The sequence below is a fragment of the Zeus faber genome (genome assembly GCF_960531495.2).
Source record: "Zeus faber genome assembly, chromosome: 7".
NCBI classification, from domain to species: domain Eukaryota; kingdom Metazoa; phylum Chordata; class Actinopteri; order Zeiformes; family Zeidae; genus Zeus; species Zeus faber.
Window position 1 is genome coordinate 32,671,478 of NC_137203.1, and position 118,692 is coordinate 32,790,169.

The 118,692-nt window shown below is 42.2% G+C and overlaps 1 protein-coding gene across 1 annotated transcript; it reads right to left on the reverse strand.

Moving 5' to 3' along the window:
• Nucleotides 1–10,558: 10,558 nt before the first annotated feature.
• Nucleotides 10,559–109,416, reverse strand: pdzd2 (PDZ domain containing 2; the record flags this gene model as incomplete). Its single annotated transcript, XM_080004032.1, has 25 exons — nucleotides 10,559–10,975; nucleotides 11,780–11,914; nucleotides 12,761–13,034; nucleotides 13,660–13,761; nucleotides 14,592–14,709; nucleotides 15,200–17,996; nucleotides 21,113–21,257; nucleotides 21,754–22,679; nucleotides 26,420–26,585; nucleotides 26,727–26,833; nucleotides 26,960–27,047; nucleotides 29,713–29,845; nucleotides 31,766–31,883; nucleotides 33,365–33,587; nucleotides 35,088–35,161; nucleotides 35,307–35,421; nucleotides 36,594–36,713; nucleotides 40,089–40,237; nucleotides 42,226–42,325; nucleotides 53,716–53,901; nucleotides 55,319–55,451; nucleotides 67,165–67,310; nucleotides 84,456–84,987; nucleotides 108,415–108,902; nucleotides 109,309–109,416. 25 exons carry the CDS (start codon nucleotides 109,414–109,416, stop codon nucleotides 10,809–10,811), a joined length of 7,650 nt encoding a protein of 2,549 aa, XP_079860158.1. The 3' UTR covers nucleotides 10,559–10,808.
• Nucleotides 109,417–118,692: the final 9,276 nt, after the last annotated feature.

Genomic DNA, 118,692 nt, shown 5'->3' on the forward strand with positions numbered 1-118,692 from the left:
AAAAGAACTTGGTATTCTGCAGCTGTTCGTAAAGGAGGGACATACATGGTTCGAAGCTGCAAAAGAAAAAAAAGAACAAAGTAGACAAGAAATATAGAAAAATGAAAAGGAAGCAAAAAAAATGATGGAGAAGATTATCGCACCCTTCTCACATACAGCATCTGTAAAGAAGCCCCCGCCTTATGAGAAGGAGGTGAAGTTCACTGATGTTTATCCCCAGCTCCCAGTGATGACAACAGAGGGCAACTATCTCTTCAAAGATGAGGATGAGCAAATAATAGAGATGGGCAAGGCTACAACAACCATAAAGATGTATCCAAGCTCCAACAATACCAAGAGAAGGAACCATTTGGGAAGCAGACAACAAGTCAGAAGCCTAGAAATAGGAGAAGAGAGTGTGAGTGATTCGGACGAAGCTATTGGAGGATACGACCTAGCAGTCAGACGGATGTTGTCAAAAGCGGAGAAAAAAGGAGATCTACCAGTGAGGAAAATGGCTCCGGGAACAGACGACACAGATGAGAGTGAACAGGTTGAAAGTGATGAAGAATCGGAGAAAGAAGGTCCTTCCTGTTTTCAACCGTTAGCAACCAGCACAGGGGTAGGAGATGACAGACGTATGGTTTTAAGAGAGATTGAAAGGAGTATAGACAGATGCCTCGAGGACATAAGTGACACCACCTGTCCAGAAGTTCAACAAATATTGGAAAAACAATTACACGAATTGCAAATAATGGAGAAGAAATTACAGAAGAAAAAGCCTCAAAAGCCAGACACTTTGAGGTATGGACTATGGCTAAGAAAAGCAAAGAGACCCAACAAAATGTGTCCAGTGATAATTCGAGGACAAAATTTAGAATACAAGCCTTGGCAGAATACAGACATGTCTAACATACTTGAAAAGTTACCCACTCTTCAAGATGGAGCACATCCATAGATCTCAAAGCTGTAAGAGGTTTTGGTGGGAACACAGCCTGCCATGGGAGATATTAAGAGACTTCTGACTAGCCTTATTGGTGTCCCAGCAATGGAGGAGATCCTGCAGGCGGCAGGCCTTAACAGATATGTGGCAACTGCAGTGTATGACCCAGAATTGTTTGCTGCAAGCAGAGGTTGAATGTGGAGAGCATTGAGAGATGCATTTCCAACAAACGTACACCCAGACAACATCTTTGTTGATTCATTGGGCCCACAAGAAAACCCAAGAGCTTATGTGTCAAGGGTTCATCAAGTGTGGAGAAATATCACAGGAAATGATCCAGATTTGAATCAAATGGAGAAATCAATTCTCCGAGCCAAAATACAGAAGGGGCTGCCTCTTCAAGTGAGGACCAAATTGGCAGAAGTGGTTGGCCTTGGAAGCATGACCAAAGGTGCTTATACGGGTCACATAGCACATCAAGTGGAGCTATATCGGAACAAGGAGCATAACCCGAAGGAACAAGACCAGGAGATTCTCAGAAAACTCAACCAAATACAGTTGCTGGATAACAAGAAGAAGGAAAAGAAACAAGCTGTGGTTATGCAGAGCCAGTCACAACCAAATCAGTTACCACCACAACCACAGCAAGGACAGATTCAGGTTCTACCACCTGTGGTCCCCACTGTCTCCTTTCTACAGCCAGTTTTCGACCAACCACAAACATGGAGAGGAAGAGGTCAAGGAAATTTAGGAAGAGGAAGAGGAGGAAATTTCCAACAGTCTTAAGAACCGTGTCATAATTGTGGACAACTAGGTCATTTTGTACGTGACTGCTACAGGTTCAGAGGAGGCTTCAGAGGGGGCTTCAGAGGAGGCTTCAGAGGAGGCTTCAGAGGACAACCACAGCCACCCAGGGGACCGGCGAACCCTTACAGGGGTCCAGAGCCTGGTTCCCAGGTGTGCCCGGAAGACTCGAAAGGGAGGTGTCAGCTGGTAGTATCAGGGCCGGAGCAAGATCCAAAAATAGAGGTTAAAATAAATGATAAGCCATTGGAAGTAATGGCAGATTGCTGAGCAGCTTTCACCTGTATTCGGCCTGAAGATGCTATACATCTCCCCATGTCTGACCAATTGGTACGGACAATCGGGTTTGAGGGTGTGAAACAGCTGATTCCTCTCACAAAACCAATTGAGCTCTTCTGTAGAAATCGGAAAATCACACTACCTATTTTGGTGTCAGAACATACGCCCATTGCACTCTTGGGAAGAGATGCTATGTGCAAACTAAATTGTACAATACGGTGTACACCGGACGGCTGTCTGGTGGATATGCCACCTGATGTCTACCACCAATTATTTATGGCACCAGAGACCGAGACTTCTTCAGTATATTGGATTGGAAATCTTAGTCCAGAGCTATTAGAGCCAGCCAAGATGTGGGAGAAGTTCATTGTGTAAATATGCCTGATGCTAAACCCCTAAATGTTGGGTATCCACATTACTGCACGCTGAAATATTTCAAGAAAGCTGGCGAATTGGATCCGGAAGAATGGTTGAGTAGTCAACCCAAGCATGTTTAGCTGACCTCATGCTGCATCATTGTGGGACCACAAGGAGCAGCTATGAAGATAAACACTAATGAGTATCTCGAGAAAGAGTATGACATTGAGAAAAGTGTGCCACATGTGACTTTAATGGTGGCCGAAGGATTTGAGCAGAAGCAATTAGGAGAAATGATGGCAGAAGCTGAGGAAGCAATTTTTTCACCAATAAAGGAGAATCTTGCTATTTGGATAAGTGAAGAACAGAAGTTCATGAAAATCATGATTTCAGCTCAAGGACAAGGACAACCACAAGTGATACAGATGACACATGAGTCAATGTTCAGCGCTAAATTGGACTCAGACAACATGAGAGAGGAGATGCTGCACCAAATTCCAGAATGTTTGTGGTCGCGACATAGTACTGACATCGGATTTTTGAAGTCAGCCCAACCGGTGAGAGTTGAACTGAGACCAGGAACCAAACCTCCTTGGAAGAACCAATACCCACTAAAGGAGGACCCCTGTAAGGGTTCGCCGGTCCCCTGGGTGGCTGTGGTTGTCCTCTGAAGCCTCCTCTGAAGCCTCCTCTGAACCTGTAGCAGTCACGTACAAAATGACCTAGTTGTCGATAATTATGACACGGTTCTTAAGACTGTTGGAAATTTCCTCCTCTTCCTCTTCCTAAATTTCCTTGACCTCTTCCTCTCCATGTTTGTGGTTGGTCAAAAACTGGCTGTGGAAAGGAGACAGTGGGGACCACAGGTGGTAGAACCTGAATCTGTCCTTGCTGTGGTTGTGGTGGTAATTGATTTGGTTGTGACTGGCTCTGCATAACCACAGCTTGTTTCTTTTCCTTCTTCATGTTATCCACCAACTGTATTTGGCTCTTCACCCACTGATCACCAGATTGTTGTTTCATCTCAGTGGTGGTACACGTTTTAGGCCAACTGAATCGGCGTGCAATCCTTGTGTCATGCCGTTTAGCATATGATAGCCTGTGTCTCCATGTCCCGGGATCAACTCGCTCCTACTGGTCATCCTGCCTGCCAACCGCCGCCTCACTTCCACACTCACCGCCAGCTACAGATCTCAGTTTCCCATCTTTCCTCCTGGTACCACCAGATCCCTTTCCCTTTCTTCCCAACCATCCCAGAATTCGCTCGCAAATTGAATTTGAAAAAAAAAAAAATAAATGATATCAATACACTGATGGCCTTAAGCGAGAAAGACAATGTGAAGCCAAGTACCTTGCTGAAATATGAAACCATCCTCACCATCCAAAATTTTGGAAAAAAAAAAAATCCTTTTTCTTATCTCTAAGTCTGTGTCCTGTGTTAGGGGTCCCACCTGAGTTTCTAACATATCCCTTCTACCTTGCATCCATTGTGGTGACATATAGACTAGATACCAGTGCTGTACTTTGCTTCTGTACTGCCTGCTGTGCACTACCTCCCGGTGAGTGAAGAGCAGACCACTGATGTGTATGTGTCTTTTAAAAGAGATACAGTATATGTCACATCGGTTTCCTAAGCTTCTTTTATGGTCTGGCTCAAAGCACACAGACCAGGCTGTCACAACTCACAGAATACTGTTAATTTCTCACTAAATGGCCAGGTACTAAAAGTAATGAAAAGGGGTTAAGCTGGTGGAGATGGAGTCTAATAATCTGATCAGTTCGCTCCTCATTGTCTTTAAGTCTTAATTTGGGCATATGGCGTCCGGGGTGACCTGGGGTTTAACTACTGCTGGCGTGGATACCCAGCAGTAGTTCTTATGTATATTCTTATGTAGCGTGAAACATTTGGGAGAGAGCATACTGACAAGACAACTCCAAAATAGCCACTTGGTTCTACATTCGCCTGGGGGATTACAGTTAAATTGTGTCAAGCGTCTTTCTGCCACAGAATATTTCCAACGAGGCTGGTCTAGATCCGGTGACCTAAGTCAACCATGCCATAGGGATCCAAGCACAGCATTTCCAACACAAATCTCAAACCACAACACGTGTTGCACTTGCCTGCTCGCCGTGGAGGCTTGGTGTATCAACCAAATCCTGGAACTTTCTGCTGTCGCCCTGGCTCCTGGTCTGGTCCACAAGTGTCTGCTCACTGCTCCACACGGAATCCTTACTGACACAAGCATGTCCCACCAGTGGCCTTGACCCCTTATCAAAAGTTACCTCCGAAAAAGATCTCCCTACCCCCTCATCACCAACCCCATTTATTTCCAGTCTGTCCAATCAATCAGTACACTGTGAACTCCCACAAGTGTTTAAATGTAGTTGTTTTTGCAGAGGGAGGGGTCACATAGGTGGGTCGAGGAGGATGTCAAATACAACATAAAAAAAGCTCCAGAGTAAAAATAAAGGACATATCACACACATATATATATATATATATATACATATATATCATATACACTTCAGATTTATACATAATCTCGGCAGTATTTTTGACAGCCTCAGAACAGGAACGACTAGGTCCTCTACCATTATCAGAAGATGTCATCTCACTTTGCTTTTCAAATGTACATACATTATGTTTGTTTACACACATCATGCATCTCTGTGCTGTCTGTACGTGCATGTGCACAAACACACAAAGTCGGAAGAAAACATTGCTTCCTCCAAAAAAAAAGTCACATCCTTTACAGTGTTGTTCCGGGCTTGAAACATTTTTTCTCAATGGGACAAGGGGAAGTGTCAAAGAGAGAGAAGACATCTCTTAACTTTCATTTTTAGGATGAGCAGAAAATATGAGCAATACTAGGAGGAAGTTTTTTTTTTCCTCCACTCAGACATTGAAGAGAAAAACATTTATTTGGATGCAAGGAGCCCTAAAAAGGGTCTCAAAATCTACTTGAAGAGTTATTGTAAAAAAAAAAAAAAAGTTGTTTTCTGAATGTCAAGATTTTCAGAATAAAGTAAGATGCATACGATGACATTGGAAAAATGACACCATGTCTTCCTTTGAGTGTCTTTTGTTTTTATAGTTTTAGTCTAGCTAATGAGGTTTTGCAGAGTTGAAAACAATCATGTTTGTAGAAGTATCATGTGGAGAAAAAAAAAAGATTAAATGCACCAGACCCCCGTTGAGCAAGGTTACAGCCTTTCCAAACAGGAATATCAAAGTGACTTATGCAACATTAATTCAAAATCGATTTTTTTGGAGTTTGATTGTTCTCCGCTGTAAATAGATCAGTGGTAGGGCCATTTATAGAACTGGGAGAGCACATCTATCCTCCCCTCATACACACATATACACACAAATGCACCCAATTGAGAAATGATTTTCCATCTCCCTATAAAAGTCGAGAAGTAACAAAAAAATGCAGAGTTAGAATGAAGAATGAATCGATTGTGAAACACTTGCATGAGCGAAAGCAGGCGTAATAACCTAACCCGTTTGTGGTGTGGTTTGAGCAGCCACACCTGACCTGGATCTAGATACAGTAATTGGGGACCCAGGATCAGAGTGGCTGAATACCCGTTGCTCGTTTGTTGGTCTAACGAGTAACAGGTAAAACGCCCATCCCCACACAGTCTCAGGAGAGGAGCCCTTGTCATGACAAATTTCTATCTTTCTGGGCTTATTCCAACTAGCCCACTCTCTACAATAAACTGGTGTGTCTACAACCCAGTGCTCTGTGTCTCTGTGCCAGGGGTCCCAGTCTCATTGTGCTCAGTCCCCAAAGACTCTGTATTTTTGACCCTTCATCCAAGCCAAGTCACTGTCTCCTCTGCCCATAACCAGGCCATGTGTTAAGAGTTTAACTGGCAATACTGAATCTTAAAGATCTGCGCAGATTGCTCAATATGGGAAGCGTGGCCCCATTTTCCTATCATGGCCGACTTACCACATACACGCTTCCATTGATATCATCTGTCCTTCTTTTCCAGAGGTTTGGGCTTCTCAGATGTTTCACCATTAAAGAAAGTTCACGTGTGGAAACGTTTCATTGACAACCCGATGCGCCCACTAGGATCTCTGAGACAGCTAATACTCAGATGCCGTTTTCTATACTCATTGATCCGTCTCAAAGAAACCCCTCATGAAACTGGGTCGACAGGGGAACTATTTCAGACAAACTCATATCTTCTAGAGACCCTTACTTCCGCTTTCAGTTCATCCCCAAATGTATTCCCACTCTGCAGAAACAGGAACAAAGTGGAAAATGCCAGTGGCCTATCTTATGTTTATACAAAGTGATGCCAATAAGAGAGAGGCATGTCCAAGACTCCAGTGGTTGTAATAAATAAAATACTGAGACCAGTATTAAAACCGACAGTTGCAGCACCATGACCGTGACATAGGGAATTCTTTGTATACATTATGGCCAATATCTCTGGGCGCTGCAAAAGAAAAGTACGAATAAATAACTCCCAGTTGTCTTTTTTCATTGTTGTCCTCCTATGTGGGACCTGATACTCGAGCTGTAGGACAAAGAACGAACTTCAGTGGGAGCGAGAGGTGATTCTGATACCTTGTGGGGCCAAGAGGAGTACCATTTATTTTTCAGGGTATGTGTGGGAATTGTATGACTTCAAAAGAAGACATAACACCAAACTGTACAAAGCAATTACATGCTTTAATGTGTTGTACATTACAAATATGTACAATTCTGACCCATCTTTGTATATGCAAAGTTGTTTTTTTTGTACAGAATGATGGTCCAATGATGGTCTTGGATCATTATTTTGTAAATATCCAGGATCTGGTACCAGTGATACAAAAAAGGTTGGTCAAAGTAACACTGTATTAACTGTGGAACAGTATGTGCTGCTTCACAGAGATGTGGTGTTATATTGTGTTCTTGACTCTGGAAGTAAAAAATATAATTTATTTTTCCCCCCATAGACAATGCTTCCGTTAAGAATTAATCCAAACTGTGGGTAAAAACAAACAAAAACAAAACTGTGTTCAGCAAGTGAACCAATTATAACTACTGATCTGGAGTAAATGGATGTACAAACATTTTATAGAGCTCCTAAAGTTGTCTGAAATAGGGGAGGAACAGCTGGGGAACAGGTCTTTCTCTGAGTGCAGCAACAAATTAGTGAAAGTTTTATCCAAAAATGTCTTTTGACCTGTAGTAGTTTTCTTGGAAGCTTTAGATTTTGGTCTGAGGATCACCAATGAGGACGTGAAATTTATTTCATCTTTGTTTGGGATTGTAGGTTCAGAAAATTCCATTGATCTGTTGTAGTTTTTCCACTGTAACTGTTTTCTCGGACGTTCTGGATTTCATGGAGTTTTACTTCTCATCAATCTGCAATATGTAAGCAATTTTGCCACCCCTCCATTACAGCAGCTCGCCCACCATACATGATCATTGTTAGTGTAGTATTTTCTACTTTAACATATGAAAGATTTGTATGGCAAAGGATCACTGACCATGATAACATGGCAGGGTGTTAATGTTGTTCAATCAATGCTGGTCAATCCATCGCAAGCTCGTTACCTGTCAGTCTCTGATCAATTTATCAGTTGCACTCACAAAGAAATCAATCAATTCAAACACGGCAACTCGATATTTAGTTAAGTTATGTATTTCAACTTTAGTTCACCCCACTGTACAAACCATCCTTTCAGCACAGAAAAATCGGTCCATTGTACCATCTCCGTTTAAGCTCCAGCATGATGAGCACACGTATTGCCAACATAACACAAAAATCAGTAATTATTTAACAGAACAAAAGGCTATTCAAATATAAAAACAAAGATATTCAGTCACCTTATTTTAAATCAAAACCTAAAAAAAAATTACAACACGGAAACTAACAACACAAAAAAATGTGTACAACACAAAAGAATATTAAAAAAAATAGAATGCAAGTTGTGCTTCACGTTAAAACCATTTTTTTTTTGTTTTGTTTTTTATCCTGGACCAAAAGCTTAAATTCTTTAAGACAGAATAAAGTTTCCTGTGATGATTTTTTCAGCAGTTTGCAACTAACTGCCTGGATTGTACTTTGCATCACAGCTCTATTGAAAACCATACACTGTCGCTATTCATACAGCAAATTTAGTGAAAATACACAAGCAAGTTAACACATTAAGATCAGCTGGCCTTGGGACTGCTACAGTACCATGAATATCATCGCACCTTGACCGAAGGTAAACACCAAACCTTTTGACAGCATATAATGTGACCGAGACGTTAAAAGGACAAAAACAATGTAATTCTCTCCAAACAATTATCTTTCGTTTCAGTTTTTACATCTCTTTTTGGCAGGCAAGAAAGTAGCCAGTAAAGTATACTGAATACATTAAAACATGCGCGCAAGTACAATTTCAACGAAAGCATGGCCTAAATGTAGTATTATTTGAAATGAATTTCTGACAAAGATGAAAAGGCAGGTCACGGTCATTGCCGTTATTTAAAAATTAATTGATTGAAGTTTAAACAAATGTATAATAGCTACCGGCACAACCATGTACAGGCGGAGAATAAAAGGTGTTGTAATGTTGGGGTGGTGTGAGAAACACATTTAATTTGAGAGAGGTTGTAGCTGTAAAATTTTCTTGACTTTCTTGGAAAAATACCGGCATTTACTGAGGCCAACGGGAATTACAATAATGTCAGCGAAGCCAGATTTCTCCATTGTGATTAAAAACTAAAAAAAAACAGATCAGTGATCTTTTCTTTTCATTTTCATGTTGAGTTATAATCAGAGGTGAAGGTTCAGAAAAGAAATGTCCTCTTTTGCGTTAGGGCCTTAGTCCATTTTTCTTGTTTTTCATGTTAATCACTGGTCTAGAAAAATAGTTAAGTCCAGGGATGTCTTTAAAGTAATAATAAAGTGAACAGCCAAACTACTTATTTTCCACATTTTTCCTTTTTTTATATAATGTTCTATGGAGTGTTTTAACAGATTTATTTGTCTTTCTTTCTTTCTTTTTATCGTATTGAGCCAAATTTTCAGTCTAATAGGCATTCATGTGTGAATAGGGCTCTGCGAGTTTGACAAAGTCAAATGTCACAATATTATTCTGATGAAGACCTTGATATTTATCAATTGACAATATTTTGGGGATAACTTAGTGCTTTCATAAGATATTTGTAGCCCAGCAAAATATTTGAGAAAGGTACAGTAGAGCCATTGATTACAACAACTAGAATGGTCTAAAGGTTCGGAAAATGTTATTATTTTATACTGGTCTTTACTAAGCCTTTACGACCATGAAAGGAAAACATTTAACAGTATCACAATAGTACAATATCCGAACTCCCAGACAATATGTAGTCAATATCGCTATTCTCCAGACACATTTGTCAACCACAGAATAAGGTGTGAAAGAATAGATTCCATATCTTGTTTCTCTCTGATGGTGTACAAAAGTCAGGTTGGATGAAAAAACAATGACACGAAAGATTAAAAAAAGGAATTTAACCAGAAAGTTATGCAGAGATGTTTCTTTGGGTTAATGACGTGGTTTATCGGTATCTCTAAAACTCATGGTTTGCGGTTAACCTTAGCTTTGAGTTATCATGTGTGTGTCAACTATAAATAGTTACTTAAAAATAGCTTTGCGGTTTTGAAGGAGCAAAAAAGAAATGTACAAATCCAACCTTAAAGGAATCATAAGTTAGTGCACACACATAGAAGCTAATAGCTGTAGTAAGACATAGATATCCCTCCTAACAAGTTCAAATCCAAACCATCTTCCCAGCAGTCTTTGCAATATTATGCATATTCACTCATTCACAATTTACAAAAGGAGTAACTGCTGATGTCAAGATCGTCAGTTTGAAAACAAAACAATTTACACACACACACACACACACACACACACACACACACACACACACACACACACACACACACACACACACACACACACACACACACACACACACACATATATATATATATAATAATATATATACATACACACACATACATGAACACACACACACATATATATATATATATACACATTATATATATATATATACACATTATATATATATATATACACACCCACACACATATATACACATATACATATATATGCACACATATATATGTATATACACATATATACACACACACGCGCACACACACACGCACACACACAAATATATATATATATATATATATATATATATATATATACTGTATATAGCCTAGGCTACAGTTTGGGTTACGTATACCCGTAAGTCCCTTCTGAGTTGGAAAAAAAAATATATATATATATATATATATCCAAATTTAAGGTTGACTCCATGGGATTTAGAGATTTAAAAATGGACCAGTCTTCACCAGTGAAAGCGTTCTTTGACCCGTCTTTGACGTTAGACTTTGGAATTGAGTAGGCTTTTTCCTAGATGGTGTGCTGTCAGACGGACGTCCTCGGTTTACGAATGAGGAGGTGGACGGGCCCGTCGCTGGTGGCCTTGATGATGTTCCAGGCGTCATAGTGCATGAGGCCCACCAGGGAGTGGCCGTTGATGGCCAAGACCTCGTCACCAACTTCCATGACCCTCGACAGCTCCGCAGCTCCCCCTGTGGTGGAAAGAAAATTGTTATTGCTACAAAATATGAATACATAATATGTATTCATATTTTGTAGAAATTACAATTTTTTCATCCCCGAGATGGATGACCATACATGATATTTAATATAATAATAATAAAAAATATATATTATATTAAATATCATGTATGGTCATCCATCTCGAAGGAATGGTCTTGATCTGTTCATGGTCCTGGTCATTGTGGCCTTCACCACAGGTTGGACAAAAACAATTTTGAACCAAGAAACCCACATATTTTAAAATGTAAAAATATGACCATTTGCAGAGAAAGAATAAGCGATGCAAAAGAATAAGTGATGCATCTTTCAGAATAAAACTGAAAACAAAATATTGGGTTTATAACAGTGAAATATTTCAAAGAAACCAGAGGTGGTAAGTAACAAAGTACAAGTGCTATTTTATTTTCAAGTAAATTTAGTTTCAGTTTTGCAATTTCTATATTTATTTTTTATTTTAAATCTAATAATAGATGTTCTATTAACATTTAAATTGTTTTTAATGGCATTTTCACAATAAATAAGCCACTATAGTTTCCGATTCCTTTGCACCGAGCCAGTTGGTGCAGAGAAAGACCCTAAGCGCATTTATATGAAATGCAAAATTAAAACATGGGACACAATGAAATAGTCAATGCTCTCTCTCTCCACAGGAAATGAAGGATTTGGGCAGTGGTGAGTAGTGATTCCAAGTATAAGGTTTGCCTCTCAAGTTATCACAAGGATTATATTTGAATAACCCTGCTGGGAATAGGAAAACACAAAAACAAAATCACCTTTAAAGATACGTTTGACGTTCAAGGGCCTGTCCCCATGGGAAGAGGCTCGGCCCCCCTCTAGACTGAAGCCAAGGCCGGCAGAAGTCTTGTGAAGTTCCACCTTTAGGGCCCCATCGGGACCTACCTCCACCACTGAGAGCCAAACACAAAATAATTAAGGTAATCTTGACTATTGTTGGACGAGTGTGTAAGAGGTTTGCCATGGCTTTGCCTGACTAATTTGAGAAAGGTTACTCCTAAATGAAATACAAATAACAATTCTGCAGGTACTTCACTCCCCCAGAGGAAAGGAACATGTCCAGCAACAATGGTAGAATATAGAGTGGTTCAATAAAACCCAATATATTTTGGCTGTAATAGCCTTCATCAGGGTTGCAAAAAAAATAATAATGAGGGGCATTTCATTTAAAACAGGGGTCTTCAACCTTTTTCAGCCCAAGGTCCCCTTGGTGGATCGAGAAACAGAATAGGGATCCCCTAGATCTTAAATAAAAATTTGTGTTGCATTTTAAGCCTGACCTATAATAACATTTATAATGCCTTATTAACTTATTTATATACATGGCTGATCACTGAAATAAAAAACAGCACTTTTCTAGTGTTAATGGTTGGAGTTTACTCAAATGTTTTTTAAAGTATTTTTAAAATTTTCACACAAAAAAAGAAAAAAATAATAATAATAAATTGGTTGACCCGCTGCAGTACCTCCACAGACCCCTGGTTGAAGACCATCGACATATCCTCTCACTAAGCATTGTCCTTCCTAACCGATGTAAGATGAGATTTTTCTTTTTTTTTGGATTGTTTATCTCTATTTAAAAAGTAAATATTTCCTTCCAGAATATAAACTCAAGATTAATAACGAGAGAATAACAAGAAACAATATAAAATCATTCAGATGCTTTTTAGTAAATCAAAGCCTCACTGTAGGTGAACTAAAATATTTCTGCATAATGGCACATTTGGCGTGGCTCTTACCTGTGCCAGCTTCTACGGACTTCTCCTTGGTGGACAGAGATGGTCGCCCTGGCTGGCCTAAAACATCATGTCGAGGCGAAGCATTGTGGTTGCTCTCTTGGCCCCTATGGATAACTACCAAGGCCTGGGTGGACAGCCTGGCCTGGTGGAGAGAGGACAATGCTTCTCCATGGGTGGTACCTTCCAGACCGGTGCCATTTATGGACAGGATATTGTCCCCCCTGTGAATTGTGCCTTCGAGGCTAGCCACGCCTTTGGTGAACACACGATGAACCTGCCAAACAGTGGAAGATCATCAGTTGAATATAACATTTTCATGTGTTACAAGCATGAAAATGTTATGCTTTATGTTATACTATAATGGCCTAAATTGTTATACCAGAACCTTATATTCGATAATTTTCTGCTCCCTTTGTTTATGCAGGCTAGAGAGAATATTGGCATACATTGCGAAGACTAAGTCAACATATTTAAGCTAAGAAAGAAAGCACCTTTTAGGGCCCATGCGGAAAAGAGAAACCAATAAATGTGAAATTCCAACAAGGAATGATTTCTTGTAATGATAGTCAATGTGGGGAAATCGTGCCACTTGTATTCTAGTATTTCCCTCCCATCCTCTGTTCTTGCGAAAATAAGTGCCCGCAGGTGACTAGTGAAAATAAACGGCATAATCTTACCTAGTGTACAAGCCCATTAAATGCCAATATTGTAACAGTATACAATAACCAAAATGATTAATCCACAGTGATACATTGCTCAGACAAATTTAGGCAAAAACAAAACTGCTTGCTTGACTGTAATCAAGTCAACACAAACTATCCCTATGGTTGAGCGTTTGATGGAATTAATTCTCCGAGACTTGGAGTCTCTAGCACTTCTACCTATAATGCCTTACTCACCGTTATAGACTTTTGCTCGAGGTCGACTCCACCAGCGATACTGAAACCTAGCCCTGAGCCCTCTTCTTTGACAAGGACAACAAAGTGAGTATCATCCTTAACCTGCAGAGAGTTCACATGTGGGTCAAACTTAATACCTTTGAAAAGTAAAAAAATAAAAAAATGCAAATACTGTAAAAATTTGTTTTTCAACTTTTTGCTGAGCAAGATTTTTGTATAAAAATAATTTAAGGTCTGTCCAAAATATAAACCTCTCCAAAATATAGGCTGGGTTACTGTATATAGTATAATTGAAGCAAATACAAGCATGGGCTAATATTCGAAGTAAGCAGAAATGCTCATATTTTGAAAAAGGGGAACATTAGCATTGGAAACTGTAGCGGGTAATTGCACAACAGTAACAGTTGTCAGCAGAAGCAGTAAAACCACCTATGGTTCATGGAGAAATGTTTACTGAAACTTTTGAAATGTAAAGACTAGAATTAAGCACCCACTGAAGACTCAAAACTCAATGCTATTTTATAATGAATGAATAATTTAAAATGTTTACATTTGTTGAGGTTCCAATTGAACAGTAATTTTGAGGAACATACTAGCGCAATTGATACATTTTGATAACCAATCATTTTGGTTCTGCTAGCATTCAATTCTTCTGAAATTACATTACTTCATTAACATGTGCTTTTGTCCAAAGCGACTTACAATAAGTGCATGTTGTGGTAGCCAAACCCACTGTATATCACACAGTGACAGCCAGCTATATAAATAATTTGATTAGTTTAGTTAGATATACTGTATTTATATTTTAAAGAGGCTAGTTAAAGGGAGATAGAGATCCAAGGGGCAATATGTGTTACAAGGTGAAAGTGCATATTCTTCATGGTGACAGTTGGTGACACCATGAGATGCAGGTGATAACAGAATGGGATTACCTCAGATAAAGCCTTTGCCTCTTGGAGCAGGGACAACACGTCAGATTTACTCTTTACGGAGGACAGCACTGCTTGTAGCCTGCTCTGTTCCACAGGAGAACTAGCCAGCTCCTTCAAACTGCGGAGGGCAACAAAACAATAAAACAAAAAAAAGCTTGAGAATTTCTACTTCACATGGTTTGTCATTTGATCCTGAAATAAATACCTAAGATGTGTAAAAAAATGTATTTTTTACTTAAAATCATAATATTATTGCTTCTTAAATAAATGCCTACAGGAAGATGTGTTAAAAAAGGCTTTTTATTTAAAATCATTATGTGACTGCTTCTGAAATAAATACCTACGATGTGTTAAAGGGAATTTTATTTAAAATCACAATATTATTGATTGTGAAATAAATACCTATGATTTGTTTAAAGGCTTTTTTACTTAAAATCATAATATTATTGCTTCTGAAACCTAGGATGTGTTAAAATCATATCATGAAATCATATCAATCAAATCATAAAATGATTGATGGTGAAATAAGTTATTCTGAGAATTGCATTACTCAATAAATGGTCAACACCAAATTCAACATCTCAGTTGAAACTTTAATTTTCTCTCACCTGATGGACCAGCCACTGGCAGCTGGTTGGGGCCCAAAGGACGCTGGACTTTCCTGAGTAGAGAATTCACTTGTCATTGAATCAGTCTGGTCTGCCACAACAGTTCGGTGAGATCCCTCAGTTGAGAACACTTCAGTGGCCTTGATAGGTGGTATCCCTGGGTCCGTTTCAAGTGGGACTGTGCCCTGATCACTGATAAAGTCATCTGTGCATAGCTTGTCTAGTTCAGGCATGCTGAGTGCCCTGAGCTCCCGTATCCTGGTGCGGGAAAGGTTGGAATGCCCCCTTGCATGCTTGCTTCTTAAGATGGGTGGGGTTGCTGGGCTCACACCATGTGAAGCTTTTGGAACTATGCACACAGTTTTGTCTGGGGAAACAGTGCTGCAGTCTACAGGAGGCTGGTCAAAGTTTATCAGTGTAAGGCTTGAAGGAGACTTGCCAAGAGATGGGGAAGGAGATGAGGCAGAGTTGAGATGCTCGATAGAAGAGGTTTTCAGCGCACGGTCATCTATAGAGCTGACTAATCCCATATAATCGGACAACCTCTGGTTAAGTGCGTGTCTGCAAGTCACAGCGTAGGATTGAATGTCGATGCATTTGACCACAGGCTTTTCAAGACTGGCCAAGTTCTCAAAAGACTTTATCTTTTGTCGGACAGAAAAGGGGTTGGGGTCCCCGGGAATGATAGTACCTGTGGAGAAACTGCGCCTTTCCATTGCCTTTAAATACAGTTTAGATCGGCTGGACTTAAGACTTTCGCCAGGCTCTGTTGTGTTTGAGAATTTGGGGCTATTGCTTGGGATTAAATGCATCTCGTTTGCAGAACTCTGACTAACCACGCCATTTTCTTTTTCAACTTTAAGGATGGAATAGGAGGGTAAGACCATAGAAGCTGTACTTGTGTCAGTGGTTGCATTAATTTTATCCTGCAGAACTGTCCTTTGAGTTGGGTTACAATCCTTTATAGCCATAGGTTCTTTACGAACCATTACAGGTGTGGATAATGACGAGGATGACAGTCGAACCTCTATAAATGTCCTCTGCGTTGCAGGAATCTCAAGTTGACTACATGGTTTGGCAAGTACTGGAGACTCCTGCAGCCTTTGACTCTCCTTTGACTTGTTGGCCGATGGTGCCACCTCTAATGTGGAACCTCCATGAGAAAACCGCGTTCCATCCGCAACACTGGATTTTGTTTTATCTTGCCACCGGTCACTTAATTTGGGTGAAGCTGGAGTGCCATTTGTCTCAGGTTGTTTAGTGTTTTTTAATCTACTTGTCATGTCATCTTTCTTGGGTTGTAGACTGGGTGATTGGACAGGGGAATTGTTGGCCTTTCGCAGAATAAGACTTTCTGCTGGTGGGTTTCTGCTGATGGGTTTCAAATGAAGCTGCTCCTTTGGCTTCATTTTACTTTTAATGCTCAGGCCTTTTAATTTGGGTGCACTAGTGTTTGGTCTATTTTGAGTTTTGTCCTGGAGTTTGAACTTGTTGTTCAAAACAGGAGAGCCTGGGATATTGAGCAATTTTGGGCCCTGTGCTCTAAGTGAGGAACTAGTTGGAGGTTTTGACATTGTTTTGAAATTGTGCAAAATCTGGCCCTTTTCTCTGTCCTTGTCCTTTATTGTAATAGATGCTGACACTTTCGTGCTTAACATTGCATTGCTTGAGCTGAGGGTCCTTGAATCTACTGGCACCGAGTGGTGTGGTCTTTGTGTATCAGACTGCCTCAATGAAGTTGAGGCATTTTCTGGCAACTTAGCTATTATTCCCTGATTTGACACAGTGACTTGCTGGGTATCCAGTGTAAGGGAGGGACACATGCGAGCTGTTTGATTGTCTGTGACATTCACAGATTCCTCAACTTTGCAACATGACCAAATGGCCTCATTTATGTGGCACTCTGTAGAAGGCACACAAACTGAATCCTTGAAATACTTGCACTGCTCTTGGCAGAGGGAGCGTTTGAATTCCATAGTTGAAGGGGCCGATGAGGACTGAGAGATCTTCAGATGATCTGTTGAAATGTCAGGTTTGTCTTTGCTTGCCAGAGAGACAACGGCAGGGCCCTGTGTTAAACCGAGAGCATGATCAACCGCCATGTTTTGGTCATAGGTCAAAACAGGATGCTGACAAGACAGCCATCCATCTGTTAATTCACTGATCTGGGCACCAGGTGGCTGAGCTTTTCCATAACAAATTTCCACATCTTCCTCTTCAGAGTCCAGCTCTCTGTGATCACAACCATGACCACTGGCCGTCAAATTCAGAGACTGACTATTGTCAGTGGTAGAGTCACTTTCCGATTCACTATCCTCCACCATATTGTACATGTGCTGAGTGCCAGGATCAGCACCCACTCTATTTGAATCCTTAGAAAGAACAGAACTGTCATCTGTGAGATGACCAATGTTTCTGGAGTAGCTGTTTAAGAAAGTTTTACCCAAATGCTTGAGGCAACCTTGATTGCTTCCTGCTTCTAAGGTGGAAAAATGACTGGACTGGTGGACCTCATCCTCAGCTTGGGTTACACTAACTGGCGTGGGGCAGTAAGGTACAGTGTCATCAGCGCTGCCTAGCTCAGCAATAAAAACATCTATATTGGTAACTGGTATTTCAGAGTCATGCTCTGTGTGTGCACTGCAGCTAGAGTTGGTCTCCAGCGGGGCACTCCCCACTATTGCAATTGAGGTTTTTGCTTCATCAGATGCCCGCTGAGGAACTCGAGGTGTGTCATCTTTGATGGTTCCATCACAGCTTCCCGACGACATGATCAAACTGGAAAGTCGATTCACAGCTGGACAGAGAAATTTTAAAAGACATTTCAGGATATGTTCTTTGCTCATGTTCTGAGAGTGATCATTTTTATTATTCAGATTAGACCTAACTTGCCCTTTGTGTATGTCGTTCTAAAAGCTAAGCTATTTTACATACCAGTAAACTAACAGTAACTAACAGTCATGTCACAGGTATATTCATAACAATACTCAACATGAGAAACATTTTCTCAATACAATGACTATTACAAACATAAATCCCGACAATAATGTTAAAGTAACGATTTATAGAATGAAAGTTCTTGCATGAATTACATTACATTCGCAAATGCATGTGAAGAAATACATGGTTGATTTGGCAAGATGGTGGCATGCGATCCGCAGCTCAGATCAGAGCGATCTTTTTTCCAAACAAAGTGTGTTTTTATTGTATATTTATTTATTTTACCCTATTTTTTAATTGAACGAAACAAAAAAAGCTCCCTGTCTAACCGTACCATAACAGGGACACTTTCTCTGTCTCTGTCACTAACATCCCTAATTTGTGTTCTGGCTTAATTATGTGTTGTCACATTTGCAAAATCATTATAAATAAATATAAAGATGGGTGTTTTGTGCAAGTTACATTTAATGAAATGCCTAACTTGGAAAACCCATGGATAATTGCAGAGAATCACAGTTATACAAAGTCAGGAAAAAAGAAGAAATCGTCTATCAAAACAGACTATCATTAACCTTTCAACTAGTCAAATTATTGGTATCAGCCCTAACCAATGTTAAAACCATAATTAAAACCTGAATCCTTGTAACTAGTAACTGAGTAACAAATCTGATGCTTGGGCATCTGATAAGGAGGTCCCCTGGGTACCTCCCTTTGGAGGGCTAACAGGCATAGCAAATTGGGGAGAGACCCCAGGGCAGACACAGGATTTGATGGAGGGATTATATTTCCTCACTGGCCTAGGAATGCCTGAGGATTCTCCAAACTGAAGAAAAAGACCTGGAAGACCTGAAGATGTGGCTGCGGAAAGCAGAGCTGCCCCAGAGCTCCCATTCCACAGGGGGTCTGGGGCAGCTCTGCTTTCCCCGTTGTCACCCTGACCCTAACCTGGATAAGTGGTTTCAAAGATGGATGGATGGCTGGGTGGATGGATGGAAGGATCAACTCGCTAATATGTCTCCAAATTAAATTGAATAAAACTGAAAAGAATTTTTTTAACAATTTTTACTAAAGTTTTTTAGTAAGACCATGAAAGGTATGTTATGTCTGAATGCAGTCCATAAGTATTCAAACAAGAAAAAAAAAAAACCAACAGACCACATAACAAACCCCCCCCCCCACACACACACACACACACACACACACACACACACATTTGCAAAGTTTATATTCTCCAAAAGGTAAGCTACTTGTAATTGCTGGGAGTGCTCTCAGCTGTCACCTGAGGAGTTATTTTTTACGTTTTGAATTGAGAGGTACTGTAGGTGGTGACGTTTGGTGTTGGTTATGCAGTTTCTATCTTATGAAGGATTTGACCTCATAAAATGACATCCCTGGGTGTTGATCCCTTCTGGAACAGCAGTACCTTCTCCTCAATCGTGGTAACCTACAAAGAACACTCTACAGCAATGTCCATCTACGCTGGCAATATGCTCCAAAGGTTTTAGGCTATTCTACAAAGCTGCCCAAAATGTCAAACTAAACAAAAGAAAGAGGATGTGAAAGGAGGAATCGAACTCGGTAATCTACTATTGACTACTAAAGGTAAAAAGGAGTAACATAGTCACCATAGATACAAAGCCAGCTGCTTGCAGTTCCCTTTTGGAAGGTGAAGGGTACTGCCAGCAAGGGAAGTGCGATCCTACTTCTTAGGGTAGCGGTGGAGGGAAAGACATACTGGTCTATTTAACAAATGCCTAGCAAAGGCAGATATTGTCTTATCACATGTGCAGGAACAGCTGACACCTTAATTTCGCTATCTCTGTACTGGACACACAAGGATGAAATGTGTATGAAAGGATGGAATTGGTATGACCCTATCATCTGAATCTGGGTAAGATAGACAAAAGCCAATTCCTCTCCCAAAAAACTGCGGAACTGGTGTTCTGGAGTGTGTCTTTAACCTGTACTTGTGGCAAATGTGATTCTAATTTATGAGTTTATTTTTTAGATTTGCCATAGACAGTCTATGGAAAAATAATCTTATCTTATTGGCTTCAATGAGAAAAAGCACTTCTTTCATCACAATAGCAGATGATACACTTTTCCATCTTTCTTAAACTTCTTGATATTTTAGTAAATTTGTACAGATTATTTAAAAAAGGGCCTGAATATACGGTATATATTAACCTCTATATAAGTTACACTTTTTGGTTAAAAAATAATTTCTGGAACAACCAAACATATTTGTACATCTGTACAAAATATGTTTTAAGTATGTAAAGATATAGAAATGCCTTACAGAAAGGTGGAAAAGTGGATTTTCAAACCAAATCTCACTTAAAAGGGGCTTTTGGCAACCTTATAGCAGTAAATGATAAAGTAAACATTTTAAAGTTTGACTATGCAACAGTGAAATATGACATGATTCCAGGGATAATTCAAATTGATTTATGCTGATACTTTCACATCTGCTATGGTTCCAAGAATTGATTATCTTTGGACCTGTTTTGAAGTTCCCCAACCAATAAATTTCAGATGATAGCCAATTAGGTACAGGTGTGGAAATAAATTGCCTTGCCTTAAAGGTCTGTTGATTTTATATCATGCCTCATTAATTTGTGCTAGCTGTCAACCTGTCAAATATAATACAATATATTTTACTACATCTAGGCACTGGACCTTGTCTTCTATAGGGTCAAATTAAGGCAGGGCAAAGCAAATCCTGGTAAAATATTTTATATCTAAAAATGAATGCAGCTAAAGAAAGCACTATTACCTGTAACGATCACACTCATTTAGACACTCAAGCACTATTGAGTTAAAAAACTTTTTCTAATCGTATTTAATCCAATGAATAGATTTCAAATACAAGTCTTTAAAAAAAAAAAAAAGATAACCTTTAGTTGAGTTTCTTTGACAGTGAAAACGGTTAGAAAAACACTTTATAAAAATAATTATTAAAGAATATCCTACCTGAAACTGGTCTCTTTATCTCCAGTGAGAGTGTTACAGGGAGGTTGTGCATAAGGTCACATATCTCCTGATAGCTCGAGGTGCAGACTTGTGTATTCCCAATGGAAACAATCTCATCTTCAACACCTATTTTGCCCATGGACTCCTGGAACAACGAAGGGTGTTAACAAAATGGGATTAGCAGAAATCATTGTCAGCAATCAATCACTGTGACATTAGCACCAGTAATAGTGCAAATGCAGCTTCCTTAAATCAGCTGCGCACCACAAATTCAAATGCACTACCGCAAATTACAAGTAAGGCCCCCACTTTATTGTCAGTTGCAGTAGTTACAGTCATGGCATTATGTGAGATTTAGGCGTATTGTGGATTGTATACAGAATTATTATAAAATTTCAAACTCTATTGCTCTAAAAGCTACTGTATATATATAGATATACAGTATATAGTATATGAACCAGACAAACTTTGATAACAGCGGGAGAATTGATAGAGGATAGATTTGTGTGAAAATAATTAACATCATGGGGAAGTAAACATCTAATATCTGGTGTATAACTTTAGGCTAGACATACATTGTGTCAATTGTGTCTGTTGGCGAGCATCCAAAATAAATCAGAGGAGTCAAAGACTGAACATACCCTTTCCGCAGCACCTCCTGGCTTTAACCCAGTGATGATCACCTTCAGGGGGGATGACTTGATCTCCAGGTCGAGGCCAAACGACTCCTCCTCGCTCCTCCTGAGGACCACCGTGTTGATGGTGCACACCCCTGCCAGCTCACTCACCTCTCCCTTCCGGCAATGTTGGGGCAGCAACAAACCTGGTGGCCTGGGTGGGGCTGCCCCAGGATCCAGGACACTGGACTGGGTTTGAACCGAGGTTGAGGCCACAGGAGGCTCCTCACCTTTGGGTATTGGCTGCTGGGTGTTACTGGGTGCCTCAATACTCATCATGCTTTTGACCCGTGTCACGGCTTTGTGCTCCAGCTTTGGCGAACGTTTGGACTCAAGCTGTCCGCCATCTCGGCTGATGTGGGCGTCTTTGACAGCCAGGTTAACAGAGCCAGCGCAGACACCGGCTGCTACGCCTGTCTCAGGGTCAAAAGGGCAGAATATAGGCATGGATCGAGACTCGGCACCGGAGTTTACCGCAAGGCTTTCCTCCGACTCCAAGGAGCTGTAGAAGGGACCCTCATTGCTCCGGTCTTTACTCACATTTCCCCCATCATGGTTGTCCTTGTCTACCTTGAGTGGCGACATGGCAATAACGATCCCAGAATCACTTTCGGGTAAGCGTGATGATGTCTGGACATTGCTGGAGGCAACAGTCTGGGAGTGTGTTGCTCTGCAAAATGGCATTGCGCTTCCTGTGTCATTAGGGTCCTCATCATCATCATCGCTGGGTTCATCTTCATAGCACATGACCTGTCGCTGGCGAAGGAGTGGACTCCTCACCGAGGTGGGGCTACTGCACACGCTCTGCTGGTGCGCCATGCCAACATGGTGGTTTGCTACAGCGGGGACCTTGCTTTCCAGGGCCTGATACACAAGGCCACTCTCCGCCCCTGTTCAAGAGGTATCATGGACATGCACCAAGACGGCAAAAAGGAGAGAGGACTTTGGTTAAAATTTATTTTAACAGTTCATTCAATTAATACCAAATCTCCTTCATTCAATTATTAATAGCCCAGACGAGGTAAGAATTCAATTTCACCAAAAGATGTAAAAACTGTGATATTTAAAAAGAATAATTATATGACTAATTTTATTCAGTCATTAATGAGAATTAAGGAGAGTGTCACAGCTTTGTTTAACAGTTTCATGTTTAGACTTATAACAAATTTGGGAGATGTAAATAGAAGCCCATCATTGTCTTAATTGACTTATTAGGCGGTTTTGATGTTCCGTAACCTAGTATAATTTCCGGATAAATGCCGGTACAGCTGTGAATGGAAGAATGTGTGAATGGAAGCAGTAACATTGCCGGGACAAGCAGTAAATTAGGGGTTGAGTCGAATCCGAATAAAGCACAAATATTGGGTTTTTAGGTTTTTTCAAGTTATGTGTTTTTGGGAGGAAAACATTTATTTGGAAAAAAAGCGAGTCCAATCTGTGGCACTCGGCTGCAAAGAGGAGAAACTGAAACACGTCCAGTCTCTACGGAAACAGGTCTTCATTTTTAAATGTCATAATTTTTTCTTATTCTAACAACTAACTTTGTAGTTGATGTGAGGCTCCTGTGCTGCTTCCTTCCCTCTCAAAACCAATTAGAGGTGGGGAGTAGCTCAGCAAAGCAAGCTGAAAGTAGTTAATCTAATTATCGTCAAACATATATGGACTGGGAATGAAAACTGGGACCGCCAGACCCCGGGCATGCCACAGTTACGCAATTAAGAAACAAAAATACCACAGAGCACCCTACTTTTGAACATTTTGTAAGAAATTAATGATAAATGTATTGTCATTAATAAAGTTAATTAAATAACACTTTGATACCCAGGGGGAAATGAAATTCTATACAGCATAAATTGACAGAAAAGACCCACTCCAAAAGAGAAAAAAAAAAAAACTTGACTGAAATAAAATATGTGACACACCACAGCAAAAGCCGCCATCTTGCACATTTCTAAAATGGCCAGGAGCAGACAAATAAGTTGAAAAAACCTTTCTTGAAGGAGTTTTTGACCGGATTTGTGTTCCTTTGTGGTTTTTTTTTATCTCTGTGTATTTTCAAAACCAAGTTTGATTTATAAATAGAAGAAAAATGTTAAACCGTGGAGTTAAATATTCCCGTTAGATTACATGGGGAAACGCAGTTCACTTACCGAGACGCTGAAAAGTGCTGAACAACACCGATCGATCGTTTCCTTTAAAGCGACCATCTAGGTGAAGATCATTCATGCATATTCCATGTGATGTAAAGTCACAATGTGAAACCGTTTTGATAGAATTCAACCTTTAAATCGTACTACTCTTACACACACGGAGCCACTGTTGTGAAATGGCGAAGAAGAAAAACCCTTCGCATCACGCACCTACGTCACTTCTGTAAACAGACGGTTAAAGCGCAGCACGGGGGTGTTTCGATCTCACTTGTCTGTGAAAACTTTCTTCTCCGTATCGTTATGGATTATGTGAAGCGGGTGGCGGAAGCTCTGAATCATATTTCGGACCTTAATCTGACCAGTGTGATAGATCCAAGTCAGTATTAGCAGCGCGTACTGGACCTAATTTTCCGCGATGATGGTCAGTTCTCCAACAGCAAACCGGAGAACGACAGCGCTGCTGAATCTGATATTACTCTGGACTTGGAGAGCATTTCAAACAGCAGATTTCAACCTTAATGTGACGATGAAACCAAATTTTTTCAAGTACCACTGGAATAGACCAACGATACGCCCGCTGTTGTTACAACGGAAGAAGTTGATGATGTGATAAAGTCCGTTGAGGATGGTGACAGATTTTCAGATTTCAGATTTTCTTACTGTTAAATAAAAGCTTATTTAAAAAAAAAAATAGTTGTGTGTTGTTGAGCTGTTCAAAGCTGTTCGTGATTGGCCCATTCAGCAGTATGTTATTTAGCCATGAGGCTTTGTTGTCCGCCAACCCCATTTGCATTCTGGGAGCTGGCTGGATCAACCTGGTGTGGGTAAAACTTTGGAGTCATTATCTCAGAAACACGGTTTGCCACACCCTTGTCATTAACAAGTCATGGTTTTAAAAATATTTGCTTGATTTGCACAAGTGACACCATGTTTGGAAGCTCTGATTCTCCACTTTCAAATGATGCGGTGGGTCACATATATGTACACATCTATAACCAGAAGTTAACAGGGAGCAGCACTTGTGTTTACTATCTGACTATCTTAACTTGTTAGCTAAATATGGGCAAGTGGCAGTATATTAAATAAGTATAGTGCATAGTTATTATACTTGATGATATACAATATATCATAATTTCGAAATGATGCTTAAAGCTCTCTGTGCAGCCTATGCTCTGCCATCCCTGTTGTCTTTTCCTCTGAGCACGATTCTGCCAGCATTTCAATGCTGCGGGTCCTCCTTTGGCCATCAGGTGTTGCAAAGGAGCAGGCTCACTAATGCAACTTTGCATGGGATCGAGGAACTTTTCACTGTAAGTTTGTGGAATTCCAAGTTCAATCGAGGCACTGGCCCGTTGAATTACACGGTTTATCGTATATACAGTACAGTGCCAATATCCAATCTAATGTGTCCTAGTTTGCCAGTAATGTTGATAAACAACTAGGTCTGGGTATTGCCTACAACCTCACAATACAATACGCATCACGGTACAGAGGGTATGATACAATACGTATCGCAATACACATTGATTTTGAATAATGACCATGTCCTCACGGAATTTACTGTTGTTCTAACAGCTGTTCTGTATTATTCTGTATAACAGCGATGGCAAAGCCTTAAGGATCCCACAATTTAAAACACTTAAACCGCTAAATTACCTGTTTAAACGTTAACCGACAATAAGAAATTTGATGGATTAATACTATCAGCTAAATAGTTTTTTCAAGTAATAAAAAAAAAAAGAAAAAAAAACTTTGTTGCATGGTGAAAGAAAAATAGGCTATACAATCTATTTCTCAAATACAACAATACAACTCATGGGGGCAACACGTGCAGCCTCCTTTTATTTCAGGCACGTAAGAGGACAGCTTACTGGGGGCCGATTGAGGTACTTTCCCCAAACATGGAAGTGCCGGCCAGCGTAAGCTAAGCTTTTTACAAATGAAACAGAGCAATGAAATGAAAATGCTATATTTATAATAAACTGTTTGAAATAAATTAATGGTGTGTGACTGGATTATATATTATTTAAAGTAATGGGATCGTTTTTACCCAACCTAATTGTGTGCATCCTCTTGTAAAAATATAAAACTGCAATTACTCTATACATTGAATGAATATGCCCATCCCTATTGTTGTCAACAAGTCGGAATACTGCCTCATCACAATATGTATTTTTTACATTCGTCCACTTTAAATAGTACATTTTAATTGTCTGATGACGGTTAATGATCGGTTAACGAGGGTCGGCTATTGGTCAGAAAAAAAAAATCTAAATTAGCATGCCTATTGTGCACGGCACCATAGGTGATATTTCTTTTTCAAAACCGCAGTCACAGCATTTGCTGCCGTATCAGCAGTACAGTAGCATCTGCATCAATGCACGCATCAGCAAGTCAAATCAAATTACGATATATATTGCCATATCAATATTTTGAGCACAGCCCTAGAAACAAAGTGAAACGGCTTCAATGGACTGTACCGTGCAGCTGGGCGGAGAAATCTTTTGTTGGCGCACTACAACTCTTGTTGTGTGGCGCATCATAATCACAGGAGCCCAGCGTAGCGGATTCAGAGAGGGATGAGTGACTGCTGACATCTTGGGAGAAGTACTGAGACAGTTCAGCCTCTGAGCTGAGGGAGCCCTGCTGCAAGGCGGAGGGGGGGACGGCAAAGGAAGGACAGTAGGACAAGATTCAGCCCAAGTTGCACAAAAACTTCAGTTTCAGTCCAGCAGGGGTTACGTGTATATTTGTATGTATTTATGATGTGTTATTGGCTTTGCTTACCCTGCTTGCTGGCTCCAGAAACCTCTTCATTGTCCAGCTGAGCCCGGGGGGGCCCTCTGCCCCCTGCTTGGGCTTCACCATTGGGGAGGAACTCTTTGAGTGAAGACCTGCAGATTACAAATGGCCATTATAACTTAAGAGTAAAGCCGCTATTTTGCCACTTTGTGTGTTGTGCAAGGATGTCCCAACCAAAAGATTCAAGGAAGAAAAATTAAAAAGGCAAAATAATAGACCTAGCAAGTGACAGAAGTGTCCATCCTTGCTCAAGCTTTCCCTGTGTGTGGAACGAGCGATGACTTGGTCCATCTCCTGCTCTGACACCTAGTTAAGAACACACACACACACACACATTACTTTGCTTTAATATAATAAATGCACCCTATTCTGTTTTCAAGAAATGGGTATTTAATTGATCAGAATTAGCATTATTGGCCAAGTACATGTACATATACAAGGAATTTGACAGGGTATTTTCCTTGCTCTTAATGTACTTACACAGAATATACATACAGCTAAGACAAGGACAACAAAGCAGAACAAAGGTAAACATAAACATTTAACTACAATGTGCAGATATAATATATATAAAAAGTATACTGCATATAAAAAACAGCAATGAATATATATTAAAAAAAATATTTAAAACAGCAATGAAATTTGTGACAGGAAGACAATAGTGCAATGGTGTAGAGTGCAAAGATGCTGGACATGACAGTATATGCATGTGTACAATATACAGTATATACAGTGTGCTTGGATTTATACTGTCGATGATATATACATGTTATAAACTGTGTTTAAACTACAAAATATATAATTTTGAATTTGTAGGTACAGCGGGTGTTTAGTGTTACTGGTATATTGCACGGGGGATTTTCTGACACTGTGTGACTGATTTATGTGTTAATCAGAGCGATAGCCTGCGGAAAGAAACTGTTCTTGTGTCTGGTTGTTTTGGTGTACAGTGCTCTGTAGCGCCTACAAGATGGGAGAAGTTCGAAAAGGTTGTGCCCAGGATGTGATGGGTCTGCAGTGATGTTGCTTGTCCATTTCCTGACTATGGACATGTACACCGATCAGCCACAACATTAAAACCACTGACAGGTGAAGTGAATAACATACTTATCTCGTTCCAATGGCACCTGTCAAGGGGTGGGATATATTAGGCAGCAAGTGAACAGTCAGTTCTTGAAGTTGATGTGTTGGAACCAGGAAAACTGGGCAAGCGTAAGGATCTGAGTGACTTTGACAAGGGCCAAATTGTGATGGCTAGATGACTGGGTCAGAGCATCCCCAAAATGGCAGTGTTGTGGGGTGTTCCCAGTATGCAGGGGTTAGTACCTACCAAAAGTGGTCCAAGGAAGGACAACCGGTGAACTGGCGACAGGGTCATGGGTACCCAAGGCTCATTAATGCACGTGGGGAGCTAAGGCTAGCCCGTCTGGTCCGATCCCACAGAAGAGCTACTGTAGCACAAATTGCTGAAAAAGTTAATGCTGTTTATGATAGAAAGTTGTCAGAACACACAGTTCATCGCAGATTGCTCTGTATGGGGCTACGCAGTCGCACACCGGTCAAAGTGCCCCTACAATGGACACGTGAGCGTCAGAACTGGACCACGGAGCAATAGAAGAAGGTGGCCTGGTCAGATGAATTACGTTTTCTTCTTCATGTGGATGGCCGTTGTTAGGGTCCGATCTGATCGAGCATCTGTGGGATGTGCTGGAACAACAAGCCTGATCCATGGGGGCCCCACCTCACAACTTACAGGACTTACAGGGTCAGCTGCTTATGTCTTTGTGCTAGATACCACAGGACAACTTCAGAGGTTTTATGGAGTCCATGCCTCGACGGGTCGTGTTTGGCGGCCTGAGAGGGAGCTCAGCTCCTCTGCTCGGCCTTTTTGATGATTGTATCTGTGTTGGACGCCCACTTTAGGTCCTGGGAGACTGTGAATCGCAGAAACCTGAAGGTTTCCACAGCAGACAAAGTGCTGTTGAGTATGGTGAAGGGAGGCAGTGTTGGGTGGCTCCTCCTGAAGTCCACCGTCATCTCCACAGTTTTAAACTTGTTAAAGTTGTTTTGACCACACTAGAGGGCCAGCTGTGCAACCTCCCATCTGTATGAAGACTCATCACTGTCCCAGATAAGGTAGATGACTGTTTTGTCATCTGCAAAACTCAGGAGTCTAACAGTCTAACAGACTCAGGAGTCTAACAGGAGTACTCCTGAGGTGCAGTTTGCATTTGTGTGGAGGTAGAAAAGCAGAGAGAGAGCACACATCCCTGGGGTGGAACTGATTTTCCTCAGCCTCACCTGCCGCATCCTGTCTGTCAAGAAGTTTATAATCCATTGACAAGTGGGGGCTGGTACAGTGAGCTTGGGTTTTGAATTTATCTCCTGTTTATTAAGTTGCTGTTCTCGCATTTACTTGAACTTAATTGAATCATCAGTCATTCAACACTCAAATACAGGCACCGATTATAATTACATGGATAGTTCGATCCTCAAATACAACATTTAAAATCAAGCACACGAAAAACTTGCCGCAACAAAAGGAAACCTGTTTATGGAGTATAAGCAAGTGTCTTGTACTGTTGAATAAATACTTGAGAGCTGCCATTTTTAATACATAACACTTATTTATGTAAGAAAAAAATCCTTCATTGAGATTGTCATTGAGATTTCATGTATTATACTGATATTAACTGTAAAGAACATACTGTTTGCATACTGTATGCTTAACCAAGAAGTGAAAATCTCTGATTAAAAAGCACTCTTTGGTGTCACAGATGTAAGAAAATGAATTGAGTTTTTCCATGTATCTTTACTCAATTTATTTTTTTTTATACATTTTCTAAAAATATCTCAAAACCCGTTTTCACTTGCCATCATAAATTAAATCCATTTTATAATTAAGCTGTAAACATAACAAAAAGTGGGAAAAGTGAAGTGATCTGAATACATTAAATGCTGTAAATCTCACCTTAGGGTTGGGGTGTCTGCTTATGATCAGGCTTACCAGCCCGGGACCACATTCACTGAGAATTGCGTAAGCCTCACTCAGGGCAGCGTGGCGCAGACTGACCAAGTCAACCTCCAACACCTGGTCACCGCGACTGCAGGGTAAGACGCACAGTGGCAAGCTCAAAGAAACACCCCTTCATAAATACAGTGCTGCACTGCACACTGAATCTCCTGATATTTGAAAGGGGGAGTATTTTTACACCCTCAAACCTGGATAGAACACATTCTTGGTCACTTGGTTGTACAATACACATAGTTATTCTTCTATTATGACACTCCATGGTGAGCCTCGCTGGTTGGTAGCCTACTGAAATTCATGACTGTGATTATACTGTATTTTAAGTGAACTATGCAAGATGGAAATAGATATCAAATGAGTTTGCTATATTGATGGAATGGTTTAGGTTCCCATATTTAATTATTCTCAATTTCAATTATTGTGAAAGGATGGGTACACTATTTAACCTGGGTCTTGATGAAATGTTGGTTCCCGACCTCACTAAACACTTTACTATTGAGAAACTTTCTGCTCTGCTGTAGCTTCTCATTGCGCTTTAATGACATCCAATGGGGAAAATGTTTACGCCTTAAAAACAATTACATCTTCTTTTCACAAACTGGAAACTATCAATAGTCAAGCAGTCATCAAAGTGAAAACAACATGGAAAGCCAAGGTCAACACTGGCTTAGTACATTGTATATTCTGTATGCACCATTGTTGTATGTTTTTGAATTTGAGTAAAAAGAATGATTGCTTCTTGGACATACTACAAAGCTGCGCCACTTCCTTTACACTCACTGTATAGCATCTTTGGGTTGTTGGATGTCATGCTCTCACAATGCATTGTGGGATACACTGGCCAGCATAGTGAGCAGTGTTTGCATACTACCAGATTTCACAAGGTATCATCCCTGTATTTTGCACAAACTATTTACACATGGTTTTGAACATCTTAAACCCCGATTTGGCATACTAAATATTATGCTATTATGCCAGTCCAGAGGCAGGGTGCCTTTTGTATGTATGTAGAGCCCCTTTCTCACATGGAATCCTTAACATTTCTGGATAGAAAATATCCCGGCAAAGGCAGTAGGTAGTCATTCCCACATACCCTCCTTTACGGAAAAGTTAAGTATTGAGTCTGCTCCCACTGAGATGACTGTTCCGGATACATTATGTAATGCTTGCAAGAGAGGTGTCTAATATCACGCGAGAATAGGCAACAGAATCGGTTTTTAGATCAGTGATTCGTTCCCCGTCTCCCTGCCCCGTGGACTCTTCCCTCTGCTGACTGAGAGGGGACAGAGCCCCTGTCCCGGACACAATAACCCTTAACCCAAAGTTATTAAATCAGTGTGATCCTTTTCAAACTGTCATTCATGCTCTGCCTCCGGAGAACTTTGGAGAACTTTCTCCACCCCTTCTTCCTCTCCTGTCTGCTCACTCACTCCCCAGTGCCCCACTGCGGTGCAACTGGCGGGCAAGCGAAGTGCTTGTGCCCGATGTCCCTGCACAGTCGCACTGTACCCCTACCTCCAAAAGACACACTATTGTCTGAGTGGCATTTTTAAGAAGAAAAAGAAGAAAATGTAAGAAAAAAGACATGTCTCCGCAGAGAGTGGACGTTTCTTGTCTTTGCGACCGAGCGCCACGATTCTGACTCCCATTTTTTCCAAATGTTTTCTTTTTCTTCACGAAAACAAATCAAACATTAGTACGAAATAAATATTCGTAAAAACTTGGCTCCACCCCTTCTTTGCAAAAATGTTCCTGCTTCCATTTCCACATACTTCCATTCACCAGAAATTATACTACTTCGAGAGTGGGGAAATTTACGGAACGACTTTAACATAATATCGACACCAGCTCCCATTCCCATATGACGCCAATACGGAACATTGCCAGTAGATTAACAGCTTTCAGTGCAAGTGGGAAAGGGGCTTAAGTATCTGAGGGAGAGAGGCCTTTCAGGAGCTCCAAAGGGATAGATTTCCATTGAGCGACATTATACCTGAGTCTGCTGTCCATCTTGGCCACAGATCCTGGAGCCAGGCTGTGGATGTAGATACCAGGGGAAGAATGCTCTAGTGTCAGACAGCATGCGCCAATGCCTAGGCCCACACCAGGCTCTGAAAAATAATATGAAGCATTGAATACCTTTAAGTGCGATGTATTTTACATTTTATTTGAAAGATGAAAAAATGAAAACAAAAGAGACATCTGCAGATAAGCTGAATAGATAGCAGCTCTATGTAGGCATTTAGAACTAGAGACCGATCCACTGTTTTTCAGTTACAATCCGATTCAGATACCAGAGCTCTTTTTTCTTATTATTATAATTGCTGTTGTTGGTATTATGTGTAAGGTTACATGAGGCTAAAGTAAACCACATAGCAATTCTTTAAAAGATCAAAAAATATACAAAAATCCATTCAATTTCAATGTATTCCAAAGCAATTTATTTGAGCTATATATTAAGTAGACTTCACATACTTCACATTTTACCTTCACATACAAACAGGTGTAGGTTTACAAAGTGAATATTTTAAAAAATAAAATAAAAAGAACTGGATCTGGACGTGGACCATATTGGAATGGTCATGGAGTAGGGGGAAAACTTTTTTCAAAATGCATTTTCTACTCCACGTAAATCATAAACCCTTAAATATAAAAACGACTCATTGAAATCAGTTGAGAAATGTAAACATTTAGGGCTTTTTATCCAGAAAAACTGTATTTGTTTACAAGCCAGTCCTGCCCGTTCCATATGGTGGCGACGGTGATGTAGGACTATTTTGGTTTTAAACCGGATGCAACCGGCAAGCCGAAGGACGTATCCATGTAGTTTTTAATCCTCATCCGGAGATGCATTTCAGTGTGGCGCTGCATGAATAAAACTACAGCACCAAGTAGCTATATGACGGCACATACTATATATACGTCGGAATCATGACGTCTTATTTTGACACCACACTCCAACCGCCAGTTCGTATTTGTCCATTGCGCTTTAGAGGTTAATTATTTCCTGAGTTGAATTCTCGAGGGCAGATCATTAAATTAGCAAAATAAAACGTTGGGTTCATGGTCCAGTGCAAGCTATGGAATGGAATTTGGATTGGCATGTGGATCAGCTGCGTCAGTCCGATATCCAATGAGTGAATGACGTCAGTATCGGCACCGGATAATAGATGGAATTTGTTTATTTATTTGCTTTTACACAAGATGAATACAGTATGTGATCTTATCCATATCATATCTGCATATGGATTCAAATCTGTGTTCAAAGACCATAGTTGATAAACTGTAAAAGATTGAGCTAATGATTTGTTTTAATTCCGCCTCTATGTGATGATGCCCCTTTGCTTGTCTGTTTTCATTTCATTTTTCTTGTGTTTCCCTGGGAAACGGAATCAACGGCAAACACCAGCATAAGCCAAGAACATTGTGGGCCGCTGGTCAAGCTGGTGGATTTGACGCCATATCTTACACTATCACTTTTCCCATTAGAAACAAATAGAGTGATATGATGTGATGTGACTGATAGAGTGCTCCGTCTCATCTCGAATAAAAGCTCCCCACCATATCCCTGTCTGTTGAACGATGGCCTAACCTTTAATGAGGGTGACCTCCATGATGATGCGGTCTTTAGGACCCGGCCCCTGGGCCTTGCGGCCATCAGTCTCCTCAGACCCTGGGAGTACCGGAGTCCCCCCACTAGTGTTGGAGTTGGGTGAGCTGGAGCGGCTGAGGAGTGTGGGGGTGGGACAGGGAGTCAGGCTCGGACTGCGAAGGCGGGTCCGCACGGTCAGTGTCACCACGCCCTTTTTCAGCTGCTGTGGGGAAAAATGTAAATGGTAGAGGAAATTCATGTGCGATAAACGTGTATACTGTAGCTTAGACCTTGTTAGCAGACAGGCACAACTTATGGGTAGCGACTTCATATTGTAATTTCTCAAAACGCACGCATAATGGAGTTTTGCCATTTCTTGACTTACAGACAGACAGACAGACAGACAGATACTTTATTCATCCCAGAGGGGAAATTGCAATGTCCCAGCAGCTCACATCAACACAAGACAAAAAATAATAAGGCAATGAAATAAAAATACAAAATAAAGAAAAAGGCAATACATGGAAATTGTGGAAAATATGCAATAAACAGTTACATTTTGAATATTTAATATTATAATATAATATAAACCTGACAGTTACCTTACAATCTAATGGTAAGCAACAGATATAACCTAAAATAACAGAATAACAATGAAAAAATAAAAGATAAAAAAGACCGGAAAAATAAGGTCACTTGCAAAAAGAGATATATGGTCGTGTAAAGTAGAGTATCTTATTAAATAAACAGTAAAGCAGAAATATAAATGTACAATAACCCTTAACAAATGATGGCAATAAGCCTGTATGCCATAAACTAAAATTGGCATGAAACATACTGTACATACACCACTGTATTAAATTCACATTATGGTGGTTGTGCAAATGTTGTTTACGTTGGACAGCGAACAATAGTGCGATGAATGTGGCTATGAATTTTTATTAACAACAATAATTACTATTGAAAACGATATAAATGTAAATGACACTGAGTTGTCCGCCAGTAAACGCTTTGGTTTGATTTGGAACAGGATTTTTTTTGACCAACAGCTAGCTGCACAACTTTCACAACAGATGCACAATGTCTATTCACAATAGACATTTTATTTATTAATATGTTGCTCAGTCTTATTTACCTGCAGTTGGAGATAAATAATGGCATGTGTAATTCTAACTGTCACAAGTCACGATACTGTAACCAACTCTCCCTGGTATTGTTAGAATGGACAGCATGTTTTCTTTGTTAAAGCAGTAATTTGCCTGCGTTTATAATTTGTAGATTCAAGGATTGGAATTGGGGTTGAGGTTAGGGTGAGGTTGTTTGGGGATAAGACTAACCATTGCTGGGTGGAAAATGCACTCGCCGGTGCTCAACTGGAGGTTCCCCTCTTCATACATGTTCCCTTAGCATAACTTCAATAAAATTAGGTGAACCCAAACTATTTGCCTCCGACATGAAGTTCAGCACCAATCCTACTCCATACATCATGCTTTTTGATCCATTCTCTGAAATCTTGCTTATTACACCGCACAGGGTGCGGTTCAAATAAAATGACTCGCCTCTCATAGTTCATGTAGCAAAGAACAGCTGCTTAGCGAGATTAATGTGACTTCACTAAAATATCTGAGGTTATCCTTCAAATTTAACATGTCATCTTTGACAGCCCTGGTATAGACATCCCCTGCATCTTCTAATAATAGTTCACAAACAGCCTTGAAGTTACCTTGAATGTCTGGATGGCCTGCTGGTGTGTAAGCCCTTGGAGGGAGTCTCCATTTACTTCCAGAATCTCATCTCCTGCAAAGTAAAAAGAAGGAAAAAAAAGGTGAAAATGAGAAAAAAACATGAAAGGAGAAGACGGGGGGAAGTTTGAGCAGTGCAAAGTGCAGCTGGTGGGCACGGTTACTCTCTTGCTGTTATTAGTGATATTAGCAACCATTACCTTCTTTCAGACGTCCATCAGCCGCAGCAGCGCCATTAGGAAAAATGGTTTTGACAAAAATCCCCATCCGACCCCGCGCAGAGTCTTGGCCACCAACGATACTAAAGCCCAGGCCCTAAAAATAAGAAGTTTAATTCAAACACAGCAACAGTGCCCACAAAAAGAGAGGTTGCATCTTGTGCACCAGATATAATAACCTTTTGAGGAGGATAGTGTTATTAGTCCAGTAGCACCAAACTAATTGTGTGTTGACTATTGTTTTGAGTGTGGCAAAGTTGACATGACAGCTTAATCCCATATTAAGAAACAAGTCTATGTAATTCCTTTGTTTTTGTTATTTGCAATGCAATGGATTTTTACAGGCCACAAGACCAAGCAACAGTAAGTTGTTTTTGCTAGATGGATTATAATAATATTATTTACCTGGATGAACACCTTGCTTATATTGAGAACAAAGTTTCAAAATGCAATTGCAAATACAAAATGCAATTCCTTGTAAGTCAAACTGCACAAGGGATGTTTCAAGAATGTGTGTGTGTGTGTGTGTGTGTGTGTGTGTGTGTGTGTGTGTGTACCGTATGTATGTATATACATCTCCGAATACACAAAAAAAACATGTACAGAAATAAAAAATACAAAATAAAAACTTAATTGTAAAAATGAGAAACAGATTTTGTGATAGAAGTTATGGTCATTAAGAAATAGCTCGGACAACATTCTACTCCTAAAATGCAGAAAAAGATGTCTGGGAATGTCTTATTCCAGATGTGGAGAGTGGAGAGCATCAAAAGTCTGCTGTTCTCCTTCAAAAAGTTTGAATCCCATCCACATAATTCCAGACGACCAGTCAATTTATCTCACCAGAAAATAGGGCAATAAGATATATTAATCCACTGATCTTTTGCTTGTTTTTAAAGATTCTATGGAGTATTAATATGAACCTGAAATGAAATCAAACAAGAAAACACAGAATACTTGTATGCCCTGTTACATTTTTCAATGAATATTCAATGTATATTATATGTATTCAATAAATGAATAAATATGAAATGAAAGTTTTTGAAATTCGTAAAAAATATGATGTAAATATCCCAAAAATATTTCAGGGGATCTTTTTGAAAAAATTAAATAAAATAAAAATAATAAGAAAAAAATAAGCTCTTATTATTCAAAGTACTATTGGGCTCAAGGAAAATGGCACGTGCCTCGCCATTGAAGCACAAACAAAGCTTCGTCGTCACAGAGTGGTTGACGGTGGCGGGAACCCGGCGGCAGGGGGCCACTCACCTTGCCCTGTCCTTTCATCAGAACTATATTGGAGATAATGGATGGCTGGGCCAGTCGCCATGGTGACTCCACTTGAACGGTGCTCAGCGAGCGGGCGGATTTCTTCACAATTTGATATTCCTGGAAGAGAAGGCGATGAAAAAGGGGAAACGGAGAGGTGACTGGGGCAAAGAAAACACATGTGGTGCTTGCACAGCTAAATTTGTATTTAGTTATTTAAGATAATTAAGTAAATAAATAAAAAGCTAAGGAAGAAAAATACATTTAGGAAAAAAAGAATAGTTGAATCAAGCGAAATCATTAGTCGTGTGAGAAAATTTGATATTAATTATAAGTTATTATTTATACATTTGAACAAAATAAATAAAAACCTTTTCATAGAACCTTCCTTACTTTCCTGTAATACAGTCCTAAAAATATTATATTCTTAAATGAAAAAGACATACCTAAACAGTCTACTCGTTTCCAATTAGATATTTACTCAAGGAAAGCTGAATTTTACATTACACAATTGTACACAATTGTACACCAATCAATATATATATATATATATATATATATATATATACACACACATACATACAGTGGTACCTTGAGTTACGTGTGCACTAACATACGAGTTTTCCGAGTTACGAGCCGTCGTTCCGTCAATTTTTTGTATTGATTTGAGAGCAAAAATTTGAGTTACGAGGAGCAAGCTTCAGGTGCACCGCCGCTGGTGGGCGTGGCGAGCGAATCCGGCCAGCATCCTGCGTCTCACTCCTTCACTTCACGTGGTTACCTGAGCGTGGAAGCATCTCTTTTGTGTTTTGTGCTCGCGATTTGTGCTTTTTGTGCAGTTATTTAGCCAATTTTTTTTTTCGAACCATGGGTCCAAAAAAGTAAGTGCTGAGAAGAATAAGCAGATGATGTCCATTGAATAAGCACAAAATAATAGGAAAACATGAGCAAGGTGTGCGTGTGATGGAATTGGCGGGGCAGTACGAGCGTAGTACTTCTATGATATGTACCATACTGAAGCAGAAGGAGATGATAAAGGGTATTATGCGAGCCAAGGGCGTTAAAATAATGTCTAAGCTGCGGACCGCTGTCCACGAAAAGATGGAAAATCTGCTGTTGGTGTGGTTGACGGAGAAGCAGCTCGCAGGAGATAGCGTATCATCTGCGAGAAGGCAAAAATGATCTACACATTCTCTTTTATTATGTTTTATTATGTTTTTACACAATATTTGTTATTTATAAATACATTTTTCTTATTTGAAAACCTGTAACAAAAAAAAATTGGGGTGTTTTTTTGGGGGCTGGAACGGATTAATGGCATTTCAATGGGGAAAATTGATTTGCTCTCCAAGCAGATTTAGTTACGAGCTCTGTCACGGAACAAATTAAACTCGTAAGTCAAAGTACCACTGTATGTATGTATGTATGTATGTATGTATGTATATGTGTGTGTATATATATATATATATATATATATATATACACACACACACATATATATATATATATACACACACACTACTCACAAAAAGTTAGGGATATTTGGCTTTCAGATGAAATTTATGGAAAATGTAAAAAGTTCACGCTACAGTGGTATTATATTATGAAAGTAGGGCATTTAAGTAGAAGCATGTAATGGTGATTTCCTCATCTCAAACAATTGATTGAAACAAAAGCCAACAACAGTGGTGGGTTTACCACAACAAAAAATGTCAATGTCTCAATAACTTGTCATGTGCCCTTGAGCGTCAATTACAGCTTGACAACCACGTCTCATGCTGTTCACAAGTCGACTTATTGTCTGCCGAGGCATGGCAGCCCACTCTTCTTGAAGGGTGGCCCTCAGGTCAATGAGTTTCTGGGGTACAGAGTTACGAGCCTCTACACTCATTCCACTCAGCTGATCCCATAGGTTTTCTATGGGATTCAGGTCTGGAGAAAATGCAGGCCACTCCATTTGAGGTACCCCAGTCTCCAGCAGCCGTTCCCTAATGATGTGACTTCGAGGAGCTGGAGCATTGTCGTCCATGAAGAGGAAATGAGGCCTGTGTTGTTCATGCAGGGGCACAATGACTGGATTAATGATGTTATTCAGGTAGTATGGGCTTGGCACTGTACCATTCAAAGTGTAGGGCAGTTCTGTATTGACTAGACACACCTGCCCACACTGTAACATCACCACCACCAAAGGCTCGTCTGATGACAACAGTGGCTGATGCATAGCGCTCTCCTTGACGTCTCCAACATCGTTGGCGGCCATCATTTCTGCTCAACGTGAATCGACTTTCATCAGAGAACAGCACTGAGGCCCACTGGTCCCTCGTCTAGCGTGAATGCTCCCTGGCCCATGCAAAACGATGATGCCTCTGTCTGGTGGTGTGGTCAGGTACCATTGCAGGTCATCCAGCACGCAGACCACGCTGATGTAAACGGTTTCGAATGGTCTGACGTGACACTTGGGTGCCTCTCACCTCCCTTAAATGTGCCTGGAGTGGAGTGGCATTCATCATCCGGTTCCGCAGGGCACTGTTCACAATGAAGCGGTCATCAGTGTGGGATGTGGCCAAAGGACGTCCACTTCTATGCCTTTCTGTGACTCTTCCAGTCTCTCTGTATCCCTGTTGGAACCTGCTGATGACACTCTGTGACACTCTGAGCTCAGTGGCCACTTCCCTCTGAGAACATCCTGTTTGAAGGCTCACAATGGTGAGGTACTGTTGATCAGTTGTTAGGTGTCGTCTTGGTCTCATGATGTCAAAATGTGAAAAGCATGATGAAGAGGACTGTTTAAATACCAATTCTAATTGAACCAGGAAATGTATTGGTCAATTCATGGATCAAACACCTGTTGTGAATTTTGCCGTTCAGCTCCTTGTTAGAGAACAGCAAGTTGTGCAAAAAGTACTGAAACACTGAACAATTGGACATGTGCATTCAAAAGTTAAGGGAAGGTCAAATTAAGTTCACCTGTAAAGGTTATAGTGCATTTTAGGTTCACCCTGAAATTTCACCCAAAGCCCAATATCCCTAACTTTTTGTGAGTAGTTTACATATATATAGTACATTTTCAGGATTTTAAGCTTGCTAAGATGTCATGATTTTCGTGGTCATTATCATTGAAGTCCAGCTCGGTCACAGTTGAGGGGTTTTTTTTAATCGTAGTGTAGTAATCACAGACACACAGTCAGTGAGAGACGGCGCTTCCCTTAGAGCTTCATTTAGTTTCTTCCCTTTAAAGCTTCATTTAGTTTCCATCTCCAAATTAGCCTCTGATTAGCACAGGAAATTAGCCCTGCACTCTGTGCTGTCAACGCACAGGTCTTGAGTGGTTAGGCCACGGCTTTGATGTGTCTCTCTGTGAGTAAATAACCACCAAATTAGTGTAAGGGCAAGCTAGCCGTAGTTCCAGAGCAGTGAATGAGAACAACACACTGTAAAAATGTGGAGCCTGTCCTTCAACACAAAATTAAACTTAGACTCAACTCCTGTACTGACCTGTCGTACACCAGAGGTGTCCAGCTGCTGTGGCAGAGAGTGCTTCCGTCTGCCATGGGGAGGTTTCTCCACGGAGCCACAGTCCGCATCGCCATTCTCCACGATCAGTTCGTCATCTTCGCCCACTGACTCCAGTCGACTTCCCCCCCCTTTCGAATTGAAACATCATCAAGATGAAGGGTATGGCAATCTAGTTAGCAAACATGAGTTACTTTTAGCTGTTAGCTAACAACCGTTACTTTTTGTTGATTTACACTTCCCGATGGTCCCTTTCTAAAAAGGTATGCACACATTGGGCCTCATTCACCAATATGCGTGTAGAGGTGATCTTACTCTGTGTGCAAAAGAGCTGGATATGCAAAGTCACCACTGGATTCATCAGGCTTGCGTATTTGCCACATTTGTTCTTAAACACGTGCATATGTTGATAAATCGGAACCGTTCTACATTGTGAGCATAAATGCGAATTAGCATAAACCTCGTCCTGATTTCTCCATGTAAAGAACTTTCTGCTGAGCCACAGGTAAACAAATAGAAGGAGCTGACTCTACTGCTCTTGTTTGGTGCAGCTGGCTTGCGCTGCCAGTGACAGAACCAGTAGATGCCGTTTTCTCCGGAGAATCACACATTAGCGAAATAAAAAAATATATATATTGATATAAAAGTTGTTTTTTCTATTAATTAGGTTGTTTGTTGTTTGTAGCGAGGAAGCTGATGGATGACTTGGACATCTGGGTCTCGCGTGGTGTGGTTGGTCTGGTGACTGACTTGACCGATGTATTACATATGTATTAAAGCCTGTGTATTACAAACCTTACATATATATAATAGAATAAAAATGCCAATAATTTATAATAAAACAAGGGCTTCTCTTGCCAGTGGAAATTGGGTTATCAGGTATTGATCACTCTCAGTAAACAGATCCTGGTGATCTCTAGAGATGCGCATCCAGCAATACACATAAATATATCCCTAAAATGAAATATGCCATTGTCACAACTGCTTGGAGATGAATATGGATACCTTATGTCCTGCGTGTGTAAAGTTACACAACTGCAATTAACTCTGTATGGTGTGGTGGATGATCCTAGAATTATAAAAACATGAAAAAAAACAAGATACCAGATACAAGAAAATAAATAGGTGTCAGAGTATGATTAGCAGTAAATATATTCTTTTTATATTTGATATTGTATAATATTGAATATTTACTTTTTTTTAATTTATTTTTTTACTAATTGTCATTCTAAACGGTCTATACTGGTCCGAACAAATTCAGGTAAGAACATATTCTGATTCTCCAGGTTCTTACAGATCTGTGTGGCGCACTGCTCGTGAATGAGACCCATTGTACATTCAGATATTGTCATGTTCTGTATTTAGCAGAAATCCTATTCCTTCTTCAACTAGTGGAGTTGGCTAGCAGACGGTTGTTGATGACTACTTATTCAACTGAAAAGAGAGGAAGTCGTCTTTGGGTGCCTCGTCCCCAAAAAAACAAACTCCCATTGATCTGGTGTCCCAGTACGAAAAGGCATGGCCAGTATGAATGACCTTGTGGTCATCCATAATAGCCGTTAAGCCCTGCAACAACCTTCACAGATTACAAGAAGTATAGTAGTTAGTTTGGGATTGGGTAATATACATTTTTCCAAGAGGACATTTCCAAAACACACAACAGTATTAAAAGAAGAAAAAAGCACAACCTCCTGCTTGTTACAATAACCATTTGTCATTGAGAATTGAGAAGCCCCTAATATTGTTTCCTGTCAGTAGACAGCAACCTTTACTCACATATTCACTTGCTGTTGTGATTCTAACCTTAATTTAGACCTTACTTGTATTCTTTAGCCTTTATCTAATACAACAGTGCTTACTGCACTTCTATGAATCTATATTCACACATTGCTGTACAATTATTGTATCCATATCTCCGTATTGTATCCGTATTTCTGTGTACGGATTATTCCGTACACAGAAATAAATGAAACCTCATATTTACCTTTATAATTTGTTGCATAAAGTTTGTACATTTTAAGGTTAAACAGTTTGCAAAAGTTAATAAATAATGAAATAAATAATTAAGCATGTAGCGTGATCAGAGAACAGACTTAAGAAAGAGAGAGTGAAGGCCGACCTTGGCTCCGTCCACAAAATTTCATGGGCAAGGGGCTGCGACTGCATCCTTTGGGGGTCTCTGCCCCTGCTCGTTCGTCCAACCTCTCCAGGTCAATCTGCTGCCAGGAGAAAATAAAAAAAAGTTATAATGGTTAACTATTCGAGTTTAAACAATCGTAAGTATTGTTTAAAAACAGCCTTGATTAAAAACTTTTAAATAGGGGGGGATGGAAGAAGATCTAACTTCAGTATGAGGAACTTAAGAGCTTGCCGTCCTGGTGATCTGGTGTCCAGATTGTTCGTCTTGACATTCATTAAAGATGTTCGACAACTCGGTAGCTTTGTATATGAAAACGAGAGATGTGTAGATTATTTCTAGCTGTTAATGATGACTGTCCAACACTTTCAGAGTGCTCACAGTGGTCAGTGAGATAGTTGTCCATTCTTATATGAGCCATATAAGAGTATTAGGTTAGGGGAGGGATAATAATCGATAGTACCATTCTTATTGACTTTATTCTGTCATGGGAGACCCATTCTCATCTACTGTAAGATTAAACTCGATCATGACTAAAACTTCTTCGGAATTTCCAAGCCAGAGCATTGAATGGTACAATAGTCTAATGGCAGCCATAGAAACTACACCAACATTGCCAAATGTGACTGCTCCACCTTCACAGGACTCATTGGCCTTCATAGCAGAGGGTTCTGGCAAGGCCGGTTGTTTGGTACATGCTTGCTCGAGATAAAAATTAAACCAAAAAGAGATTAAAATTAAACCATATCTAAACTATGAAGCTGCCACAAATGTATACCGTATTTTTGCCATCATCATTGTTACCCAACATCAGGGCCAAATCTCAATACAAATTATTTCGGCTAAATGGAAGAAAATGTCTGCAGCCATGTTCCAACATGTTGGACCATGGCTGTAGACATTTTCTTCCATTTAGCCGAAATATCATGAGGCCGTTGTAGCGGCAAAGGGGTACGCCATTTCAGTGCCCTTGATTTTGGGATGAGATCTTTGGCGATGTGGCGTGCACATGACTTCGACCATGTAGTGCATTACTTTTTTAGGTGAAATGGGTAAGAGGGGTACGTTTGTATTGGTATAAATTATACACCAATCAGCCAAAAAAAACACCTGCCTAATGTTGTGTAGATCCCCCTTGTGCCGCCAAAATAGCTCTGACCCATCAAGGCATAGACTCCACAAGAACTCTGTGGTATCTGGCACCAAGACATTAGCAGCAGATCCTTTAAGTAAAGTAAATCCTGTGGGGCCCCCATAGATCGGGCTTGCTGTTCCAGCACATCCCACAGATGCGCGATCGGATTGAGATCTGGGGAATTTGGAGGCCAAGTCAACACCACCTCTTTGTCATGTTCTTCAAACCATTCCTGAACATTTTTTGTATTCATTTTGTATTCATTTTGAAGGCTGGTAGCCAGCCTTCAAAAAAAGGGCCGGGGACGGTAGCTCAGGAGGTAGAGCTGGTCGTCTCGTAATCTAAAGGTTGCTAGTTCAATCCCAGGCTCCTCCTGCTAGCATGCTGTAGTGTCCTTGAGCAAGACACTTAACCCCTAACTCCTCCTGATGGCTGCGTCCGTCAGTGTTTGAATAATTGTAAGTCGCTTTGGATAAAAGCGTCTGCTAAATGACGAAATGTAAAAGAGGCCACTGCCTGGTCTGCAACAATGTTTAGATGGGTGGTGTCAAAGAAACCTCCATATGAATGCCAGGACCCAAGGCATTCCTTTTTTTCCCTGGTGTGTCACGTCCGACATCATGAACACACTGGAAAAAAAACAGAGACAGCAACTTAAACAAACAACGACAAAAAACTCTTAACCTTGGCAAAAACGTCACCCATTGAGACTCGGTTCGTGACAGTACCGTGACATGAGTAGAATCAAATGAGGTCACATGCAACTTGTTGTCGATCAGGGGTGCCCAATACGTCGATCGCGATCGACCAGTAGATCGCAAAGGTAGTGCGGGTAGATCGCGCGCCATTCAAAAAAACATTATTTTTAACCGATCTGACTAACATGTTGAATGGGCTTACTTTAGAGCTGCAAGAATAAGACAAAACCATGGTCAACATGATCAGTTCAGTTAATGCTTTCAAATGAAAAATGCAACTTCTGTCCTCAAAGCTGCAGCGCCATGATTTTGGGAACTTTCAAAACCTGGCATCAGAGCTGGAGACCCAAGGGAAGGCAGGAAGGGGAGGGGTGCGAGGAGCGCCCCGACGGGCGCGGGCAACTTGACAGTGGGCGCTACACAGAGCAGATTGAAAACTGTCTGTCAGACTTTCACAAACGGTTTCAAGACTTTGCTTTACTCGAGCCAATCGCGACATTTATGTGCTACCCATTTAGAAGAGAAATTGAAGTTGATTCACTCGCATCAAAAATTGCAACACTGTTTCACCTGAACTCGTCTGCAGTGGAAGATGAGATGTTGACACTACAGGCTGACATTCAGCTGAAGTCCAGGGCTCTTGGACAGTTTTGGAACTTACTCACAGAGGAAATGTACCCAAACATGAGGAAATGTGCAACCTCCTTGACTGCATAATTCAGATCAACTTATTTATGCAAGTCAGCCTTTTCCCACATGAAGATTAAGTCCAAATACCGTTCCACCATGACTGATGATGATTTGGAAGCCTGCTTGAGGCTGTCTACCAGCAGCTACTGTCCGGACAATACAACCCTGGCCAACTTCATTCAGTGCAAGTCATCAGAGTAAGGTAGTAACCATAAATGTATTTTAATTGTATTGTGCCGTAAGAGCTCATGCAGTGATGCAAGGTACACCAACATATATTGTATATATAAAGTATACTCAGTATATATATATATATATATATATATTTAGCATTTTTTAATGCAGGTAGATCATTTTGACCTCGTCATTTTAAAGTAGTTTGCAAGCCGAAAAAGTGTCGGCGCGCAATCTACCGACATATTGGGCCCCCCTGACCTAAACTATCCGTCAACAACAAAATAGTTGTTGTCTGATTATTATTAGCAGTAATGATTTTGTATAATATTGAATATTTACTCATTTTCATGAACTGTGGTTCTAATATGAAAATTTGTTTTTGGCTATATTTATTTATATTGTTATATCACAGTTATTCTAACATAATATTTTGTTGAATCTGAATATTCAGTTCAACTTCCTTTTCTGGCTCATTCCTCCCCTAATGAATTATTGAATCGTCAATAACTGCTACAATAACTCTGTCCTGTGGATGAACTGTAGAATGACAAGAGCACAGTTTTTTGTTACACAGAACCACCACCAATCCCCCTCTTTGGTGAACTATTTTACCATGTTTGGGTCTATAAACAACTTATCACTACTAAGAGGGGGAGAATCACCACGGGTGGGACAAATAAACAGAACTAAACAACATGTACATGGAAAAATATAAACATAGAAACAAACAACAACATGTACACAGAAAAACATAAACTTCAGACGTGTATCGTGTCAACATGTATCGAAAAAACAGAGTTAATTAAGTCCAGGAAAACTGAAAGAGCAATTGGGTACGTAGCCTCTTCCTGTCATAGTTATGGCAGTAGATGAGGAAGAAAAGGGGAGGGATGTAACCAGGAGGGTGTTGGGATGTAACCAGGAGGGTGTTGGGGTGTGTTCAAAGCAGGTGTTGGTAGTGTGTGTGTACCTGTGATGAGACTGCCTGTATTTGTGTGCGTGTGTGTGTGTGTACAGGACTTATCCCAATTGGTTCTGGTGTATAAGGTCGTATAATGTTGTGGTGCCTCCAGGCAGTGGAAAAGGCTCAGAAGCCACCCCTGAGTCCCACAGCCGCAGGAAAGCCCTGAGCACCCCGCCCTGCAGCCACAGAAGACCCCCCTTGCCTTGAGAGAAGCTGGAAGCCCGTGGAGCAACCCCCACGCCGGGTCCCAGGAAGCATAACCCATTACATTACATTTCATTTAATCTGGATCTGGAAGAGCAGGAGCCCCACACCCCTGAGGCGCACACATACAACCCACCCCCATGTGCAGGCACAGAACCCGGGCCATGGGCGCCAGGCACGGACCACAAGCCCAGAGCCAGGTCCACTCCCATGCCCACCCACTCAACGCGCAACAGCGAGGCCCGCCCCACCACAGCCGACCAGACGCTCCCCCCGGCCGTGAACCCTGAACGGCCAATGCTTTCACATTGTTTATCAGAGGGCTGCGTAATATCATGCGTCAACTCAGAATCTTCACATTTGAGGCTGCAAAAAACGCCAATGGATGTGATAACAGGATGCACAAGCAAACAAACACTAATAAGTAAGGGACGAATAAGTAAAACGATCTTACACATCATTTACACATTAACACACATTTCACAGACACATCAAGATAGCATCGAAGCAGCACGGAATTAACATTTCAGCTGTTGAATCATTTTGGTTTTCATACAGAAACAGATACTGGTATGTGCGGGCATACTGTATGCGGACCTACATTCCAGAGTGAAAGAAATTAGACGATAAAGTTTCCAAACAACTCATTGCATACAGACATCTTGTGAGACATCAGTCCACTGCATTGTGTTTGTTTCCCCAAGGGCGTACATACATCGGCAATCAATGGAGTGGAGCTCCCTGTCTCATTTAAATGTCCTCTGACTAAGTTCTCTGACAGGAAATAATGTAAATAAAATAAATAAAAGACAGCAATGTGATTCTTCATCTGTGGAGGGGTAAGTGATGATGTCTCAGCTAATGCAAAAATAAACTCGCGAGGTAAAAATAGAACCGTTTGTACACATGGCTTTGTTTGAGTCAGCCCCGTTCCGTAGGTTTCCATGGGCGCACGAGCGATACCTGATAACAAGGACGTAAGTCCCTTGCTCCCTCTGTTGTGTTAATTTTGGACTTGGACTCGGGAAAGTAAGTCGAGTTTTGCCCTTGAGGTACATAAGAGGCCGATGTCAAAAAGACAAAGAAATTACTGTCTTTTCTTTTTTTTTTTCATGATTATTATTATTATTTTTCAGCATGCTGGGCAAAGAGTATTTGTATGCAATTGCATCTGGACAGTGTTGGTCTGCAAGTGGAGTTCAAGTTCTCAACCTGCAATGCAAATCTTATTAATTCTCAAATCATTAAGAACTGCTGCAATAACTCTGTCCTGTGGATGACCTGTAGGATGACAAGATCACCGTTTTTGGTTATAGAGAACCACCACCAACCTCCCTCTTTGCAGAACTATTTATCATGTTTGGGTCTATAAACAACTGATCACTACTCCAAGAGGGGGAGAATCACCACGGGTGAGACAAATAAACATAGAACTAAACAACAACATGTACAAGAAAAAATATAAACATAGAAACAAACAACATGTACACAGAAAAACAAACTTCAGACGACAACATGTATCGAAAAAACAGAGTTAATTAAGTCCAGGACAACTGAAATAACAATTGGGCACATGGCCTCTTCCTGTCATAGTTATGGCAGTAAATGAGGAAGAATTCCAAATTATGATGCAGGGCATTTTTCTCTGATTTTCCTAAATAGTTGATGCAAATGACAGTCAGTATAATTTTCAAGTCATCAACCGTTTGGGTATTATTCAAATGTTATTGAACAAACCTCCCAATGATACGTTTTAAGATAAGATTTTCTACTTGAATTTCTTTGCAGGATGTCAGAATAGCCTCCCAGAGCTGCCGTTTTGATCCGAACTGCCTCCCACACTCATAGATCTTTTGCTTGAGGATGCTCCAAAGGTTCTCAATAGGGTTGAGGTCAGGGGAGGATGGGGGCCACACCATGAGTTTCTCGCCTTTTATGCCCATAGCAGCCAATGACACAGAGGTATTCTTTGCAGCATGAGATGGTGCATTGTCATGCATGAAGATGATTTTGCTACGCAAGGGCGAGGACCGCCCCACCACACATCCGACCAGACACCCCACCCGGCGTGAGAAGACGCCCCAACCGCCGTGAGTAGAAAATTTGAGAAATTACTGTCTTTTCACTGACATCACATCCAACGCAAAACAATAAAATCTACCTCCAAAAAAATACATTTTGCTTTTAAGATTTCTTAACAACAGTCCATTGTATTGGTAAAATACGCATAGTTGTATTCAAGTTTCTTCTGTCAGAATGGAGAGCAGCAAAAGTCTGCTTTAATACATGTCATGTAGAAATGTTTCCTACAGACACTTCCAGGATTCAGCACCATTTATAGAGTTCAGTGGAGTGAAGTAGTTTACAATATTATAGTGAATGCATCTTGTTTCTTTTTCCCAGTGGCCCATCCTACACAGGGCTCAACATTAATGCTTGTCCGCTTGCCCGGGTAAAGTAAACTCTGTGTTCTGACAAGTGGAATGCCTCATGCGGTTGTCTAATCGGGCAAGTGAAAAATAAATGTGATCTCTAATGTAACATCATCTGAAAATAAACTGCATACTATATCGTTGAAGCAGAGCTTTTTCAGCTGAGGTCTGTGCACGAGCCTGTCTCTCACAGACTCACGGAGCTGAAGGGGCATAGTCGAGAAGCAGAGCTGGAGCTAGAGCTAGAGCTGGAGCTGGAGCTGGAGCCAGAGCCAGATCTTGTGCTCTCTAGTAATTTAAACAAAAAGTGTGCTCCAACTCAAAATACGATATATTTTACAATATGTCCACTCTATTTGTCCACTTGAGAGTGCAGAACACGGTAGGGGCAGCTGAGAAGTGAGAAGTGCCGGTACACCGGTCTGCCCACTGAGCGCCGTTAAATCAACACGAGTGACGTGTTAATTTTAAACACCACAACACAATTTGACACCCCACATCTCTGTTCTCTATATGCCTGCACAACAAAACATTGCTCTGCGATCCATAAGAGTAGTTAAAGTCCCTGTAAAGTGAATTCAGTGATTTGTTTCTAAATACATTATACATGTTAGCAAGTAATTGCTGATTTAAAAAAAAAAAAGACTTTACTATGTAGCACTGAATTATGGAGTTAAACCGCTAAATGGTTTCTCACCATTTTTGTGGTACGGATCTTTTGGGCGGGGCTAAATCATGACCTGATGATGTAGTGTGGTCATACTTTGCATGACCCCGCCCCCAACACTACAACAGCTACAGCGCTTTAGCTCCCGCTTAATCGCGACGAGTTTGCTATTTAGCTATAGGGCCTTCCCAGGATGCCAGAATTTACCTCACAGCTCAGGTCACATCATATACATTTCTGAAGAATGATGAGATGAAGAAGAGGTGGATTGATTTTGTTCAGTGCCACAGTCATGGAGAGCTGACAATCACCACCAACACCCGCCTCTGCAGTAAGCATTTTACACCGGGTACTTTTACAAACTTTCATCGGAGAGTGGGATTCATGGATCATCCGTCGATACTGGTGAATGGGGCCGTTTCGCCTATCTCCCTACCCGGTCTTCTTCTGGTGCTCTGTCCGTCAACCTTTCGTCCGTCCTCTGTCCGTCAACCATTTGTTTATTATTTGGGGTTTTTTTTGGTAAAAATGCGGGAGACTTTCGGTGGAAAGCGGGAATGCAAGAGAGAAGGATTAAATGATTCAACTTGCCCAGAGCGGCTTCAAAATTTGAGTTGCCATGCAGGGCTCCAGACTGCGACCATTTAGTTGTATTTTGCAACCATTTTTGGAGACAGTGCTACTAAACTTCATAACTAGGAGCACCAGAGCGACTTGCAAATATGCCAACCTTTTTTTTTTTTTTTTTAATTATCATCGTATATCATGTGAAACACTAGGAGGGAGCAGGAATGGTGTGTGTGTATGAGCGATAAAGAAAGATGTAGAGCTGAGGCTCTCGCAGTGTCCACATCATCAACATTGATTTCCTTTTCTGCGCACACTCACACACACACACACACACACACACACACACACACACACACACACACACACACACACACACACACACACACACACACACACACACACACACACACACGTGTGTGAATAGCCCCTCCTCTCTGTAAACACTCTGAATCAAAACATGATTATGCGCGGAATTGTTTGGGTTGGGCACCGAAACCCGGTACCAATATGGCACCGGCACCTATACGATCGACATCTACCGGACCGAATCACAACGCAGATTCCGTTGCCTCATTTTGGTTCCATGCCAGAGTTTCTGATTTAATTATCCGCCCTCCAGTGCTCCGAAAACGCCACACACGCCTTCACTAACATTATTGTTTGGAGTGTGCTGCTTGAAATCCTCTGTATGACACGCCGCCGCTTTCCTATGCCGTGCAACTCGAGCCAAATAGCAGCGGTGCTCATTAATTTCACATTATGGTCGCTTAGCCAATCAGATAAAAGAGGCAGGTCGTAAAAGTTTTCAAGACAGATAACATACGGTTCATAGAAAACGACAGTTATTTGTTAACATGTGAAAAGTATATGAAAAGTAATTAAGGACAAATGGGTTTTGTTCATAAAAAATCTTTTAATCTTAAATCTTTTAATCTTTTTAATTTAATTTTTTTTTTTTAATTGCTTCATGATTTTTTTTCCTGTTATAGCACTACTTCAATTTGTAAATTGTAAATGGACTGCATTTTATATAGCCCTTTTTCGGTCTTGCGACCACTCAAAGCACTACAATATACGCCTCACATTCACACACACATTCATACATCGATGGCAGCGACAACCATGCAAGGTGCACACCAGCTCATGGAGAGCACTTTAGGGTTCGGCCTCTTGCTCAAGGACACTTTGACGTGCTGCCAGGAGGAACAGGGGATCGAACCCTCTGATTACTGGACGACCCGCTCTACCTCCTGCGCCACCGTCGCCCGGAAATTTGTGACTTCCTTTAAAATAAAACAGAACATTGGTATTTCTGTAAAGCATTTATTACCAAGGCATTTATCAGTAATACAGTTAAGATGGAAAAAATATGAATGTGTTGCTTTGCATTTGACTTTCAGTTGTGCTCCTAAATGTTGTGCTGGTGATCCTAAAATTTGCAGTAGGGACCACCAGTGCTACAAGTGGAAAAAGTTAGTCTGGAACTCTGCTATGTAATTATATTATGCCCCACAATGGAAAAGGGAGGTGGGATAAGAGAAATTGGAAAGCTGTCCGCGCTTTGGTGACCAGTTTTACTAGGGCATTATTGGTCAAGAGGTACAAACATTAAATGCATCATCAGTATGTTTGACTCATTAGACAAGTCAACTGTTATATGTTTTCAAAAAGCAGTCCCTACCAACCACAAGAGAGTCAGCCTGCCAGTGTGACAACAGGCAGAAGGTCACCAGAGAAGTTGGACGTCAGACGGACCACTTTGTGGGGAAAAGCACTGTGGCCATACAACTGTCTAATATATCTGGAAGACTGGAAACACCACCATAAAATCTGACAAAGTTAAGTCAAGTCATTCAAGTGAATTAAGTGGACTTCTCGGATAATTACTGTGTGGTGGTGGCCAACTTTGTATGGTGATCAGGTTGTCTATAGAAGAAATCCCTTGAAGAAGCTATTTTTCTAAGATGGCTGAAGACTAAATGTTTGCAATACTAGGTGAATAGTCATATGCACACAATTCTAGACCAATCAATTTATCTCAAAAGAACAAAAAGTATTTTAATTCCCCACACTGAAAATCTCACCTGCATACTGTATGTAGGCTTGTAAAGCCTGAATATATTGCACTATTTGTGTCTAAGAAAGGCTTTACAACATGGTTCAATGGCATATATTTTCCTATATTACATTTTCCGAAGTAGGAATTTAGAGCTTCCAGTCATCAACATTCGTTATACAGTAGATGCGCTTTTAACTTTCTGTTACGTAGACAGGAACTGTTTTTTGGGGGAGACTCAAACACAGAAGGTAGAGGTGTGTGTGTGTGTGTGTGTGTGTGTGTGTGTGTGTGTGTGTGTGTGTGTGTGTGTGTGTGTGTGTGTGTGTGTGTGTGTGTGTGTGTGTTGGGAGCTGCAAAGTGTGCTGTGTTGGGAGTGACCCACTTTGCTTCAGAGTCTACAATCCTCTTCATACACATACACCATAAATACGTAATGCCTACAATATGAAAGCCAAAGTCCCAGTCACATCATGTCTCTATCCTTCCTTCACACAACCATTTACTGACCAGAGAGCTAGAGAATAGAGCACTGAATACTCGCCAAAACACATACTACCACAATATGAAAAGTGAAGATTTCAGTGGCAATGTTGCCGATTTTGAAGACCTGTGGGTATATTGGTAATGGTCATTGATCCCTGCACTGCTCTGAACAAAATCAGAAACTGTAAACAGGTTTCCAACAACAGAAACTGCTCTTTGAGAGGGAACAATTTTAAATTAGACCGGTTCCATTTTAAGGGACGGAAGGTTTCTGACGTAGTAGCAAACTCGCAACACTGGCACTGGTGTGTGAATTTGTGCATTCCTACCTGTCAATCATATGAGCAAATGCAGCACTATAAATACGCAACGTTAATTAATAGTTAACAGAATTTCACTGATCGTGCCTGGTGTCGGCAGATTAATAATTTCTCAACCGGGTATGTTGGGAAACAAGGCTTTTGAGCGATCAGAAGATACAGAGCTGAGTGAACTGAAGAAACACATTTTCCCAAATCTAAATCCATATGTACCCTAATTTCAGTACATTCTTGGAGTTTGTGTTTATTCATAGTATACATCTGTAAGAGGGAGAGTATGTGTGTGTGTGTGTGTGTGTGTGTGATTGTGATTGTGTGTGTGTGTTTGTGTGTGTGTGTGTGTGTGTGTGTGTGTGTGTGTGTGTGTGTGTGTGTGTGTGTGTGTGTGTGTGTGTGTGTGTGTGTGTATGCGTGTGTGTTTAGTGAATGAAAAGAGTTTGATGCTCCATGGTTTTCTACATTTGGTAAGTGTTGCAAATGTGTCATTGCTTTTGTGCTTTTTTATTATATTACATATGTTGTACCTTTAATGTAATGTATGTTTGTGGTCTTGTGCTTTGAGAGAGAGACACATTTGCTGTTATTTCATGTCACACAGTTTTAACTGCTTTGGCAATATGGTATGTAAAACAGTGATGCCAATGAAGCCTGGTGAATTAAAATAAATGTGACAGAGAGATACAGAGAGAGAGAGAGAGAGAGAGAGAGAGAGAGAGAGAGAGAGAGAGAGAGAGAGAGAGAGAGAGAGAAACCAAGATCAAAAAGGAAGCTGTGGTCCAAGGAAAGGAAAGACACCATATTAGCCTAATTTACATAGTCACACTCTTCAAACCTCATAGGCAGACAGACAGCCCACCGAAATCCATCCAACTTGCAGCAATAGGTAGCAAAGTGTTTTATCCTGCCAAGCCCCTTTACATGTTTTGGCCCCACAAAATATGAGCAGTGGCCCTTCGCGAATCAACGAATCCAACCCTGTGTAATTGAGCCGTCAGCTGTGCTATGTCTAAAGCGATGTCAAAAGATTAGGAACCAACCTCAGGGTTAATTTGCGGAAAATCGGTCAAGCTCACCAAGGGCTGGGCGGTTACGGAGAGGCCAGTGCTAGCCTTGGAGCACTCTGTATTCTCCTCTTGGTCTCTGGAGGAGGTCGAGGCAATGGCCGGCGTCAGGGGAGAGACATGGGAGGAGCTGCAGTTGCTCACCAAGTCCGGCAGGCTGGTGGACGGGTAGCGCTGGAAGTCCACCTCGGACTCCTCCTGTGAAGAAAAGTCCAAAGACTGTATTTAGGTGCCTTGCGCAAAGGTATTTAGGTGCCGTGCACGTCTATGGGAAATATCGCAAATCTCACCTTTCACAAATTTAGTTAATCTCGAGGAACAGAGAAGCGCCATGAAGAGTCGACCAAATGCGTATGGGCGTGAGAGATGGGACTTGGGGGGGGGGGGGGGGGGAGTCGGTAGACACAGCATATGGGTATTTTTAACTTTATGCCTGGGAAAGCCACCCGCCCCCCTCTCCACACACACATACACCAACCACCATCCTCACAAGCCCATTAAGGCTCTGCTCTTAAATTTTTCAGATGCCATGACAGGTCAGTCAAATGGGAGAGCCCCCTGCCTAGAACATGGGTCTGTGGCCTCCTAGGGGAGCGTGAAGGAATTGCAGGACGTCCAGGGCAAATGTTTTGTTTGTTTTTTAGTAAATTATTATTATATTTTGTCAAAAAAAAATAAAATAAAAATAACATAATATATATTTACTCAACAGATGGTGAGTTTTGCAGGAGTAATTTGCCACTTTTTTCAGTTTAAGTTAAATGTTGAACCACACAGCAGTTTATTATTTAGATAAGGTAATGCCACCCACATTGTAAAGCACGGTGGTGGTAGCATGGGGAGGCAGCATTTTAGCAGCAGGGACTAGAATCTGGTCAGGAAGGATGGTGAGATGAATCGTGCACTATACATAGATATCCTGGATGACAATTTGCTTCCCTCAACGAGAGGACTTCAACTGGTGACTAGAAAATAGAGAGTAACGCTATAGTTGACCTTGAGTAGCCCAGACAGGGTCCAGACCTTAACCCCATCGGACACTATCACTTGCCACTGTGGCATGACCTCAAAACTGCTTTCCAGATCTGTTGCCAAACTAACCTGGCAAAACTTGAGCAATTTTGCAAGGAGGAATAGACAAATCATAACCATACCATAACCTTGTGATAAGACTTATCAAAACAACTACTGACTGTAGTAGTTGTGAGAAGTAGTTCAAGTAAATACTAAACAAGGGGGATGTATACTCAGTTTTTTATTTTTTAACTTTTATAATTGTAATAATAATAATAATATAATTTATTTTAAAAGCATATAATTTGTTTTTAAGCCATTCATTGTAAAGTCTTGATAATGTATTTAGTTTCAGACAAGTATAGTGTACAGCAATTAGGTGTACTCCAACTGACTGTATCCTGCATCAGTCATTGTCAGCAAAACCTTGTATAGACAGGGGTTCTCGAAAACAGCAGTATTAAATACACATAGAGATTAAGGGAAAAAAAAAAAAAAAGAAGAAAGAAGTGTTGCAACTAACAAGCGAGTCGTACATTTGAATAGAGGGTTTTCTATTGTTATTTATTGTTCTTATGTTGAAGTGTGTGCATCCACATACCCTGCTGGCTACCACAAGTTGCACGAGGCCGGCAGTGGACCGGAGGATGGCCACAGCCTCTTGATGGGAAAGGCCCACCAGGGACTGACCATTAATCATCAGCAGCTCATCGCCTGCACGCAGACGGCCATCCCTGGAATAAAAAAAAACACAGATAAAGATAAAGGTACTTTATCAATCCCCAAAGGGAAATTCCAATGTTGCTGCAGCAATGACATACATGACAAAACAAACATAATTAACAAAAACACACGTTGGTTTGAACAACGTGTGTTTTTATACATATAAAAGTGGAAGTTAAATGTAAAGTAAAAATGTCCATTGCCATTCAGAGGAGTAGTTTCCTCTCCTGGCACAGAGGGGAGTCATTGCAGGTGGCTATGTGGTGGGCTGGAATGACCTCCTGTAACGGTCCTAATTGCAGCAGAGCTGAAGGAGCCTCTGGCTGAAGACACTCTGTTGTCTGACCAGTAGGTTGTGTAGGGGGTGTGCAGTGTTGTCCATTATGCTGAGCAGCTTATGTAACATCCTTCTCTCCACAACCAGCTCTAGGGGCTGGGGTCTAGGGTCCCCAGCACAGAGCCAGCCTTCTTTATCAGTTTGTTCAGTTTCTTGGAGTCGCTGGCTCTAATGCTGCTGCCCCAACAGATGACTGCAAAGAAAATTGCACTAACCACAACAGACTGGTAGAAGATATGCAACATCTTGCTGCACACATTGAAGGACCTGAGCTTCCTCAATAAGTAGACTCTGCTCTGGCCCTTCCTGTAGACAGCCTCAGTGTTGCATTTCCAGTCCAGACTGTTGCCACATGAACACACAGGTACCTATAACCCTCTACTACCTCCACCTCTTCTCCCAGGATGGTAATAGTGTTCGGCTTAGTCCTGCTCCTCCTGAAATCCACAACCATCTCCTTCGTCTTGGTCACATTTAAGAGGAGGTGGTTATTTTCACACCATGCCACAAAGCAGCCCACCAGTTCCCTGTACACAGTCTCCTGTCCACCAGTGACACACCACACAACTGCAGAGTCATCTCTGTGATCTTTTTCCATTCCTGACCACACATCCAGCACGTTTTTTTGCTGGAGCTTGCTCTCCAGCTTCTGCCTGTATGCTTCTGCCTTCTGCCTTGCTCTCCCTCAGTCTCACTTTTTGGAGCTGTATGCATCCCTCAAATTTGCACTCCAGCGTTCTATTTTCTCTGGTGGGGCAGTTGACAAATTGCTGAAAAGTTGGAAGTGTCGTAGAGAGAGGAGTGTGGTTAAAGTCTCCAGAGTCTCCTTGCTATGAATGCATTTGGGTGTTTTGTTTGTAGTCTGGCAGTGACTGAGTTGATGACATCACATGCCGTGTCGGTTACAGCCGATGATGGGATGTAAACAGCAATAATGATGGCGTCTGTGAACTCCCTCGGCAGATAATATGGACTAAAACTCATGGCTAACAGTTCCATGTCCGGGCTACAGAAACCCTCCTTCACAGTAACATGTCCGGAATTACACCATCCGTTGTTCACGAACACAGCGATCCCCCCCTCCTTTCTTCTTACCGCTCCGTCTGTAATCTCTCTCAGCCGTTCCTTCTGAAAGCCGGGGATGGTGGCATTAGCATCCGGAATATCTTCCTGCAGCCACGTTTTGGTGAAACACATAATACTGCATTCCCGATATTCCCGCTGTGTTATTCGCCAGGGACCTCACATTCCCCATGAAAATCAAGGGAAGAAATGGTTTGTATCTCCACCTACTTGCTCTCCGTTTGACAACGGCCTTACATGCCCGATGTCTTCTCTTCAACTCGTCGGGGATTTGGGGTCTCGCTCCAGGCAGCAGTGTAGGCTTGGAGGGCGCAATCAGCTCGTCCCGGAGGTAATCAATACCCCAACACCCGTTGGCATAGCAACCCGGCACAACAAAAGTTAAAAGTGCCAGGAGTATCAACAGAAATCCATTGAGCCAGTCTCCATATTAGCGTGAAAAAAAGGTACTATATGGAGTGTTTTGCCAGAAAAGAAAGCGCAATATAAACACAAGAAAATACAAAACAACATAACATGTTGACGGGAGCGACTGCAACCGGCTGCCACTGGCGCCTCTCTACATCACAATGATGACAGCCATACATGTGGAAGAAAGAAAACACGGGATTCCTAAATGTGTGGCCAAATAATAACTTTTAATTTCTATCAGTACTGGAATTGGACTTGCCGAGCCCGAATGAAACCATTTCAGCCTACCCAAGCTAACTATGAGTGTAAAGCAGACCTGCCAACCTTGGGAAAGTATTTTGAGTACCACAACAGTGTAACAGGGAGTCTCTGTGGCATTTGAGTTACTGCAGCTAAATGACTCCATCAGTTATTCATACCGTAGCCGTCGCGTAACAAGGCTGATCACATTGTGTGCGAGCTACTACGGCTAACTATTTATATAGTGCGGGACGGTAGCTCAGGAGGTAGCGCTGGTGGTCTAGGAATCTAAAGGTTGCTGGTTCGATCCCAGGCTCCTCCTTCTAGCATGCTGTAGTGTCCTTGAGCAAGACACTTAACCCCTAATTGCTCCTGATGGCTGCATCCGTCGGTGTTTGAATAATTGTAAGTCGCTTTGGATGAAAGCGTCTGCTAAATGTAATGTATATAAATTAATCTTATTATGATATACCCCTTGAAATGCATCATCTTGTAAAGTTGCGGAACATGTTTACCAACTAGAAATGCAATGCAATTGGCCAAGAATATTGCAATTCTTGGCCAATTCAGATTCCTAATCTGTTTTTTTAGTCTGACCTGCAGATTCCGATTTCCGGGTTCGTTTAAGTCGATGACAAATACATCCTGTGATCTAATCATGTTCACATGATAGGACAGCTGCACATATGGACTACACTGCAATTTTCAGTTACCACAAAAGTGATATTGTTGACACTGTGTTTATTGGGGCCAAGAAAGGAGCGTACACGTCGCGGCCCTGGGAGTATCGACGAGATCGACAAGATCGACTAGATCTACAAGATACTGCTAATCCTTTCACCACTACAAGCAACAGTTACAAGCTACAAGCGACGCTGAAAGCTGCAAGCTACAAGCCACAAAGCTACAGAACACAAGAGAAAACATCATGCCTGGAGATAGACACAAAGGTCGATGTCCCAAACGAGGAACCTCCTCAAGACCAGCATTGACAGTCATATCTGTGAACATTGAAGGGTTCTCCTCTGCAAAACAAACCATCTTAGCTGACCTTTGCAGCAAGCAACACTGTGATGTTCTCTGCTTGCAAGAGACTCACAGAGGGAGTGAAAATAACCGCCCCTGAATATCAGGAATGGTCTTGACCACTGAGCGACCCCACCAGCAGTACGACAGTGCTATATTTGTAAAAACAGGGTTAGCTATAGAAGATACAGATATGTCAGACGACCATGACATCGAAGTCCTATCTGTTGAGCTCAGCAGTGCTGTAGTAACATCTGTCTATAAACCACCACCTGTAGACTTTATATTTTCCCAGCCAATCCCCAAAGTACACAGCAAACCACAGATCATCATTGGGGACTTCAACAGCCACAGCACCCAGTGGGGCTACCCTGAAATGAACAAAGATGGAGAAGCAGTAGAGGACTGGATGGATATTAACCAACTAAGTCTTATCCATGACCCCAAGCTACCACACTCGTTTATCAGTGCTCGCTGGAAACGTGGCTACAATCCAGACCTCATCATGGTCACAAGTAACATCGCTGGACTGTGTAAAAAGATTGTGCTGGACCCTATTCCATCAAGCCAACACCGCTCCATTGGGATCCAAATTAATGCAGCTGTAGTCCCAACCATTGTGCCCTTTAAAAGGCGTTTCAACTACAAGAAAGCAGACTGGAAAGGCTTCACCAACGAGCTAGAAGAGAAAATCAAAGATATAATACCAGTTAGCAAGATCTACGACCAATTTGCAAACCTGGTGTTGAAAACTGCTCGGAAACACATCCCACGAGGCTGTAGAGTTGAATATATACCTGGGCTTTCAAAGGACTGTGCAGGACTCTATGACAACTATGTCAGCATGTTTGAAGCAGATCCCTTCTCAGATGAAACATCTGCCCAAGCTGAGAAGGTGATGGAAAACATTGCCCAAGAGCGAAGCAAGACCTGGAATGCTCTTATTGAGTCCACAGACATGTCAAAAAACAGCAAGAAAGCATGGACACGTATTCACAAGCTAGGGGGTGATCCTAAAGCAGCTCCTCAGCACCCAAAAGTCACTGCCAACCAAGTTGCCCACCAATTGCTCTTGAATGGAAAGAGTGGAAAGAGAGGGAAAAAGACCAAGCTGAACCGCAAGAGATACATCGAGGTCCCTGCTTTTACAAGACAGCTTACTATGGAAGAGCTGGAAGGGGGAATCTCTACCCTCAAACCAGGAAAGGCAATCCGATTGGATAACATCGCAACCGAACAGATCAGGCACTTCGGTCACAAGGCAAAGACATGGCTTCTACAGCTTTACAATGAGTGCTTAACAACACACAAACTCCCTAACATCTGGAAGAAAGCCCACATTATAGCACTGCTGAAACCTGGGAAAGATCCATCCGCTCCCAAGAACATCAGACCAATCGCACTTTTGAGTCATACCTACAAGCTTTTCGAACGTCTGATCCTCAACAGAATTGGCACCTTTGTTGACAAACACCTCATCCCTGAACAAGCAGGTTTCCGCCCTGGCAATTCGACAACTAGCCAAGTACTTAACCTCACTCAGTACATCGAAGACGGCTATGAGGAAGGGATGGTAACTGGTGTGGTGTTTGTCGACCTCTCAGCTGCTTATGACACAGTCAACCACAGACGTCTCCTCAGCAAGATCCTGGAGACCACAAGGGACATCCGTCTGACAGAACTGATCGAAAGCATGCTTGAAAACAGGAACTTTTTTGTTGAGCTTGGAGGAAAGAAAAGCAGGTGGAGAAGACTCAAGAATGGCCTTTCACAGGGAAGTGTGCTTGCACCACTTCTCTTTAACATCTACACCAACGACCAACCAAAAAGTGCAGACACTCGCCGCTTCATCTATGCAGACGACCTTGGCATAGGTGCACAAGCCACTGACTTCAAAGTTGGGGAAGACAGACTCTCCAATGCTCTGGCAGAGCTAACACCTTACTATGAAGAGAACCAACTACGTGCAAATCCATCTAAGACACAGGTGTGTGCCTTCCACCTGAGAAATCGTGAAGCCAAGCGCCAACTGAAGGTCAACTGGTCAGGAACCTCCCTCGAACACTGTGAGCACCCGGTCTACCTAGGGGTAACCCTGGACAGATGCCTCTCTTCTAAGACCCACATTGAGAAGACCAAGTGTAAAGTGAGTGCGAGGAACAACATCATCCGCAAGCTCACTGGAACAACCTGGGGTGCTAACTCACAGACTCTGAAAGCAACCGCACTGGCTCTCTGCTACTCAGCTGCCGAGTATGCCTGCCCAGTATGGGAGCGAGCTGCCCATGCCAAGAAGTTGGACCCCGCCCTCAATGCTAGCTGCCGCCTTATCACTGGCTGCCTGAAACCAACACCTACAGACCGGCTATACATCCTAGCAGACATAGCCCCACCAGAGATACGACGAAATGCAGCAAGCAAGAAAGAGCAGCAACAACAGTCCAATGATCAAAGACATATCAAGCCAAAAGCCGCCTTAAATCCAGGAAAGGTTTCCTGAAGAGCGTCCCACCTCTCAGAACACCGAGCGCAAGCAGTGAAAGAGTCACTCGGTGGGAAGAAAGACTTGACAACCTCCCACCAGAAACAACAATGGAGCTAAAGGCGAGCGAGGCACTGCCCCCTGGAGCAGACACCAACTACGCAGTGTGGAAATGCCTTAACAGACTAAGATCTGGTGTTGGACGTGCAAAAGCCACTCTTGCCAAATGGGGATACCTGAATGACGGGGACGCTGTGTGTGACTGTGGAACTGGACCACAGACCATGGAGCACCTCCTGATATGTCCGCTGCTGGAACAGACCTGCACACCATCGGACTTAGCAGAGTTTAATGAGAAGGGACAGCAATGTGTTCAGCTGTGGCTGAACCACATCTAGCCAAGCCTTGTAACTGACTGTTTTGTGGACACGACAAGAAGAACTGTGTTTATAATTGTTCATTATTCACTGTGGAACAATAATAGAACATCAAATGGTTCCAATAAAATTTTACATGGGACTGTCACCAAGTTTTAGTATAATTCCACCTGTAACTCTCACTGAGTTTTAGTAGTACACAACACCTTACATGGAATGTCCAGTTCAAACTTTAAATGAAAGTCTCTTACACTTTAAGTGCAAATATACATTTATATTATATTTATATGGTACTTTGCAAATAAATTGCAATCATTACAAAAAAATAAACAAATAAAATAAATGGCCGACTCTTCTCTATTCCATTCACTGGAAGTCCTCTTTTACCTTGCATTAAACCAAGTGAATCAAATCGAATGACTCGTCAAGAACCAAGTCCCAAAAAAAGAGTCAAACTTTTCATCACGAGTGGAGCTCCGCTGTTATGACAGTGATAGATAGTCTGAACAATTATGGAATATTGTCTAGTGATAAATAAATAATTTATCTAATCTTCTTTATTTACCTTGAAGTACCAACAAACAGCCGACATTTACTTTCTTTCGCTCTCTTTGTTGAGCGTCAACTACGTCCTATACATTGGTATCGGGTTTTAGTATTGGAGCATTTATACGAGTACAGTACATGAGCACTGTATCGGGCTGTAAAACCGACCGGCACAAAATCTGAAAATATATCTGACACTGATTGGCCGGTGAAAATCGACTAGATTCATTCATGGCTGAATTCTTCTTTTTTTCTCTTTCCTCTTTCTTACTCTTTAGTATTTTTTTCCTTTTTTTATCACAATGTTCGCCAGAAAAACATCAACAATTAACTCATACGGCCGCGATGCACTCATGGATATAAAAATTTCCCTAAACGAACAACTTTGGGACTTTTTATCCGTGGGAGCAGAGTGGCCGGCGGAAATCCTACGCGGGAACACTCGCAACAACTACAACAACAAAAATGGAGTCGCTGTTCCACGAGCCGGCCCACGGAGGAAGCACCGAGGTAAATGAGGCGGCATTCGGGTCAGAATAAGGACGCAACCTTACCGTCCACCTCTGCCAAGCATCCTTCTTGTTAATGTCCAGTCCCTGGAGAACAAGATGGATAAACTTCGAGCGAGGATTCAATTCCAGCGAGACACGAGGAACTGTTGCGTCCTCTGCCTGACGGAAACATGGCTGAACCCACTGGTGCCGGATGAAGCCATCCGTCCAGCCGAGGCCTTCTCCGTGTTCCGCGGCGACAGAACGGGAGAGTCGGGGAAATGCAAAGGTGGAGGCGTCTGCCTAATGGTAAACAACCGCTGGTGTAACGCCAACAACACCAAATTCCTCTCCCACTCCTGCTCGCCGAACCTGGAACAGCTGACCATACTATGCCGTCCATTTTATCTCCCCCGGGAATTCAGCACGGTCATCATTACAGCCGTTTATATCCCACCGCAAGCGGACACCGACGCAGCTCTGTCGGTTCTGCACGATGTGTTGTGCGGATTTCAGAACAGACATCCCGACGCGGCTGTGGTGGTGACTGGGGACTTTAACAGGGCCAACCTTAAAAAAGTTCTGCTGAATTTCCACCAACACATCACGTGTGCCACCAGGGGAGACAGAACTCTGGACCATTGTTACACTCCTTACAAGAACGGATACAAGCCCGTCTCGCTCCCTGCTTTCGGGAAATCAGATCACGCCGCATCTCGCTGCTTCCTGTTTACAGGCCTCTGATCGCGCGGGATCTGGTGATGACGAGGGAAGTGAAGCGGTGGACGGACCAATCAGAGGCTGCGCTTCAGGACGCTCTGACTGACGTAGACTGGGACATGTTCCAAACAAGTTCAAGTGACGTCAGCGAGTTTACGGAGGCTGTAGTAAGTTTCGTGGCTACGCTCGCGGATGAAATCGTCCCCACGGTGAAAGTTCGGATATTTCCAAACCAGAAACCATGGGTTTATAAATTCATCCGCTGCGCTCTGAATGCGCGCACGGCCGCTTACAACGACGGACTTGTATCTGGTAACATGGACAATTACAAAGCGGCGTCGTACAATCTGCGGAGGGCGGTGAGGGACGCTAAACGGACGTACAGAGACACCGTGGAGCTGCAGATGGAGCGGGGGGACACCAGACGCTTGTGGGAGGGGCTGCGAACAATAACAAACTACAAGAGCAGCTCCTCCCCAGCCACGAGTGTGGACGCCTCCCTGGCCAACCAACTGAACTCCTTTTATGCGCGGTTCGAGTCTGGCAGCAGCACCGCTAGCTCGCCGGCTAATTGGAGTTACACCGCTGGGGATGAGCGCGCACTCTCAGTGTCCGTGCACGAGGTCAGGAGGGCTTTGATGCGGGTGAACACCAGGAAAGCTGCAGGCCCAGATGGCATATCTGGGCGAGTACTGAAGACCTGTGCTAACCAGCTAGCTCCGGTGTTCACCACAATATTCAACATCTCCCTGGCTGAATCAGTGGTCCCATCCTGCTTCAAGAGGTCCACCGTCGTTCCTGTCCCGAAGATCGCCTCTCCAACCTGCCTGAATGACTACCGTCCGGTGGCCCTCACCTCGGTGGTCATGAAGTGTTTCGAGAGGCTGATTAAGGATTACATCTGCGCCTCCCTCCCCCGCACCTTGGACCCGTTGCAGTTCGCGTACCGGCAGAACAGATCCACGGACAACGCGGTCTCCCAGGTACTGCACACCACGCTCACGCACCTGGATGGCCAGAAGGGGGCCTATGTGAGAATGCTGTTCATTGATTATAGTTCAGCTTTCAACACCATAGTTCCCACCAGACTGGCTGTCAAGTTGATGGAGCTAGGATTGAATGGTCCGCTGTGCACCTGGATCCTGGACTTCCTCACAGGCCGCCCCCAGGTGGTCAAGGTGGGGAAGTACATGTCAAGCTCCCTCACCCTGAATACAGGATCCCCCCAGGGTTGCGTCCTCAGCCCCCTACTGTACTCCCTGTACACACATGACTGTGTGGCCAGGTCCAGCTCCAACACCATCATCAAGTTTGCTGACGACACCGTGGTCGTGGGCCTGATCACCGACTGCGATGAGAAGGCCTACCACGAGGAGGTGGCTGACCTGTCACTCTGGTGCCAGGACAACAGCCTACACCTGAATGTCAGCAAAACCAAGGAGCTGATTGTGGACTTTAGGCGTGGATCACAATCGAGGACGCACGCGCCCTTGTGGATTAATGGGACTTCTGTCGATAGGGTGAGCAGCTTCAGATATCTGGGAGTCCACATCACAGAGGACTTAACATGGACTGTTCACACAGACACTCTGGTGAGAAAGGCGAGGCAGCGTCTCTACCACCTCAGGCAGCTGAGGAAATTCCGGGTCTCGGTGAGGATCCTCAAGTCCTTCTACTCTGGAGCAGTGGAGAGCATCCTGACAGGCAACATCACTGCCTGGTTTGGGAACTGTACTGCCCAGGACAGGCGGGCCCTGCAGAGGGTGGTGCGTTCAGCTGAACGTACCACTGGAACTACCCTCCCCCCCTTGCAGGAGTTATACACCAGGAGGTGTAGTAGCAGAGCCCGTAGGATCATGAAGGATCCTCATCACCCCAACAACGGACTGTTTCAGCTGCTGCGGTCAGGCAAGCGCCTCCGCAGTCACGCAGCGAGAACAGAGAGACTGAGACGGAGTTTCTTCCCTCAAGCCCTTAGAACTGTCAATGCTGACCTCACCAGGGGTCCTAACTGAGCCATGCACTAGGCTCCACTACCTACTGTACTATATGTAGCATACTGTACCGCATACTGTGTCACTGTTCAGGGTTGTTCGTGATGCCGTATTGCTGCGCCGTACTGTTGTATACTGTGCTGTATTATCCCAAACACTACCTCACACTATTCACATTCACATGCCACTTTAATTCACATGCCACTTTAATGCACATATCTGTATATACATAGGCATATTCCTTCTACCTATTCCATTTTATTTCAATTTATTTTTATTGTATTTTATTCTATATATTTTTTATCTTATTCTATAAGTATTCCACTTACTGTATTACGTTTTAGGAGTCAGTTAGTCGGTCTATTAGAAAGGAATTTTCTACTTTTTATTTTATTTTATTTTAGTACTTTTTCCTAGGACTTATGGTGTGCTATCACCGGGTGCGTTGCATTACATTTCACTGCATATATGTATGGAAGTATGTATATGTATGTGACAAATAAAAATCTTGAATCTTGAATCTTGAAAAAATCTTGAATGATCAGTGAATCTCAAGTTTTATATGTTAACATTACTGTCATTTTTGTGATTTATTATAAATGGCCCACTTCCCATCTTACCACACAATGGAGAGTTAAACATCCGTGGATAATAAAGTACCGCTGCGTTCAGTGCACTGTGTATCAGTAGAAGTTTTGTTTAAATACCCAATAAATGTACGGTATTTAATTGTATTGATTGATTGATTTCTGTCATGAAATTACTCTCTCTATATATATATATATATATATATATATATATATATATATATATATATATATATATATATATATATATATATATATAATTATTACTATTTTTATTTTATTTTCCCCCGCGTAGTTTCAGCTGGCATTTCATACCTGCATATTTTCACTATTGCGTAGTTGGTACACAAAATGCGTGCAGGTTGGGGGTCTGTAATTTCCCTGAACACCGCCGTCAGTATGCTCAATACAAAGAGGATTTAGTGGACGATACAGTCAGCAGACAAAGTGCATTGCACTGCTGCCTCACAGCAAGAAGGTCCTGGGTTTGATTCCCACCTGGGGCGCTGCTGGCACCGTGCTCCGGCGGGTTATCTCCCAAATAGGAGCCTTTCTGTGTGGAGTTTGCATGTTCTCCCCGTGCTCACATGGGGTTTCCTCCACCTCACGTCAGTAAGGACCCCCACCAAAAACATGCACCCATCATCGTCTGACCAGCGTTGGACACTTATCACCTGGTCCCCGGGCGCGTCCATGTATGCTGCCCACTGCTCCTGGCTGTGCCCCCAGAGGAAGGACAAGCCAGGATGGGTCAAATGCAGAGGATCCATTTCACCGGCCACCATCAAAGCGTGTGTGTGTGTGCGAGCATGTGTTGTAGTGTGGTGTGTTGCGTCACAAATAAAGACTGTTTCTTCTCAAAGAGTTAACCGTCCATTTGTCACTTTCTTTCATTGTTGTTCTCAATGCATCTTTTTGCGCCATAAAAAAACAGTATTACACCCATGGGTATACTGGTGCCTTAAGGCAGCAAGAACCCTGAATTGGTCTTGCTGCCTAACCTTACAAGTCTAACTTTAGTTAGGCCAACTCTAATTAAATTAAGCTCAATTCATTATTCAGTGAATTAAGTTAACCTCAGGTTGTCCACAGGACAGAGTTATTGCAGCAGTTCTTGATGATTTAAGAATTAATAAAGAGTTGCATTGCAGGTTGAGAAGTTGAACTCCACTTGCAGACTAACTCCATCCTAGATGCAATGGCATACAAATACTCTGTGTTGGATACCCAGCATGCTAACACAACAGGTTTTTTTTAATTTAAAAAAAAAATAAAAAATAAAAAAAAATAATAATAATAATAATAAAATATCAATAAATTTAACTCACTTAGGCAAATTATAGTTGAGAAGAGACCTACGCAAACATGGGGAGAACACGCAAACTGCCTTGCATTAGCTTTATTTATTTATTCATTCATTCATTTATTACCTCTGTGCAGTGCCACCCTCTTCCACATGAGCAATGATGATTCCATGGGGAGAGCGCCTTGAGCCGCGCCCCCCTGTGATCTGGATCCCTAATCCTTCCTGGCCCTTCACCATGTGCATCTTCCATATGTGGCTTCCTTCTCTGGGCTGGAGAAGAGACAAACAACCATGCCAAAAAAAAAAAAAAAATTAATAAAGCATGTTATATTAGTCTCAATCATGGATTGGGAGATGATGCCTTGTTTAAACGTACAAACCAACCAGTATATAGTCATCTGGAAGAAAGATTTAGGGAGAGGAGGTGGAAGGATGGCACTGTTTTGTTGTTTAGCTAGTTGTTGGATTAGACTGGACTTTGAGGATTTTGATGGAGCATACATACATGTTCACACACAGGGCGCAGTGCAGCAACATTGTATTTTCTTGCACAGGCAGAGACATTCAAGGGTGAACAGTTTGTTTTCGTGTCCATTTATCTCATGTCAAGGCAGTGAGAGCAGAAAGAAGATGAAGTCCCTCTTGTCCCTCAGCATTCCCCTCTCGGCTATTTTCTGGCAGCGAAAATGGGAGCTATATGTAGCTACAGCCAAGAGTTTGGCATTTTGTTATAGAGACGGTTTAGTTTTCAACTATCAGATTTAAAGGACACAATTTCAATTAATGAAGTAACTGGTTGAGTCACTTAACCAGGTGACAGCACACTGTCAGGGTAGTTTGGGCATTTTTCCCACAGGCTAGCTAGAATTAAACAACAGTCAGAAATAAGCGAGCAGCTTTTATATAACATCGAGCGAACGTGTCACTGGCTGTTAGGTTCTGTATTTCTCACATCGCTCGTCACTTCAAAACAAGCCTCTCTGTCGCAATGTAGCTTGAATGTTATTGTCCCTTGTAAGTCGCTTTGGATAAAAGCGTCTGCTAAATGACTAAATGTAAATGTAATGTAAATGTAAGCCTCATTCACAAAAATGTTCTTCCATTCTTCTGTGTTTTGTTCTTGACAAAAGTGTGTGCGAAAAAAAACATTGGGATCCATGAAACATGCAGCAATCCTTGATTTAGTGCATGCCTGTTTGTGTGTATCGGATGATGATAGGACAACACTTTATCAATCCCCGGTGGGACACGATGAGTTTTCTAAAACCAAACATGACTTTAACGGATTAACAGGCACTTGAGTTTTGCCACATGGAAGGAGGTTGCCAGGTTGGCAGGATGCCTTGCTTCACAATATCATGTCAACAAAGCTCAGTTGTCTGAACTGGCAACCTTACAGCACCAACATTTTGAGTTATTTTCTGCAAATACCAGTGGTAATAGTCGCACCCGGGTGTTACCTTTCCCACTAATGACAAATGCCAGATGTTAGCAGGTGTTACCGGGTTTGTGGCACCAGGGGAAAGGTGTATAACAATCAATACTACTTGGGTGGAAACTGCAACAGTGTCACCAAATGCTATATACAGGTTGGGGGATTTGTGATGGTGGACAGTCACCTCATTTCACAAAAACAGGTGCACCCCCTCCATGGTTTTGCTCTCTCTCTCTCTCTCTCTCTCTGAGTGGTTGGAGGCGTGAGCGAGCGGAGCGTGTGAGAGTTAGGTGGAGTGAGTGATTTCTCTCAAACTTATCAATCAAATTGTATTTTTATAATTATTTGTTGGTGACGGTGTTAGTTTTGTTTCTATTGGTTGTAGTGTGCGCACACAGCGGGTGGGGGGTGGTGGTGGTGGTGGTGGTGCGAGTCCGCAGCCATGTCGGACCACACCAGGCTAACGAGGAAGCACGGCATTAAGTTGCCCGTGTCTTCCTCCGTCTCGGTGGAGGACTGCAGCCTGGCAGTGGGACAGGCTGTCGGCTACAGCAGCCACATGTCTGCAGCGCGGATGAACAGCGCTGTGGTCATTTTCCTGGATAGCATGGAAAGAGTGAACGCGGTGGTGGCGAGCGGTGTCACGGTGAACGGAATGTTTGTTCCCATCCTGCCTCTCTCCACACAGGCGAAGAGGGTCAGGGGAAGGTGGTGTCGCCGGTTAAGAAAGTCCCGTCGGGATGTAAGTCACCGCTGCTGAAGCATGTGGTGTTGCACAGGAGACACGTCCTGATGATCCTGAACAACAGGGTTGCGGAGAATTCGATTATGTGGTGTTTGTCAACTCTTACAACACCAAGTGCTTTGGGTGTGGTGGGGCGGGACACCAGGTCAGGGCACGCCCAGGGAAGAACTCAGACAACAGGACAGGTGAGAGGCAAAAGGATGGACAGGTGAAGGTGGGGGCACAGGAGGAGACAGGTGAGGGTCAGAAACGGGGAAAACGGGTGAACGGGGGAGCACAGGGGGAGACAGGTGGAGGTCAGAAAGAAAAAGGGAAGAAACAGGTGAAGGTAGGGGCAGAGGAGGAGACAGGTGAGGGGCGGAAAAAGGAAAAACAGGTGAACAAGGGAGCACAGGAGGGGGCAGGTGAGGGGCAGGGGAAAAAAAGGGGGAAAAACAGGTGAATGTGGAGACACAGGAGGGAAAGGGTGAAGGTCAACAGCACAGTCAGGTGAGCATGGAGACACGGGGGGAGGCAGGTGGGGGTCTGGAAGGCAGGCAGGTAAAGGTGGGAGGACAGGAGGAGAAGGATGAGGGTCCAGAAGATAGGCAGGTGAGTGTGGGGGGACAGGAGGGGACAGGTGAAGGAAAGAAAGCTGCAGAACAAAATGAAAAGAGTGCAGGCAACGTAGCTGGGGAGGAAGAAGCATTGGAAGGAAGTGATTTTGAAATGGGGGATGAGGACGATCGTTTGATAGTTCCTCATCTGAAAAGAAAGTCAAATAAAATCGGAGGAGACTCTCAGGCGAAGAGAGGGACAGCAAGCCAGGGAAAGCAAGACAGGCAGTGGAGCAGGGAGGCTCAGAGTCTGAGTCCTGGATGGAGGAAGACTCTGCTGCAGATAGTGACAGGCAGGTTTAAGAGCACAAGAGCACCACCAGCGGGGGGTGGCTCTTCTCTTTTCTAAGAGCTTTGCCCCAGCATCCTTTGAGCTGGAGGAGGTGGTTGAGGGCAGACTGATGGTGGTGAGGGCAACATTTGAACACAATAAATGTGTTTTTATAAACGTGTACGCTCCCACCACAGGACCACACAGAGTTACTTTTATACAGGTTTTAGGTAGTGTTTTAGGCAAAGTTCACACTGAGGAGTTTTTGTTTTTAGGAGATTTTAACTGCACCGAGAATGATCTTTTAGACAGGAACCACTGTGAGCCTCACAGAGCATCACAGAATGCAATGAGGCAGCTCTCAAACCAGAATGAGTTAACAGACGTGTGGAGGAGTACCAACGGGGATAGAAGGCAGTATACCTGGGCGCACTGCAGAGGCGCTTTATTATCTTTGGCTAGACTGGACCGGTTTTACTGTTTTAAGCATCATTTTAACATTTTTAAGGAATGTAAAATGGTGCCTGTTGGTTTTACTGATCACTCTCTGGTTGTTTGTTGTGTTTTTATCGCCAATGTAAAGCCTAAAAGTGCATATTGGCATTTTAACACCACCCTATTATGTGACTCCAATTTTAAGGATGCTTTTAGGTTTTTTTGGGAAGGTTTTAAAAACAGGAAGCAGGATTTTAACTCCTTAAGACTGTGGTGGGACTATGGGAAGAACGACATAAGGCAGCTCTGTCAACAGTACACTTTCAATGTCAAACGGGACATCACCAGATCTATGAAGGATCTGGAGACTGACATTGTGGAGTTACAGAGTGTAGTGGAATCCACTGGAAATCAAGATCATATTTAGGCTCTCAAGTCTAAAAGAGCTGCTCTCACAGACCTACTAGGTACCACCAAGGCTGCTCTCGCTTCCAGTGTGCAGCACTGATGGACGCACCATCTAAGTTATTTTTGCGCCTGGAGAAGAGGAATGGGCAGAGCAGGTTCATTCACGCCCTGAGATCTGACGCAGGACAAGAGCTCAAGAGGCCGGAAGAGATCCGGAGACGAGTCGTGAACTTTTAGACAGAACTGTACGAAGGTGAGTACGAGGAACAAAAATAACTGTTTTACTCCTTTTGTGGGAATCTGCCCAGGGTCCCAGAAGGCTTCAGCGCAGTGCTGGGGGAACATCTGACCCTGCAGGATCTTGCCGCGGCCCTGCAGAGCATGAAGGGAGGTAAGGCCCCCGGCATCAACGGGATTCCTGCGGAATTTTATAAACAGTTCTGGGAGGAGTTACGGGAGGATCTTTTAATGGTTTTTAATGAAGGTTTTAAAGACAAACTATTGCCAGTCAGCTGCAGGAGAGCAGTAATCACTCTCCTACCAAAGAAAGAAGACTTGCAGGAGATCAAGAGCTGGCGTCCTGTGTCCCTTCTGTGCACGGACTATAAGATCCTATCGAGGGCGCTGTTATATTATAATATAACTATTATAATAATAATAATAAATAATAGTACATTTAATTCATAATGTGCCTTTTATTGAGGACCAATCTCAAGGTGCTACAGGAAAAAAATTAAATAATAAATAAAATAATGTATATATTTTTTTAATAAAAAAAATAAATAAAATTTAAAAATTTTAAATAAGAAAAAAAAGAATAAAACATGTGGGAAAAAAAGAAGAGCAGACGGCTACAAGGAGCATGCTTACTCCAGGAAGGCAAAGGGGGTGGCCCTACTCCTTACTAGGTCCTTTGTATGAATATATTGCTATATACACTAACTGTATATATATATACAGTATATACAGTGGGGGAAATAAGTATTGAACACATCAACATTTTTCTCAGTAAATATATTTCTGATGGGTCTATTGACATGAAATTTTCCCCAGATGTCGGTAACAACCCAAGTAATCCACACATACAAAGAAATCAAAACATATATGTCCATAAATTAAGTTATGTGTAATAAAGTGGAATGAAACAGGGAATAAATATTGAACATATGAAGAATAGGAGGTGCAAAGAGGCATGAGAAGCCAAGAAACCAGCTGAAATCTGTCAGTATTTAGGTAGCAATCCTGCCCCCTATCAGTGCAAATTAATATCAGCTAGTTTAGTCCTAACTGATGGCCTATGAAAAGGTTTCTCATTACCATGGTGTCACACCAGAAGCATCTCATGACGGGTAAAACCAAAGAGCGCGCTCAAGATCTTCGCAACCATATTGTTGCAAAACATACTGATGGCATTGGTTACAGACGTATTCCTAAACTTCTGAATGTTCCAGTGAGCACAATTGGGGCCATTATCCGGAAGTGGAAAGAACATAATTTCACCATCAACCAGCCACGACCAGGTGCTCCCCACAAGATTTCTGACAGAGGAGTCAAAAGAATAATTTGAAGAGTTGTCCAAGAACCAAGGACCACTTGCAGAGAGCTTCAGAAAGACCTGGAATTAGCAGGTACAGTTGTTTCAAAGAAAACAAGAGTAATGCACTCAACCACCATGGCCTCTATGCATGCTCACTGTGCAAGACATCATTGCTGAAGAAAAAGCATGTTGAGGCTCGTTTAAAGTTTGCCGCACAACATTTGGACAAGCCAATAAAATACTGGGATAAAATTGTCTGGTCAAATGAGACCAAAATTTAACTTTTTCAATGTCAAAGCACACACTATGTTTGGAGGAGAAATGGCACTGCACATCACCCTAAAAACACCATACAAACAGTGAAGTTTGGAGGTGGAAACATCATGGTGTGGGGCTGTTTTTCAGCATATGGTACTGGCAGATTTCACATAATTGAAGGAAGGGTGAATGGAGAAATGGACCAAGACATTCTTGATAAGAATCTGCTGCCATCTTCCAGGATGCTGAAGATGAAACAAGGGTGGAAATTTCAGCAAGCCAATGATCCCAAACACACGGCCAAGGAAACTCTCCATTGGTTTCAGAGAAAGAAAATAAAGCTTCTAGAATGGCCCAGTCAATCACCTGACTTGAATCCAATGGAAAATCTATGGAAAGAACTGAAGATCAGAGTTCATAGAAGAGGCTCCTGGAACCTTCAAGATTTGAAGACAGTTTGTGTGGAAGAATGGGAAAAATCACACCTGAGCAATGCATGTGACTAGTTTCTTCATACCAGAGGCGTCTTGAAGCTGTCATTACCAACAAAGGCTTTTCTACTAAGTATTAAATACATTTCAGCAAGCATGTTCAATACTTTTCCCCCGTTTCATTCCACTTTATTACACATCATTATGCGTAATTTATGGACATATATGTTTTGATTTCTTTGTATGTGTGGATTACTTGGGTTGTTACCGACATCTGGTGAAAATTTCATGTCAATAGCCCCATCAAACATATTTACTGAGAAAAATGTTGACGTGTTCAATACTTATCTCCCCCACTGGATATATATATGTGTACATTATTTTATCAATTTAAGTGTATATTGTTTTATTTGGACCACGACAGAATATAATCACCAAAGTATAAAATCATACAAATACAAAAAAAAATCCAATAATATATGCAATGTATGCTATTTGTCTTAAGTGCCTTCTGTGCTTCAGATCATGTAAATTTTTACATAAGCATATATGATCTTCCTCTTTAAATAATGCTCACGCAGTGACCCAAAACTTGTCCACTTGTTAATTTGCATCCTCTCCCACAACAATGGCACTTAAATGGATTGAAAATGGTGAGCAACACGATTCCTTTGTAATGCTAATAGCGTCAGATCAAAAGTATTAAATTACATGAGATGCCCGGCGGCCTTCATTGTGGCTTATCAGGCCAGCTTTCCTCTCTGGGTCAGCCGTGTTCCTCATTCACATTGATGGTTACTTCAAGGTTTTGAGATAGAGAGGCTACATTCAGGGTAATTGACAATTATTTTGAAGAGAAGTGAAACTGAGGCAAGATATTGACTAAATTGAAAAAATGATTGAGATTGCTCAGAGCCTAAATTGATGACAACTTCTCTCTCTGAGAAGTTAGGGGCTTTGATGTCTTGCTCAAGAAAATCAGCATGCTTTTAGGATTTTTTTTCCTTGGCTAGTAGCGAACAGCAGAATTACCAACACGAAACACCCCGAGTATCTATCCATCCATCCATACACAAATCCTTTTCGTCTCGGAGACGTCCCGTGTAAGATCTCTGTTCATCCCAAACACATTTTCTATCGTCTCGAGCCCTGCTAGATGACTCGCTCTACCTCCTGAGCTACTGCCCACCAGTATAGTATAATATTTACTAATTTTTGTTAAATGCATTTTGCTTCTCTGCTTTGCTTGTTTGCTGTGCTTTCAGTGTTGCTACTTGATGGCATTCTATTAATGTAAAGCATGTTGAGTTGCATGTTGTGTATGAAGGGCTCTATACAAATAAAGGTTATTATTATCAAAGGGGCTGACATCATTAGTCTATGGCTCGAACTGATCTGCTGGACTCACAGGCAAGATGAATAAAATGTGTATTCAGGGCAGATTGTGAAGGCCCCCTGAAAGTTGACAAGTCAAATCATTAGTCGGAAACCTGTCAGTCGACTGAGATTCTTGAAGTTGAGCAGTCATTTTTTCTTTTTTCAGTCAGTGTGCATAACAGTAACAAGATACAACAGATATAAGCTTACAAAATGTACAGGGATAACATTTCAATGGGGAATTATAAATAAGGGGAAATATAAATATATGTTTATATGTGTGAATCGTCCGAGTCCGGACATGAACACAGTTCTCAATGCGCCCCGATGGTGGAGAGCCGTGCACCGTTCCTCCAAATAAAACAACTGAAAGCAGTGTTGGGACAGGGCACGGAGCAACATGGCAAGGCTCGTAGACTCCATAAGATTATTTTCTGCACATAACGCATGGAGGGTTGGTGATCAGGGAGAGAGTTATTGATAAAGTGTACTCATTATGCACGGTTTCGTTCTATATCGTTCCATACGCACTTTTTTCATTCCATAAGGAGACAAAAAATGAAATAACCTACAACTAAAAAACACACTGTTTTGCCACGTCGATCGCGGGCACCCCATCACTGGCATGCGCATCGTTGGAGAGGGAGTCAGGTGCGCAAAATGCACCCAATCAGACACTCCCCCCTTGAGATGACACCCTAGGCGGCTGCCAGTCCTGCCCCCCCACCAAATAGTCAAATATTTGCATTGAAACAACCAAATCCAATTCGACTGACAAAGTTCTGAGTCGGGTACAGCCCTAAAGATTGTATAGCCCGCTGCAGGCTCCGTGAAGCGTGCACACACACATAGGCTCCGTGGACATGGGACACAGGGGAAAAGGGACACATTAGGAAAAAGGAAATACATCTAAATTAATAAAAACAGTATGTTTTTATTTGTTTCATTTGGGGAAACAGGAAACAATGCGTATTGAGTCTCCATTTACGCCACTGCTCTGCACTTTCTTTTTTCATAAATTATCATTCTTAAATAAATATAAAACTTAAAATAATTGTCGTACAGTGGGGGGGGTGGGGGGGCTGACATCCGGGTGTGCTGCGCTAAGTGTACTTTGCTATGTGGATGGGCGCTCGAGGCTTGTGGCTGGGTGGGGCATCTGGTTGGTCGTGGTAGGGCAGGCCTCGCCTTTATGCAGGGTGTTGGTGGATGTGGGGGTCCTGCCTGCTCGCCTGCGGGGTGGGAGGTTCGGGCGGGGTGCGGTCTGTCGGTGCAGGACCTGGCTCAGGGTCTGTGGTTCGTGCCTGGTCTCCATGGCCCAGGTTCTGCACCTGTGGCTGCGTCTTGTGCCTACACATGGGGGTGGGTTGTATGTGTGCACCTCGGGGGTGCAGGGTCTCCTCGCCCTCTCTGGGACTGGTTCATGTTCCTCGGGGCAGGGTGCGGGTGTTGCTCCACGGGCTTCTAGCTTCTCTGGGGGCTGGGGGGTCTTCTGTGGGGGCAGTGCAGGGTGCTCGGTGCTTTCCGGTGGTCGTGGAGTGTCTGTACGGCTGCCGGGCTCGGATGGCTTCCGGGCTTCACTGCTTGGAGGCGCTACGATTATACTGTAATTCCGACCTCATACCCCAGAACCAATAATCCCGTACAATCACCGGTGGATACATCACAAGCACATGGACGGACGGACGGGCAGACGGACGGACGGACGGACGGACGGACGGACGCACGCACGCACGCACGCACGCACGCACGCACGCAGCCGAGCCCTTCTCCGTGTTCCGTGCTGACAGATTGGGGGAGTCTGGGAAATCCAAAGGTGGAGGCGTATGCCTCATGGTAAACAACCGCTGGTGTAACGCCAACAACACCAAGAAACTCTGCCGCTCCTGCTCGCCGAACCTGGAACAGCTGACAACCTCATGCCGTCCATTTTATCTCCCCTGGGAATTCAGCACAGTCATCATTACAGCCGTTTATATTCCACCGCAAGCAGACACCGACACAGCACTGTCGGACCTGTATGATGTGTTGTGCGGATTTCAAAATCAAACATTCCGACGCGGCCGTGGTAGTGACTGGGGACTATAACATGGTGAACATTAAAGTTCTGCCGAATTTCTACCAACACATCACGTGTGCCACCAGGGGAGATATAACTTTGGACCAGTGTTACACACCTTACAAGAACGGATACAAGACCGTCTCGCTTCCTGCTTTCGGGAAATCAGATCACACCACAATTTTGCTGGTCCCCGTTTACAGGCCTCTGATCGCGCGAGAATTGGTGGTGACGAGGAAAGTGAAGCGGTGGACGGACCAATCAGAGGCTGCGCTTCAGGACGCTCTGACTGACGTCCAGTGGCCCTCACCTCGGTGGTCATGAAGTGTTTCGAGAGGCTGATTAAGGATTATATCTGCACCTCCCTCCCCCGCACCTTGGACCCGTTGCAGTTCGCATACCAGCAGAACAGATCCACGGATGCTGCAGTTTCACAGGTACTGCACACCACGCTCGCACACAGCAAGAACAGCAAGTTGTGCAAAAAGTACCGAAACATTGAACAGTTGGACATGTGCATTCAAAAGTTTAGAGAAGGTCAAATTAAGTTCACCTGTAAAGGTTATAGTGCATTTTATCTTCATCCTGAAATTTCACCCGAAAACCGAATATCCCTAACTTTTTGTGAGAAGTGTACACACACACACACACACACACACACACACACACACACACACACACACACACACACACACACACACACACACACACACACACACACACACACACACACACACACACACACACACACACACACACACACACACACACACACACACAATCAGCACCTGCTTTTGAACACTGTTTGGTTCTGTTTAATTGTGTCACCCGTGGTGATTCTCCCCCTCTTTGAGTCGTGATTAGTTGTTTAAAGACCAAAACATGGTAAGATCGTTCTCCAAAGAGGGGGATTGGTGGGGGTTCTGTGTAACAAAAAGCAGACAGAGTTGTTGCAAGCAGTTCTTGATGAATAAATAATGAATAAAAAGTGGCATTGCAGGTTGAGAAGTTGAACTCCACTTGCAGATTAACTCTGTCCTAGATGCAATGGCATACAAATATTCAGTGTTGTATGCCCAGCATGCAGCACAGGTTTTAAAAAATAAAATAAAAAATGTAAAATAAATAAAATAAATGAAAAAGAATGATAACCGCCATTAGTTGCGGCGTAGGAAACCCACCGACAGCTGCAAACACTGCCCGATCAGAGACCTGTAACCAGGTCACAGTGAAACAGTGAACTTCTGCAGTCACAAAACACACCGGAAGAGAGAGCCAAAGCCCACTCATTAATTGAACTTTAACAAATGGCCAACTACCCTGGACCATGTGTATTGCTGCCTGCAGCTATATTTATTATTATCATTATTAAAATGGACGTTTTGCTTTTCTTTTTCTCAATCGAGCAAAACTAACTAAAATAACTAAAACAAAGAAAGAGCTCATAAAAGGGAACAAAAAATTTAATACAGGTACTCCTCACTTAACGACCTACATATATGTTTAACGACCGTTCGGATTTACGACCAGCTCTCCAACCAGTCGGTATATAGCTCTGCCTGCGCGGCGTCTTAGCGTCAAGCATATCATTGCGCATCATCATTCTCAGTCTCGTTCCCGGAGTCTGTCAGTATTCACTACACCACTGTTTGCAAACGCCACGCCCCCTTACCATGAAATAACACGGGTCCTCGCTTATCAACCAATTCACTTAACGACCTGGTTATAGGAACGAAACTCAGTTGTTAAGTGAGGCGTACCCGTACTGAAATATGATAGCAAGTAAAAGTAACACATTCGCGTCACAGTACAAAGCTCTTAGCGGAACTTGAGCAGAAAACATTCGTTTTCTATTCCAACAACCCATATAAGGATGAGCTTGAGTGTGAGACAAGTTTGCAATGAAAGCTGGTCGCACAAGAGACAGTCAGTTGCCCCCGGGGTATTAGGGGGTGCTTGTCAGTGCTAGACATTTTCATAACTGCCTGGATCTGCCTGAATCAGGAAGTGGCGTCATACTGATACCATATGTGACCCACCGCAGCGAAACCCGTATTGTCCCACATTTCTAAAATCACCCAGAGCCGCCAAATAAGTTGAAAAAACCTTTCTAGAAGGAAAATTCTATTTTTCCAGATTCGTGTTCCTTTGTGTTTTTTTAATCTCTCAAATTTTCAAAACTGAGTTTGATTAACAAATAGTAGATAAATGTTAAACCGTCGAGTTAAATATTCCCATTAGATTACATGGGGAAACACAGTTCACTTAGAGACACTAAACAGTGTGTGTGTGGTGTGTGTATGTGTGTGTGTGTGTGTGTGTGTGTGTGCATGTTTGTATGCATATATATATATATAGTTATCCTGGCTGCTTTAAGTTTCAAGATTCAAGATGTTTGTCACATACATATACAGACAAGTATACATACATATATATACAGTATATATATATATATATATATATATATATCTTTATATATATCTAACATGTTAAGTCCTCCATGATGTAGAATCCCAGGCACTTGAAGCTGCTCACCCTGTCGACAGAAGTCCCATTAATCATCAACGGTGTGTACGTCCTCAGTTGTAAATCCTCTTCACAGTCCACAATCAGCTCCTTAGTTTTGCTGATGTTAAGGAGGAGGCTGATGTCCTGAAACAAGAGTAACAGGTCAGCCACCTCATTCACGGTAGGCCTTCTCATCGTCGTCGTCGGTGATTAGGCCCACCACGACGGTGTCGTCAGCAAACTTGATGATGGTGTTGGAGCTGGACCTGGCCACACAGTCATGTGATTCAAGATTCAAGATTCAAGAGGTTTATTCGTCACATACATATACATACATTCATACATATATGCAGTGAAATGCCTTTACAACGCACCCAGAGATTATGCACAATAGTTACTAAACCGAACATAATAGCTAACCTAATTCCTGCCGGGCTAATTAACTGAAACTAACTGATTCCTAAAACGTAATGCAGTTAGTGAATAGAATAATATAAATAAAATAAAATAAAAATTAAATAAGACTCAAAAAGATAATACAAAGCGGGGGTACAGGGAAGGGAGGGAAGGGAATAGAGTTATGGATATGGGATAGGCTATTTGTATAAACAGATATGTGCGGTAAAACATATTTACAGTATAGTATACAACAGTACGACACAGCAATACAGTAACAAATGTGTGTACAGGAAGTAAAGTAGGAGGCTGAGGATGCAGTCCTTGCGGGATCCTGTGTTCAGGCTGAGCGTGCTGGATGTGTGCCTTCTCACCCTAACCACCTCGGGCCTGGCTGTGAGGGAGCCAGGCCCGAGGCCCACAGCAGAGTGTTCAGTCCTAGCTGCAGCAGCATGACAGCCAGTCTGGTGGGGACTATGGTGTTAAAAGCTGAACTGTAGTCAATAAACACCAATCTGACCTAGCCCCCCTTCCGGCCATCCAGGTGCTTGAGTGTGGTGTGCAGTACCTGGGAGACCCCACTGTCCGTGGATCTGCTCTTGTATTTAGTTATAGTCCGCAGCCCCTGTCACAAGAGTCTGGCATCTCATTGCTCCATCTGTAGGTCTACTGTGTCTCTGTATATCCGTTTAGCGCCCTTCACCGCCCTCCGCAGTTTATAGGACGCTGCTTTTGTAATTCTCCATGTTGCCCGATATACAAGACAGTCGTTGTAAGCGGCCATGCAAGCATTCAGAAAGCCGCGGATGGATTTATCGACTCACGGTTTCTGGTTAGGAAATATCCTAACTTTCCCCGTGGGAACAATATAATCCGCTATCGTAGCTGTGAAACTCATAGCAACGTCCGTAAACTCACTGACATCTCTGGAACTTTATTGGACCGTTCCACATCACTCAGAGCGACTCCTGTCGCGGGGCCTTTGATTGGTCTGACCACAGCACTCACTAACGTTCCAAGTACGATGCTAGCCTTGTAAACAGGAAGCAATGAGATGGCTGCCTGGTCTGATTTCCCGAAAGCAGGGAGCTAGATGATCTTGTATCCGTTCTTGTACAGTGTGTAGCAGTAGTCCAAAGTCCTTTCTCCCGAGGTGGCACACATGATGTGTTGATGGAAATTAGGCAGGACTTTTTTAAAGTTTGCCCTGTTAAAGTCCCCAGCCACCACCAGAGCCGTGTTGGGATGTTTGTTTTGAAGTCCGCACAACACATCATATAAGTCCGCTTGTGGTAGAATATAAACGGCTGTGATGATGACTGCGCTGAATTCCCGGGGGAGGCAGAATGGACGGCATGAGATGGTTAGCTGTTCCAGGTTCGGCGACCAGGAGCGGTCCGAATGCTGCCTCGCTTTCCACGGTGCTTCCTACAGTGGTGTTCCCATGAAACATCGACTCCACTGCTGTTGTTGTCTTTGTTGATCTTGTTGGCGCGTAAAATCTCCACCAGCCACTCTGGATTAGGGGATAAAGCGTCCCAAAGTTGTTCTTTCAGGGAATTTTTTATTTCCATGAGTGCATCATGTTCATAGAAGATCACTGCCGATGAGTTTTTGACGGACATGATGTAGTGCATAATCTACAGGGAGCGTTCGCGTAGGCGACCACAGGGGGCACCGCCAAGCAGCTGTTATGTATTGCATTACTAAGCCTAAATTGTCACAACTTCCGACTATGTTCAGATAATTCTAATATGTTACAGTAAAGGTGGGGTCAGACTCTTCATTGGTTAGTTTAATCAGTCAACTCCAGTTTTTATTTAGCATTTTTAATCAATTAAAAGTTTTTCTCAAGCCCTCACTGATGTTATACACAAAGATTGGAGACAGTCCACTGTCTCCACCATTTTTTTTTGACAACATATTACTTATACTTTCATTTGAAAGTAATGAGTTACTTTATAATACTACTTTCTGTGTAAGGTAATAAGTTACGTACTACACTACTAAATACTCACTAAAATAAGCGCCGAAAATTCTGGGGGGGGCATTACAGCGCGGGGGAGTTGGGGTGGGGGTTGGGTGGGGGGGGGGCGCATGTCACGGCAAGAGGGTGGCACTTACCGTTAACGGTAAAAATGTTCCCATTGCACAGACGATTACTTATTTGAACACATATAACGTGGTTTTGAACTACAGAGAAAAAGGAAAAAAGATAACAATTCGGTGTTCAGTAGTCTGGTTGATTTTGTACAAAAAAGCTCCACGAAGGGACGGAGTGACAAGGAGTGCTGGGCAGCGGAGTTGGAGCGTGTGCATGCATGATGCCTGTTTCCTCAATTTCTCAATCCCTAACTCCTCTTATTTCACTTATTTCCAATTAAAGACTGCAGAAACTTTATACTTTCCATCTCTGTCATAAGCGACTGGGCTTTTACGGATGGAGAAGTCCGGTTGACTGCAGGTCCGAGAGGTCGGCAACAATACGTTTGACTCCTAATATAAAATGATCATAACTATAAAAAATAAATAAAAATAATAGTAACAAAAGAAAATAATCTCAAAAATCTAAATTCAGGTTGGGCACGTGCCCCCCCCAGTTTGAATGGGCATGACGCCCCCTGACCCACCCCGTTACTTTTGTAACGTGTTACAAAACCGCTGTCCACTGACTTAGCGCTTCTACGTAACTTCCGATAACTGGATATTTAATGTATTTATTGTGTATTTATTTGTGTTATGTGTGTTAGGTCTATTTCTCTTTCCTCTTTTATTCCTTGATAAAGTCCCTTGTTTGTGTCCTTTTGTTTTTTTCCCTCAATAATTGTGTATTTATTTGTGTTATACTGTATGTGTTAGGTCTATTTCTCTTTCCTCTTTTATTCCTTGATAAAGTCAGTTGTTTGTATCCTTTTATATTTTTTCCTCAATAAAATCAGAATTGTATTTCATTTATTTTATAATTTATTTTAATTCACTCCGTAAATCTCTGTTTAGTAAACGAAAGGTTTAGAGAAACTCATATGTTTAGAGATTGGGAGTTGAATTCTTATTTGCTACTACTATTGGAAATTTAAAAACTAAAAATATCTTTCATGGACACATTCCATTTTATACTGAGTTGTGTATTGTGGTATTTTGTATTTTCAATACAATCTTTACAATAAAACAAAATAAAATACAAATACAATTTTTAAAAATTAAAAAAAGAAAAAGTGAAAAGTTGCATGGAAGTGACGTCCTGCGACGTGCTGGGCTAACAGGCAAACGGCTACACGGCGCTTTAAACTGTTTTTCCATCTGTTGATGAATGAAATACCCTCCAGAGAGCAAAGTTAAGAACAACTGATGGGGAAAGACATTTACATAATGTTATGTTTTTTTGTGGCCTGTATGGGATGGTAACGCACGTTACTTGACATGGTAACTAATGATTACCCACATTGCATTAGTAACTTGTCGTATTAATACGTTACTAGGCAAAAAGAGATTATCCGAGCTGGCACGCCAACTTGCTGTAACATTAAACCATTTTTTCAAACTTGCTCCTTTGCGACCGAGCAATTACAACATTTTAGGGCTGGATGATATGGCTAGAATCCTTTATCTTGATACAGGTGTTTTGACCTTGATATAGGCACATCACCCAAATTGAGTTTTTTTTCCTCCGACCAACCTACCAATGAAAAACCTGGTCATCAAAACGTCACACCCCTGTCCTGGCATGCCATCTGTGTAAAAGGCACGTTTCCGCCCTGTTTGGCCTCTGACTACCTCTGCTGCCGGCTGAGAGGTGGATGACCAATGCCCCCCCATTCTGTGTTCATACCATTTACATAGAACAGCGAGGCAGAATAAAGCGGCAACATTCCCAGCTTCAAGGGGCTTATGTAATAATAATAATAACAATAATTAAAACAACAACAAGGCTATTACTAGAACTAATAATAATAATATGTATAATAATAATAATAATAATGCATCCAAACGGGTTTTTAGCACCGCTGGAAACATAGTCACACAGCCCCCCACTCGTGCCTCAAACCGGAGAAGGTGAACATGCTCGTCTTCTTGGCACAGAACTTCGACAAAGTCAAATGAAAAACAAACAGGCCAGACATTTTCTTTTACTGGTTGTTTGTTTGGTTGTTTGTTTATTTAACAGGGACAAGGAGAATAAACGGGGACTGTCCGGGAAAAGCGCATTTTGGCCTAATCCCTTCAGGCAATACTGATCTATTGGATTTTGTTTGATTTAACACGACTGTACTTAAATGTTATATTGTTTCACATTAAAGATCTGAGAATGTTAAGAAAGGCTATTTCATTTTATTTTACTTAATAAAACCTTCGCAAGTCGGAAAGAGGGCTGACAAAACGCCTGGTCCGTTTCTCATCCTCATCTTGTGGTGGTTGGGCTGAGTAATTTCCCGAAGCGCCACGTTCCTCCATGTTTGTTTACATTCGTTCCCATGTTCAGATAACGTAAAGCACCGTGATTCCAAATTACATAAAATTTTGCCGTAAAGCAGTTCTGCTACTGATTTGCGACGGAGCGATAAAAAGCGCCATAGAAAAATATATAAATACGATTAAGTAATTTTACTATCGTCTTGCAACATAACATCATATCCCTCAGCCCTACAGCCTTTTGACACCAGGATTATTGAGCGAACCAGCTATCTATGCAGAAAAGTCCTCCATCCACAGAATATTGTTTGCGGTTGCAACATTCCCTTTTACTCTCCTCAACTGATGCCAGCTAGTAGCTTAGTGTTGGGGAGAATCTGCTCTGTTGATCACTGGTTGCCATGATGTAGTTAATTCATGACATTGGATAACCCCCCCCCGCATCCCAATTTCCATTTTGGAGAAAACCTGAGTGGGGATTTTCAGAAAGTTTAAGCAATACATTAAGCAATAAAACAACAGCTTAATAGAACAACTCTTAAGTCTTACCTGGTTGGATGGCTCGCTGTTCAGTGAATCCGTCTTGCACTCCAACAGTCGACTGCGAGACCTGGTGGGCAAGGTGGCCGTTCCCCCATTTTGCAGATGATGGGGGACCGCTTTGGAGTGTGGTAACGTCTGCGAGGCGTGCAGTCTCTCCTCTGCGGGCTCATGTTTTGAAAGGCCGTGGCCAGTCCCCTGATCCAGCAGACTCGCCTTGGTGCCCGCAGAGGTGGACAGGCCGCGGTGACCATTCTCCAGGTTGACGTCCCTGCAGTCTTTGCTGTCGCTGCTGTCCTGGTTCAAAGACAAACGGGACACAACGCCAAACTTGCGCGTTCGCTTGCCATTTTCCGAAAGGCTTCCGGCAGTCTCGGGGACGCCACTGTCCCTTGGCTCATCTGAACAGCTACCGGTGATGGCGGACGAGCCGTTGGTATTTCCATTGCTGTAACATGGTGGAAGCGGGGCTTTTCTCTTGATCCTGCGCAGCATGATCAGGTATATGCAGCCGCCATTCCAGCACTGGTCAGCCAGGTAACTGAAGAGAAAAATATTAAGTCATCAAAAAGAGTCATTCAGGTGGGACTAACAAAGCAGGTTATTTATTATGTCAATGAACATGGTTAATCTTCTGGGATCCTGTGGCATGAGGGGAGCTGTACACAAAGCGAGCATTCCCTACTCTCCCCCAGTGGAGCTAAAACATTACGAAAAAACAATAGTAAGCTGTATCATTTTGTGTTTTACACGTAGTGTTATGCAGTTTTGTCATTGGTTGATGTAACTGAGAGAGAAATAAGGAGTGCTCGTTTTGATACAACTGATCTCCCTAATGCAAATACAGCAGAATCCTTTTCTTGTATAATTTAGATTGCATAGACTTGAAAATCAAGATTACACTCATAATAATACGACAAAACAGTAAATAGTCTAGTTCATGGGGTGTGATTGAGCAGAGATTGAAAGCTCTGGGGATGAGGGGCATTTCCTCCTATCATACTATCATGAATGTAAACATGTCATTTTAACAGACTACGATTTTATGTGGTGAAGAAAGCAGGGTTTAAGCATGTAATCACTGTTCTCAAACAGCAATTTAATTAGCCAGGTAGTTTTAGCGATATAGTTTTGCCTTCGCTATTTAACATGGCATCATACAAAACGGTTTAAAAAAAAAAAAGCGACTAGCACAAGATACATTTTTTAAGACAGCCATCCAATTATGAAGGACAAAATACAAATGCATTCCAAAAAAAAAAATAAAAAATTATTTTTGTTTTTTTTAACCAAATTAGTATTCTGTAGTATATTGTAGTGAAAAGTTATCTCAAATCAAATCGGGAACCAAGGAGAAATTTGGAACTTTACCCATTCTAACTATCAGGAGCATTTTAGGATTTGTTTATCATAGCCAATAAGGTTGGACCACATTTGAGTAAATCATTATGGTAAGTTTAGTTGAGACGGATTCATTGTTGGGTTAGGCAGCAGAGATTTTTGGTTACAAATCATATTCGAAGAAAGCCAATTCTGCAAAGCTGAACATGTAGCAGAAGTGTACACAACCATACATAGTACTACATTTTCTCTATTGCAGCACAAATTGTGTTCAAGCCATACGTCCAATTATATTCACCCAAAGCCGGCACTTACCAAGTTAATGTCAAAAAAATAAATAATAAACATAAAATAAATAAATAAACATCTGACAACAAGTCACACGTCCACGTCCGATTCTCAATTTGAAAGGAGGGCTTCACAGCCTATAAAATGATTCCGCTGTGGGAGCAGTTAATGCCGCCGCATCATAAAAAAATATCCTAACAGCACAAGACCCAGTTAGATGTTGAACAATGTGTCTCTAAAGTGTACGCAAAGAAAGTAGGGAGAAACATCAAAAGTAGTACGCACCTTGAACTCTCCTCAGAAAGCTTTTGCAAGGGTTATGCTGGTTTTACGAGTCCTGCACTCCTGCCCCCTGCGTCCTATCAGACTGTTCAGTTCATGGTGGTAGTGAGGTCTTTGAAAACAGTTAGGTCGGGCTTGTCTCTAGAACAAAGCACGCCAGACAGCTATTCTCTACCCTGTGTCAGTGTTCTGTCTGATGACTTTGACAACATTAATGCAACCTTTCTAGACAAAGCATTTTGCTTACACCCCCAAACTGGGGGGCAGACAATGAACAGTGAGAGGGGAGGGTGAAAAAGCAATCTGGGAAAAAAACAAAAACAAGTTTTAAAAGCGAACATTTTGGACTGCTGATCAGGAAGGTTTCGGGACAATAGGGTTTTAGGAGTATTGAATACAGCCGTTCTGTTTTCCATTATGACATCAGGGACCTATACTACGAAGCAAGTTCCACATAGCCAGGATATCTTTTCGTTAGTTGGCTTCACTAAGCCTAACAACCGTAATCACACATAAGCGGTGTCACGACAGTGGTTATCAACTTGTTAAGTTAACCCAGGTTTTCACCAATCTAGCTATGAGCACGTTCACATAAAAGGGGCGGTGTTTGCACCATATGACCAATCGCAAACATGGACAAGTCTACCAGAGCCGCAATGTTAAGCAAGTTGAGCATGTAATATTAAACAAATATGAACAACTTCAAAATATAATCCAGGCTAAAAGCAACATAGTTGCTGCTGCAAAAGGCAAGAAGGAAAGCTGGCAAAAAATTGCACACAGTGTGAATGCGTGAAGTAAATGGACTTAATAATATCACTGCCCCATCATTAAGGCATGAGTAGATCTGACTATAATTACAATTGTGTATTCCATTACCCATTAATATCTTGGACCAGAGAACGTTGTTTTATTATATTTTGCTGTACATTATCATTTGCTTTTTTGTATAAACATTATCTTTGTAGTTAGGGTGTGTGTGTGGTTGGGTGGGTTGCTTATAAGAGAAAAAAAATGGTGTAAGAAACTGACATCTCTGTATTTCACATCTGACATTACTTAACCAATAAAAAGTAAAAAAAGTATATCTTGCTTCTGTGTATTCTTGTGACATGTAAGACAAAGTTTGCCCTATTCTTTCAGCTGCAACCACGGCAGTGTTGAGACGCTCTTGGGAGTAAATAAAGAACAAATATAAAAACATAAATTAAACCTGTAAGTAGGCTTACTTGCAAATCGTATTAGTTCAACAAGCACAAGGATTTAGTGCTTTAATCAGTCTTTGTTTTAGGATGATATTGGTATACAAATGGCTTTGAAATTGCTTGCAGCGAACAGGGGAAAAAATGAAACGGGGAAGGACGGGGATGGTAGCTCAGGAGGTAGAGCTGGTCGTCTAGTAATCCAATGGTCGCTGGTTCAATCCCAGGCTCATCCTGATAGCATGCTGTAGTGTCCTTGAGCAAGACACTTAACCCCTAATTGCTCCTGATGGCTGCGTCCGTCGGTGTTTGAATAATTGTAAGTCGCTTTGGATAAAAGCGTCTGCTAAATGACTAAATGTAATGTAATGTAAAGGACTGGAGGGGGCCCTCTTCCTCAGGACTACCATCCTGCTAAGGAGCGGGCCCTCTCCACTAATCAGGGTCACCCCTTGATGGAAGGGGGTGGATCATCAGACCCTGGTGGAACTGGCAGCTCCCAAAAAGGAAAATTTGTACAGAGTATGTTTCAATGAGTCAACGTTAAAATACTGGGTTGCTAATAAAAAATAATTACACACGCACACACACACACAGACATGTATATATATACACACACACACACACACACACACACACACACCGTGTAGAGGCTCGTCACTCTGACGTCGTTGTCAAGCTGTAATTGATGCTCAAGGCCACATGACAAGTTATTGAGACATGGACATTTTTTGTTGTGGTATACCCACCACTGTTGTTGGCTTTTGTTTCAATCAATTGTTTGAGATGAGGAAATCACCATTGCATGCTTCTACTTAAATGCCCTACTTTCATGATATAATATCACTGTAGCGTGAACTTTTTACATTTTCCATAAATTTCACCCAAAAGCCAAATATCCCTAACTTTTTGTGAGTAGTGTATATATGCCATCTCAACACAGGTGGCGAGAGTGTGGACACTTGGCTGTAATTGATTAATCTTTAATTACTTGGTAATGGTGGTGTTCTGCACATGAGACAATAACTGCTTCAAGTGCTCTCTATCTATTTCAAAAGAAGATGCAGAACGGTTAGAACAGTACAACTTCTCAGCATGTGTACACACTTTATCTGCCTATAATAAACTGCCATGTGGGTTATCAGATCCCAGTTAAATCTTGGTGACAAGAAGTGCAAATCTCACAATCACAAAAAAACTCACCATATATTATGAGTTTGAGTATAAACATTTTGTGAGAAAAAGGTAAAGCAAAAACTATAAACACGAGAAGGCTGTGGACCCCCTGCAATTCCTGTGAGGTCGCCTCAGAGACTGCGGACCCCAATTTGGGAATCTCTGTGCTAGACCAGAGGTTCACAAAGTTTTCATAGCAAGGCCCCCAAGACCAGTGTTTGTTTCCCAACCTTTTTTCCTGCCACAACCCACATTTTACAATGAAAAACAGCACACCAACACTAGCGCATCAACCACTGAAAACATCACAATATAACTGACTAATAGCACTTTCAATGTCAAACTTCAGCTTGTTTCTATGAACTGCTGAAGAGCTGGCAGACATTGATTAATTATTACAGCCTTGCCATTTTGATCTTTCAACAAAAGTTGTAATTGCAAATATTTATGTATTTATTTTGAGTGGAAATTAAAAAAAATGTTCATGCCAACCTTAGTGGGCACTCAGGGCACAGTAGTGTGCCATGGCACAGTGGTTGAAAAAATACTGCCCGAGGCAGACTAAACTTTGTACACACACAAAAATTGCACACAACTTTATCTGACTGTAATAAACTGCTATGTGGTTCAACGTTGAACTTTAAATATCAACGAAAAACCAGAATCATTTGTGGAAAAAAAAGTCAAACACAAATATATAAAAAAAAAAATCTAAAATAAATAATACAAAAAATATAAAAAAACCTAACCCTTATGTTTTGCTGTCGACCACCTGCAATTCATTCAAGGACTCACCCAAGGTTAGTTAGAATGTTACATTAAGATCTTATCCGTCACAGGAATGTTGGCTGTCCCCACAGCCCAGCTACTCTCAACTGTTCTGCAGTTTAAGGTGATTATTTGTAGGTATTTGAGGGATTAGGCAAGAAAAACACCCGCTGTCAACCTCTAAATAATGGTTTGTTTCTTTCTTGCTATAAACCAAGGGAAACATTCTTGCTTTGTCAGAAAGCCCAGTGTCGGTAGTGGGGCACAAGGGTGTGGTCGTTATAATAAGAAAAAGTTTACAATATTTCAACCAAGGCTTGTTGGTTCCAAAGATGTATGACTGTTCACTGCACAATCTAATTTATACATACATTTATTCTTAAAATAGTTTGAACTATTAATTAAAAAACTGTTATTACTACTACTTAACACCAGTGGGCCAAGCATTGTTTACTGGAGAGCCGTGATAGGCCTTGCGCACCGGAGATCCTAACCCAAATGTACAATATATTCAGACATTTAGCCCAGCTTTTTCTCCAGGTGGAATTTTAACAAAAATTATACATAGTCTTACAGTCTCTGTTTTATTGCCAAACATGAGGAGACGCAAACTGCTGACAAAAAGTGGTTGGGACTGGATCATCTTCTTCGGAAAAACAAAGTGGTCGGGACATGTCCTAATCGCTCAAATACAGAGGCGCGCCCATGGAAAAAACAAACACAATTCAAGGGAATAACTCAAGGGAATAACTCACTCTGAAGCTCCTGATATTCCGGAGTGGCAGACTCTTGAAAACCCATAATGAATGAAAAACACATCAACAATTATGGATATGCACTTCAAGAGGGGGAACAAAAAAAAAGTATTTTGTAGAAGATTGTTCTTTATCAAGGATTTGGGGACTTAACCCACTGATTCATGAAGAGATTCCTCTAAAATGTTACGTTAGTTTTAGGTCACACCATTGACCTGCTCCTTGCACTTGCAACACATGTTGATAGCAACCAAATAAAAAGGAAAACAAACATGATCTCATCACTGCCAAGCAGACAAGGTATTTGGCTGCGGTAAAAAGTAATGAGCCACAGCAAAAGGCAAACAAGCTATTCAGCACAGCCTTCCTTCACCTCCCTTTAGACCGGAAAACAACGAGGTTGGGGTGGCGTTGCGCTGCAAAGCCAGTGGCCGTCTGGGATTCTCCGCAGCCCTGGGAAATGCGCTGGGTCCCTAATGAGACGAGGGGTCCCTAATGTGGGGACCCTGACACCGGGAAAACAATTATATTATGTACGCCACACTTCAGTGAAAATTAGATGTATGTAATTAAAATGTGTTCATTAATAAAAATAATAATAGGGCCTAATAAGTTTAACTGACTCGAATTTCTGGTGCCGACGAGGGAGGGTAGTGACGTTTAATCGACTAATCGCGCCCATCGCTACTATTCACGACAAGCGAGTCAGATGTTGACCTCAAACCACTCGATTAAGTGGACACTTAATTGCCACTGGTCCAAGGGACATTCCTAACACACTTCAATCAAGTAATAACCGTAATCCCATTTTAGATTTGGAGAAAAGTTTACGACCTCTGAGGACGTAGAAAAAAGCGCATTATAATTGATCTGATTGGCATAGGATTACTTGCCGATCCTCCGAAATCATGTATTTCTTAAGCTGTTATTATTTCCATTTACTCTGTTCAACAATTTATACCAAAAGATAAAATAGAGCCAAAAGTGTACCTGCAGTGGCTTCTCGCTGGATTTCTTTTTGACCAAATTAGACTAAGCTTTCTCACGTTACAGCCCAAGTAAAGGCATTCCTTAGTGTGGTGGGGGGAACCGTCTACAGGAACTACTTTGCTCAGCACTTTGATCTTAAACCATCAAGAGGGAGACAAGGCATAGGAAATGGTCCCCACCGCAACTCACTTAGGGAAATGCGTTGGGAAAGGGCTCCGATTAGTATGCAAACAAGACCTCAGCAACATAGATTTTACCACAGCGCTCCCATGTTTGCTTAGAGTGAGATCCCCTCCGCCCTCGCTCACATCAACTTACTTTACATAGACATTGGCTTCAATAGTGTTATTACATAATCAGTTATGTTAAAAGAACACCAGTCCCTCTAATTACTTAAATGTGAACAGCACACTGAAAGGAAATTATTATTGGGGCTTTTACAAAACTTCAAACAGGGCTAAATTGGCCTGCATTGTAGCTTGCAGGGAAAGCAATGTGAAATTCCAACTCCCTTGATTCTAATGTGATCCATTGAAAATAAGGACTTGAAAGACTCCAGTCCATGAAAAAATATGTTTTAATTGGGTATTGTTTGAACCAAAACCAAAACAAACAAAACAATAATAATTAAAAAAAACTGTCCTTTGGGATATAATTAAGATGGTGCTCAAGGAAGGTTGGCAAACAACCCAAGCATTGTTTGGACCGTGGATGCGTCTGGAAGATGGTCATTGTCCTGGTACACAGAATCTGCATGTCTTTTCGTGTCTGAGCACAATAACAGTTTACATGCTAAGTTAATCTGAGAGTGCATGTAGTAAAAATATTTCTAGATGGATCAATAGTATATTTGTTAATGGATAAATTGTCCCCGAGCGAATGTTGCTCGGGACACTACTGTTGATGTTGTTGTGGTACTATAGCAGGCCTACAACTCATATGATTGGCCGAAATGATTTAAAGCTATGGAAAAACAAATATTTTCCCTCCAAGAGGTGACTTTTTGGGGCTCATGAGAATTGTTTCAAAGACAGACCCGAGCTGAATGCACACGCTACACACCCAATATGCAACAAGCAGCTCTGTGCCCATTTATTTTGGACTGTTTTCACTAAGACTATATTCACAGAAGACCGCCTTGGTGTAAAGTTACAAATTTCGACCGTTTTTTTAGGTGGGAAAAACATTACATGTAAACAAAAACCAACAATCATGTCCGCGTCATCCATATTGAGGCCTTTAAATAAAAAGAAAGTAGTGATTATTTGATTTTCTCAATATCGCTCAGCTCTAATAATGCATTGAAAAGATTCATTTTCTATGGCGTAGCAAAATTATTTTAAGCACATTTGATACACAAGGGAATTCAAGGCTTTATATACAAGCAGAGAATAAAAGCATATAAATCTGAATATAATATAAGAAATAAGAGATAAATGGTTAAAGTGGAAATCTATAAGATAGTCTACAGTCAATTCCATTTGAGGATATAACTTTTGTTTTGTTTACCGAACATCCAGGTTTTACTTCTGCTAGACTGATTCGATTTTTATTGGTCACTTGACACGGTGTTGATATTTCTTCATTTGAGGATGCTATTCTTTTTATCAATATTTGCTGATTATCAAAATCGCTACGGCTACATTTGGCCACAAATATGGGGGTTTTTTTTGTAAAAAAAATAATCTTACGATTACCACTTTAAAGTGCATTTCAAAAACAGAACTACACACTGGTAGCTCCGCGCAGACTCGGGTCGTTCGCTCTCAAACCGCTACAATTTTCAACAAATATTGGAAGATTACAATGAAGTACTGTAAGGGCGAGGGAATAGTAAGGCAAACTTTCAAGAACAAGCCTACCTGAAATAATCATGTCGAAACACGCTGACTGGATGTTATGGAAGTGCTATGTACTATGTTCTTCACTTGACAGCTGGCAACCACCGTTAATCTGCCTGCGTCCAAACGGGAATCCCGTCGGTTTGGGGACAGTAGTTCGAGACATTGTAATTATCCCCATGCGAGACGCATCGTACCCGTCGTGTCCGCAAAGACTCGGGAATGCGGCTGTGCCTGTGCGCAGCACGTCTCTCCGCCTCGTCCGCTGCAGCGACTGAGCTCTTCCAGCAGCAACCGCTGAGGCGCAGGGGACGTGGGAGCGCGGAGGGTTCGGAACGGGGAGGGGCTACCAGAGGTTGCCAGGTTTGCGGTTATGCCGCCAGATTGGGGCTGTAGCTGGAGAGAGTGGTGGCGCGGACAACTACTCGGCGCGCCCACACGAGGCACGGTATTATTCATCTATGGTACGGTGTGATATGAGTACAAAATATTACGCCCCCATTCCATGGCAATTACAACATACCCAAATATCAGCCTGCCTGAAATATACAAGAGGCTGCCAGTTTACGAATCCAGGCTCCAGTTGCAAACCCCAACTTCGTGTACACATCCAGTTCAACCATCACTTGTAGCTCTGCTTCATACAGTGCAGTAAAAGACAATATAATAATGTAGTTCATTATAATATGGTACGAGAAGATCTATAATATTGGCCATGGAAGTGACAGGACAACAGTTTACTTCAATAATTCAGGTATTTTTTTGAAATTGGAAAGTCAACGATTGGAGCTACTTTTTTGTAGAGGTTTGCTCTAGTCTTGCACAACCTGGCAACTCCGAGCACTAGGGCCGCTTGTAAAGCTGATACCGTGATTTGTTTCTAAACACATTATACATGTTAAAAAGTAATTACTGAAAGAACGGGAAACGACTGAATGATGTAGTACTGAATTGTGGAGTTAGACCGTGAAGCTGTTTCTCATCATTTTTTTGTGGTCTGGATTTTCTAGATTATTCCTGAATCATGGATGATGTTGAGCGGTCAAACTTGGCATGACCCCTCCCCTAACACTATTAAAACACCAGGTCAGAATTGGACCATCAGTGGTGAAATATGCTAAGCTCTCTTGGGATAAAACGCTGTTTCCGGAACGAACACCTGGAGCAAAAGGCGTCTTTAGGGAGACCGTGAACTAAAGCCAAGACTTAGCGCCGATCCCGTGGGTGCTCGGACCCGCGCAAATGTGCATTGTGCGTTATGCATGGATACGTTGCCCTAATCTTCCTGCCTGCCCGACCTTCCCAGCCCGCTGTGTAATCTCCTTCCCCTCTTGTCTCCCTGCAATAAACCCTTGATCTTTTGCACCTACTCCTGAGTCTCCGTTGTGCCCTGCATTTGGGTCCACACTCGTGACAGTTTTGTGACAAAATCTTTAAAATTTGTATCTGTTTCATTGTAAAGGTTGTTTGATGGATAAAAATATAGCTGGCTCAGCTGACCAGGATATGAAAATATTTAATGTTTCCTACTCTTAGCAGGCCGTCTGTGTCCACAATTGGGTTCAGTTTCCTCAGAGGACTTGACTTTGGGACAACTTCACCTCTGGAAAAGCATTTCATCTCCGCGGCAAACGCATCATGTTGAGCATTTCTGGTGATTAATAGTTTTGTTTGTGTCATCTCATTCGTATTGTTGATTGAGCCCTTTGTGCAGGACCTGGCCTTGTGTATGAGCTTGGTAACGGCTCGACTGAGTGACTTCCAGCTGGAGAAGCGTTCAAATCGGTTTGACCCCAGGTGACCTTCGAAGGCCTTGGTTATGAAGGCTTGGCCCTGTGGTCGTATGTCTATGTCCGCTTCAGGGTCAATTAACTCAAATACCTCTGGCTGTGAGGTGTCTTTGGCTAGGAAAGCTGGACCTTTGAACCAGTTGATGTCTTTCAACATGGCTGCTGGTACTGAGCGAGTCTGTGGTCTGCAGGGTTGTGTTCTGTGCTGACAAAGCGCCATTGTTTAGGGCTTGTGGACTTCCTGATGCGAGTGACTCTGTTGGCTACATATACATAAAATCTTCTACTATTGTTGTTGATGTAGCCCAATACGAATCGGCTGTCTGTGTAGAATGTGACCTTGTGCATGTCTGTGTCGAGTTCTTCTGTAATCAAGTCCGCCATTTCAACAGCCAACACAGCCCCACAAAGTTTGAGCCGTGGAACAGTATGTGGGGGATGAGGAGCCAGCTTTGACTTGCCCATGACGAATCCAATGTGAATATGTCCGTTTTCATCTGTTGCTTTAAGATAGGTGAAGAAGACACCGCTGATATGGCCATAGTGGAGGCATCAGAGAAGACACAGAGTTCTCTGTGTTTTGTGGAGCACAAGGAAACGGGCACATAGGGTCTTTCAATCTGAAGCTGCTCAAGCTCACAGAATGAGTTGGTCCACATTTTTTATTGTTCCTCTTTTAACGCTGGCAGGGGAGCATCCCATTCAGCTTGTTCTGCAGACAGCTCCCTGACTAAGGCCTTTCCTTGAATTGTGACAGGTGCCACATAGCCCAGGGGGTCATAAAGCCCATTGACAGTAGACAGGATTCCCCTTCTAGTGAATGGCTTCTTCTCTTTGGATACATGGAAAGTGAATGTGTCTGACTGCAAGTTCCAAGTGAGTCCCAAACTGTGCTGCAGTGGCAAGGGGTCAACAGTTAGCTCTAGATCCACTAAGTTTTTGGCCCGCTCCTCGGGGGAAAAGGCATCCATCACAGTATGGCTGTTAGAGGCTATTTTGTGTAGCTTAATGCTTGACTCTGCTAACATTTCTTTTGAGCTTTTCAGGATGGCAATGGCCTTTTCGTCAGTGGGTAATGAGGAAAGCCCATCATCAACATAGAAGTTCCTCATGACGAACTGTCTAGCTTCGCTGCCGTGTTCCTTTTCTCTGTGCAGGGCTGCTTTTCTCAGGCCGTAAATGGCTACCGCAGGGGAAGGAGAGTTGCCAAAAACATGCACTTTCATGCGGTACTCAGTGATGTGTTTGTTTGGGTCGTTATCTTCAAACCACAAAAATCTCAGAAAATCGCGATGCTCTTCCTGGACAATGAAGGAGTAGAACATCTGCTGCACATCTGCAGTTACTGCTACAGGCTCTCTGCGGAAACACATTAGTACCCCCAGCAAGGTATTGTTCATGTCAGGCCCACTGATAAGAACATCATTGAGGGAGGTGCCTTCGTGCTTCGCACTGGAATCAAACACTACCCGTATCTGGTCCTTTTTCTGTGGGTGATAAACACAGAATATTGGTCGGTACCAGCATTCTTTTTGAGGCCTCAGCACTGGGGCAGGCTCCGCTTGGTCTGCATCGAACATTGCTTGCATGAAGTTGAAGAAGTGTTCTTTAATGGCATGTTTCTTCTCCAGCATGTGGCGGAGGGAAGCGAGGCGGTTAACAGCATGTTGTCTGTTGTTGGGCAGACGCGGCCTGTTTGGCCTGAATGGCAGCGGTGCTACCCAGCAGTTTGCTTCGTTCATGTAGACTTCCTTATCCATGAGGTCAAGGAACAGCTCATCTTCGATGGAAAGGCCAAATTGGTCGTCGCGCTGTGTTCTTTGAAACACGTTTCTGCCCAGGCTGTCTGTTTCATCGGCTGCATGAGACACACATGGAGAGATGTGGCGTGGCACAGGGCTGTCTATCTTCTCTCTGACCGTTAAGCTGCTGGTGCATGGGCTGAGGAGGGATTGGCGCCCACTCATCAGCACACTGGTTCTGAAGACGCTGGCAGTGGTGGGTTTGTGTGCTCTTCCCAGACACACATCTCCAATTATCACCCATCCAACGTCGAGTCGCTGGGCAAACGGTGCGTTGTGTGGCCCATTACATTGTTGCCGCACTTTGTGCACCTGAATTAAGTCTCTCCCAAGGAGAAGAAGGATGGGCGCATCTGGGTCCAGGACTGGGATTTTGTCTGCCAAGTGTTTGAGGTGAGAATGGTGTCTGGCTACGTCTGGTGATGGTATTTCAGACCTGTCGTCTGGCAGCATGTCGCACTCAATCAGAGTAGGCAAGGGAATGTGGATGTTGCCGTCTAATGACTCCACCATGAAGTTGCTGGCTCGCCGTCCGGCCGTATCCACCACTCCTGAACATGTCTTCAAAGTGTATCTTGTTCCTGTGCCTTGAATTCCGAAATGTTGGAAGAATTCAGTTTTGCCTAGGGACTTGTTGCTCTGGTCATCAAGAACAATGTAGGTCTTCATGGCTAGGTCTCTTTGGCCCACAGGATACACTAATGCAAGACAGATTTTGGAGCATGATTTTGACGTGTTCATACTTCCACAGATATCCGTGCATTTGGACGTCACAGACGGAATGGCTCCCAGCGGCTGTCGCTCCCTGTTGTGATCTACCGTACTCAAGTGGGCATCGGTTTTTCATGGGGCGGGCCCTGGATGTAGCGCTGATGGGTGTTTGTCGCTGTTTCACTCTTGGCACAGCACAGACTTGCCACAGTCTTTAGCAACATGAGTGGACGATGCACAGCATTTGAAACAGATGCGTTTTTCCTTCAGATACGCTTTCCTTTCTTCCAGAGTTTTGTTTCTGAAGCCACAACATTTTCTCAGTGGATGAGGCTTGTCATGTAGTGGACATTGTTTGTCGGGGTCATCGTGTTTCCCGACTGCTGTGGTGTTATCGTTTCCGCACCCACTTGATGAGATTTCAGTCCTTCTCACAGCAACTGATGTTTTCGTGTGATGACTGGACGGCCGGAAAACACTATTTTCTGTCTTTGTTGCACACCATGCTGCTGTTATGCTGGCGAAGCTGGGATCATTGCATGTTTTTGTTTGTTCAAAGACAAAGTTGACAAAGGCTGAAAAGGGAGGATATGACACTTTGTGTTGATCCTTGTAAGTGATCCTACAGTAATCCACCTCTCTTGTAGGTTGGACGGGAGTTTCTGGACTATTGGGCTTACTCCGCGGGACGTGTTGAGGTATGAGAGACCAGGTAAGTATCCATCTGCCCTGGCTGCTTCGAGTTCCTTCAGAATGTCTCCCAGTTCTCTTAGCTTGTGGTTTTCTTTGGCTGAGATTTTGGGAAAATCTTCAACTTTTCTCAGTGAAGCCATAAACATCCTCCATTCTTTGCCATAACATCTTGAGGCCTGCAGGTGGATTATGAATGTGTAAGGCTCTGATCCTTTTAGCTTGCTCAGATGACGAAGGCCCAAGCCATTTGCACAGCAGATAAAGCTCCTCTCTGGCTGAGAGTTTTAGGTCATCAGTAGAACCGATAAAAGATGCCTTCCAGGCCCAGTAGTCATCTGGCTTGTCCTCAAACTTCAGCAGGCCCAAACTCACCAGCTCACGTCGCATCAGATACTTCCCTAGGTCTGTTTCAGCCACTGCATTAGATGGGCTTCTGTTGTACATAGGGAATGACGGTATGTGGTAAGGCTGGGAAGGTTTGAAATCATCACTGGTTGGTTTCAGGTTGTGGGAGAGCTCTCTGTAGCTGTATGATTTTGTGCAGTGCCGAGTACCTGATTTGGGGTCCAGGTGGCTTCTCCTCTGTGTGTATGGTGTCGAGGCAGGTCAATAAATTTGTGGTCACTGATGTCAGACGCATGGCCCTGGTTTTCACATCTGCTTGCTTCACCGCTGTCCATGGTTGGCTGGCGCACTGGTGAATGTGAGGTATTCTGCGGCCTTGCATCTGATGGTAAGACTGTGACTGTATTTTCTATATTGGCTGCTTTTACACATTGATAGGACTGGTGCCCTGGATGTGTAACAGGAATCTGCATTTCAGCATTTTTCTTATGAATTTCAACTTGGATAAGCGGCGCTGTGTTCATTTTAATTGGGTTTGACAGCACATATTCATATTCTTCTTCAGCAGCTGCTTCTAGGATTTCAGCTTCGGCGTTAGCGGTAGCCGCTGCCTTGCTAATTTCAGTTCGTGCAGACTGGCGTTAAGAATGGCTTGTTGTTTTATTAGCTCTGCCTCTTGTCAAGCGAATGTGAGCTCCGCACATGCGGCCTCTGCTTTAGCTCGTGCTTGCAATGCCATAGAGTTAGCTACAGATTTTCTGCTGGATCTTGAGCAGTTGGATATTTGTGATCTTGTTTCTAGCTCTTTGTCTCTTTTTAGTGACATGCTGATTGCTTTAGTCATTTTGTTTTTGATTTACAGATCGGACAAACGCTGGCCGTTGGAAGAGATGTGTTTTTACTTTTCTGCCCCCGCTTCAATGTGTGTGTGTGGCGCGCACGCCTGCTACATCGGCTTGACAAATAGTTAACAGTTTTTCCAAGAATGAAGCAGCTTGTATCGTTCAAACTTTTACTTAGAAAGCACTGTAAAAATGTGTTTTCCAGCCAACCGGATCAAAAAAGAAGACATGTGACAGCTCACTTCCGCATGTATCATCAAACCCAAACTACGGCAAGATCGATAGTACAAACAAACATCGCGTTTAGAGTTACCACTAGGGTTCGCCCTTTCCCCAGATAAACATCAGAACATCACAAGCCCCTTTCCTTCACGATATTAAAGCCGCGAATCCACTAGCAATGTTCCATATTGTCGTAATGTGTGACGTAATGGGCACACATTTCACACATTGACGTAATTAGCATAATTGCCGTTAAAAGCACCTAAAGTAGGGGTGGAGCAGAATCTAAATACCGACAAAGCCCAAACAGTGGGTTTTTACGTACATTTACTTCTTACAAATATTTCAAAAATGATTTGTGATGATTTTTAGTAGGAAAAAAAAACGTGCGGGGGAAAAAAGCGAGTCCGATCCCAACCGTGGAGCTCCACTTCAAAGCCGAGAAACTGAAACACGTCCAGTCTCTACGGAGACAGGTATTTTTATTCTTAGTAAAAATGCCACTGAAGACCCTTTACATATCTTTAGAGTTAGGGGTTCGGTGAGAGGACATCAGGCACAAGCGCTTCGCTTGCTCGCCGCCTGCACCGTAGCGGGGATGAGCGGAGAGGGAATGAGCAGACAGGGAAAGGTACAACTGGTGGAGAACGTTCTTCGGAGGCAAAGACTGCAGGGCAGGTTGAAAATGATCACACTGATTTAATAACATTGGGTTAAGGTGTTCGCTTCCAGGGGCTCTTCAATTATTCACATTATAAAACTTATAAAACTACATTTTAATGTTAAAATATAAACATTTATGTATAAATACATATTTTTAGCAGTTAGGATAACACAATTCAGTTCATGCCACAGGCACACTACACAACTTTCAAAGTCGTCAGATCACTGTATAGTTCACACACAACTTTCTGTCTTGTGATCCTGCAGTATTGTGGTTTGCACACTACATGACTGCTCGGTGACAGGGGGTGACAGATTATAAGATCTTTCACCAGGAGGAATCCCAGACGAGTCTGTCAGGTCTCCAAACTACTTTAGTCACGAAAGCACAAGCGAGATTTGACACCGGAAATGACACGATACTATGCATGGGACATCAATTCCCATTCAAAATTGGTCCACATCACACGACACGATGGTCTCCTGAGTGAGGGAATCCCTCCCTACCGTGCTTCCTTAATGATTTGCTCCTAGCGAGACCCTCTTTATTTGTGTGTGTGTATATATATATAAATTATTATTATTTTTTAATTTTATTTTTTAATTTTCGTATTTACATTGTTTAGTTACTGTTAGGTGGTGTACTGTGACAATTAAATAACTCATATTTGCATTACAAAATGAAATTCAAGAACTTTCAAGTACCTTTTAAGCACTATTGTCTCATTGTCTATTATTTATATTAATGTATGTCTGTCATTAATCTCATTGTCATCTACTATTGTAGTGTCTATTTCCAACCATGCCGGACTAAAGTATTACATTTCCCGAGTAGAATCTATGTCCGAAAAAGCGGTTCCTTTGTTTTTAAACAAAATCATAATTTTAGAATTTTTTATTTAGGCAATCTTTCATCAGGCAATCAAACATTTTGGTTTGGTTCATTTCGAAAGCAACCTTTTTTATTTTGCATTGTGGTAGACAAAAATACCTTGTTCAGGCAAATATAGCCTTTAAATTTCCCAGAGAAGACATGAGAAGTGATTGCCTGTGCAGAGCTTTAATTTGTGTAATTAAATAATCAAAACAGTGTATTTAGCATTTTGTTAGGCATGATGCACATTGCACCATGTAATGCAATAAAGTGACCATTGAGGGATTTACAGATACATTATGTGCTGTACCATATTTGAAAAACACATTTTCACAACTTGCCTTATAAAATAAGGTACTGAATATTAATACAATATAATTTGCCTCAAACCAGTAAATATTAATCGTGAAATATTAGTAACAATATAATAATTATGAGCGCTATTTTCAAAAATCGCAGTGCACGGATAATCCACCAGAGGGCAGAAGCCCTCTGATCTTAATTTTTCAAGCACTTCAGCCCAGAAGGGAATATTTTCAAGGTATTCCTTCCATTTCTGGGTTACATCGCTGTGATCAAAAAAAAACAAAAAAAAACAAACAAACAATTGAAATAATTCAATCTGTGATGGCAGTTTATGGATTTATTTAAAAAATGATGCAAAACAAAACAAAAAAATCCACAAAGGGCTTCGCCATTGAGTGTGAGTCTCTGTCTATAAAGTTGAACATTGACCCATCTGATCCTGGGTTGTTGTTCAACTGATCCAGCCTCTTTTTTTTTCAGTATAAGAAATATGTAAAATTTGCAGCTATTCAAAACTTTATGCCTCAAAGTCAAAGCGTTTGACACAAGCACTTAAAGTTGCACATGTAAGTGTCAGCCATTTATAGATCTCTCACTTTTCCTGCTCACCACTCCCTTCAAAAAAGGAAACTTCTCATGTAATAGCTTCCACGCCAAAGCCGCTCAATACAAAGGAATTTAATTTGGGGCAAAAAAAAAAAAAAAAAAATGTGTGGTCCCCAGACAGTAATACCTGCCAATCCGGTTTTCACCCCCCACTCTAATCCCGTGGGCCATCTGTGAGCCAGGGTGGGGTGTGTGTGTGTGTGGGGGGGGGGGGGGGGTTGTCTTGTTGTTGAGACCCTCACCCAGCATGGGATGTGGTGAAAAGGGGTCTTTTGCGTTTGGTTTGTCACATTTTAAGTGCCTGGGTGTATTCTTACGGTACATACTGGTCGGAGTATGCGACATGACCAGAAACCATTTTCAGCAATATTTTGTGATATTTGGATGATTTTCATCGTGCATGGCTGAGGTTACTGGTGGTGTGTGAATGTGATGAGTCAGTGGGTGAATGAGAGGTATTAATATTTTAAGTGCTTTGAGTATTATGAATGCAGTCCATTTAATTAATATCAAAAATACATTTTATAGAGGCTAATTGGATACTCTAAATTGCCTGTAGGTGTGAATAGTGTGTGTGTGTGTGTGTGTGTGTGTGTGGCTCTGCAATGGAGTCCCCATTTAGGGCGTCTTCCCGCCTTGCACCCCCAGTCAATAGGACTCCAGCTTCCCTCCCCCTGACCAGGATTAAAGGATAGGATTGCTATTCTTCAGCCCAGGCAGTATGAAAATGTTGGTACTCATCATTTATAAGCATTCATAGAACAACCATGCTTAACACTTTATGACTGATGCACTTAATCACAATTACAAAAGCAGGTGCGTTAGGCCTGGATTGCCGATGTCCCCAAAACTACAGAATTATTTAATGTGTAAAGGGAAAAATGTGTTAAGTCTCTAAAATCATAACCACGACCACACCTGCCAAATTTGGACCATCTGCAACATCAAAGAGACTTGGTGGTGTCAAGTCGAACCGCCTCAAGTTGCTCACCTCAAAGCACCGCTATCTGGCTGTGGGACTCCCTGCTCTCCGCTGCCCCCTGTTGGCTCCTCTGCAGACCAGGTCAGGGATCTGCGGCCTGCTAGCATGCAGCTAATGCTAACGCAACCAAACCCCATCAAACGCATCAAACCAACGGGACCGTTCTTTTTTGTTCCGGCCGTCCGTGGCATGAGTTCAGTCTCCCTGAAGATGCCTTTTACTCCAGGTGTTTATTCCCAAAACAGCATTTTATCCCAAACTCCAGTCTGTTAGCTTAGCTTATTTCCCCACTGACTCTTGTTGTTGTATAGTGTTAGGGGGAGGGGCCATGCAAGGCCACACATCATCGGTCATGATTTAGACCCGCCCAAGAATCCAGACCACAAAAATGGTGCGAATCAGTTTAACGGTCTAACTCCACAATTCAGTATTACATCGTCTTTTCACATGTTTACAGCAATTACTTTCTAACATGTATACTGTGTTTAGAAACAAATCACTCAATTCACTTTACAGGGACTTTAACAGGACGGTGAATAAATGCCACAAAAGTACAGCCCCAAAAATGACCACACAATAAATCAGCATCTCTGCGACCCAGCCTCAACAAAACACTTGGTCAGCTTCACAAAACTGGAATTTATGGCAAGGCTGCCATTCAGAAACCAGTTGCATCCAAGGCCAACGCACAAAGATGACCTTGTAACCTGCATAACTTGGTGTAAGACCTAATGGTTTTTCCGTATAGCAGGATGAAATGCCCCACTACATACTGCTAAACACATTCAAGAATGGTTCCCTGATTCTCCTAGATCTGTCTGCTGCCTTGGACACAATTAACCACCAAATCCTTCTCTCCACCCTCTCTGAACTTGGAATTACAGGATCTGTGTACGACTGGATTACATCATAGTTGGCCAACTGCTCATAACAAGTCTCAGGGAGAGGATCCCTATCCAAACCTTGCACCCTAAACACCGGAGTCGCTCAGGGTTTGGTCGGTCTTGGCCTCTGCTGTTCTCCTTGTACACTGAATCCCTTGGCAACATGATCTCCTCCCATGGCTTCTCCCACCACTGCTATGCTGATGACATTCAACTCTACCTCCTTTCCCCCTAAATCTTCCCTCCTATTCCACTGGGATATCGAGAGGCCAGAACAAGAACAAAAAGGCAAGAACCATGGGGTAATTCTAGACAACCAGCTCTCCCACTCTGCCTACATCACTGCAACAACTCACTCCTGCAGGTTTTCCCACTACAACATCCGAAGAATGCAGCCATACCTCCCAAGGGACGTGACACAAGTTCTGGTTCAAGCGCTTGCCATCTCCCGTCCCATCAACTTCAACAACTAACTGTTGACTTGCTGCCTAATACATCCAACCCCTTGACAGGTGGCACTGAAACGAGGTGATCAATGTTATTCAGATAACCAAGGATCCCATAACCAAAGCTAAATGGCCAATTAGCCACCGGTGTGGTCCTTTAGTGCGTGTGGCCTACACTTTTGGGAGAGAAAAATAAAGTGGCTTTGGTTAGCAACTAATTCGGTAAAAAATAAAGACTTGGATACAAGCAAAAAAAAAAAAGCACTAGTTACAAAGATGTGAAAATTGGTCACAAAGATTCCAAAAAATGTATTTCATGATGCAGGATTGACATTCAACACATGAAGGAACCCTGCTCTGTCATCTGATCGTCAACAAAAGGCCATTTTAACAAAGAAGCTCATCCAGTATGCGATTATGCGATTATTAATCATTATCATTCACCAAGAAGAAAATATATATTTGCACTTACACTTCTACCTCTCATATATTGAGGGGAATTGGGGGGGTTTGTTGTCCGCTGGTTGGGTTGACCTATTTTACATGCAAATTACATGAATCATATGTATAAATAAAAATAAAAATGGGGCAGGGGATGATGTATTCAATGGTATGAAATGCAACTGTGCGTAAGAGGGACACGTTCTCCAAGACTGTCTCCATGCCACCCCCCCGCTGGTTTTCATCGGCCTTTATGCTGCTTTTGTAACACAGACCTGGCAACCCTGTGACAGAGGAACAAAACGGAGGAGTTGAGTTCGATCATTCCAGTCGAAAAAGAAAATAATAAAATAAAAATCTGAAAATATATTTTGCCTACTGCCTTGCCAAATCTGATTTCTAAGCTTAATTTCCACCTTTATGTGGTTTTCCTTCTGCGTTTATTTCTCCTCCCATTCACATTGGCACCCGTTTCAAAAATGATTATCCCTCCGCTGTGTCTGGCTGCTCAACCCACAATCACTTCTACATTCTTATCGTTTTTTTTTGTTTGTTTGTTGGTTTTATTCAATCTCCAATCTTCAAGCGTTTTCACTTTATTGTCACGTGGCTTTTGTGAAGTTTGTCCCAGGTCAATCTATTTATATCCTTTCCAAACTATGCCATTTAACCCAAAATCATGGACAAAGCGGTATTAGACAGCGGGTTGATTTTGACATGGGCAAAATAGCATTAAAAACATTTTTTTAGCTGGTTCCCAGTTCTTCATCATATGAGCCAAGATTATATTTTCTTTCCTGAATTCCAAACCTTTTCCCTTAACTTTAGCAAAACAAGCAGTCAATTGATCCCATCATCTGGGCCGATAACAATACTCAAATTTGGGATGAGCCTTGTGAAAATCGAACCTTTTGACAACCTTTCGTATTTATTTCACCAATTTATATATGCTCTGCTTCATCATTATGCAAATGAGGCAGACGTTCTCCCAGCGGTTCTGGATGGTCCTGCATGACATGGTTTCCATAATAATTCCTTACGCTAGAAATGTCAGGGAAAAACACGATTTGGGCCATGCATTAGGAAAATAGCAACCAAGACTACCCAAGTGGAGCGGAATGAAAAGCTTCATGTTGCCTTTTGGCTTTAATTAGGATTTTTAGACTTTGCAAAGGTTTCACAACTCATACCGTCCAGAGAGTAGGGCACCCGGTTAAACTATCGCTGTTTATTGAGAGCTCTGCCCATTCAGCGGTCTCCCAAACCGTCCTCCACTCCACCAGATGTTGGAGATGCCCTGGCTTGGAAGTGATCCACTGAGCTATTTTCCTTGCCGACCCAGACGGATCAAGACACCAGAGGAGAAAAAGTACAGAAAAAAAGAGAACACGAAAGAAGATGGAAGAGAAAAAAATCAACAATCCAAGCCAGCCAAGGTTTTTTTGGGGGTTTTGTTTTTTTTAAATAGCTGTAACCAAGTTGCACCAAATCGCCTTTCATCTCTATATAAATCCATATAAAACCATATAGTGTTACTCAAGATTACTAGTAATTTCTGTGGTTGCTGTGTGGAGAACAAAGATATATTTTATGCCCTCACGATCGACTTTGATTGCTTTAGCAAACAATGTATTAAAACCATCCATCTGACTGGAAAATAAATCCAGTTAAAATGTCCCATGTAAGTACAAAAAAGGGACTATTCTTCACTTAATTGAACAATGAACTAGCTTCCACCATGCCAGCTTGCTTTAATACTCCCTTCATCAGTACTATGGATCATTTTCTTGCTGCATGAGACACTTCAAACTGCTTTTCTATTTTAGTGGGAAGTATGTCCACAGAGGCTACTGGTAAATGTGAGTGGCAGTACATTTACTTCTGTTGAGGTAAGGAACATATTCAGCCAAATGTGCTACAAAAACCTCCATTTCAAAGTTCAAAGTGTTTTATTTGTCAAGTGTACAGTACACACAAGGTCATTCGGTACAATGAAATTCGTGGGGCATGACAGGCAACAACTGCGTAGTGGGCATAAAAAGATAAAATAACAAGGCAAATATAAGAAGGAAATAATGTTTTTTTTAAATAAAGTATATATATATATAATTATATATAAAATTAAAATAATAAAATAATCCTAAAACGGAAACTAAAAATAGTACATTGAACATTGTAGCAGTTCCAACAGAAATAGGTCAGTCTATTGCACAAGATGTAGATATAAATATAAAGTGAAGGAGTGCCGGTGGATACGTATGTACATTTAGTTGTGGTGATGGTCATTTAATTTACATAGGTGACTGCAGATGTTGCAGGTTGAGAAGCCTGGTGGCCTGAGGCTAAAAACTGTTTGTGAGTCTGGTAGTCCGTGCCCGGATGCTCCGGTAACGTTTAACAGACGGCAGCAGCTTGAACAGTCCGTAGCCTGGGTGGCTGTAGACCTTTATGATTTTCTGTGCTTTCCTAAGGCATCGTGTGCCGTAGATGCCTTGCACGGAGGGGAGGTGGCAGCCAATGATGCGCTCCGCTGTCTTCACCACCCTCTGGAGCGCCTTGCAATCAGCAGTGGAGCAGCTGCCATACCAGGCGGTGATGCAGCCAGTGAGAATGCTCTCAATGGTGCATTGGTAGAAGATGGTGAGAGTCCTGACAGAGATGCCAAACTTCTTGAGTGTCCTCAGAATAGAAAAGGCACTTTTGGGCTTTTTTTTGCCGTGTCCGATTGCCTGGACCAGGAGAGGTCATCACTGATGAACACACCGAGGAACTTGAAGCAGGAGACTCTCTCGACTTCAGCTCCGTCGATGTGGATGGGGGTGTGCCCACCTCGCTGTTGTTTCCTGTAGTCCACGATCATCTCTTGCAGACGTTGAGAGAGAGGTTATCATCCTGACCTCCTCTCTGTCGGAGGACTCATCGTTGTTGGAGATGAAACCTGGGATAGTGGTGTCGTCCGCAAACTTAAGGATGGTGTTGGTGCTGCTTGTGGCCACACAGTCATGTGTGAACAGGGTGTACAAAAGGGGATTGAGTACGCACCCCTTCGGGGCTCCGGTGCTCAGGGTCAGTGCAGAGGAGGAGAGGTTTCCCATTCTCACCATCTAGGGTCATATCTCATGTTATCATCATAAAGTCATAAGAAATTAGTACTATTTCATTCAATCCGTAATGTCACCACATCCAAGTTGTCCACAGAACCCATTTGTCTACTGTCTGAACATGCAGCATTTCCCCAGGGTGCTCGTTTCCTCAAAACCACAGAAGAAAGGGTTTCCATCAATCAAATTGTAATGCAAATTATGGATTTTGTGCATAAGAAAAGCCTATTGGAGATGCAAAAAAAGGCAAAAATATTCAAAAAGAAAACATTTTTAGGTTTGACCACAGTGGAAAACCGACAAAGAGTACATACCACAAAGGGTGGTTGAACTTGATTTTGGAATAAATAATCCCTGACGCATGGCGAAATGCAACATTAATGACCTCAGCCGCAATTGGCCATTTAATATCTTGGCCACCTTCTTGGCCAAACTTGCACTGACAGCTCAGCCTGGTGAATCTCTAAAACTTTCCGTTCTCTCCCCCAAGGTTATTGGCTGTTGGCTGTTCTTAAGTAACCATTAACTTATCTTTCCTTTGAAGATCTGGAAAGCAAAGCAGTTGATAGAAACTAGCATTAACAGAAATTTGCATTTTCTTGTTGGGAACTCCTTACCTGGCTCCAGTGACGTCCACACCCACCATTAGCTGCCCGTTGAGCGAGAGCAGTTCGTCACGGAGCTTGATCCGTCCGCAAAGCGCAGCCTGGCTCTGCTTCCGCACCTCAGTCACCCAGATACAGCCCACCTCCAGCACAGGCCCCTGGTTGCCCTTACGTCTCCTCCTCCTGCCGCTCTTTTTACCCCCTTCGGGGTCCCCGAAAATGGGAATGTTCCCAAAACTGAGGCCAAACTCGGCCGCGTCTCCTTCAGCCTTGGTGAGGCAAATCGCTCGCACTTCCGCATCCAGCACCTCGGCCGTCGAGAAAGATGAAGATGAGGTGGGTGGTGGAGCTCCATCGCCTTCGACAAAGTTAAGCTGGATGTACTCAGCCAGCTTCTGGATGGCGGCCAGGCATAAGGACATATCACCCATGTTACTGAGGCTGATGCTTCTACAGAGGCTGTCGCTCTCACCCTCTTGGTATGAGTCTCCATCCTGATCCTGGGAGAAGGATTGGCAGAGGATTAGCAGTGAAATAGGGGACAGGGTCATGGGGCTGACTACTAGACAGCTGAGGTTTGATTTGTTTTATTGATGCCTTGAATTTACAAATTCTTCCTTACTCGCTTGCATTAGGGGGGGCATTTTTACTGTGACTGACCAGTCATAACATAATGAAAACTTGGGGGGAAAAAAGTCAACAGGTTTTTCATCAACCACAAAGAGAAGGAGTAATGTTGTGTATGTGAGTGTGTGTGTGTGTGTGTGTGTGTGTGGGGGGGGGGGGGGGGGGGGTTTGTGTGTGTGTGTGTGTGTGTGTGTGTGTGTGTGTGTGTGTGTGTGTGTGTGTGTGTGTATGTGTGTGTTATTATTACTGTTATTATTAGAAACAGGAGGAGAAAAGTACTTTGCAGCTGGAGCCATCATTGCATTGGTCCTGTGCTCTAGACTGAGCCCCCAGCCAGTCCTCAAGCAGTGGGAGGTGGCTCAAGGCGTTCTCCTGGGTGATGGGCATCCTGGCTGTCTCTGCCTGGAGACAGCCTGCATTCTGGGCCACGAGGGGGAACAGGATCTCTTTACCGATAACACCCAGGCCAGGGCATGGACCAAAGGAGCAGGAGCCGAACAGTGAGATCTTCACTGGTTTATACTGAGAAAAGACCCGGAACGACAGGTTTTTTCTCCATCTCTGGAGCGCTCTCAAAAAAAATTGTGCATGGCGCAAGACGAGCTGTGCGGCCTGACATTCAACAGTAACCACCCCCTGGGGCCACGATGTCACTCCTGTATAGAGTATCTTCTTGCCTGGGAGAAATTTCCAATCACTAGTGATGGGAAATTGTCAAATATCCGCCAGGATGTGGGTGTATGTGTCAGGCCATCACCTAAATGGAAAAACGATACAGAAGAGTCAGTTTCCAGTTTCAATAACTGGAAAGTATCAACAATTGTTATTGCACTAAATTGCTTGGCTTGCCACAATCCTAAAATAAAAAAAATCTGTTAAAATTTAATTGAAATTTGCTGACAACAAATTATTAATAATCTTGAGCTGCTTTCACACATGCACTGCAACCCTGAACTTATCCAGACATTACCCTGAGGAGCTGTATGTGTGAACGTAAGTGTCAAAATTATTTCGATATTAAACAGACTTTACCCTGCCAGCTCCTGAGTACAAAGTCTGTGTAATGTCCGATTGAGCCCATGTGTGAATAGAGCAGGTCATTGTCTGGAGAATTCAAAAAGTGGGAGTGTTGATGACGTTGCTCATGTAGATTGTGAATGTCGTGAGTATAACATGAAACAGCTCCAAGTGCAACACACGTGTTCCACCGTAGCGTTTTGGGGGGATATTCATCAGACAATGGTGTATATATATGATGTCCGATATCCGATGCAGTCATTTTGCTGCCTCCTTCACACTATACCCAGGTGCCACCCTTTGCCTAAACCAAACAGAGTATTTCCAGTAGATGAGAACGCATCTGACACGGACATTCTCCTGTTGTGTACTACATGTGTGAAAAGGCAACTCAGAACAATGTCCGGACCTGATTCTCTGGACATCTCTGGAGTTCATGTATGAAAACGACTTCATTTATTTATATGGAGATTTTGCAAAAAATTGAATGTAATATTTAAAAAGAACTCCACAAAATTGCAAAGTCAGACCACTGTGTCATCATGTCAATGTTGCCTGAAATATGGAGTGAGTTTGTTGCAGATTGTTTGTGTTGAACTCATAATCATGGGATGGGGACGCTAGTCAACGGAGAAAAGCCTGGAACCGACCTACATACTACATGGACACATTTCAAAAACTCTTGACGATTCCTTCAAGATAGATGCTGGTAGATAGATCTCTGGTGGACACCGTAACTTGTCTGGACAATTAGAGATGGCTGTTACGGTAATCAATGCACTTTAGCTTAGTGTAAAATGACGGAACACACAATGACTGCAAACATGTATACTCCATCACTAGGTTCCCTCACCACTCTTACTATTGTCATGTTTAAAATTAATAAAATCTATATTTCTTTCAAAAAATATGAGATACTAAACTGTTACAGTTATTAAATATGCTAATACAGTAAAAGTAGAGGTAAATTACTGCAACAATGTTTTTGTTGCAGTAATTGCCAGGACGAGTTACAGTAATGAATTTTTTAATAAGAAAAGCACAGAAAAAAACACCAAAATAATATCATAGCTAAAAAATAAATAAATAAAAATTAAGGGGGCCATATAGTAGGCATTTTTATCTTTAATATTTGAATGAATTATTCCACTTTCTCTGTGAATATGTGTATCAATTCATTCTGGACTTGCATTCTGGTTTTATGGTGGTTTCATGAGAATGAGGCTAACACAGTTAGCATCAAATTAGCTTTATTTAGCGCATTTAAAAGCTTCATGGCTCCTTGTTAAGGCGACAGTTAAAGTTCTAACTTATAACTGACACGATAATGATTGGATCTGTAGATTTGTATTTCTGACTAAGTTCGATTTATTGATTATATTTAGGAATCATGCGGGGAGGAAATAACACAGGATGCATATGTTTGATACCGAAAGAGTTTGAAAGAGGTATTCCACCCTGGAACTGTAAATTTAGCTGTAAACGGTGAAACAGATGAATAAATGAGATTGTACTGCATTCCCCAATCCCGGTATGTGCTGAACATCTGTTGCAAATATGTCAGAGTAACCATCTCAATTCATTTTTTTTTTAGTTTTAAGTTGCTAAATCTAAGACTGTTTACTAGCTTATAGTAGGACGATGGTTCATTATCAAATTAAAAAGTGATGCGGTTTTATGGACCCCCATCCATTAACGTCTCCCGACTTCCATTTTGCCAGAGAGTCATGCGCGTAGACTATTTTGCTCCCTTACAAAATACTCACTGCAACTCACTCCATCTCTGGCAGATATAAACACAGAACAGGGCTGCCACAGGACCACAGTCAAATTACTATCTAGAACTTGGGCTTCAAATAAACTGTTGGGCTTTGTGGTGCCATCTGTCTATGCTATTCCTGGAGGGAAGGGGCAAATAGACTCTATAGCTGGCTTATTGAAGAGCTTTTCCTTGAAAAATAATAATAAGAACCCCCCACCTGCCCCAAAAAAACCTACATATTGACACATGGAAAGACAAAATGTTAACATGAACTCCAACTCCATTACAAAGATTATGAGCGAACCAAGCCAGGCAAGTATGTAAATAGTGCAACCGAATCAATATTCATTGTAAGTAAGAATGCACAATTAATCGTATTGAAATCGCGATCCAGATTTATAGCTCTCATTCCTACAAGACAGTGATTCTGCGGCATTTGGAACAGGGAGATGCGGTGCATCGAAACTAGCGCTTCTAATTTTTCTCTGTTATATAAACCAATGATAACACCGCATGACACCATATGACAAATGTGCACAGGAACTGCAGACTTGTGATGAAGGTTTGGCTCTCTTTGGAGATTCGACCCAATAAAAAAGTTTTGTTCAATATTCAGACTCTTCATTGGATTTATTCAGTTGGTGTAACGACAGTCGGTTCAGCTCTGAGTCCTGAATGGAATTCACAATTAGGGTTATGGCAAATACTGTCACCCTTTTTTGACATTTATTTAATCCTCAGTAATGGTTTGTATTTGTGAACGCCTGCATGCAGGTTCCAAGTCACGGACAAACAACTCTTTTGCCAGAGAGACTCACGACTCCTGACTCACTTAAAAGATTTTTTTCGCAATGAACGGATCGTTCGCAAACCTTGCGTTACTAGTGCAGACAGAAACAAAAATAAATGTGATAGGCTGTGTTGCCAGATTGGGCTATTTTTGATCACGCCGGGCTGGAAAAAATACCATTGAGCGGATACATAAAATTTGGGCTGGTTTGTGAAATAACTGGCGGCATTTATTTTTATATCACAAGAGTGAGCGATCGTGTCCCCGTGCCACGTTCTTCCAAATAAAACAAATGAAAACATCGTTTTTATTTTAGATGGATTGTATTTCACTTTGTTTCCTTATTGAACAAAACAAACAAAGCTCTGTGCGTGTCGGGGACCCTGCCCTCCAACCCCGATTTTGCGATGACTGACAGATAAACTCTTGAGCTGTGGCGACATGTTTTTACTCCAGGCTTTTTCTAAAGATGTGGGTCCTTGTGGTAATGATAGAGTGAGATTGATCACAAGTGACATGGCACAGAGTGGGCCCTGTTCCCTGGCCGCACAGCTTGTTGAGGCTATCATAAAGCACGGACACATGCTTATTACGAGGGTGGACTCTAAAAAGTGCTCAGGTTTCGATTCTTGAAATTCAAAATTTACCACCCTTTTTGTTGCCGCTCAATCATTGTTATGCTTGGAGAAATCTGGCTTTCATAACCTAAAAAAACAAATGTGAACGTGAAAGTGCATAGGAAAAATGGGAGTTTGTAGCAGCACAGGCAACTTGTTTACATCCGGCTATCTTGTCAGATTTGACAACCGCTTTTCTACCACCACACACTTTTGACAATAAAATAATCACACGACCCACCACTATCCTGACAACCACTAAAAACGTCACAAGCACGTATAACTGTGCTTATTATTATGGACTTCGAATAGTACTCGCTTACAATATGAAACTTGGGATTGTTTATAGTAGGCCCCAACAGATATGGATTTTCTTTGTGACCATTACCGATTTTAATATATATATGAATAAAATGTATGACAAAGTAAAAAATGTCAATCATAACTTAGCTCATATAAAATCAGTTTGAACCATTTAAATAATCAACTCAAATAACAGTGATTAATATTAACACAAATTATTTTTATCATAAAAAAGCACTTGCGCTCTGTCCAGTGTCCTTCATGGCATAATACACACGTTTTTAACAAATCTAAAAAAAAAATAGTATTTTGAAAAAAATCTATATTTGATACATTTTTTTATCCCTCATTTTTCTAAAATTTTTGAGCCTACATGGCATTCTTGAGGTGTTCCAGTCTGGTTTTAAAGCCCTTCACAGCACTGAATCTGCACTTTTAAAGGTTTATAACAATCTTTCTTGAGCTATTGATTCTGGGGACTCTGTAATTCTTGTGCTTTTATATCTCACAGCTGCATTCGGCAGAGTAGACCATAGTATGCTCATCTCTGTCCTGGAGCATTGAAATGGTATTAAAGGTACTGCTCTGGGGTAGGTTCAGATCTTACTTGTCTGATACCCTTTGCACCAAAAACCTGGTAACACCCGATAAATACTCAGCATTTGTCATTTAATGGGAAAGCTTACACCCGGGTTTCAGTCCTGTGACAAATGACCCTGCAATAGTCACGGGTATTTATTGGCTCCAGCTCCGATTGGCTCTAATGAAAACATGACACCCAGGTAGACACGGTAATTTTGGGCCCTTTACTGGCAAACCAACGTGCGTTGAAGTTGTGGACATTGGCGCGTAAATAGACAGGAATATCCATGTATCACTCGATCATTTCATATCCAATTTAGAATCCAAAATCTCCAGACCAGAGGAACTTCTCCGCTCCCCGCCACCAAAGGATCGGGCCCGATGCACGCGCACTGAGCATTGGAAGCTGCCGGTGCGGGCATGGATACTCCATGCTGCTTCTACTGTTTTTCCCCCAGTTTTACAGTATTTACTTTTCCTCTGTCTGCCTTGGTGACTCTGTATTCTCCTCAGCACCTCTCCCTTGTGGAGTCCCTCAGGGTTCTTTTCTTGGGCCAATCCTTTTTTCCCTTTATATGCTCCACTTAGGGTCCATTCTTTATGGCATCTCGTTCCACTGTGTTATTTCAAGTGCTTTTTCTTCACTTAGTGACTTTGAAAAGGTTATACATGCTTTTATCTCGACCCGACTACTGTAATACCTTTTATGTTGGTGTTAGCCAGGCCTCCCTCTCACGCTTGCTGTTGGTCCAGAATATGGCAGCTTGTCTTTTAACAGGGGTACGCAAGCAAGAACACATTTCCTCTGAATGTTGTAGGATTGATCTTAAGATTTTATTGTTTGCTGACAAACCCTTAAATGGGCTAGCTCCTCCTATCTTGCTGACCTTTTACAACCACACGTCCCATCAAGGTCACTCAGGTCTGCTGACCAGTTGCTTCTGGTTGACCCAAGACCAAGGTTGAAGCACAGAGGAGACAGCGTCTTTGCAGTTGTAGCCCCCAAACTCTGGAACAAGTTGCCTCTATATGTTATACTGTTTTCACACCAAAATAAGAGTTTTTTTTAAACCTGGGTCAACCCGTTAAAAATATGCGATCCACACCTTTCCCATTGCCAGGAGAAATGCCGTTTTTTTCTGGTGCATCACGTTCGACGTCACAAACAAGCTAGAAAAGGGGCCTGTCATGATTCCAGTGTGATTGGGAACAAAACAGTAGAGGAGACAGCAATTTAAACTAAATACGACATAAAACTGTAAAACTTGAAAAAAGTATTTTGAGCCGTTCAAAAGAATCGAATCGTTAATGAACGACCCAACACTACAGTAGAAGTAGTATGGAGCACCTGCGCACAGATACTCCATGCTGGTGCACGAGTGCGATCACTTGTCCTCCGGCGGCGGGCAGCGGGGACCGGTGGGGAGCAAGGGGGTTCTCCACTGTGGTCCCCGCGGTTCGATCCCCACACTCACAACATTTCACAGTCCCCCATTAGGAAAAAAGTCAATAACTTCTGATTTTGGATTCTAAATGGGATATGAAATAATCAAATGACACACGGATATTCCTGTCAATTTACGCCAGCATCCAGACAACGCATTGCGCAGGTAAAGGGGCCAAAACTAGCGGGTTGACTCAGGTGTCCTGTTCACATCAGAGCTGATCGGTGGTGGAGCCGATTAAAACCCGGGTCTATTCCCAGGTCATTTGACATGGGAATGAGACCCGGGTTTTTCCTTTCCCACTGGTGACAAATGCCGGATTTTAACGGGGGTTACCGGGTGCAGTGGAAAAAGTTATGAAGCTGGCCCCTACACTGCCTCTTTTCAAATCCCGCCTTAAAACACATCTTTATTCCTTGGCTTTTAACTCAGTATGAGAATTCCCTTTCTCATGGTCTTATAGCTTTTATTGGTTTATTGTCCTTGTCTTCTAAACTGGTCTTTGAGTTTTTATTGTGTTGTTCTCTGGTTTTTGCTGTGTCTGATTGTACAGCACTGATATATAGTCCATGTTTTTAAATGTGCTTTTAAATACACCTGGATTGGATTGGATCTTAATTTGTATTTGTATTATGTCATTTGGGTATTATTGGAGCCCTCTTCTGTCTACTACTATGTCCTCAAATAAATGCAAAGTCCAAAGAGTACAGCCTCACGTTGTCTCTGTGGAAGTAAATCACTCAGCCTTGCAAATTTGATCTTGCAACACAACAGCTAATTTTGGCATACGGACAGTCATTGAAAAATGTTGGTCTATGAGAAGAACAAGCTTTCACACATCCATCAGATTGAGGCCAATGGTGATGGCGTCAAGTGCCTGTGTAAATCATCACCACTCTGCGATTAGAGGAGAAACTCACACAGGCGCTGTAGGTTCATGTGGTATTTGGAGCGGGACCAAGTACCAGCTAGAGGGCAAAGAGAACCAGAGTGGCCCATAGAGACAACAAGACACACCTGTTACTCATTCTGCTGACAACACTAATCTATAGCCCCTCGCCCATATGGAATCTGTAACATTGCTGGACGAAAAAAAAATCCAGCAAAGGCAGTAGGTAGTCTTTCCCACATTGGCCGTGTCCTTTACAGAGAATTTCGGATGCAGCCTGTTCCCACATGAACAGATTACTGTATGGTACCGTGACGGATACAGTACGTAATGCTCGATCATGAGACTAGGCAACAGAACCAAATTCGCTTCTCGTCTCCCCTCCCCTCCTGGACGGATGTGAAATAAAAAAACAAACATTTTCTCGGACAAACTACATTACGTAAACGTTCTTACTTTGTGCACAAAAGAGCTGGATAAGTAAAGTCACCACCGGATTCATGATGTGTCCGAATTGGTAAACATTGGTAAACACGTGCCTGTGTTGATAGCTCTGAATCGTTCTAAATTGACAGGCGTGTGAGTAAATGCAAATTAGCATAAAGCACACCTCGATTCCTCCATATAAGGAACTTCCTGGTTCCGCCACAGAGGTAAAGTTAACCCACAGCACATACAATGTAGTTAATTTCGGGAGGTGGAATCAGAGCAGGATGGATGAAAAGACGTATTGAAATTGGAGAACAGTATTATTTTCAATACTGGCATATAGTTTCCAGTATTCCAACATAGGAAATTCAGGAAAATTCAGGTATGTCAATATAATATTTTTTGGCGGAAGAGAGAGAAGTCTGATATCAGTGACTTTTCTGCCCAACGGTATCTGAAGCAAATCCTTTTCTGAACCACAATTGAGCACTTTCTCATCACATCAATACATTGGATTCTACTTTGAATGTCTTCTTTTTCTTTAAAAATATATTACAGTGGCGGCAAATGGAGAACACTACACTCGTTTATTATCATTCATTTGAATGCTAATTTTGTTTGATCAGTTATCATTTCATCTCATAACATATGGAATGATTAGATTTCAGCACTTGGTTAAAGGGAAGATAAATTGAGACGTTTATTACAGTTGAAGGTTGTTAACTAACCATGTAAAGACCATCGATGCATCGAATCAGACTGATGTACCATGTGTTGAAGTTAACAGCTGGATAACAACTGTAGCATTAAGCCAGTGAGATGGAAGCGATATTTATTTTCTTCTATGCTGTCGTGTGTGCCTGTCCATGTGCGTGTGTGAGAGAGCCAGAGACATTTCTCCGCTAAGTGTGTGAATCCTTTGACATGTGGACCCTGCTCTGTCCCAGTCTTTCCTCAGATAATCCCCTCAGCTCACCGGAAAGCTGGTCAACAATTCTGCTAGAATTAAAGCTTTAGAATTAAAGTCTAAAGTGATATGGATTTAAAGCACAAATCGTCCACTCTAATCTTGGAGGATCCGTCACAACGCGGGCCTGTTTCCCGTTTCAAATGCATTTGCTGTTGAACAAAATATGTATGTATATATATATTTTTTTTTATACACACACACACACACACAGAAAAATTACACAAGACGATGTATCTACTGGGTCCACTTTGGTATAAACAACCGTTCCATCTGTACGACCTGCTGGCACTGTTACACAACAAACTGGGGATGTAATTGAACAGTCGTTTCACTTCCATACTGTTATTCTGGCGGGGTCGACATCTAGATGGCTCGTACAGCACCCTACCCCACCCCACCCCCCACCGTTCCACGCAGAACAAGGGCGGCTTCCATTTTTTCAACCCCGAAAATACTACTTCGAAATGCGCCCAGCTAAGCTCAATAGGGTTTTCATTTGGTCTGATGCGAGCCAGATGTTTGCTTTAACCGACTCTGCCTGTGAGTGTAGGTTGCTTCCATAATACAGGGTCCTTCAAATTCCCAAACACCTAAAAAGTATATAAAGTTAACCCCCGCCGCCGCCGCTCCAAGGTGAAAACGGGGTTACCCTCGTTGTTAGGACGACATGGAGAAACACATTAAAAACCACCCTTTGTTCCCAGCTCCAGCCTGACCTACATGTCTTCACTGTCCTGACCAAACCTACCCAGTATCCCCCCTTAAGCCCCCCCTCCACTTCCCTCCTCCCCCAGTGCTCCTCCCCCAACTACCCTACTTCCCTTCCAGTGCCCATATGGCCAGAGATTAGTAAAGCCCC